General features: G+C 44.9%; 2 protein-coding genes across 3 annotated transcripts; both read left to right on the forward strand.

The window, feature by feature from the left end:
- The first annotated feature begins 1,383 nt into the window (after window positions 1-1,383).
- On the forward strand, window positions 1,384-102,125 carry thada (THADA armadillo repeat containing). Its single transcript, XM_038960399.1, has 38 exons — window positions 1,384-1,510; window positions 2,301-2,380; window positions 2,479-2,588; window positions 6,908-7,041; window positions 7,349-7,503; window positions 7,593-7,625; window positions 7,751-7,799; window positions 8,049-8,242; window positions 8,546-8,640; window positions 8,797-9,020; window positions 9,189-9,907; window positions 11,203-11,351; window positions 13,066-13,221; window positions 13,396-13,503; window positions 13,656-13,779; window positions 13,970-14,118; window positions 14,413-14,644; window positions 14,843-14,978; window positions 15,067-15,203; window positions 15,357-15,509; window positions 15,830-15,990; window positions 24,143-24,252; window positions 27,684-27,816; window positions 30,325-30,447; window positions 30,846-30,968; window positions 31,130-31,221; window positions 34,906-34,995; window positions 38,711-38,842; window positions 42,317-42,485; window positions 57,145-57,248; window positions 62,778-62,860; window positions 67,944-68,344; window positions 71,526-71,650; window positions 78,387-78,459; window positions 78,556-78,706; window positions 79,059-79,181; window positions 101,002-101,171; window positions 101,375-102,125. The coding sequence occupies exons 2-38, from the start codon at window positions 2,308-2,310 to the stop codon at window positions 101,714-101,716; spliced, it is 5,835 nt and encodes a 1,944-aa protein (XP_038816327.1). The 5' UTR covers window positions 1,384-1,510; window positions 2,301-2,307; the 3' UTR covers window positions 101,717-102,125.
- A 2,424-nt stretch (window positions 102,126-104,549) lies between these two features.
- On the forward strand, window positions 104,550-107,832 carry LOC120017559 (mRNA decay activator protein ZFP36L2-A-like). 2 transcript variants are annotated; one of them, XM_038960400.1, is made up of 2 exons: window positions 104,550-104,853; window positions 105,107-107,832. In XM_038960400.1, exons 1-2 carry the CDS (start codon window positions 104,757-104,759, stop codon window positions 106,285-106,287), a joined length of 1,278 nt encoding a protein of 425 aa, XP_038816328.1. In that variant the 5' UTR covers window positions 104,550-104,756; the 3' UTR covers window positions 106,288-107,832. The 2 variants fall into 2 exon arrangements, with proteins under 2 accessions (XP_038816328.1, XP_038816329.1); XM_038960401.1 differs by having other exon boundaries at window positions 104,551-104,853; window positions 105,103-107,832.
- The last annotated feature ends 36,347 nt before the right edge of the window (window positions 107,833-144,179 follow it).

Consider the following 144,179-nt stretch of genomic DNA (forward strand, 5'->3'; position numbering starts at 1 on the left):
TACATAATAAAAAATATTCCAAAACATGCATCCTGTTTGCAACAAGGCACTAAAGTAATTCTACAACAATTGTGGCAAAGAAATTCACTTTTTGTCCTGAATACAAAGCGTTATGTTTGGGGCAAATCCAACAACACATCACTGAGTACCACTCTTCATATTTTCAAGCATGGTGGTGGCAGCATCATGTTATGGTTATGCTTGTCATCGGCAAGGACTAGGGAGTTTTTGGGGATAAAAATAAATGGAATACAGCTATAAGCACAGGCAAAATCCTAGAGGAAAACCTAGTTCAGTCTGCTTTCCACCAGACACTGGGAGATTAATTCACCTTTCAGCAGGACAATAACCTAAAACACAAGGACAAATCTACACTGGAGTTGCTTACCAACATGACATTGAATGTTCCTCAGTGGCCTAATTACAGTTTTGGCTTAAATCTATGGCAAGACTTGAAAATGGCTTTTTAAAGAATAATGGGCAAATATTGTACAATCCAGGTGTTGCAAAGCTCTTACAGAGTTACCCAAAAGACTCACAGATGTAATCACCCCCAAAGGTGCTTCTACAAAGTATTGACTCAGGGGTGTGAATACTTATATAAATTACATATGTCTGTATTTAATTTTCAATACATTTGCAAACATTTCTAAAAACATGTTTTCACTTTGTCACTATGGGATATTGTTTGTGGATGGGTGAGATTTTATTTTATTTTAACCAATTAGAATCCAGGCTGTAAAACAATGAAATGTGTAATAAATCAAGAGTTATGGACACTTTCTGAAGGCACTGTATAATTATCTCATTATGCTTGCTACTCTATACACAAAACTGTGATCATTCAAATAAATATATATCAAAACTTCATTCCTACAGTACAGTTCTACAATGCCAGATATAGCTAGAGAGCAAATGACACTCAGATTGATAGCTCTCCCACTATCTCTCCAATAAAGAGAAAAAAGCATCAATATTCTTCTACATTCTTGTCTTACCCTGAAAATGGTTGACGAAAGACAGACGGTGAGAGAGATGTTACTCCATATCAGTTATTCCATCCATATTCCCCTTGTTGTTCATGTCGTATTATCCTAATTACGAAATAAATTCGAAGAGTTTCTTCCTTTCCAAGTTTTCATTCCATCACTAAATCGAAAGAGGGTTGGCTCTGGCTCCAAGGCGTGTTTTCCAACAACTTCGTCCAATCGAATGTTGTAAAAGCGTGGCCATGTAAATTTAAACAAGTAATGTATCCAATATGATCGACATATTTTTCAACCAATGAGCGCTGTCAAATTTGTTCCAACAAAATTATTGGCCAATAAGTCAATCCTCAGGGCGGGGTTATGGAAACTCCGGAATTGACGTTATACACGTGTAGCATGATGGTGGCTAGCAGCAGCTGAGAGAAGCCACATAATTTTTTTTGTTGATATCAGGTTGTTAATTGCAATTTTGCATGTTTATTAAAAAGTCCTTCCCTAAACGTGAAAAAACTCAAATTCTGGTGAGTGGGTATTTTATGCTACGTTAGCTTTAGTAGCTCCCTCTCTTTTTGCATGCTAACGTGTAACGTTAACGTTACCTCTCTAGCTCATGGGTAAAGTGAACTTACATGTATGTTTCATTGAGCATAATTTAGCTAGCTATGCATGATATCTAACGACAATTGTTTTTTTAAGTTATCAAATATAACATGTTACGGAAAAGTATAGCTATACTTGTCTTGCAATTAAGAAGACCTAGCTAGCTAGCTAGTTGTGCTGTGTTCTTAACCTTGTGGGAAGGTGGTAATTACAAGTTGTGAAGCGTTAATTACCAGTTGGATGCATTCACGTGCTTTGTTTGTTTTGGTTGAGAAACGCCGATTGTCTAATGGTCAACAAGCTGGTCAACCATAATAAAAGTACAGCTATCATGTTTGTAAACAAATGATAGTGTTCAGAAACCGTATTAATAGATATTTTTATTCAAAATGCTGTTATTGAGATCATTCCCTTAGAAGTTGACGTCAGCATGTGGGAGAAGTTGGGGCTCAGGGAATTATAGATACGTTTCCCACTAATAATTACCAGTTGGAGGGGCGTGAATGAGGATTTTTCCCATTTGTATGAGGTAAATACCAACTTCCCACTTGGTTATGAACACCACATTATTCACTAGGATAGTCGCTCTCTAGAAAGTGTCTGGGTGCATTTCCAATGTATGGCAGTGGTCACCAATCCTGTCCCTGGAGAGCTACATCCAGAGTGTGCACTGTGCTGTCTGTTTCACTCTTCACCTGGTTGTCCTGTCAGGGGAGTCATGGTGACAAAGAAGAAAACGGTGAAAGTGGAGGCTGTGGTATTGGACAAGGACAGGCTTGATAAGTTGATAGGTGAGAGGATGGAATTGGTGTTAGCTACTGATTATTGTAACTGTGGTGGTGTTTTTCTGTATGTAAAGTGATTCTCTGTATGTATGTGTGTTTTTCAGTGTCTCTCTCTGTGGATGGAGGAGATGAGTGGATCAGACAGCTTGCCCAGACCTTGCAGGACTGTCTGGCGTTGACTGACCCAATGCAGCAGATCCAACTGGTCAAGAAGGTTGGTGTCCATTCTCCCTCTCATTACCTCAACTAACTGATAGTGTTTGATATTTTAGATTTGGGTCACACCTAGGGCCGGGTCGATACCAATATGCCGATGCTCGTTAGGATCGTGGCAAGGAAACAAAACACAAAGCGTATTTAACTTCTTTAGGAAAACAGCCCAAATGTTGGAAACAGACATCATCATCCAGTCACATTTATTAAATCAAATTGTATTTGTCACATGCTTCGTAAACAACAGGTGTAAACTTATGGGCCCTTCCTAACAATGCAGAAGAAGAAAGATAAATAATTGAAAAATAATAACACAAGGAATAAATACACAATGAGTGACGATAACTTGGCTATATACACGGGGTATGTCGATGTGCAGGGGTACAAGGTAATGGAGGTTGATATATTCGGAAAGTAATCAGACCCCTTGACTTTTTCCACATTTTGTTACGTTACATCCTTATTATAAAATGTATTAAATAAATGTTTTTCCTCATCAATCTACACACAATACCCCATAATGACAAAGCGAAAAAAGGTATTTAGAAATTGTTCCAAATATGTAAAAAAGGTATTTCTGTTTTTCATTTTTTATACAAGTATTCAGACACTTTGCTATGAGACTCGAATATGAGCTCAGGTGCAGTCTGTTTGCATTGATCATCCTTGGGATGTTTCAACAACTTGACTGGAGTGTACCTGTGATAAATTAAATTGATTGGACATGATTTGGAAAGGCACACAGACAGAAGATACTCCTCAGTAAAAGGCACATGACAGCCCACACAGAGTGAGTCCATGCAACGTATTATGGCACACACCTGTCTATGTAAGGTCCAACAGTTGACAGTGCATGTCAGAGCAAACGCCAAGCCATGAGGTTGAAGGAATTGTCCTTAGAGATCTGAGACAGGATTGTGTCGAGGCACAGATTTGGGGAAGGGTACCAAACATTTCTGCAGCATTGAAAGAACACAGTGGCCTCCATTTTAAATGGATGAAGTTTGTAACCACCAAGACTCTTCCCAGAGCTGGCTGACCGGACAAACAGCTGAACAGCTAACCAAATGTCTACCTGGGCTATTTGCATTGACACCCCGCTTTTTTACGCTGCTGCTACGAGCTGTTTATTATCAATGCAGTCACTTTACCCCACTCTACCTACATGTACAAATTACCTGAAGTACCTTGACTAACCTGTACTCCCACACATTGACTCTGTACCGGTACCCCCTGTATATAGCCTCGTTATTTTATTGTTGCTCTTACATTTTTTTAATTTAGTAAATCTTTTCTTAACTGCATTTTTGGTGAAGGGCTTGTAAGTAAGCATTTCACTGTAAGGTCTACACCTGTTGTATTCTGCGCATGTGACAAATATCATTTGATTTGATGAAACCCAGATTGAACTCTTTGGCCTGAATGCCAAGCATCACGTCTGGAGGAAACCTGGCAACATCCCTACGGTGAAGCATGTTTTTCAGCTGCAGGGACTGGAAGACTAGTCAGGATTGAAGGAAAGATGAATGGAGCAAAGTACAGAGAGGTCCTTGATGAAAACCTGCTCCAGAGCGCTCAGGACCTGAGACTGGGGCGAAGGTTCACCTTCCAACAGGACAACGACCCTAAGCACACAGCCAAGACAATCCAGCAGTGGCTTCGGGACAAGTCTCTGAATGTCCTTGAGTGGCCCGGATTTGAATCCGATCAAACATTTCTAGAGAGACCTGAAAAAAGCTGTGCAGTATCACTCCCCATCCAACCTGACAGAGCTTTAGAGGATCTGCAGAGAAGAATACAGGTGTGCCAAGCTTGTAGTGTCATATCCAATAAGACTCAAGGCTGTAATCGCTGCCAAAGGTGCTTCAACAAAGTACTGATTGAAGTGTCTGAATACTTATGTAAATGTGATATTTTTTATAAATGAGCTAAAATAAAAAAAATGTTTTGCTTTGTCATTATGTGGTATTGTGTGTAGATTGAGGGAAATAAAAATGTAATCCATTTTAGGATAAGGTTGTAACGTAAACAAAATGTGGAAAAAGTCAAGTGGTCTGAATACTTTCCGAATGAACTGTACATCTAGGTAGGTATAAAGTGACTAGGCAAGAAAGTGGGATTAAAATGGATTTGTCATCTTTTGTCAACAATCTACACAAAATAATGTAATGTCAAAGTGGAAGAAAAATTCTAAAATTTGTAGAAGATTTATGAAAAATAAAAGGCTAAAGAATTCAACCCCCTGAGTCAATACTTGTAATCACCTTTTGCTTGAAAATATGGAGAGTGGTACTGTATCGGATTTTCCCCAAACATAAGACTTTTTTATTCAGGTCAAAAAGTGAATTGCTTTGCCACTTTTTTTTTATAGTATTACTTTAGTGCCTTGTTGCAAACAGGATGCAAGTTTTGGAATATTTTTATTCTGTACAGGCTTCCTTCTTTTCACTCTGTCAATTAGGTTACTATTGTGGAGTAACTATAATGTTGTTGATCGATCCGCAGATAATTGTATGTGTGGAGTACAGAGATTAGGTAGTCATTAAAAAATCATGTTAAACACTATTGCACACAGTGAGTCTATGCAACTTATGTGACTTGTAAAGTACATTGAATACTTATTGACTCAACATTTCAGCTTTTCCTTTTTTATTCATTTGTAAGAATTTCTAAGAAGATAATTCCCACATTATGGGCTATTATGTTTAGGCCAGTGACAAACAAGCCTCAATTTAATAGATTTTACATTCAGGCTGTAACAAAAAGTCAAGGGGTGTGAATACTTTCTTTAGGCACGAACTATACTGAACAAAAATATAAACGCAACATGTAAAGTGTGTGTGTGCGCGATGTTAACTGAGCTGAAATAAAATATCCTAGAAATGTTCCATTCGCACAAAAAGCTTATTTCTCTAAAATGTTGTCATTTCTCCATTGCCAAGATAATCCATTACCTGACAGATGTTGCATATCAAGAAGCTGATTAAACAGCATGATCATTACACAGGTGCACCTTGTGCTGAGGACAATTTTAAAGGCCACTAAAAATTGCAGTTTTGTTAAACAATACAATGCCGGAGATGTCTCAAGTTTTGAGGTAGCGTGCAATTGACATGCTGACTGCAGGAATGTCCACCAGAGCTGTTGCCAGAGAATTTAATGTTCATTTTTCTACCATAAGCTGTTTTAGAGAATTTGGCAGTATGTCCAACCGACCTCACAACCGCAGACCACGTGTATTGCGTCGTGTGGGCGAGCGCTTTGCTGATGTCAATGTTGTGAACTGAGTTCCCGATGGTGGGGTTATGGTATGGGTAGGCATAAGCTACAGACAACAAATACAATTGCATTTTATCGATGGCAATTTGAATGCACCGAGAGACAGTGACGAGATCCTGAGGCCCATTGTCATGCCATTCATCCGCCGCCATCACCTCATGTTTCAGCATGATAATGCACAGCCCCATGTCGCAATGATCTGTACAGAATTCCTTGAAGCTGAAAATATCCCAGTTCTTCCATGGCCTGCGTACTCACCAGACATGTCACCCATTGAGCACGTTTGGGATGTTCTGGATCGACATGTACGACAGCATGTTCCAGTTCCCGCCAATATCCAGCAACTTCGCACAGCCATTGAAGAGGAGTGGGACAATATTCCACAGGCCACAATCAACAGCATGATCAACTCTATGAGAAGGAGATGTGTCACGCTGCATGAGGCAAATGGTGGTCACACCAGATACTGACTGGTTTTCTGATCCACGCCCCTACCTTTTTTTAAAGGTATCTGTGACCAACAGATGCATATCTATATTACCAGTCATGTGAAATCCATCGATTAGGTCCTAATGACTGATCACCTTGTATGAACTGTAAGATTGTGTCATCTGTGGATCTGTTGGGGCGGTATTTCTTTATTTTCCAAGCTATAGCACACTATTTTACACGCAGCTGCATTTTAATGGGCCAAGAAGTTTGGTCTGCTTTGTTTTCATTTTTGCCATGAAAAAAATATTGTAATAGTAGTATCGTCACAGGCCTAGTCACACCTTTGGTAGTCTGTGGGTTGGGTTGACATAAACAGGCAGAGATGTGAGAACTGGCTCAGAAACAGGTCAACTCGACCTGCACTGCAACAGAGAAGACGCCAATATTGAGATGAGACTGTCAACCACAAGTCCTACATGACACAGACCATTAGGCCTACAATACTGTCATCCAATTAACTCCTGCACATGTGTTTCTATCTCTGCATGTTTGGCCACCCCTCCCAGGTTCTCCTGGCTGGTCTAATCATGTCAGTGTGTCTCTCTCCAGGCAGGATCTCAGTTGGAGCTGCTGAGTGAGGAAGAAACTTCCCGTGGGCCTCTCCTCCAGGCCTGTCTGCACACCATGGCCCTCATCTACACCTCCCTGCTGGCCAAGAACCCCCTCCGTAGGGCCAGCGCCAGGTACACCTCCTCTCCTCAGCACATCTTCCTCTCCCTCAGTCTCTGGAGAGCTACAGGGTGTGCAGGCTTTTGTCCCAGCCCAGCACGACCACAACCGATTCAACTGCTGATCAACACCTTAATGAGTTGAACAGGTGTGTTTGTGCCGGGTTGGAAGTGGAACAAAAGCCCACACATCCAGGACCAAGGATTGTGAACACGGCTCTACTCTTTTATTTTTAATGTATTTTTTAAAGTAGACTAGCAAACGAGGTATAGAATCGCTACAATAACGTCAACACTGAATCTACTTGTTCTCTCTCGGCAGTGCCCTGAGCTCTGTACCGGACTGGCTGCAGGAGCAGACTGTCAGCTGTCTGTCCGCGTGCCTGTCGGACAGCTTGTCCACTGTGGGCTCAGACCACAGCTCATACTCACACCTAATAGACTCTATCACAGCTTGTCTAGATGCCTTCCCTCTCGGTACGTATGGAATCCCCTCGTTTAGACTGTCTCTTGTGTTTGGTATCATTTGAATAAGATAGACGTTTTAATGCTCTATTGCCTTTCAGGTGAGAGGTGTATACACAGGCTGCTAGCAGAGGGTGAGTGGTTTGTTGATCTGTTTTAGGTTTTTATCAAGCCTGCTCAGGACGGTGAGCTCAAACACAGAAACGTAGTTCGTTGATGTCTTTGGATAATATGCCTCTCCTTCTGTTCTTCTCTCCAGTGTTAACGTTCCTCCATAAGGCCTTGAGTGAATACCTCCAACTAAACAGGTAAGACAGCCTATGCTGCTAAATCCTGGTCCTCGTGACCCACAGGACGGCAGGCTTTTCTTCCAGACCGGTACTAAAACACCTGGTTCAACTAATAAAGGACTTCATTCGTTGATTAGTTAAATTAGCTGTGTTAGTGCTGGGCTTAAACCAAAGCCTGCACCCCCCCAAGTATCAGGTTTGAAAAACATGTAGCACATGCCCTCTGACTGACTGATGTGTGCTTGTCGCCCCCTGCTGTCTCCACAGTGGTCTAGCAGGTCGCCATGTGGTCCAGGCCCAGCTCATGCACTCGTGTCTGGCTGCGGTCAAGGCCTCCATGCTGGTGGTGCAGAGGTCCCAGGAGCTCATCAGCGCCGCCCTACAGGCAGCTCATCCTCACTGCACCCTGCAGCTCACCCTCAGTGGCCTACTGGACTGCTACACACACATCCTCACAGATGGTGAGGACCGTGTTACACTAGGGGTTTATTCACAAGGAACCAAACAGAAGCCAACAGAACGAAACAAGGAGGGACCTACCTGAATTTTTCCAATAAACTCTTGTTTTCGTTGCAAAACGTTGTCAGTTTGGAGTAAACCGTTTCCGTTGAAAAACGTTTTGCAACTGTTTGCTGTGGCTTGGTCTGAATGAATACGGCCCTCGTTACTCAACATCAGCTCATAAAGTCTGGGCACTGAGCATCTGACTCTTTCCATATCTCTCATTATCTCCCCTCTCTCTCGTCTGTCCCCCCCCCCACCAGAGAACTTCCTGCAGGCGGTCCAGAGCACGGCTGGCATGGCAGTGGTCCTGCTGACCCGGTCTGTCATGGGGAGTGGAGATAGAGTGGCCGCGGTGGTGAGTGACCCCTACACCCGATACACTCACAAGTACCCTGAATGAATTATTTTGTGTTGTTCATTTATACTAGTAATGGCCATGATGTTGAATGATGGAACTTTTTGTCTGTCTATTTCTGTATGTTTTTCTGTCTCTGTCCATCTGCCTGTCCAGGTGGCAGGTCTCCTGCAAGGTTCAGAGCAGAGTGGTGAGTGCGCCCCCGTGTGGCTGAGACAGAGCTGTACGGTGCTGTATGACAGTGGCCGTCCCGCGGGGGTGTCCCTCTACCTGTGTCATGGGGCCCTGGCTATGCTAAACTGGAGAGGGGCAACCCAGGGGCCACAGAGGGAACAGCTGCTGCTGCTGGTTCCCCAAACACTGCTGGCGCTGGACACCAGGTTAGACACACACACACACACATGCACTCAGGAGCTAGCACGCAGACACGCCGCACAGACACACACGTATGCAAACATACACACACTTGTGCGATTGCTAACACCCAAATGGTTGTCATTTTGGTTGACTATTGTTCTGTCTGTCTCTCTCTGTGTGTGTGTTTGTAGTGTAAAGGAGTCTAGCACAGCCATGGTGGTAGCCCGCGTGCTTACCCTGTGGAGCGGAGCCGCCTTGGACAGCCTGCAGGGTGGGCTGTCGTCTCCCCCAGGCCTGCTTCACGACTCCCTCCGCGGGGGCTCAGAGCTCCAGGGGCACCTGCTGGAGCACGTCTACACCCACTGGGAGCACCCCTTGGATGGGGTCCGCCACCAGACCCGCGCCCTCTTCAAGAACCTCCTCCTCCTGCACCATTACAGCAGCCCTCTAGCCTTTTCTGACCCCTACAGGGACCCATACTTTACCCAGCTAACCCACAACCTGCTGGGCCTGGAGTGGCACCAGAGAGGGAAGTATGGCTCTCTGGCCTGCCTGGTTGAGCTCCTAGGGGCAGGGTACCTGTTGGCTCTGGACCCCCAGCTGCCCTCACGTCTCCTGGGCTTGATGGGGGACCAGACCCTGGCACCTTACGCTAGCGACCTGCTAGAGAGGCTGTTTGTCAGTCATAAGGCCCAGCTGGTTGAGGAAGGTGGCACAGGGGGCACAGAGGCGGGCATGGAGAGGTGGCACCAGACCTGGGTGACTCCATTGCTTCAGGTGCTGTGTAGAGCCAGGCTGGACCAGACCACCTATATCCTGGACTATTTCCTTCCCAAGCTGCTGCGCTGTTCCCCCTCCAGTCTGGCCCACATGGTACAGGCCCTACAGGACACCCCACCCTGCAGCGCAGGTAGATATACATGTACACACACACATCCCAGGGGTCGTGTTAACGCAGGATTCAGTGTTTTTCACTCAGAAATGGAAAGATATATGTTGCTGTGTTTTTATAAACGCAAATATAAAAAGTTTCTTATTGTAAATTCTGTTCGGCTTCTGTCAGAATTCACTCCAAATCATAAATGTAGAAGGACTCATTTCGTGCTTCAGTTGCACTTCTCCACAGAGATTAAATATATTTCTTATTTTATTTATTTATTTTGTTTCACCTTTATTTATCCAGGTAGACTAGTTGAGAACAAGTTCTCATTTACAACTGAGACCTGGCCAAGATAAAGCAAAGCAGTTCGACACAAACAACACAGAGTTACACATGGAATAAACAAACATACAGTCAATAATACAGTAGAGAGAAAAAAAATTAAGTCTATATACAGTGTGTGCAAATGGCGTGAGGAGGTAAGGAAATAAATAGGCCATAGTAGCAGGTAATTACAATTTAGCAAATTAACGCTGGAGTGATAGATGTGCAGATGATGATGTGCAAGTAGAAATACTGGGGTGCAAAAGAGCAGAAAAATAAATAAAAACAATATGGGGATGAGGTAGGTAGATTGGATGGGCTATTTACAGATGGGCTGTGTACAGCTGCAGCGATCGGTTAGCTGCTCAGATAGCTGATGCTTAAAGTTAGTGAGGGAGATATAAGTCTCCAACTTCAGCGATTTTTGCAATTCGTTCCAGTGATTGGCAGCAGAGAACTGGAAGGAAAGGCGGCCAAAGGAGGTCTCATCACGTGTAGGATAGTTTTCTATGCTACTATTCTCGGGTAGCAAGTTAAAATGCAGGTAACTTTAACGGAAACATTAGGAAATGTAGCTGGCTAAATTCTTTCTATGATAAACATTAGAACTATGAAGGCCATTAATCGTTTTTTCAACAACAAAAAAAACGTGCTTTTTCATCGTAAGTACATTTGTGTGGCTGCTAGCCAAATAGCTTTGCACTGCTGTGTCGTCTGATGAAAACAATTTTCTGCTGAATGTGTTGCGCTTCATTTATTTTGTGTGAAGGAAAACTGGAGACGCACACCCCTTATTACTCTATTTAAGCCAAAAAACACTGTTGACTGTCAATATGAAATGCAGGTGAAATAGTTAAAAACAAAGATTATTTCGTTTGTCTGTGTTTTGAAAATGCACATTTCTGAAAGCTAATGTGACCCATGCATACACGTCCCTATATATACAAAATGTCAATATTTTCTGAAACATTGATAGAATTTTTATCATGGTGTATGTTTAGGACCTCCGGGCAGTAGGGGTGCTTTGGGTGCTCTGATGACGTGTCTGCGTGCAGCACGGGCCCAGGGGGTCGTCCAGTCAGAGGGGCTATGGGGGGGACTTGTACCCCTCTTTCTGCTTCGTCAGGCTCTGGTTCACAAACATGACCAGGTGAGGAGAGAGCTGTATGCATGTATGTATGTATGTATGTATACACACACAGTTGAAGTCGGAAGTTTACATACACCATAGCCAAATACATTTAAACTCAGTTTTTCACAATTCCTGACATTTAATCCTAGTAAAAATGCCCTGTCTTAGGTCAGTTAGGATCACCACTTTATTTTAAGAATGTGAAATGTCAGAAAATATTGGAGAGAATTATTTATTTCAGCTTTTATTTCTTTCATCACATTCCCAGTGGGTCAGAAGTTTACATACACTCAATTAGTATTTGGTAGCATTGCCTTTAAATTGTTTCACTTGGGTCAAACGTTTTGAGTAGCCTTCCACAAGCTTCCCACAATAAGTTGGGTGAATTTTGGCCCATTCCTCCTGACAGATCTGGTGTAACTGAGTCAGGTTTGTAGGCCTCCTTGCTCGCACATGCTTTTTCAGTTCTGCCCACACATGTTCTATAGGATTGAGGTCAAGGCTTTGTGATGGCCACTCCAATACCTTGACTTTGTTGTCCTTAAGCCATTTTGCCACAACTTTGGAAGTATGCTTGGGGTCATTGTCCATTTGGAAGACCCATTTGCGACCAAGCTTTAACTTCCTGACTGATGTCTTGAGATGTTGCTTCAATATATCCACATCATTTTCCTCCCTCATGATGCCATCTATTTTGTGAAGTGCACCAGTCCCTCCTGCAGCAAAGCACCCCCACAACATGATGCTGCCACCCCCGTGCTTCACGGTTGGGATGGTGTTCTTCGGCTTGCAAGCATTCCCCTTTTTCCTCCAAACATAACGATGGTCAAACAGTTCTATTTTTGTTTCATCAGACCAGAGGACAAGTACGATCTTTGTCCCCATGAGCAGTTGCAAACCGTAGTCTGGCTTTTTTACGGCGGTTTTGGAGCAGTGGCTTCTTCCTTGCTGAGCGGCCTTTCAGGTTATGTTGATATAGGACTCGTTTTACTGTGGATATAGATACTTTTGTACCTGTTTCCTCCAGCATCTTCACAAGGTCCTTTGCTGTTGTTTTGGGACTGATTTGCACTTTTCGCAGCAAAATACGTTTATCTCTAGGAGACAGAATGCGTCTCCTTCCTGAGCGGTATGACGGCTGCGTGGTCCCATGGTGTTTATACTTGCGTACTGTTGTTTGTACAGATGAACGTGGTACCTTCAGGCGTTTGGAAATTGCTCCCAAGGGTGAACCAGACTTGTGGAGGTCTGCAAAAAATTTTTTTTTGAGGTCTTGGCTGATTTCTTTTGATTTTCCAATGATGTCAAGCAAAGAGGCACTGAGTTTGAAGGTAGGCCTTGAAATACATCCACAGGTACACCCCCATTAGGCTAATTGAAATCATTTGAGTCAATCAGAATCTTCTGAAGCCATGACATCATTTTCTGGAATTTTCCAAGCTGTTTAAAGGCACAGTCAACTTAGTGTATGTAAACTTCTGACCCACTGGAAATGTGATACAGTGAAATAATCTGTCTGTAAACAATTGTTGGAAAAATTACTTGTCATGCACAAAGTAGATCTCCTAACCAACTTGCCAAACTATAGTTTGTTAACAAGAAATTTGTGGAATGGTTAAAAAACTAGTTTTAATGACTCCAACCTAAGTGTATGTAAACTTCCGACTTCAACTTTGTATGTGTGTGTATATATGTGTGTGTGTGTTAATAACGTCATTCTTTGTCTTCTCAGGTGCGAATGGACGCTCTTGGGTTATTGTGCGAGAGTCATCGTCGCACAGAGGTTCTGACCTCGCAGGAAATGGAGCTGCTTCATCACTTCCTGCCCTCCAGTCTAAACAGCCAATCACCAGGAGTCAGGCAGCTGACTGTCAGCCTGCTCAAAAAGGTCAGACACTGCTTTTTAATCCAGTATTGTGTTATACATCAATGGGCATTGCAGAGACCCAGATTATGCATGCTCCTGGACTAAAACACTTTCAATGAATTGCCTATTGAAAGTCCTTTTTAGTCTAGGTGTAGACTGACAAGTAGATATCTATTGATTTGTGTGTGTGTGTAGCTGCTGTGCAGAGTGAAGGACAGTGGTCAGTCATTGCAGCGGAGGCTGGTCCAGGAGAGAGACCAGGGACAGAAGGACAGAGACCAACACATACTGGACACGTACAAGGTACACTATGATTATGTTGAGTTATATAGGGCTCAATGATCTGTACCATGTATTCTAAGTGGGGAAGACACCGATGGGAATGTTTGGGGAGATGGGAGGGAGAGTTTCAACCTACAATGCTCTGTATACAACGTGTGTGAATGTGTGCTCAGGAGTTCCTGTGCTGGCTGTGTGAGAGCCTGTTCGGTGTGCTTCTCCCCGGGGCCTCCTTTTCCACCTGTCTGACAGCCCTCCACCTGCTGTGCCAGCTGGCCCACCTCTTCACCTTCAACACTGGTACTGTACACACACACTTTACATCATCAATTACTTCTCCATCATTATCATTCTTATCACTGTAATCATACACCTCTCTCTCTCGCTCTCTCTCTCTCTCTCTCTCTCTCTCTCTGTCTCTCTCTCTCTGTCTCTCGCTCTCTCTCTCTCTCTCTGTCTCTCTGTCTCTGTCTCTCTCTGTCTCTCTCAGGGTCTGATGATGTGTTTGCTCTGGGAGAGGTGGTGACCCCTGCACACGCGCAGAATGTCCTTTACTGCGTCGCCAGCAACTTCCTGGAGGTCAAGCAGCTGGCCTCCGCGTTGCTACGGCAACTCCCTCCATCTGCCGTGGGGCTGCAGGTCAGTGAGACGAGCTTCGATGGTTCCGTAGACCTGCCCTTGGTCACTCGACGTGCAGAGTCGTGTACTCTATGCTATATCTCACTTTAGGTACACACAACACATACACCTTCACATTGCAGTGAACTGGGTAGTGGGACATTAACCTGTACCTCTAAACTCAAGTCTGGATTGAAACTTAGAGATCCTGGTTTAATCAAAGAGTTGGTCGACTGGAGATCTTGAATGTGTGTGTCAGATTGAAGTTGTGGTGTAGTGATGGCTGCTTTATCCATTACCCCCCCTCCCCCATAGGAGCCAGGCAGGATGCAGTCTCTGCTCCAGGCAGCTCTGGACCTCAGCACCAGCACCAAGCCTTTTGACAGTGTCACGGCTTCCCACCTCTTCAACCTGTTCCTCCACCAGCCTGCCCTGCCCCAGGCCCTGTTGCTCTGTGCCCAGGAGCAGGGCCTCTCCTTCCAGCCTCCCGCTCTAACCCAGCCCCAGGCTTTTGAGGCCCTCACCCTGGAGACTAACACTCTGGCAGGTAATGCTGATATTGATTTTGTTTCTTTTCTTAAACTCAAAGCACTTTACGTTGTATGGGGTTGCATTGAAGTTATTTTTGTGCCAAACGCTAATTGCACCAGCTGTCATATTCCTCATCTCACAGATATTGCTCAGTGCTTGCAGTAATTGACATTACCATGCTATGCTGTTGTGTGATTGTGTGTGTTTGTTTCAGTGGTGCAGTTCTTGTTGCTGTGTCTGAAGGCCGAGGTGGTGAAGGCAGAGTCGTCTCTCCTGCTGGCAGCAGCCTCCTACCCTCTCTACGGCCGAGCCCACTGTATCACTGCTGCCTTACAGCAACTCAACACCGGGTGAGGGGACACACACACACACACACACACATTTGTCTTAGCCAGTCTGTGTGTATTGTTTATCCTGTTTGTGTGTGTGTGTCCCCAGGTGTCTGACTCTGACAGGTCAGTGGAGGAGTGTGGTGTCAGAGCTCATCACAGTGTCCTATAGGATGTCTGAAGTAGTGTCACCTGTCGTCCAGAGCTCCTCCCCCGAAGGCCTCATCCCCATGGATACCGACTCAGGTCAGCACCTCTGGTCTAGATTAGCGAGTGATGATGCCTCATAACTAGTGCCCAGAGTTGGTTTTTGGTAAGGGAAAAACACCTGACCCTGCACAAGGCAGATGGTGTGTTTTTAAAGGAGTGTGTTAAAAGTGTGTGTGTACCTCTTCTCAGAAACGTCCGCTGGTCTGCAGAGGATCCTGCAGGAGATCCAGCCTCGCGACACCAACGACTTTTTCACCAGCGCCAGAGAGCTGGACACCGAGCCGTCTGGACAGGAGAACGGACCTGCGGCCCCCACAGACAGACCACAGCATGACAGCACAGGTCAGCAATACACATTTCCACTCACTCACTGAACTAGGATATATCATGTCAACATGTTGTGCTGCTGCTGTGTCTTTTGTGTTCTATCAGACACAGCAGATGAGGGGTGAAACACTGCCCCCATCAGGACAGAACCGGTACTACAGCCATCTGTGTTTCACCACCCCTCACCTGCTGGGACAGGTGTTATGCACTAATAGTGGATACAACACACAGTGAAAATACTATTTGTTTGGCATAACCCATTCCAGAAAGCTTTTGGTTGGGTCGTGTGTTGTGGTGTCCAGTGTATTTTCAGTGTGCATCTGCGTGTGTTGTAGGTGGTAGTGGTGTTGGCTACAGGGTGACCGCTCAGATGGTGTTGGTGTGCTGCTGGAGGAGTATGAAGGAGGTGTCCATGGTGCTGGGTCAAGTGTGTCAGAGCCTCCCCTTACAAACCTCCAGCAAAAACTCTGACCAGGGGCTCATCACCGAGGAGCAGGTGAGAGACGGACACGCACTTAAACGTGAACTCAATGCCATCTCTTTTACCCTAGCATGTAAAGACAGCCTGACACCCAGTGAATACATGCTTGAACAAAATACCAGTAAAACACACACTCCCAGTTTAACTGTGTGTTGTTGTTTACATCCAGACACATACACACGTTAACACACTCCGCTTTTCCCAGCATGGACGTGGGCCTGGAGGATGTGTTTGGGGATGGCAACGCATGTTTACTGCAGTGAAAATCTTCAATTAGCATCCGCCCTCATTAGCGGAACGCTTTCATTTTAGGACGACCTGCTGTTTAACGGCCACGATTGCCTCGGTTCCCAACTTTCCTCGCATTCTTTCCAAATCACTTCCACTACCGCCCGACCCTCTCCTGAATAGATAAAACGCTAAAACCACTCCCACCCCCCTGTTCTCTCTGGCCACATAGCAAAACACCAACAGACAGCCTGCTCAGTGCTCAGACACCCCCTACCTCACTCCCTTACCCCAGGCCAGCACTGTCAAATAGGCTGTAGCGTTTATGTCCCCGTTTATGTCCGCTTGATCTCATGTTGTCTCTTTTTGGTCTCGTCTCCTTCTGTGCTGTGTGCACCTTCCCATTTACACCAGAGATCTGAATATAATGAAGAGATGCTCATGTCTCAGCCCTAACAATGGGAGTCATCCCAAAGGCGGGAATGCAGGCGACAAGCTTAGTTCCAAAGCAAGCCCATAGAAACACATTGGGCTTATTTTAGACAGATTTTGGCGAGAGTGAAACCTCTCGCTTTGCTTTGTTCCTCTCAGTTTACACACACACACACACACACACACACACACACACACACACACACACCAAGTCCCTCCCCCTCCCCCTGCCACTCACGCCAACAAAGTTGAGAGATCACTTCTTCCTCTCTGACGAGCGGTTTCAACTCGCTACTTGCATTTGAGGCTTGGTCCAACAGAATCGGTCACATGGGCACTGAAACGCATTGAGGCATTATTTTACTGTTATAGATGAGAGGACAACCTTTCTAGTGATAAACTGTTTGTCTCAGCTACTCAAATAGTGAGCAGACACTACTAAAACAACAGTATTTATGAACTATTTGTCTAAACTACTCAAATAGTGCGCAGAGCAGACACTACTAAAACAAGTTTTAATGAACATTGATTCTGGAAAATGAATGCTCAGGTTGTGGCCCACAGCATTGCGGTTCCATCTACCGCTAGCAGCATTTTAGCCAAATACTGTTATACTAGCTGTCTAGTATGTGTTTTATAAATGTGCAGAAAATATAAATCACATTTATATAAGGACTTGGTACCTCCACATTCTGAGAAAAAATGTAGGCATATTGATTATGACATCTGAAGTGGACAGGTTAGCATGCTGTTCAGACAGTCTTGAAGGAGTTCCCACATATGCTGAGCCCTTGTTGGCTGCTTTTCCTTAACTCTGCGTTCCAACTTATCCCAGACCATCTCAATTGGGTTGAGGTCGGGGATTGTGGAGGCCAGGTCATCTGATGCTGCACTCCACATTGCGTCATGCATAAGAACAGCCCTTAGCCGTGGTATATTGGGCATATACCACACCCCCTCGTGCATTATTGCTTAAATATACAGTACCAGTCAAAAGATTGGACACAACTATTCATTCAAAGGTTTTTCTTTATTTTTACTATTTTCTACATTGTAGAATAATAGTGAAGACATCAAAACCATGAAATAACACATATAGCATCATGTAGTAACCAAAAAAGAGTTCAGTGGGATGCTAGCGTCTCATTTCGACAACTTCCGGTGAAATTGCAGAGCGCGATATTCAAATTACAGAAATGGTAATATTTAACATTCATGAAAATACAAGTGTCATACATCAGTTAAAAGCTTAACTTCTTGTTAATCCAGCCGCTGTGTCAGATTTCAAAAAGGCTTTACGGCGAAAGCACAACATGCGATTATCTGAGGACAGCGCCCAGCACACACAAGCATTAAAAACATTTTCCAACCAGGCAGATGCACCACGATAGTCAGAAATAGCGATAAAATAAATCACTTACCTTTGAAGATCTTCTTCTGTTGGCACTCCAAAAGGTCCCAGCTACATCACAAATGGTCGTTTTGTTCGATAAAGTCCTTCTTTATATCCCCAAAAACTCAGTTTAGCTGGCGCGCTTCATTCAATAATCCACTGGTTTCCCTCCTTCAAAATGCATACCAAATGAATCCCAAACGTTACCAATAAACTTCTCCAAACAAGTCAAACAACGTTTATAATCAAACCTCAGGTACCCTAATATGTAAATAAACGATAAAAATTAAGATGGAGAATTACTGGAGATAAACAACAAAGTATGCACATTCGCCAGTACGCGTAACAAACACTACAGCCAAAATGGGAGCCACTTAAAAAAACTACAAATTCTAGCTCATTTTTCCAAAAACAAGCCTGAAACTCTTTCTAAAGACTTTTGACATCTAGTGGAAGCCCTAGGAATTGCAATCTGGGAGGTTTTCCCTTCATATTAAAAATGACAGCCATAGGAGTCAATGGTGGGCTGAATTTGTTTTTCGTTTTCTGGATGGTTTGTCCTCGGGTTTTCGCCTGGCATATCAGTTCTGTTATACTCACAGACATTATTTTAATATATGCATATATGCATATCCTAGCCTCTGGGCCTGAGTAACAGGCAGTTTACTTTGGGCACGCTTGTCATCAAGACGTCAAAATACTGCCCCCTAGCCCGAAGAGGTTTTTAACAAATCTAAATATATTTTATATTTGAGATTCTTCAAAAGTAGCCACCCTTTGCCTTGATGACAACTTTGCACACTTGGCATTCTCTCAACCAGCTTCATGCGGTAGTCACCTGGAATTAATTTAAATTAACAGGTGTGCCTTAACAGTTCATTTGTGGACTTTCTTTCCTTAATGTGTTTGAGACAATCAGTTGTGTCAAGGTAGGGGTGGTATACAGAAGATAGCCCTATTTGGTCAAAGACCAAGTCCATATTATGGCAAGAACAGCTCAAATAAGCAAAGAGAAATGACAGTCCATTACTTTAAGACATGAAGGTCAGTCGTTATCATTAGTAGGCTTGGTATTAGTATCCTTCTATAACCACCCTCGAGCTGTAGGACTAAGAGCCCGTCCTGTTTAGTCTTAATACCGTAACTTCCTTAGGCCTATTTCAATATATCAATCAATCATTCATTCGTTCATGCCATCACACAGCATAGTAGACATTGATGCTTTGAAATGAAATCAAGCATTTTAGTTAAATTAAATAATAGATTTGAATAATTAGCCTAAACAATAAATGAACCGCAATTCATGCAAATGTTTTTCACGTTAAGAGCGCAAGGCTTGAGGGAGAAGGGAATGTTTTTTTTCCTTAACAAATGAGGGATTTTGGAAACGGGACTTTTCAGTCCAAAACAAGTAAGAAACTAAATGGCTGAAATGATGTAGCAGCTTCAGCATGGACAGAGCAATAAACACTAGCTGCGCCGTGGGGCCTTTTTGTTGCAGTAGGGAGGAGAGGGAGACAACATGCGCCAGTCACACAGGCACTCGCTGTCAAGAACAGGACGACTCTTGGTGGACCAAGATATATTTTTAGTCAAGGACAGCCGAGAGAGCGAATATTGCCAATAAGTTTGAAAAAATCTAGATGTTTAGGACATCGCCTAGTTCAATCCAGTTTTCTGTGTTTGTAGAATGGGTCTTGTCTGCGCAGACAGAAACCCTGTCTAACCTGCCACAGAGATTGGCACGCTCAGTCAATACTACTGTGTGTGTGTGTCTGATAAATCTTTCTAACACTCGTTTAGTTAACCTCCGCACTGTTTTGCGTTACGGTTGCCACGGCGACGTGGCAGATGTTTCTGTGCCTGGTCGGCACCATAGCAACTTAAACGTTAGTCATAGTGGCTGGCCGATGGTGTTTAATCCTTCATATTCATGGGACTGCCTGGGCTTCAGATGGTAGACAGAGACAGTCCACCGAGCCAGGAGGACCGTTTCCACCCTGGGGGGCATTCTGGGATACGTCTCCTCCATCTTGGGAGGCCCCCGTAGTCTGTAGAGATGTGTGTTCTGTGAGACGGGACCCTGGTGGTGATGTAACCGCTCGTCTTTCTGTGTGCTTGGTGCCAGTGTGAATCTGAGGTCCTCCGTGGTTTTACAGCTGTAGTGTTTGTTTGTCCTGGCCTGGAATAGATGTACAGTTTGGTCTTCAGTGGAGACACAGCCATCAGTGTGGCCTCTCTGGACTGTGACACTTCCCCTCGTTCTCTCTCTTAGCATTTTACTATTGCTGATAACATGTGTTATTGTGTGGCTCATGTTTCCCCAGACACCGTTTTTATAAGAAACAGGAACAAGGGTAAGGGTGGGAGGGAGTTATTTATCTTTGCTTTCCTGGAAATGTTGTGGACAGAGTTGGTGGGATATTTTCCACACTAAGACATTGGTGTAAAGCATTGTATCTACTCCATCATGCGCATTCACTGAAATGTACTTTTTTTTTTTACTCAACCCAAGAATGACAAACCCAATAAAAGAATGTGCCATCAACCCATCTGACCTCATTGCCCCAAACTGTGATCCTACACCCTGCTGTATAGCAGTGCATTACCAACGTAACCACTGCAGTACGAACCCAATGAGTGTCCCATCAGATCTACTCATTCACAACCCTGAGTCTAGAGTGCAACCTGAGGACAGAGCTGACCTCACTGCAGTAAAACTCTAGTGAAAGCCACTCAGGGAGGGCAGTGACCTAACCGCCGTGCGGTGCTAAGCTGGGCCCTCGCTGTGGCCGAGAGTGGGGCAGCTATTTAAGGTGCAAGGCGTTTGTGTAATCGTTAAATTTCCACTGGGGTTCCTGGTTGGTGGGGGAACTTAATTTAGATGGGACACTTCCTGTTTGCAACGCGCCCATTTCTTAGAAAAGCTTCCTTGTTTCCCAACGTCCTAATTACACAGGGCTGTGTCAGTGACCCAAATAGCTGCTTTTCCTCCTGACGACTGGGCAGGCTGCCGGGCCTTGGGGCCTGGACTGGCGGTGGGTATGAGAGCCTTAAGGAGGGAAAACTGTAGCTGATGCGCTACTGCTACTGTTGTTGATCTGATGCCATTGACTGGAGGGCCCGTGGGGATTATGCAACAGGCTAAGAGAGCAGAGCAATCAAGGAAGTAAGACCAAAGAAATACTCAACATTGACATTGGCTGTAACGCTACGCATATTCGTACTGAATCGTTCGGTACGGGGACCTCTGTTCTCACTGAACCCGAATGAATACATAACACTAGGCCTATAGGCTCTGCCTACACTGCGTTGTATGCTATTGCCTCATGAGTAAATCTGAGCTGGGAATTTTTTTTTGTAGGCTATTCCGTTGAAACAACTACAGCCTATGCACACAATGTAATCAAAATTCAAATTTTAACTGGTGGATTTCAAACTGTCCTTTTGTGAGGTGCAACCCGGGAACTTTGTAGGTGGCGGGATCGATTTAAACCATCGTTTAAAGTTTGGAAACATTTTGGCTTCACAACTTGATTACAACTGCGATGGACAGAGATTGTGGATAAGAAGTGAACCGTATGTTTTCCACTGCTCAACGAGAATAGCCTCTGCAGAGTGCCGTGTGGAGCTTGTTGTTGGCCTCCGTGTGTGGCAAAGCAAGTTAGAACATCTAATCGATGGAAGATAGAATTAAAAGTCTGGAATATAATGTTTTATGATAACTGTAGGCTACTACGAACAAGAACCAACAGTTAGGCTGCTATTTAAAAATCTGAATAAAGGTATTGTTATTTAACTGTAGGAGAGGAAGAAAGTGCATGCAGACTCAATTTGGCTAGCTAACGTAGCTAGCTATTTTAGCCAATTCGCTTCTCCTGGTTTGATGCAGTCAAGACGGGAGTACTACTTTATCATATTGGATGATAAATATTCGAGCTATGATGATGTGTGAAACTTAGTTTATTACAGTTGAGACGTGCCATTTAAAATACACTTGAAAAAACAAGTTGGCCTGGGATGAAAGGGCGTGTTGTTGGGGGTTATTTTGTAGTGTGTCTGGTTTTTATAAACGTGTGAAAAGGAGAGAGAACTAGGGTCCTTATTTGGGGCAGTGCTAAAAGATGCCTGTCCAAATCTCTGGCTTTAGAGGGGATAAGCCCAACCAGGTTGTGGATGAAACTCAAGAGGGTGTGTGGAATTCTAGAAGTACCCCGTTCTCACTCCCACAGAGCTGGCCCTAGGGCTGGTATGGTGACACTATTACCGCCACACCGGCGGTCATTATATAATGCCGTTGAGTCATTATAACTGGGCTTCTTCAAAACTGCGTTCTGATGCCGCTGATGGTCATTAGTAGCCTACCAAACTTGCAAAGGCCAGTTGCTAGTGGCCTGGTACTCAGCGTTCTTGTCCCCCTAATCGATCGGACATCAATGTACCAGGCCACTAGCAAAAATCAAATCAAACACTTCATGAGAGCCCTGGCATTAAGAGTTTGAACGGAATAGGATCACCTGTTTTGCAGCGAGAGCCAGCTCATCATGGATGGTTGCTGCATAGATTGAAATAAGTGTTCCTATAAGCCCAAGCCCATGTTGCGCAACATTTCTATAGGCTATGCAATTGCGTAAGAAAACAGTTTTGATGGCCTCTATTAAAAAGAGGAGGATCCCACCTACTTTCTACAGGCTTGCTATATTTATTTTTCAGCTTCCTTAATATTAACCACATTGCTTCGCTTTAAAACCTTAGTAGCTTACCAGGCTGGCATGAAAATTGACCGTGGGAAAAGCGTCCTCTGTTCGCTATTCAAGTGCATATAGATGCCAAGTCTTTAATACCACCGGCCCCTGTTCTGACCGGTGCATGATCAAAACTAATTTCACACACATCATTTAGTATATGTAAAGACGAGATTCCATTGAGAGTAGTCTGATGGGTGAGAATATTAGCACTTGTGAATGATGCCCAGTGTGTGCCTCGATCACACCTCTGCAGCGTCGTTGCGTTTTGGTACACCAGAAGTACATTCATTTCCAATGGACCGCTGTGTTTGCCTCGCAGTGTTGCGTTGCAGAGGCAGTTGCGTTCTGTGTGGTGCATACGTTGGATTTATCGAACGTATGCTTCAAACTGTATGTATAGACGGCTTGACAGAAATGGGAGCAGAAGGTGATTGTTGAACTTTTGTTGCACACATCCAGATGCTGCGTACCATTTTGCGCAATGACGCTGTAGGTGTGATCGAGGCGTAAGGTAAGAAACCGCACTGACTTTTTTTTTTTGTAGCCCACAGCCATATGGCATAGCAAGATCAGGGCCTAACATAAGGACGACTCAGAATATGCTATTCTGTTCTTCTGATATAGGCTACATTTTCTTGTTTCTTTAGATTTGCCGAAAATAAAGAATGGATCTTTTGTGATGGTGTAGACCATATTAAATGATTTCATTTGACTTCTTTTAAACGTAGGTTTCCAAATGACCGCATCAGTGGCTTGTAGGTTATGCGTGGACCCAGAAAGTGCTAAACGTATTTATGCTAATTAAAGGTCAATTGCTGTGAGAACTGGCAGTTATTTGCGTGACAGTTACCGGCTGACAAAATTGTCATGGCCACCACAGCCTTAGCTGCGCCCCCCCACCCCTCCGTCCCTCCCTGTGCCCTCTGTGCCACCCCAGGCTGGCATAGCGCCTGGGTCCAGATGCCACAGTGTAATGACAGGGCGAGGAGGCCTCAGCCTGCTCCACCCTGCTCTACCTCACCTGGTTTACCCCCACATGTTGACTAACTACAGCAACACGTGTGGGCTGTGTTGATATGCTGTAACGTCATGATGGTTTAGTTAATTACATGACCACATGTCATTTTATGTTGTAGCTAATTACTGACTTATCTGTTTTAATGCTAGTGAAATATGTCAATCAAGACTAACTTCTGTATGTTTGTTTACCTAACCACTTGTAAATCATCCAGAGGAATGAACAAATGTGTTATGTTCCCATACGCCACACCCTCTCTCTCTCTTCTCATACCTCTCTTCCCTTCTACGCTCGCTCTCTCTCTCTCTCTCTACCTCGCTGTCGCTCTATACCGCTCTCCTATCTCAGGTGGAGGGGGTGGGCCTGTACTTCCGTCAGCAGCTCCTCCAGTCTCGTCACCGAGGGGCCTTTGAGCTGGCCTACGTGGGCTTTGTACGCCTCACCGACATGCTGTGCAGGTGAGTTAGAGAGACACTCTATCTATATCAATACCAAAGCGCACACTTGGGAGGTGCAGCTGGGGAGGAATGTGCCCTCCTGTTGTGAAAAGGGCTGCTGTTTTTCCAGGGGCAGTGGACCAAGCTGGCCAGATCAAACAATCCACTGTGTAGGAGGGGCAGAGGACAAGGCACACACACCACACACAGACTGACACACACACACACCCTGCCATATCCCAGAGCCCAGTAGAACATACCAACCCAGAAACAAAACCGAGCTTCAAAAGGTGTGCAGTTAGGCACCCCATAACCAACAACCCCAAAACCCTACTCCGTGTATATAATCCAAACTACTGTTTCCACCCTAGCGCTCTGGCTCACAACACACACACACACACACACACACACACACACACACACACACACACACACACACACACACACACACACACACACACACACACACACACACACACACACACACACACCCTAGTTCTGACACCAACCTACAAGAACCTTCCCCTCATCAAATCACTCAGACATTTAGATGTATTTATTCAGCATATACGCTTTGCTTTTGAAAGGGCAAGATGTTCTCCAAAGCTTTTCAGGTTCATTGCTTCGCTCTATGGCACAAAATCGAACCGATAGGAGATCTGGTCTGGGAGCAGTTTTTAAACAAATAGAATAGAGCTGGGACGATAAACTTAAAATGACCGACACTGACATTGCCTTCCTCTTTCCGAAGCATCTTGCTTACGTCTGTAATTTCCGGTGATTTAGCTACACAACGGTCCTACAGATTGTTCTTAAACCATAGTTTGGTCAACAGTAATAGACTATACATTATGTTGATTCCTGCCATGAAAGTATCTGCCTGTCCCTGTTTTGCTTTCGGCTGCTGATTCATTCTCTTGCTGCGGGGGATTGCCTGATCCACCTCTACGCAGACGACACCATTCTGTATACATCTGGCCCTTCTTTGGACACTGTGTTAACAAACCTCCAGACGAGCTTCAATGCCATACAAGACTCCTTCCGTGGCCTCCAACTGCTCTTAAACGCTAGTCAAACTAAATCCATGCTTTTCAACCGATCGCTGCCCGCACCTGCCCACCCATCCAGCATCACTACTCTGGACGGTTCTGACTTAGAATATGTGGACAACTACATATACCTAGGTGTCTGGCTAGACTGTAAACTTTCCTTCCAGACTCACATTGAGCATCTCCAATCCAAAATTAAATCTAGAATCGGCTTCCTATTTCGCAACAAAGCCTCCTTCACTCACGCCGCCAAACTGACTATCCTACCGATCCTCGACTTTGGCGACGTCATTTACAAAATAGTCTCCAACACTCTACTCAGCAAACTGGATGCAGTCTATCACAGTGCCATCCGTTTTGTCACCATAGCCCCATACACCACCCACCACTGCGACCTGTATTCTCTCGTCGGTTGCCCCTCACATATTCGGCACTGGCTCCAGGTCATCTACATGTCTTTGCTAGGTAAAGCTCCGCCTTATCTCAGCTCACTGGTCACCATAACAACACCCACCCGTAGCACGTGCTCCAGCAGGTATATCTCACTGGTCATCCTCAAAGCCAACACCTCCTTTGGCCGCCTTTCCTTCCAGTTCTCTGCTGCCAATGACTGGAACGAATTGCAAAAATCGCTGAAGTTGGAGACATATCTCCCTCACTAATTTTAAACATCAGCTAACCCATCGCTGCAGCTGTACACAGCCCATCTGTAAATAGCCCATCCAATCTACCTACCTCATCCCCATATTGTTTTTATTTATTTTTTGCACACCAGTATTTCTCCTTGCACATCATCTGCACATCTATCACTCCAGTGTTAATTTGCTAAATTGTAATTACTTCGCTACTATGGCCTATTTATTGCCTTACCTCACGTCATTAACACACACTGTATATAGACTTTGTTTTCTATTGTGTTATTGACTGTAAGTTTGCCTAGGCCAAGAGCTGGAAAGTTTTTGTAGGACATTATCTACATTTACTGATCGATTTAATCAATTAGCCTACATGGCTAGCAACAATGTATTTAGCGTTTGAAATCTAGTGAATTGTTTTGAGTTGGCACTTCCTCAGGTGGTGAATAATATAGCCTATACCCAGGGGTCTCCCAACAGATCGATCACTAGCTACGAGTAGCTCGCAGCCCACCTGAGTAGCTCGGAAAACATGATTTATTTCACGTGTTCCACCGCAAACTGTCATGAACAAATATCACAAGTATCAGACACCTTAAGCTCCCGCCTACTATCCAATCAAATCCACGTTGACATTATCGCACCCCTAGTTAAGCACAATTACATTAATAAGTAACACATCTGGCAATTCATTTCTAGCAATGTTTCCCTTTTATGTCTGTGTGGTTCTAGTGTGTCTATCATTTACTTTGTGTAGGCTGTTATTGATAATGGTAACTGTCTTCAGGGTAGACAGACTTTCCCCAAAACCTTCTCAATTTAAATGTCAACTGTACCTGGCAGAATAATATCATGTTTGTTTGTATCATTCGGGTGGGCTTTTGTTTGCAAACTCTTGCAAAATGCACAATTTAAAGGGTTGTTTTTTATTTATTTATTTTTCCCTCAAATTGTCTTCTGATGTTATTTAAGCATTGACATGGGCTCAGAAATGGAATTGTTCCTCTATAAATAATTGTCATTTTTAGAGTGAAAAACGAAAACATCCAAAACCAGGAAAAATACAACCGAGAAAACGGAATCTCGGGAAAATACAAAGAGTGCCTATTTGAAAGCTAGTGGAAAATGAATGAGTAGCTCAGGGCATGTTTCCTAATTTAAAAGTAGCTCTCACGCTAGAAAAGGTTGGAGACCCCTGCTATAGGCCAGTATGCACAAAGATGTCGGCAAATTCTCTGACGAGTCGAGCCTAAATCGTGTCATTCTGGGTCCTGTTTTGACAGGTCGAGCATCAAAATATCAATCATGCATTACCTGGATGTGTTGGATGAAATAGCTGACTTTTTGAATCATTAGGCTACCATCTCAGTTGTCTAACTTGTCACTGGAAAAATGTCTCTAGAGCCCTGCCGTAAATATTAACTGTCTGTTAAACATGTTTTTTGTTGTGTTTGTTATCATACAAAATAGTGACATTTATCGTGATATGACTTAATGTTAGGTCTGCTAAACTTTTCTGGAACAGCAATACACTCTGTCAGAGAGAGTTACATGACTAAAGAACCGCAACGTAGTCGCTGTTAGGATTTTAGTGAAACAATAATATTTGCAAATATCCTGTATGTGGCATTAAGCTGTATAATGCACTCACACAGGATATTTGCAAATATTATGTGTTAGTGCGTGTGTTTTGTAAATGTTTTTGACATCGCCGTTCAGCCGTGGCTAATTAAGAGCCTCTAATGAGCGTTTTTTAATTTTCTTTTAGGAGTGGAAGCAGAACCCTGCAGCAGCTGCCTGGTCGCTGGCTCACGGAGGTCCTACAGGAGGTCAAGTCCAGCGACCCCTCCTCCAAACTGTGTGCCACGCGCCGCAGCGCAGGTATCCCATTCTACATCCAGGTGTGTGTTTATGTTTGGAAAGGAAATTCTTGGCATGCCTCTAAAGCACTCATGCCGCTAAAGCAGTTATCCTTCTGTCTCGGTCTCTCTCGGTCTCGGTCTCTCTCGGTCTCGGTCTCTCTCGGTCTCGGTCTCTCTCGGTCTCGGTCTCTCTCGGTCTCGGTCTCTCTCGGTCTCGGTCTCTCTCGGTCTCGGTCTCTCTCGGTCTCGGTCTCTCTCGGTCTCGGTCTCTCTCGGTCTCGGTCTCTCTCTGTCTCGGTCTCTCTCTGTCTCGGTCTCTCTCTGTCTCGGTCTCTCTCTGTCTCGGTCTCTCTCTGTCTCGGTCTCTCTCTGTCTCGGTCTCTCTCTGTCTCGGTCTCTCTCTGTCTCGGTCTCTCTCTGTCTCGGTCTCTCTCTGTCTCGGTCTCTCTCTGTCTCGGTCTGTCTCTGTCTCGGTCTCTCTCTGTCTCGGTCTCTCTCTGTCTCGGTCTCTCTCTGTCTCGGTCTCTCTCTGTCTCGGTCTCTCTCTGTCTCTGTGTCTCTGTCTCGGTCTCTCTCTGTCTCTCTGTCTCGGTGTCTCTCTGTCTCGGTGTCTCTCTGTCTCGGTGTCTCTCTCTGTCTCGGTCTCTCTCTGTCTCGGTCTCTCTCTGTCTCGGTCTCTCTGTCTCGGTCTCTCTCTGTCTCTGTGTCTCTGTCTCGGTCTCTCTCTGTCTCGGTCTCTCTCTGTCTCGGTCTCTCTCTGTCTCGGTCTCTCTCTGTCTCGGTCTCTCTCTGTCTCGGTCTCTCTCTGTCTCGGTCTCTCTCTGTCTCGGTCTCTCTCTGTCTCGGTCTCTCTCTGTCTCGGTCTCTCTCTGTCTCGGTCTCTCTCTGTCTCGGTCTCTCTCTGTCTCGGTCTCTCTCTGTCTCGGTCTCTCTCGGTCTCGGTCTCTCTCGGTCTCGGTCTCTCTCGGTCTCGGTCTCTCTCGGTCTCTCTCGGTCTCGGTCTCTCTCGGTCTCGGTCTCTCTCGGTCTCGGTCTCTCTCGGTCTCGGTCTCTCTCGGTCTCGGTCTCTCTCGGTCTCGGTCTCTCTCGGTCTCGGTCTCTCTCGGTCTCGGTCTCTCTCGGTCTCGGTCGGTCTCGGTCTCTCTCGGTCTCGGTCTCTCTCGGTCTCGGTCTCTCTCGGTCTCGGTCTCTCTCGGTCTCGGTCTCTCTCGGTCTCTCTCGGTCTCGGTCTCTCTCGGTCTCTCTCGGTCTCGGTCTCTCTCGGTCTCTCTCTGTCTCGGTCTCTGTCTCTCTCTGTCTCGGTCTCTCTCTGTCTCGGTCTCTCTCTGTCTCGGTCTCTCTCTGTCTCGGTCTCTCTCTGTCTCGGTCTCTCTCTGTCTCGGTCTCTCTCTGTCTCGGTCTCTTTCTGTCTCGGTCTCTTTCTGTCTCGGTCTCTTTCTGTCTCGGTCTCTCTCTGTCTCGGTCTCTCTCTGTCTCTGTGTCTCTGTCTCGGTCTCTTTCTGTCTCGGTCTCGGTCTCTTTCTGTCTCGGTCTCGGTCTCTTTCTGTCTCGGTCTCGGTCTCTTTCTGTCTCGGTCTCTCTGTCTCGGTCTCTCTCTGTCTCGGTCTCGGTCTCTTTCTGTCTCGGTCTCTCTGTCTCGGTCTCTCTCTGTCTCTCTGTCTCGGTCTCTCTCTGTCTCGGTCTCTCTCTGTCTCTGTGTCTCTGTCTCGGTCTCTCTCTGTCTCTGTGTCTCTGTCTCGGTCTCTCTCTGTCTCTCTGTCTCTCTGTCTCGGTCTCTCTTTGTCTGTCTGTCATGATCACATATTAGAGGGGGGAGAGGGAAACTTTAAGGAGAGCGGTGGTTGGGAGGGAGAGAATGAGGGAGGACGTGGACTGCGGGAGAGGAAGGGAGAGAGATTGAAGATGAAGTAGGTACCGTGAGGTAGCAAGAGAAGAGAGCGATATTAGGAGAGGGTAAAGAGAGGAGGCTGATCTCTGCACCTTGGCAGGCTTGTGCATTCCATTCCTGCGGTGAAATCCGGAAAGGGCTGGCCGGTGTGCTGCTGGTCCTGCTGGCCTGGGACAGACGTCACAGGAACCAGCCCAGACCCTCTGCCCCCAGGCCAGAGACACAGCTGTCTCATCAGCACCTACAGCCGGCCAGCACGCGGATGACGTCACCACGCCAGAGGTGTTTTGCACAAAGGCTTGTGTTACCTAATGACAGTGTAGTGGCAGTGGTCCCAATTCTGATCCTTTGCCTAATTAAGGGCAAAAGAGCTGATCTATTGGTCAAAAGACCAATTAGTCTTACAAAGTTCAGAATTGGGCTGCCTGTGTAAACGCAGCCCAAGTGACTCATTTTCCTTGTCTCTTTTCCCTCTTCTGCACCGATGGCAACATAGTGGAGATCTATCAGAGGGCTGCTATTCCATGAACCAGTTACTTCCTGATTAGTGCCGCTGCTGAAGGAAAGGATGCGTTTAGAGTCCAGACTATTGGCATGCAGGCTGACACATCATCTGTGGCCTGTCTGGCCTCATTGCATCGGTCTTGTCTCCTGTCCAGGCCCTGTTGTCATCCGAGCCCAAGTCGTCCAGCTGCAGCCTGCTGAAGATGACCATGAGAGAGCTGACCGCCCTGGCCATGCCCTCTCCTGACGGAGCCACTGACCAGACCACTGTCCCTCAGGTACTGAACACTACGACTGAACACAGTTTGTCACCTGAGGCAACGGTTACTGGAGGGATCACACGTTACAATGGGCGGGGGAAGTGGCTGTAATGGAATTCGGCTCTACCTGAGCTTGTGGGATTTGGAATCCTCCCTGGGTGACATTTGAACCGTTTTGAGCTTCTGAGCCTAGCACTGACTCAGTCCAGTAACTATAGGCTAAGTGCCTGTCCTGTAACCCAGGGTTGTGGGTTTCGGTTCCCCCTGGGGACACCCACACGAAGAACGTATGCACGTGTAACTAAGTCACGTTGGATAAAGGCCTCTGCTAAATGTCATATTGCATAATATATATTGTAGCGGTTACGTGTATGATTGCACGTGCAGTATAGTGACGTCCCTGTTTGTCTCTCTAGGTTCATGCTCTCAACATCCTGAGGGCTCTGTACAGAGACACTCGTCTGGGGGAGAACATCATTCCCTTTGTCTCTGAGGGAATGCAGGCTGCTGTCCTGGGCTTCACCTCCCCCGTCTGGGCTGTGAGTCCCCCCCCTTTCTCTCCACTCTGAATCTGTCCTGCAAGACGATACCACCCACTCCTCTTCGTCATCCCTCTGGCTCTTTGTTCGTCCCGACTGTCCTGCAAGACGATAATCTTCTGAATGTCATCTCTCCTCTTCCTCTTCTCTCTCCGTCTCAGGTGAGGAACTCCTCCACCCTACTCTTCAGCACTCTGATCACGAGGATCTTTGGAGTGAAGAAAGGGAAGGACGAGCACTCCAAAGAGAACAGGTCTGGATCCCTCCCGAGTCTCCTAGACAACAGTTCTGACTGCCATAGTAAAGCAGCAGTATCCCACACCTGCTTGCTCACCCTCAGTCCTTCTCTATTGGACCATAGCTAACATATTTTAGTGCAAATCTCCCGTTGGCATTTATAGCCAAAGGGTGTTGTGAGTTATGATTTGACCTTTGATCTCTACCGGTATGTTGTACTCTGCCCTGTGGGTTCTCTCCCGTACCAGCAGGGGGCAGTGTGTCCACACCAGCCAGGCCTCCCCTCGGCCCCAGTCAAAAGTCCTCAGTCCTACTCTACTCTCTCGTTCTCTTTGCTTGAAGAGTATGGCAGGAACATAGTCGAATGCTGCTATTCCCTGCAAGACTCTCACACGGTCTTCAGAGAGGATAGATGCTCTGCACTCTCCAACTCCCCTTCTGCTTTCCTTCTCTTCTTCTACCCCCGTTCTGCTCTTTCACTCTCTCATACTTTTTCTCACTGTGATATCCAGGAGTCTTGGCTCTGGAATGATTTTGACATTTTGTTTCAATCAAGTCTAGTGCATGTAGGCTACATTGTACACCCATCTACAAATGGACATGCACGATCAGTGGCACACAATCACACAAAACAGACATGCTCTCTCTCTCTCACTCCCCCCAGCCCCACACCTCCACCAGTTGACAGCAAAGCTCCTGTTGTCTAGCACCGACCTCCCGCACCCCTACGCGCTCTCCAATCATTGCTCCGCTGGCCTTCACCTCTGACCTGTGTGTGTGTGTGTGTGTGTTTGTTACTGTGTGGGGGGGTAGTCTTTGACAGGACCCCCTGCAGCGCTCACTCCGTTCACCCTCCGCCCTACTCGACTGTCATCAATCCCCACTCACTCCAGATGTGACCTTTCTGTCCATACCCACAATGCAGAGCTTGGACGGAGCGGGGGCGCTCGCTCGACTCTGTCCCGTGAAGGGCGAGATTAGCCGCCAAGGACAGCGCTGAGCGAGTGCCCCGACAGAACACTGCATTGTGGATATGGACAGAGAGGTCACATCTGGAGTGAGTGGGGATTGGAGGGGGAGAGGGAGAGCAAAAGGGTGGGTAGAGACTTGCTGAGGCTTAGAGGAAAGGGGTTGATTGCTTGTTTACAGTGATAGTCTTACAGTCCCGGGTTAAAAGCCTGTTCCTGTGTAGATGCTGTGTGTGTGATAGGGTTATTTGAGCTCTTATCCACAGTGACAGATACCCATGGGGGCAGAGGAGTTGATCTGAAGACATTTTTTCCTTCTCATGATGAAGTCCAATCAAGGTCGTTTTGGCCCGTCCAACCGCACAGTTTTCATTTAGTTTAATTAGCTTGTGTGGCAAGAAGCCTGCTGATCCCTCCGGGCCAGGCCAAGTCAATTGTTTTGGAGTTTTTATTTTATTTTATTTTTCGTTGTATGTTAGTCTGTCTCATGTTGTTGCTGTGTGCACGCGTGTGTGTGGGGGAGCGAGAAAGACGTGTGTGTGTGTGTGTGTGTGTGTGTGCTGTGTCTGTACTGCTCGTGTGTTCTTGGTCTGGCTCGTGTTATTACTGTGATTATTTGGCTGTGTGTTCTGGCAACAGTCGATGCGTTGTGACAGGCTGTCCAATCCAATGGCTGGCTGGTTGCTGGTCTGTTTGGTCAGACTGCTGTGTGCGTTTTGCCTGTGATGTCTGTGTATGTGTGTTGGGTTGGCTCCCATGGCTCCAGTGGAGGTGAAGTGTATCGGACCCGTCAGGCCAGCTGACCACTGGCCTGTGTGTGTTTGTGTGTGTGTTAGATTTATTTGTACGAGGTTTGAATCTGAAGGTGATTGTTGTGTTTATAATATGGTTATTTCTTCGTTTTTTTTCTTATATCCGTTCTGCGTCTGGATTTTATTTGGATAACACTCCTCAAAGTTCATAAAGAGACTTTTGCTCTGCAAACCTAAGCCAACAGCTACAGTATATCTGTGTCCTCAGTCTTCACCCTCCCCCTCTCCTGCTTTTGTTACGTAATCATTATTATTTTGTGAGGCCTGCTGGCCCCGGCAGGCAGACGAGACGGGGCTTGTCCTCAGACACCTTCACCCCCCTCACTGACCCTGACCTGGCTAATCTGCCCAGACATGACCTCTAACCTCTGACCCCATGGAAGGGTCGAATGGAGGAGTGAGACGTCCCACTGCGAGGGCCTCATTATGGAGGGAGGGAGGAGAGGACTGTCTACTTTTACAGTCCTCTGCCATCTCTAAGGCCCTCTTCTTCGAATTCTTAGAAGAAGTGCAAGTCAATCTTGTAGGTAGTCGGGTTTAATCTACCTGTGAGATAGCTGACATCTTAGAAAAGCCTCAAGGGCTTACAGAAGGAAGGCGAGTCGTACCGTGGCAAGGGGTTAGTGTGTGTGCATTCGCGCAGCTGCTTGTGCGTGTGTCTAGGGGTCAAAGGTGATTTAGGTGGCATAGTTCAGAGGCCTGTAATGGACAGGTCTGTAGGCATGCCCTCCTCGGCTCTGCTGTTTTTATCTGTGCTCAAGCCGTTTAGCCTGGCTGGAAGACTACGCTAACCCTAAGTGAAAGAATAGTGGTATTTGTGCAACATGTAACTGCTACATCGTTGGCCCACCTCAGTCGCAATCGGGGGAGCGTTTTCCGTGTCGTGCGTTGACGCTGCCGCCTCATGCGGGCCCCACCGACAGAACAGACACACCTCGTTACCTTGACGGTGCCCTGGCTCTCACTCGGACCAGGCCTGGGACGGGATGGTTAGTGGTGGGGAGGGAGGAAAGGAGAGTGTGGTGGATGGGATGTATCCCTTTCAGGGGAAAAAGTATTTGTTCGCAGTTTCGGTGGAAGTTTATGTGAGTTCCGTTCTTTACGTTGTTGGGTTACGCTGTTTGGCTTTGCAGGCTAACCTAGCTGTTCTGTCCCCTTACGTTTCAGGGCAATTGATTTAGACGTTAGGAGTAAAAAAAAAAAAAATATTGGCTTGACGTGAATGGTGGCATTTAGCTTTTGGAGATTACACTGCCAAAGTTCAATGTTGTCAGTTTATGCATGGTATGCTGTTCACACGCAGGCACACACACTTTTTCCCTCAAACACACACACACACACACACTACCCCCACCCCCTCACACACACACACACACACACACACACACTACCCCCCCTCCAAACACGTACATAAAGTGACCAAGTCAGACTAGTGTCCACAGTACATCATTTATTTCCAGACACGCTGCTTGCCTTGCCTGTCTTGGGGATAAACAAACGATGCAGGCTGAAGTGAAGTGTGCTTCCCTCTGGGTCTGGGGTGGTTGCTAGTTGGCATGAGCCTCCTGAGAAGCCGACCCTGCTGGCCGGCTCCTAATTAGCTTTTTATTGGCTTGTAACGCTTTGAAATGGAAGGAAGCGGTTTAGAAGCCAGACAGCGCTGGAGAGGTTGTTTTCTTTCTCTATACAAGTGTTTCTCTCTCTCTCTCCTTTTGCTTTTCTCTGCACAGGGAACTTATGTAATTATCAAATGGTTTACAGAGCTGGGTAGGGCGCATCCACTGCTGATGTTACACAACTGTTCAAATAAGACAGTAGATGTATCTAGTATGTGGCTGATGTTTTACTGTACACGGACACATCAGTTGAAATACTCCTGTACAACTTCTCTCCTCCTCATCCCTCTTTCCTTCTGCCTAGGATGACGGGCCGGGAGTTCTTCACTCGTTTCCCGGCGCTCTATCCCTTCCTCCTGAGCCAGCTGGAGGAGGCTGCAGCGTCAGTGGACAGGTGAGAGTTAGGGTTCGACCTGCACCGAGAGGGACGTTCATGTCTGATTCACCCTACAGGGCCATGCCGAGAGGATAATCCGAGCTGTACTGGCCTGGGTCCACATCCACCAGACAGTTACTTGAATCTGATGGAAAGGAAATCCAATATACAAGCCAGCATAGTATACTGTGAGCTCCACATTATTTACCATTTATTTCTGTTAGGCAGTAAATAATCTGAAACACAACCAAAACAAACAGAAAATGCATCCAACAGATGTGTAGAGTCACAAACCTGATGTAATCATTACATGCTATGAATATGGGACCAAATGCTTAACTTTGTACTACTTTAATACACATAAGTGAACTTTTGGTTCCCTAAAATTGGTGTACTGTGTAGTGTGCTGCAATTTCTAAACAGTTCACCTGATATGGATGAAAATACCCTCAAATTAAAGCTGACAGTCTGCACTTCAACCTCATAGTCATTGTATCAAATCCAAAGTGTTGGAGTACAGAGCCAAAACAACCAAACGTGTCATTGTCCCAATACTTTTGGAGCTCGCTGTAGTCCAGGTATAGTGTGAATCAGGCATCCGAGGTGAAGGTGGGACCCCCCCCCCCCCACCATTGGACAGCACAGCAGCCTTGTCTTCTCCTCTTCTCACCCTACTCTGGTTTCTGTGGGACCCTAAATGAAACCCTTGCTTCATTAGGCTCGTTAAGTCTATTGGCCGGGCTGATGGACAGTTTCCTGAGAGATACGGAGGAGGAATGGGCAGACTCCTCCACTCGTCTCTGGAAGAGTCTTGGCCTTATCTCTACCAGTTAGCTTCCCCCTAAAAGCTTTTGGACTGTGAACAAGCCCTCCAGTCAATGTTATCTTAATATGGATAAAATTAATTGGATGTGTTTTCAGACTCTCTCCATCTCTTCCTCCCTCCCTCTATATTGTTCTCTCTCTTGTTCTATCACTCTCACCTTTCACTCCCAGTCCCTCCATTGCCTCTCGTAGAAGTCATTAAGTTTCCCACGAAACTAAACCTCGGCCCCCTCAACCTCCAAATAGAAAGACTGGGGCTGTAAACTTCTCTCAGATGTGTAACGTCTGTTTAGATCATATAATACAGTCGGTGATGGAGCAGAGCTTGGTCGTCTGCTCTGTGGAGCCCGAATAGGGCGTGGTACAGTGCTTCACAGTAAGAGGCGTGACAAACCAGAGCTTCCCAGGCCCAACTCCATCCAGACACATCTCCCCTCTTCTCTTCTGTTAACCTGCCCGCTTGTCAGTCCTACTCAGGGTAATTGCGAGGCTCGTGAACTCTTTTACCCCCCTCCTCTACCCTCACTCTCTCTTTCCTCTCATCTCCTGTTATCCTTCCTTTTTTTATCATCCCCCTTACCTTTCATCTCCATCACTCCCTCTCTTTCTGTCCCTCTCAATCCCTCCATCTCTTGTAGTGTTGTCACGACACCCGAATTTTGACTTCGATACCAGGTTTAGTATCACAATACTCGATACCACGGCGATGCTGAAACGATAGCAAAAAGATACCACGGCAAAAAAAAGAAGCCATTTTAGCCAAAGTCACAGAATGGCACTTGATTCACAGAAACTTTGCTGCTGCTCTGTTCAATCGCTGGGCTTTTTAGTTCAATATCACTACATTTGAATTATGTCAACATTTTTCAGACAGCTGTATATGCATTAATGAATCAATTATACATTCATACAATCAATGTGTTTTTACCTATCTAACTACACAACAACAAAAATGGTAATCATGTATTGTAATGGTAAATCTGATATATTGAGGTTGGTTTTGGCTGATATTCATGAGGCTACAGATGACAAACAATCTGTTTCCCTTCCATTTGGGACTTAAAAAATTAAAATAAAGCTCTGTCTCTTAACAAGTAATGACGTCGTTCACGTCGGGGGCGCAGTCAGGTGGCTAAGATAATAGATCATCTTTGGGAGAGACGTGAGAGAGACCGAAATAAGTGGACTAATAACGTTTTTGGTGGCAATCGGCATGTTTTGCGTGATGGTTTGAAAGTACTAGGGTGGTGAATTGGTGTTAGCTTTAGCCGTCAGCTAGCAAGGGAAGTTAGCCTGCAAAGCTGGAAGCCACCAGTATCTTCTTGCGTTGTAAAGTTTTCTAGCCTGCATGGCCATGTATGTTTTGCGAACAGTAATTAACGGTTTCAACATTTCATGAGTGAGTGGGGAACTAACATGATGCAGCCCAGAATCCCAGTGCCGGCTAGCAAATGAGTAAGTGGAGCCGGTGCGGTGCGGGCGACATTAAGGGGTCGGCAGCGCTGGTAGACAGGCTTGCTCTGTGAGACACATTAGTACCGAAATGTAAAAACAATTCTGGTACTAAACCACTCTTTCTCTATATTCAATTCAAATGGCATTATTGGGAAGCATTTGTTTGCATTGCCAAAGCAAGGGAAATAGATAAACAAAAGTAAAATGAAGAGTAAACATTACTCACAAAAGTTCCAGAGTCATTTCAAATGTCATATGTCTCTATACAGTGTTGTAACCATGTGCAAGTAGTTAAAGTACGAAAAGGAACATAAATCAACATAAAATATGGGTTGTATTTACAATGGTGTTTGTTCTTCACTGGTTGCCCTTGTGGCAACAGGTCTCTCTCTTTCTCCCTCCGTCTCCAGCAGAGCCTCATATGTTAACAATTCCTCTCTGGTGCTACATGACATCACTCGTGGCCGTGCCTGACTGAAATCGGATGCTAAACACATTACGCAGGGGCCGTAATTAGCGGACTGTAACATTTCCTAATGCATGGCCAGGCCATGCCAGAGGAGCCAGCGGGGGGGGGTTGTATTGTTGAATGGAATAATGAAAAGCATAAGGCCCAGCTGGCAGAGGTGTGGAAGGGGTTCTGGTTTGGGACCTTCTATGGCCTTTGCTTTCTTTCATCCACTTTCTCCTCTCTCTCTCTCTAGGTGTTTCCGATTGACATTGCCAACCATGAAACAGTTACCACTGGCTCACAGGGACGGTTTTTATTCGGAGTTAGGGTGAGCGTGGGGGGTGAGGGAGATGTAGGATTAGAGTGGAAGAGATACAGGGGCTAGTGAGAGAGATGGATTGAAATGGGAAGAAACTACAATAGATGTGTATAAAGGTTGTCTGAACACAATAGCATGCTTGCACAATGAGCCCGTCACTCCAGATGGGTTATTGACAAGTAAAGCATTACAATGAAGCTCACTGACTCCCCCTTTCTGCCCCCCCCCCCTTATTCTAGGGGATCCTTTCCTTTGTTTTTCCTTGCTCTCTTTTTTTAAAATGACCCCCCCCCTCACCCTGTCCATCTTCTTGCATGAAGGTGAAGTCGAATGTTTAACCTCGGCAAGCCAAAACCAAACCTCGCGTCTGGATACTGGATTTGCTTCTGGGACAGGAGGACGTTACTTTGGGACTAATGCGAGTGAAGACAAAAAAATGCCCCCCCAAAAAAGCCCTTCCCCTTCCAAACATTCCATGGTTACCAACTGTGGGGGCACCTCTGTGACATCTCAAACCAGCTCAAAACCAGCACACCGGATTCATCTTTGTGATGATCACAGCCCGATAAGACGTAACATTTTTATGTTTCAGTCTGTCACGAGAGACTAAATGCTGTTAAATCCGTGTACCCCAAGTATTACAGATGGCGGATAATAAGTGAAACTCTCTATGTCTGTTCCAGTGACAGGGGTCAGGTGATTCTGCACCCCAGCCTGTTCCTGTTGCTGCTGGTGTTGGGGCGTCTCTTCCCCTCGCCCATGGACGGGTCTTCTTCCCCCATGGGCCTAGCCCCCTTCATGCCTTTCATCATCAGGTAAGGGGACACACACACACAACTATTGGATGCATGTTATAACTCACATGAGGTGCTGTCATTCACTGTCCTCATCCCACTGATTAGCTAAATTCATACTCTTTTGAATCACACATGGGCCACTGTTTTTCGTTGATACTGTACACAATAAGGTAGGTCACCCAGTATGTTTTGGCATATGTGAGTAGACGGTACCACATCGGAACAATGTCTTATCTACATCTAACCAAACATAGCTGTCCCCAACCCTAACGGTGCCAAGAATAGACCTCATTTCTGGTCTATAAAGGACAGTGTTTAGCCGGGTGTGGAGGCTGCGTGCGTGTCTGTGAGAGTGTGTCTGTGAGAGTGTGTGTGTGCGCATGCCAAAGGATGCATGTGTGAGGGTACTCGTGTACTCGCCACGTCTCACGGCGTTCCCAGATTCCCACTCCCTTATCGTTGCTGCTCTGACCGTGTTGGGGGGGGGGGGGGGTTCGGGCAGACTCATGGGAAACTGCGGATCGGCTCGCACATTCTTCTCATTTCTTGGAGCTGGAAGAAAAGGCGTAAAAATATTATTGGAACATGTTCCCCCGCAGCACCTGCAAACCGCCCAGGAGCCGAAGGCCACGCCCATCCACATCACAGTCGTATGAAGAATTTTTCTGCCAATAAAGTAGTACTCAGCAAAATCTGTGCTAGTATGAAAAGACAAGTGCATGTCGATGGTTTTATGGGGGGGATAAGACAGATGTCTTATTTAAGATGCTCTTTTGAAGAGGTACTCCCTTAGACCAGTGTACCCCCCAAAAGTACTCTTATTCAACTTCTCCTTCAGCCCTAAATGAGTTGAATGAGGTATGTTTGTCCCAGGCTCCAACAGAAATGTGTGCTTTTGGGGCTACTCCAGGACTAGAGCTGGGAAACACTGCCTTAGACCATAAGTAGGCAGGGAGGACGAGGAGAGGAGGGCTGTGCGTGTTTGGTGCCTGGGACAGAGGGAGGACAGGGTCAGGGAGGACAGGGCCTTGAGGTTGGAATGCTCTGTGACCGGCCAGATAACGTTCAGCGGAGGAGCTGATACACACACACACACACACACACACTCAGTGCACACAGTTCCACTGTAATAACCACTGAATGGGAAAAAGCTGGCTGAAGACATAATGATACCCTCTAAGATGTTATGCAACCGTACCCTGACCAAGCTGCTTTACTCTGCGAGTCGGGTCTCACTTTGTTGTGTTCTAGTATGTTTTATGGTGTTTGTCCTGAAAGATTTAAACCCCTATTTATTTTTTCCCCCGATGTAATGTCTGCTTTGTGCTCAGTCACCTCTCTGGCTCAACTCCCTATGTTGCCTGATGGATAGAGGATTGCTGGTCTGGTATAGTGGGGGTTAACCGCTCCAGGGCCAGAGTGCTGGCTGGCTGGTTCTTGTCAGTGGAGGTATGCAGTGCACATCCTATCAAATGAAACCCACATGTTGAGGATGTTAAATATAGCAGGGCCCTGGCTGCTCTGGCTCAGGCCTTGTCTCTCGCTCTCTCTCTCTCTCCCCCAGGCGCGTGTGGATGTGTCTGGGAGGGTGATAACGATCTGCCACCGCCTCCCCTACCTCCAGGACTTATCCCCACTCTTATCCCAGCAGTCTTAATCCACCTTTCCATCCCTATCTCCCGCCATCCATCTCATCCCAGCTCCCTTCCTCTGATTTGCCTCTCTCTGACCGATCTCACCATCTCTTGCGTTCCTCTATCGGCTCAGCCTTGCCCTCGTCAGTAAGGGTGATTGGGTCGCAATATTTCCCCCGTCCCTCCCTACCGTGACTCCCTCCATCTGTGGAAGATGAACAGACTGTTTTTGTTATCTCTCTCCCTCTCTTTGTGCCCCTGGCTGACTGGCACTGCTTCTGACTAACCTGATACCGTTTATCGTTTTTCCACTATCCAGACCAAGCGTCTCTGACTCTGTGCATGTCTTCCTCCCTCCCTCTGTTCCTCCCTCTCTTTCTCGCTGTGGTCTCGTCTCCTCTGCCTATCTCATTTCACTGTAACAGTCAGTATCCATTCCTCCCTAACGGGTTCCATTACGGCTCAGAGTGGAGCTAGTTTAGTGTTAACAGAGACAGTCGCTAGGGAGGAAACTGGACTGCCAGGACCCAAATGAGCCCCAGATGCCCCCACTAGCCCTCCCCTCCTCTGGGCTGGCGTTTAGAGCAGATCCCCCTTCCTCCCCGTCCCCAGTCTGTGTCCTGACCCCCTGGAGACGGCTTCGGACGGCCCTGTTTCTAAAATTACACCCCTCCAAACGGTAATTTCCTCTACAAAGAGTTTTAATGGGACAAATTAGCAATGATAGTTAACATATGGGGCTGGGCGGTTGATGAGGCAGGGGGCAGGCAGAGGGGTTGTTCATTAGGGTGTGTGTGTGTGTGTGTGTGTGAGAGAGACAGTTCAGAGCAGAGGAATGATAACTGTTGTATCTGCTTGACACAGGGCCTCTTGTGTGTCGGTCTGCGAGTTATGACACAGCAGGTGGAGGGCCATTTGTTGACAGTGTGTGTCAGGGAGAAGGGGTGTGTGTGTGATTCTCGTGTATGGGTAGAGAAGGGGGAGGGGCAGTTGTGGGATTTGGTAACGTATCTTCCAGGCCACACTAACTCTCAGAGCAGCAGAACATCTTAATTGAGACAATTTGTTCCATAAGCCGCCGCGGTGATGGATGGACGCTCCTCTGGAGTTTCCAGAGCGGCATGGCGAGAGGCTGTTTGTTTTGCTTGAGCCGCTCGTAAAGCACTCGGCTCCTCTGCGGCCCCGTAAACACACACACACACACACGCAGTGCGACACAGCAGGCCCCGGCTGCAAACAGCCAAAGTCGCAGCAGCTCCCTGTCACCTCACCCTTACATTCCCTAACTCTCCTACCCCTCACCTCTTAATTCCCCCTCCCTCCTCAACCCCCCCAGTGTTGGCTGGGGAAAGAGATGCTGAAAAAGCCCCAGTGAGACTTGCTTCTCACTATTCAGACAATGCATGGAGGGGCCATGTCTGTCTGTTAATGTAAGTCAGTCTGTCACCCGAAAGGCCCTCATTCCCACCTCCCTCACACGTCTCACCCATGTCCAGCCCACGCCGCCTCCATGCAAGCTTTGACATTGGAGCGGGACGGCCGGACAGTCACTAGTAAACCAGGCTAATTTTAGCAGGTGTTAAGGGTGACTGAACAGGGACCACATTCCCTGACACCTCCATGTACGGTACAGTAGAGGACCGTGTGTGTGTGAAAGAGGGTCGTCCTGCTTCCCTGAGAGCTAGATACCTATTTGAACAGGTCGGATGTTTATTCAGTCTCCGACATCAATCCACTCATTTGTTTGGAGTTATTCTCATACAGTATACTGTTCACCCAAACACACGGGGGTGTGTGGGCAGTTAGTAGGGCTTTTTATAGAATCCTTCTTCTCTAACCTGCCCTGTCTGTGTTCCAGGTGTGGTCGTTCTGCGGTCTACCGGACCCGTGAGATGGCCGCCCGGGCCCTGGTCCCGTTCGTCATGGTAACCCAGGTCCCCTTCACCATCCAGACTCTACTAGAGGACCTGCCTCTGGAACCCGGGCCTAGAACCCAGCAGAACCACATCCACGGAACCCTGCTCCAGGTCTAGAACCAATTCCGTTCTCTGATACTGGCGACACACTGAAAAAAGACACACACACACACACACACACACACACACACACACACACACACACACACACACACACACACACACAGCTCTCAACACATCCTGTCAACACACAGTGCACATCCCATCAGCCCCATTATCACACTGTGACAGTCCAGGGTAAATACATATTTAGTACTATCAACACATTCTGACAACACAACCAAACACTCACACAGTAATATCAACACACACTGATGAGTCATTGGTGCTGGACTCACTCCTAATGGGACATGGGGGACAGTGTGGCCCAAATCAGGGGTGGTGCAGAGTCAGGGGGAGGAATGAACAGCTTTGTTTAGTATTTTCTTTCCGTGATCTGACAGTTGCGATTTGATAGTGGTTTCTTGTCTTCAATACTGGCTGGGTTTCATGGAGGTCTGTGGGATAGAGGGAGAGGAATGGGGAGAGAGCGATGGAAACGGTTAGAGTGGGTGAGCGGGAGATAGAGGGAGGGAGCGAGGGAGCCAGAAAGAGAGCGATGGAAAGTGAGGGATGGCAGGGGAAGTGCACTCCCAGAGGCTTATGTGAGGCTTTGGAGGAGCAGGGTTTGTTTTCTTTCCTGTCATGGTGGTCATATGTGGAGCTTCCACAGATCTCTCTGTCTCTCTGTGTGTGTCTCTCTCTCTCTCTCTCTCCTCTCTCCTCTCTCCTCTCTCTCTCTCTCCTCTCTCCTCTCTCCTCTCTCCTCTCTCTCTCTCTCTCTCTCTCTGTGTGGAGGATGACAGGGGGGAGTCCTGTCTCTGTGGCCAGGGAGGAGGGAGAGAGGCGATGGGCTACATACCCACATTTATCTGTTTGCATGCGTGCCTGCTCTTGCCTCTTTGCAGCCGGGCACTTCACTTCAGACAATGCACCACAGATACAGACTGGGTAGGAATGCAGCGTGTCAGGTCCCTCTTGGTATATCTGAATGCGCAGGGGTGTCTTTCCCGTGATGCGCCCCAGATAAACTGGAGTGTTTGGATATGCTGGGTCGTGTTTGGCTGGGGGGGAGGAGAGGTGGGCCGGGGTTGTATGCAGGCGTAAACACTGTGGAGGAGAGAGGTAGAGATAGACGGAGCGTACGTGTGCACCGGAGCATCACCCAGGGCCCACTAGATAAAGGAGATAGTCTGTGTGCTCACAGCATACTGCGGGCCTGTTTTTGCTGAAATGACGAGGGCAGTGCGTTCAGCTGCAGGGTATGGCTAATGTATGTTAATGTGTTCTGGCCACTGTCAGGGAGTCAGTTGGTGTGTGTAGCAGATGTGGCAGTCTCTGCTTCCCTAGATTTAACGTAGCTTCTGTTGCTATCCAGAATGCCCCTTCTCACCTCCATTGACAGTGCACAAGCATACAGCATACCTGCCGAGACCCATCTATACCCACTACTAGTACATTGACCCACTCTTGCCGGCTTTCTCTCCCACACTCCTAGCCGTGTGACCTGCAGTGTCCCCAGGAGACCGTCCCCAGAGAATTGTGCATCAGCAGGCAGGTTAGAGTTATTCGAGAGATGGGTATTTGATTAAAGCACCACAAAACACCGTGTTCGCCAACACCGCTCCGGTCTACCCAGTAAGTTTCTGTTGACGCCACCTCCCGGGTTCAGGCGGAACAGGCGGACCAGCACTAACACAACACGACGTCCGCCCCTGCACGCTCCAGCGACGCCACGTAGGCCTGTCTACCCAGTACGCTTGCCGCGGTCAGTAGTGTTTTGAGGTTGTGCGGTGGGGAATTAATCCTTTGTGTATTTTCACAACACAAATCCGGAGTTGAACTGTGGACTCACCCATGGATTTTTATCTTTTATTTTTTTGTAGCCTCAGCGCTATTCTGTAGGAGACGGAAATCTGTTCCCAGACCTGTTTGTGCTGTCTTACCAAGTCCTATGGTTGACCATGGAGTTGGTTAGTTGGCAAGACAGCACAAACAGATCTGGGACAAGACTATAGCTAGAAAGGGTCTGTAGGGAGTAGTACTAGTTCAGCACTAACAGATCTGGGACCAGACTATAGCTAGAAAGGGTCTGTAGTAAGTAGTACTAGTTCAGCACTAACAGATCTGGGACCAGACTATAGCTAGAAAGGGTCTGTAGGGAGTGGGTAGTGAGTGTGGGTAGTGAGTAGTACATGTATGTAGGCTTGGGCGGTATACTGTATATACTGGGGTATTTGGAAATAGTCACGGGATGGTTTTTCAATACCTTTGAAACGGTTTATTTGCAGTTTGTTAATACATTTGAATATTTGTAGCTACTTTTTAAGTAAATACCTGCGGTTAACTTGCGCAATATGTTTCAGCTGTCGAAATGTTTCATTATGAAGCTTACCAGTAGTATCCAGTCACGTGGTGTTTGTTTACAAGCACACAACGCCGAGAGACCGGAGCCTTGTGAGTCACTCACTGTTGTGCAGCGAGCGCCAGGTGATCTAGTTACAGTATGGACTTCACAACTAAATGTTTACCAGCTGGATATCTTACAACTATTAAGTCTAAAATGTGCTCAATGCTCTGCAGTTGTACATTTGGTTTGCTCATTTAGTACAGTGGCAAGAAAAAGTGTGTGAACCCTTTGGAATTACCTGGATTTCGGCATAAATTGGTCATATCATTTGATTTGATCTTAATCTAGGTCACAACAATAGACAATCACGGTCTGCTTCAACTAATAACACAAACTATACGTTTTCATGTCTTTATTGAACACACTGTGTAAACATTCACAGTGCAGGGTGGGAAAAGTAGGTGAACCCTTGGATTTAATAATTGGTTGACCCTCCTTTGGCAGCAATAACCTCAACCAAACGTTTTCTGTAGTTGTGGATAAGACCTGCATAATTTAGGACTGTTCCTCTTTACAAAACTGTTTCAGTTAAGCAATATTCTCGGGATGTCTGGTGTGAACCGCTCTCTTGAGGTCATGCCACAGCATCTCAATCGGGTTGAGGTCAGGACTGACTGGGCCACTCCAGAATGTGTATTTTCTTCTGTTCAAGCCATTCTGTTGGTGATTTACTTCTCTGTTTACTTCTCTGGTTTTCACACTGCCCTTTCACACCTGGACAAAAGGAACACCTATGTGAGAATGCTATTCATTGACTACAGCTCAGCGTTCATACCATAGTGCCATCAAAGCTCATCAATAAGCTAAGGACCCTGGGACTGAACACCTCCCTCTGCAACTGGATCCTGGACTTCCTGACGGGCCGCCCCCAGGTGGTAAGGGTAGGTAACAACACATCCGCCACGCTGATCCTCAACACAGGGGCCCCTCGGGTGCGTGCTCAGCCCCCTCCTGTACTCCCTGTTCACTCATGACTGCACTGCCAGGCACGACTCCAACACCATCATTAAATTTGCCGATGACACAACAGTGGTAGGCCTGATCACCGACAACGATGAGACAGCCTATAGGGAGGAGGTCAGAGAACTGGCCGTGTGGTGCAAGGACAACAACCTCTCCCTCAACGTGATCAAGACAAAGGAGATGATTGTGGACTACAGGAAAAGGTGGACCGAGCATGCCCCCATTCATCGACGGGGCTGCAGTGGAGCAGGTTGAGAGCTTCAAGTTCCTTGGCGTCCATATACCAACAAACTAACATGGTCCAAGCACACCATGACAGTCGTAAAGAGGGCACGACAAAACCTATTCCCCCTCAGGAGACTGAAAAGATTTGGCATGGGTCCTGAGATCCTCAAAAGGTTCTACAGCTGCACCATCGAGAGCGTCCTGACTGGTTGCATCACTGCCTGGTATGGCAACTGCTCGGCCTCCGACCGCAAGGCACTACAGAGGGTGGTGCGAACGGCCCAGTACATCACTGGGGCCAAGCTTCCTGCCATCCAGGACCTCTATACCATGCGGTGTCAGAGGAAGACCCTAAAAGTTGTCAAAGACTCCAGCCACCCTAGTCATAGACTGTTCTCTCTGCTACCACACGGCAAGCGGTACCGGAGCGCCAAGTCTAGGTCCAAGAGGCTTCTAAACACCTTCACCTTGATGTTCCTTCCCCCCCCCCACATTATGTTATGTGTTCCTTTACAACTCAACTGTAGTTTTATCTGTCCACAGAATATTTTGCCACTTGAGCTGTGGAACAACCAGGTGCTTTTTTTGTGAACTTCAGATGTGCAGCAATGTTTTTTTGGACAGCAGTGGCTTCTTCCGTGGTGTCCTCCCATGAACACCATTCTTGTTTAGTGTTTTATGTATCGTAGACTCGTCAACAGAGATGTTAGCATGTTCCAGAGATTTCTGTAAGTCTTTAGCTGACACTAGGATTCTTCTTAATCTCATTGAGCATTCTGCGCTTAATTTTTTTTTTTTTTTTAAGTGACTAGGCAAGTCAGTTAAGAATAAATTCTTATTTTCAGTGACGGCCTAGGAACAGTGGGTTAACTGTTTTTGTACCTTGTCAGCTCGGGGATTCGATCTAGCAACCTTTCGGTTACTGGCCCAGCACTCTAACCACTAGGCTACCTGCCGCCCCTTGCAGTTATCTTTGCAGGACGGCCACTCCTAGAGAGAGTAGCAATAGTGCTGAACTTTATTCATTTATATACACTTTGTCTTACTGTGGACTGATGAGAATCAAGGCTTTTTGAGATACTTTTGTAACCCTTTCCAGCTTTATGCAAGTCAACAATTCTTAATCTTGGGTCTTCTGAGATCTCTTGTTCGATGCATGGTTCACATCAGGCATCGCTTCTTTTAAATTGCAAACTCACATTTTGTGAGTTTTTTATAGGGCAGGGCAGCTCTAACCAACATCTCCAATCTCATCTCATTGATTGGAATCCAGGTTAGCTGACTCTTGATTCCAATTAGCTTTTGGAGAAGTCATTAGCCTAGGGGTTCAAATACTTTCCCCAACCTACACTGTGAATGTTTAAATTATCTATTCAATATAGACAAAAATACAATCATTTGTGTGTTTATTAGTGTAAGCACTGTGTCTATTGTTGTGACTAAGATGATCAGAGCAAATTTTATGACCAATTTATGCATAAATCAGGTAATTCCAAAGGGTTCACATACGTTTACATATACTTGTTACTAACCTTGATATTACAAAGATTCAGTGGGGTTTGAAAAAAGCCCTTGTTCAGTGCCAGTATTACCGAATGTCCCGGTGTTGTGTAATGTACACTATATATACAGAAGTATGTGGACACCCCTTCAAATGAGTTGGTTCGGCTATTTCAGCCACACTCGTCGTTGACAGATGTATAAAATTGAGCGTAAAGCCATGCAATCTCCATAGACTAACATTGGCAGTAGAATGGCCTTACTGAAGCACACAGTGACTTTCAACGTGGCACCTTCATAGGATGCCACCTTTTTAACAAGTCAGTTAGTCAAATGTCTGACCTGCTAGAGCTGCCCCGGTCAACTGTAAGTGGTGTTATGGCTGTTTTTTATGGTTCGGGCCCCTTAGTTCCAGTGAATGGAAATCTTAACTCTACAGCATACAATTACATTCTAGACGATTCCGTGCTTCCAACCTTGTGGCAACAGTTTGGGGAAGGCCTTTTCCTGTTTCAGCATGACAATGCCTCCATGCACAAAGTGAGGTCAATAGGTCAAGAAATGGTTTAGTTGAGATCGGTGTGGAAGAACTTGCCTGGCCTGCACAGAACCCTGACCTCAACCCCATCGAGGACCTTTGGGATGATTTGGAATGCTGACTGCGAGCCAGGCCTCATCGCCCAACATCAATGTCTGACCTCGTTAATGCTCTTGTGGTTGAATGGAATCAAGTCCCCGCAGCAATGTTCCAACATCTAGTAGAAAGCCTTCCCAGAAGAGCGGAGGCTGTTCTAGCAGCAAAGGGGGGACCAACTCCATATTAATGCCCATGATTTTGGAATGAGATGTTCGACGAGCAGGTGTCCACATACCTTTATACCTACTCTACATGACTAAAAGTATGACAATCTAGATACCGCCCAAGCCTACTTGCGTGACTGATGAATGAGAACACAGGTCACCACTCCATGCTCTCTCTGGCTCACTGTTCTAATACAACGACCCCAGCTGCTCGTTCTGCTCGGACCCTTCAAAACACACCACACACATACTGCTCATGTGCCTCTCCACCGTCTGCACAAATGGAAATAACCAACACGTCCCCGGGGTGCAGTTGACCTCCGACTCGTCATGATTAAACATTGAAGATGTCGGTGTTCACACACCACAGGGCTTGTTTGTCTCAGAACGTGTGTGTGTGTGTGTCGGTGGTGCCATGTTTGTCATTGGTTTTGAGTTTTGTTTGTGTGTCTTTTGGATGCTTGTGTGTGAATGTGACAATTAATAGTGAGGGTATGCTCATTTTTTTGTTGTTGTTGTAAGCATCTTATTCAGTAAGTTTTTGTGTGTGGTTTGTTTTCTGGTGGGTCCTTGCGTAAGGCTGTACTTTTGTGTGTGTGTGTGTTTGTGTGTGTGTCTAGCCGTGCCCTGTGGTCAGTCCCTGGTTGTGGATGTGGGAGGGACTGCAGCCTGATAACAGGCTCTGAAGAGTCCTCCTACACCACCACTATTTTTACCGGGCTAAAAGTGACACACTCACCCAACACACACACTCAACACTGACTGTAAAACGCCTCACAAAAAACAACCCTTACAAAGAGGGTTTGATTTAGTTTTGTCATCTCAAACGTTGCCAAACCATTCCCATAAAGTTTCCCCAAAGAGGTGGTAAACGACAGGTCAAACGCTGGTCCCCCTCCGCCACGGTTCCATCTCCAGGCAGGGACACAGCAGTGACCTCTCACCCCCATCTCCCTTCTCCTCCCTGTGCTAAAACATCGGACCATGACCCTTCTGCTTTATGGATCTCATCTGACTGGGGCTTCTTTATTTTAGCTCCGTCTCATCCCATCTCCCTTCTCGTCCCGCCTCTGGTTTTTGCTCAGTCTCATACTTTTTTTGCAGGACGGTTTGGGTTCTATAAATATTCCTGTTTCCTCGGATCGAGTCCGGATTAATCCGGCTGAGACTCCCACTAGGGACTTCCCAGTCCAGAGTTTGGAGGGGGCAGGGAACGACGGCGACAGGGAGAAAAGAGGGGTGTGGCGGGGGCTGTTTGTGAAAGCCAGTGGGCGTTGGCTGGGAGCCAGGTCTGGTGCTACGTGGTCTGCCTGGTTTTCCCCCGTTGCCTTCCCTGCATGGTGTAATGAATGGCTTCCTCCACTGTGGCTGTGGCCCAGCTAAAGAGTATACTTACTAGTGCCCAGAATACACCGAGTACACAGAGGACCGAGGATGCCGAGTACACAGGCACTGCGTCAGAATACAGCCTCAGACTACACATCATCTGACCTAGCCTCAGAATATCTGTCTTGGTCTCTCCATTGTAACATTGGCAATATCTCAACTAGGGTTTGCAAGGGTCGGAAACTTTCCAGTAAATTTCCAGAATTTTTCTGGAAATATTCAATAGGAAGTTAAGCCTGGGAATTTTGCTTAAATTCATCAAAATGTTGCTTATAACAGTGAACCTTTTTTGTGGGATACACATGGCAATTCTAGGTCTTGTGGCATATTTTGGTTAAACTATCCCCAATTCAATGGAATTGCAACCCTCTGCATGCACAGTGCATTCTTCCATCACATGTACAGCTGATTCTTAAGATCTTGCACACGAATGAGATGCTATTGAGCCCACACTACTACACTGTCTGAGGCAAGGACTACATGCGTTCTGGTAAGTTTTGATTACAATACTGGGTGGGGTGAATATATTTTATGACATACATTGTCTTTTGTTAACTAGTAAATAGTAGCCTACAGCAAAGTGTGTTTAAATCATTTTTAACTTGTTAACAATTTCTGCTAGTTAGTTTTTGCTACCATGTTGGTTTTAGCTTGCTTGAGCCTGATAACTGAGGAGTGTTAATTCACCCGTTTCCATACATGTTTCATTTTAGAACATTTCTCTTACAAAGGAGTTGTTTAATCTAACTGTTTATCTGTACATGGAATTGTATTTATTATAATTTATCTCATTCTTTACAGGAAAATGCGACGGGCACTATCTGATGTGTAGAGACATTTCACTGCAGCTAATGTAGAAGGAAAAGCTGTGAACATTTGCAAATACTGTGCCAAATCATATGTGAAGAATGCAAAGACGCATAATCATCTGCCCAAGTGCATAAAGTTCCCTCAGTGCTCACAACAAGCAACCTCTGACAAAAGTCCCTCTACTTCTATTCGAGGTGAAAATTATGAATCAGACACCTTATTGATAGCAACAGCTCATGGTCCTCCTGTAATCAGGAGTTTTTTTGACTCACTGGAGGAACGTAGTCAGAGAAATTCTGATGAATGTCTTGCTTGAGCTCTGTATGCAACTGGTTCACCTCTGATGCACACAGGCAATGTCTATTGGAAGAGGTTTCTGAATGTTCTTCGCCCAGCATACACCCCTCCAACCAGACATGCTTTATCTACTCATTTGCTGGATGCAGAGTTCAAGTGAAGGTCAAGCAAATCATAGAGAATGCAGACTGTATTGCAAACATCTCTGATGGGTGGGCGAATGTTTTTGGGCAAGGAATAATTAACTACATCTCCACCCCTCAACCAGTATTCTACAAGAGCACAGACACAAGGGACAACAGACACACCGGTATCTACATTGCAGATGCGCTGAAGGCAGTCATCAATGATCTTGGACCACAGAAGGTATTTGCACTGGTGACAGACAATGCTGCGAACATGAAGGCTGCTTGGTCTAAAGTCCTACCATCACATTACACCCATTGGCTGTGCTGCTCATGCATTGAATCAGCTCCTCAAGGACATCATGGCACTGAAAACAATGGATACAGTCTACAAGAGAGCCAAGGAAATGGTTAGGTATGTGGGTCATCAAGTTATAGCAGCAATCTACCTCACCAAGCAAAGTGAGAAGAATAAGAGCACCACATTGAAGCTGCCCAGCAACACCCGCTGGGGTGGTGTTGTCATCAGTTTGACAGTCTCCTGGAGGGGAAGGAGTCTCTCCAAGAAAATACCATATCACAGTCTGCCGATATGCACAAGATGGCGCCGACAGAGATGGTCGCCTCGCTTCAGGTCCTTTTTTATGTATTATTTTATTTATTATTTCTTACATTGTTAGCCCAGGAATTCTCAAGTCTTATTACATACAGCCGGGAAGAACTATTGGATATAAAAGAGTTGACAACTTACCATCATTACGACCAGGAATACGTCTTTCCCGAAGTGGATCCTTTGTTCGGACCTCCACCCTGGACATGGGATCTTATCCCAGAGGCCGACCCAAAACAACGCGGTCGCCGCAGGAGAGGCAGGCGGAGCGGCCTACTGGTCAGACTCAGAAGGCAAGTACACCATCCACCGCTTCCGAGCATATTACTCGCCAATGTCCAATCTCTAGATAACAAGGTGTACGAAATTAGGGCACGAGTTGCCTTCCAGAGTGACATCAGAGATTGTAACATTCTCTGTTTCACGGAAACATGGCTGGGATATGTTGTCAGAGTCGGTACAGCCACCTGGTTTCTTCATGCATCGCACCGACAGAAACAAAGGTCTCTCTGGTAAGAAGAAGGGTGGGGGTGTATGCCTGATGATTAACGACTCATGGTGTAATCACACCAACATACAGGAACTCAAGTCCTTTTGTTCACCTGACCTAGAATTCCTTACAATCAAATGCCGACCGAATTATCTTCCAAGATAATTCTCTTCGATTATAGTCACAGCCCTGAGAGAACTTCACTGAACTCTATGTAAACTGGAAACCATACATCCTGATGCTGCATTTATTGTTGCCGGAGATTTTAACAAAACTAACCAGAGAACGAGTTTATTTGCAAGTGCATCGCCGATGTCGTACCCGCTGTGACTTTTAAAACATTTCCTAACCAGAAACCGTGGATTGATGGCAGCATTCGCGCAAAACTGAAAGCGCGAACCACTGCTTTTAATCATGGCAAGGTGACTGGAAACATGATCGACTACAAACAGTGCAGCTATTCCCTCCACAAGGCAATCAAACAAGCAAAGCATCAGTGGAGAGACAAAGTAGAGTCGCAATTCAACGGCTCAAACACGAGACGTATGTGGCAGGGTCTACAGTCAATCACGGATTACAAAAAGAAAACCAGCCCCGTCGCGAACATCAACGTCTTGCTCCCAGACAAATTAAACAACTTCTATGCTCGCTTTGAGGACAATACAGTGCCACTGACACAGCCCGCTACCAACGCCTGTGGGCTCCTTCTCCGTGGCCAATGTGATTAAAACGTTTAAACGTGTTAACCCTCGCATGGATGCCGGCCCAGACAGCATCCCTAGCCGCGTCCTCAGAGCATGCGCAGACCAGCTGGCTGGTGTGTTTACGGACATATTCAATCAATCCCTATCCCAGTCTGTTGTCCCCACAATCTTCAAGATGGCCACCATTGTTCCTGTTCCCAAGAATGCTAAGGTAACTGAACTAAATGACTATCAACTGGGTCCTGGACTTTGACGGGCCGCCCCCAGGTGGTAAAGGTAGGAACAACATCTCCACCCCACTGATCCTCAACACTGGGGCCCCACAATGGTGCGTTCTCATTTCTCTCCTGTGCTCCCTGTTCACCCATGACTGCGTGGCCACGCACTCTTCCAACTCAATCATCAAGTTTGCAGACGACACTACAGTGGTAGGCTTGATTACCAACAACGACGAGACGGCCTACAGGGAGCAGGTGAGGGCCCTAGTAGTGTGGTGTCAGGAAAATAACCTCACTCAATGTCAACAAAACAAAGGAGATGATCGTGAACTTCAGGAAACAGCAGAGGGAGCACCCCCCCATCCACATCGACGGGACAGTAGTGGAGAAGGTGGAAAGTTTTAAGTTCCTTGGCGTACACATCACGGACAAACTGAAATGGTCCACCCACACAGACAGAGTGGTGAAGAAGGGGCAACAGCGGCTCTTTAACCTCACGAGGCTGAAGAAATTTGGCTTGTCACCTAAAACACTCACAAACTTTTACAGATGCACAATCGAGAGCATCCTGTCGGGCTGTATCACCACCTGGTACGGCAATGGCACCACCCTCAACTCCAAGGCTCTCAAAAGGGTAGTGCGGTCTGCGCAACGCATCACCGGGGGCAAACTACCTGCCCTCCAGGACACCTACAGTACCCGATGTCACAGGAAGGCCAAAAAGATCATCAAGGACAACAACCACCCGAGCCACTGCCTGTTCACCCCGCTATCATCCGGAAGGTCAGTACAGGTGCATCAAAGCTGGGGCCGAGAGACTGAAAAACAGTTTCTATCTCAAGGCCATCAGACTGTTAAAAAGCCATCACTAACATAGAGAAGCTGCTCAACATATATACTCAAATCTCTGGCCAATAAATGGACTTAATAAAGGTACAGTTGAAGTCGGAAGTTTACATACACCTTAGCCAAATACATTTAAACTCAGTTTTTCACAATTCCTGACATTTAATCCTAGTGAAAATTCCCTGTCTTAGGTCAGTTAGGATCACCACTTTATTTTAAGAATGTGAAATGTCAGAATAATAGTAGAGAGAATTATTTATTTCAGCTTTTATTTCTTTCATCACATTCCCAGTGGGTCAGAAGTTTACATACACTCAATTAGTATTTGGTAGCATTGCCTTTAAATTGTTTAACTTGGGTCAAACGTTTCGGGTAGCCTTCCACAAGCTTCCCACAATAAGTTGGGTGAATTTTGGCCCATTCCTCCTGACAGAGCTGGTGTAACTGAGTCAGGTTTGTAGGCCTCCTTGCTCGCACACGCTTTTTCAGTTCTGGCCACAAATTTTCTATAAGATTGAGGTTAAGGCTTTGTGATGGCCACTCCAATACCTTGACTTTGTTGTCCTTAAGCCATTTGCCACAACTTTGGAAGTATGCTTGGGGTCATTGTTTGTTTGGAAGACGCAGTTGCGACCAAGCTTTAACTTCCTGACTGATGTTCCTTCAATATATCCGCATCATTTTCCTACCTCATGAAGCCATCTATTTTGTGAAGTGCACCAGTCCCTCCTGCAGCAAAGCACCCCCACAACATGATGCTGCCACCCCCGTGCTTCACGGTTGGGATGGTGTTCTTCGGCTTGCAAGCCTCCCCCTTTTTCCTCAGGTTATGTCGATTATAGGACTCGTTTTACTGTGGATATAGATACTTTTGTACCTGTTTCCTCCAGCATCTTCACAAGGTCCTTTGCTGTTTTTCTGGGATTTATTTGCACTTTTTGCACCAAGTACGTCATCTCTAGGAGACAGAACGCGTCTCCTTCCTGAGCGGTATGACGGCTGCGTGGTCTCATGGTGTTTAAACTTGCGTACTATTGTTTGTACAGATGAACGTGGTACCTTCAGGCGTTTGGAAATTGCTTAGCTGATTTATTTACATTTTCCAATGATGTCAAGCAAAGAGGCACTGAGTTTGAAGGTAGGCCTTGAAATACATCCACAGGTACACCTCCAAATGACTCAAATGATGTCAATTAGCCTATCAGAAGCTTCTAAATCCATGGCATCATTTCCTGGAATTTCCTAAGCTGTTTAAAGGCACAGTCAACTTAGTGTATGTAAACTTCAGACCCACTGGAATTGTGATACAGTGAATTATAAGTGAAATAATCTGTCTGTAAACAATTGTTGGAAAAATTACTTTTCATGCACAAAGTAGATGTCCTAACCGACTTGCCAAAACTATAGTTTGTTATCAAGAAATTGGTGGAGTTTGTTAGAATACTTTAGATAATCTAACTAGATATTACTGCATTGTTGAAACTAGAAGCACAAGCATTTCGCTACTCTCTCATTAACATCTGCTAACCATGTGTATGTGACCAATATAAGGGGGCGGCAGGTAGCCTAGTGGTTAGAGCGTAGGACTAGTGACTGAAAGGTTGCTGGATCGAATCCCCGAGCTGACAAGGGAAAAATCTGTCGTTCTGCCCCTGAACAAGGCAGTTAACCCACTGTTCCTAGGCCGTCATTGAAAATAAGAATTTGTTCTTAACTGACTTGCCTAGTTAAATAAAGGTAAAATAAATATTAAATACAATATGATTTGATTTGACAGCCCCATCAAGAGGATCCTCCTGGATGATGTATTTTGGGAGAGAGTGGTAAGCAGCCTGAAACTCCTGAAACCTATAGCTGTGGCCATTGCATGGATTGAGGGAGACAATGCCACCCTGTCTGATGTTCAGACTCTGCTTGCAGATGTCAGAGAAGAAATCCATACTGCCCTGCCCACTTCACTGTTGCTTCAAGCAGAGGAAACTGCAGTTCTGAAATACATCAAAAAGCGTGACGACTTCTGCCTGAAGCCCATACACACCCCAGCGTACATGTTGGACCTCAGGTATGCTGGCAAGAGCATCCTGTCTGGTGCAGAGATCAGCAAGGCCTGTGGTGTCATCACTACCGTGTCTCGATGACCTTGGCCTGAATGAGGGCAAGGTTCTTGGCAGTCTGGTGAAATACACTTCCAAGCAAGGGCTTTGGGATGGAGATGAGATATGTTGGCATGACTGCCATATTGCATCAGCCACCTGGTGGAAGGGACTTTGTCGATTTGAGACTCTTTCTCCTGTTGCCTCCAAATCCCACCAACATCAGCCGCCTCAGAGCGCAACTGGTCCTTGTTTGCGAACACACACACTAAGGCATGCAACAGGCTGACCAATACAAGGGTTGAAAAATTGGTGGCCATCCGGGGAATTTGAGGCTTTTTGAGCGTGACAATGAGCCATCCTCAACAAGGTTGGAAAGTGACAGTGAAGATGAGACCTCAGAGTCTGATGTTTAAGAGGTGAACATTTAGGAGCTCCAGTGAGAAGACTTGGAAGCCTGAGAGGAAGACAACCAAAGCTTTAGTTTCTGGACTATCATTTTACAGATCTATGTTGAAAACCGTTTTTGGAAGATGCGATGGATCATTCAATATTCCCTTTATTTTGTTCAGTGAAATCATCCAATGTGAAGAGTCAACTCGTTTAATTAAAGTTCAATTCATAACTACATTTAAATATTTTTATTTCTATTGGATGGATTTAATCATTTGCAATTATGTCTACTTATGACAAGGTAAAAGTGTTATGTTTCTGTCTCCATATGATATGTTAAATATATCCAATGCTGGAAACATCTACATTTAAATGGTATTAATATAAATTCCCATATATTTCTGTTAATTCCCATATATTCCCGTTAATTCCCATGGAAAGTTTCCACCTCTGAATATTCCTCAATGTGTAACCCTAATCTCAACTGAGTAATATTATCATTCGGCCATTTTGTAATGCACGTAACAAAACGTTGTGTTATGTCTTTCTTGGTTCCCAACAGCCACTTGGTAACTGCACACAACGTTTTTCAGGCCAATGTAAACTACTTTGACTTTGTTTGTGATCGTCTCCAAACCTCAGCGATTGTTTGCCTAGTCGAACGCACGGCACTTCACGCCTCGGTCGTTCAGCTACACACACTGTTATTACTTAACCAGTTGAAATGACGTGTGTGTGTGTGTGTGTGTGTGTGTGTGTGTGTGTGTGTGTGTGTGTGTGTGTGTGTGTGTGTGGTCTAGGTGCTGTTCCTGCTGCGCTCCTACCAGACGGATACACACAGACCCCAGGCGGCAGGAAGTGACATCAGCCAAGCCCTGCGCCCACGACTGTGGCTCGCCTCCAGGTCACCACTCATTTGCTCGCTCTCTCTCTCTCTCACGCACACACACACACACACACACACACACACACACCGCAACACAGATAACCATCCGTTCCTGATATTAAGAATAGCTTATTTTTCCACTGCCCATCCCCTCTTTGGCACAGTTCCCTTCACACCCCACACAGGCTTCCATTTCAAAGGAAGCAACCCCCCCACCACAACCACCAATATTTCTGCCCCAAACCAGGGCCTGACCAGGTAAGCAGGAGATAGCACAGAGGGGTGTGGAGGGGATTAGCTAGCTTGCTGCGCTTGGTCCCAGTGACTCCTTATTAAGATGCCGAGGTGGATACTTGTTCGCTCAGGCGCTGCACCATCTGTCCGTTTGATCGCTTGCCGCTTCACAGCCCCCTGCAGAGATCCAGGACGCACACGCTGGCGGTGGGGCAGAGAGACTCTACCCCCCCCCCCCCCCCCCCCCCCCCCCCACCCTAGTGGAAACAGTCCTAGGGGCAGTCTACAACTGAGCTCATTTAAAGCATCCTTTACCTAACATTAGCGATTGCGATGTGGGCATTGTCAAATAGGAATTCAAACACCGCAAACAAATCTTCTAAGGGCGTTTTGAGCTATAGTTCGAATCAGTTTCATTATTTGTAGCATTGCATTTCTTTCATTTCGTCTGGCTGGTTTCACATTGCCAAATGTCAAACAAACAAAAATTCCTAGACAAAACCACTTGTCCATGCAAGTCATTTGCTCACGCTCACGCTCACGTTAAATCCATTTATGATTATCATGAAGCATCACTTTGTGTCCCAATCTTCATTTTACTCTCACTTTGGTCTTCCAACAACATGCAGAAGGAAACAGTGCAATAGCTGCTCTAACTGCGACGTGAATAGGCCATCAGTAGCCTGTATCTCTGGTATAGCCCCCGTCTCCCCTAATGAACTCATAAATGCCCTGCTACTCACAGAATGTCTCAAGATGATGCTGCGTGCATTTCATAAAGTGCTTGCAGTCAAACAACCAATATTAATGCGCGACTCTGGTTCATTTCCTCTGTTTGGTCCATACTGATTTCTTACCTGCCGCGAACCGCACCACAGTGCCAATTGAATCGGACCGAGACAACTCTTTTTGAGCGAACCACGTTAAGTGCGCCAGTCCAAACTAACCGAACTTTCACACTTTTGGTGTGAAAGCCTACGGATTTTTTGGGGTTTATTTTGGCAATGTGAAACCAACTGGACCAAATGGGGGAAAAAATACAATGTAACAAATAACTTATAGAGCCAAATTATAGCTCAAAACTATGTGCGAAAACGCCTTAAGTGCACACAAAGTAAAACAATTCCATGGTATGTCAATGTATGACTGCATAACCATTGAATTCTAGCTTGAGTCAGTTGTTACCCTCCAATTTTTTAGGCTTGCGGTCACTAAAGTTTTCATATGCTAGAATGAGTCAGCATTAGGCTACTGACCGTCAAAATGGCTGCCTGCTCTCCCAGTGTATTCAACGTTGACTACAGAGGCCCATACTAACACACTTTTTAATGGTTTACCATACCAGTGTCTTCATACAGGTAACCAAAAGAATGGAAACACTTAAATGACGGATACAAAGTATATTGAAAGCAGGTGCTTCCACACATGTGTGGTTCCTGAAGTTAACATCCCATCATGCTTAGGGTCATGTATATTAATGCTGGGCGTGCCATTATTTTGGCTACCATGGCTATGGCCCCATAGGATGACAATTCCCCCATCCAAAGGGCATGAGTGGTAACTGAATGGTTTGATGAGCATGAAAAGAATGTTAACCATATGTCATGGCCGTCTGTCACCGGATCTCAACCCAACTGAACTTATGGGAGGTTCTGGAGTGGTGCCTGAGACGACGTTTTCCACCATCAACAAAACACAATGATGGAATTTCTCAGGCAAGAATGGTGTTGCATCCCTCCAATAGAGTTCCAGACATGTAGAATCTATGCCAAGGTGCATTGAAGCTGTTCTAACTAGTGGAGGCCCAACGCCCTATGAAGACACTTTATGTTGGTGCAGTTACCTGGATGTGGCCATTACTAATGCCTAAGGATCATATGGAGTGCATTGTTTGGCTTGACATCTGACGCTTTACTAGGCCCTGACCCTGAACAGGCGTGTTCAGTTGGGTATGGCCACAAGCGTATCTTCCTGAACTAGGTCCCTTGGCACACCTCTGCAACTCCTCAATGGGCTCGGGAGAGGCGAAGGTCGAGTCACGTGTCCTCTGAAACATGACCCACCTAGCCTCCTACTTTTTTATTTTACTGCTCGCTTAACCCCGGGTGTCAGCTCTACCAATGTGTCAGAGGAAACACCATTCGACTGACTACCTGTGTCAGCTTGCAGGCACCCGACCCTGGCACAAATAGTCGCTAGAGCATGATGAGCCAAGGAAAGCCATGGGCCAAACCCTCCCCTACCCCGGGTGGTGCTGTTTGTCGTCCTATGGGGTCTCCCGGTCCTGTCGGTTGTACCCCAGTACTGCAGTGCAGTGCTTTTGACCGCTGCCCCACCCAGGACCCTGACACTTCAGGATCTTAAATAAAGCTTCGCAGTGCTGGAACAGCCAGGTTGGGATGATGCTCATCCCTTTACAAATCTGTTCTCACTTAAATCTCACTCTTCTCTTCTTGTGTGTGTGTGTGTGTGTGTGTGTGTTTTAATATCCGAGTGATGAAAATGTGACGTCAACATCACACACTGGCCCCCTTGTTCTCAAACACGCGCTTGTGGGCTTTCGCAGCGCTGAGGTCGAACGCTGTGGTCACACGCTTGATGAACACACACACACACACACACACACACACACACACACACACACACACACAAGCTGCTCTGGTGTCTGTTGGACATACACACAGTTACGTTCATGTATATTTGCAGAAGTCTCTCTGGTGACTCACGGACATATTACACACACCATGGAGACGATGGGACTGTGTATGCCCTTTGGCATCTCATGTGACCGCCTCTATCCTGGGATTTCATCATCTTCCTGAATAGGGATGTGGCGGTCACGAAGTTTCATCAGCCGGTGATTGTCAAGCAAATAACTGCCGGTATCGCGGTAATTGACTGTTAATCAACATAAACACATTAAGCATCTCCTGGTTTCCATGTATAGCCTACAAGCCACTGATGTTCCATTTTTAAAAGTCTAATAAATCCATGTAATATAGCCTACACCATCTCAATAGACCGGTCTCAGACTACATTTTCTTCATGTTTCCTATTTCAGAAGAACAAAATAGCATACTCTGAGTTGTCCTTATGTTAGGCCCTGATCTGGCTATGCCGTATGGCTGTGGGCTACACTAGTTCATTTAGCAGACAAGATTTGCTTAGAATTCCATGGTATTGTTTTATAGTATGACGAATACAAATGAACAAAGCTGAATAAAATTGAAAGGATATTTTCTCCAAATGATTTGAGGGAGCGCGCACATGTGGCACATGTGTTGAGCGATTAAAACCTCTTAGGGATCGTAACCTTTTTTTCAGTTTTCGCCTAAAATGACATACCCGAATCTAACTGTCTGTAGCTCAGGACCTGAAGCAAGGATATGCATATTCTTGATACCATTTGAAATCAAACACTTTGAAGTTTGTGGAAATGTGAAATTAATGTAGGAGAATATAGCACATTAGATCTGGTAAAAGATAATACAAAGAAAAAAAACATTTAAAAAAAATCATCTTTGAAATGCAAGAGGCCATTATAAACTCAGCAAAAAAAGAAACGTCCTCTCACTGTCAACTGCATTTATTTTCAGCAAACTTAACATGTGTAGATATTTGTATGAACATAACAAGATTCAACAACTTAGACATAAACTGAACAAGTTCCACAGACATGTGACTAACAGAAATGGAATAATGTGTCCCTGAACAAAAAGGGGGTCAAAATCAAAAGTAACAGTCAGTATCTTGTGTGGCCACCAGCTGCATTAAGTACTGCAGTGCATCTCCTCATGGACTGTGCCAGATGTGCCAGTTCTTGCTGTGAGATGTTACCTCACTCTTCCACCAAGGCACCTGCAAGTTCCCGAACATTTCTGGGGGGAATGGCCCTAGCTCTCACCCTCCAATTCAACAGGTCCCAGACGTGCTCAATGGGATTGAGCACGTCAGTCCGATGATGCTGTGACACACCGTTCCAGACCGTGACTGACCCTCCACCTCCAAATCGATCCCGCTCCAGAGTACAGTCCTCGTTGTAACGCTCATTCCTTCGACGATAAACGAGAATTCGACCTTGACCCCTGGTGAGACAAAACCGCGACTCGTCAGTGAAGAGCACTTTTTGCCAGTCCTGTCTGGTCTAGCAACGGTGGGTTTGTGCCCATAGGCAACGTTGTTGCCGGTGATGTCTGGTGAGGACCTGCCTTGCAACAGGCCTACAAGCCCCTCAGTCCAGCCTCTCTGTCTATTGTGGACAGTCTGAGTACTGATGGAGGAATTGTATGTTCCTGGTGTAACTCGGGCAGTTGTTGTTGCCATCCTGTACCTGTCCCGCAGGTGTGATGTTCGGATGTACCGATCCTGTGCAGGTGTTGCTACATGTGGTCTGCCACTGTGAGGACGATGCGCTGTCTTAGGCGTCTCACAGTACGGACATTGCAATTCTTTGCCCTGGCCACATCTGCAGTCCTCATGCCTAAGGCACATTCACGCAGATGAGCAGGGACCCTGGGCATCTTTCTTTTGGTGTTTTTCAGAGTCAGTAGAAAGGCCTCTTTAGTGTCCTAAGTTTTCATAATTGTGACCTTTATTGCCTACCGTCTGTAAGCTGTTAGTGTCTTAACGACCGATCCGCAGGTGCATGTTCATTAATTGTTTATGGTTCATTGAACAAGCATGGGAAACGGTGTTTAAACCCTTTACAATAAAGATATGTGAAGTTTTTTAATTTTTACAAATTATCTTTGAAAGACAGGGTTCTGAAAAGGGACGTTTCTTTTTTTCTGAGTTTGTCACTTAGGAGTTCAGGCGCAATTTAGATTTTGGCCACTAGATGGCAGCAGTGTATATGCACATTTTAGACTGATCCAATGAACCATTGTATTACTGTTCAAAATGTTTTATCAAGTTTGCCCAAATGTGCCGAATTAGTCAATTGATACATTTTCAAGTACATAACTATGGAGAACATTCAAAAATTACATGGTAATAAAAAAAATCGTTTACACACTCCCAGCAATGTCATACATTAGTTTAAAGTAACCATTTTGAAGGTTTTATCCAAATAACAGTGACTCACATCTAGCGCAATGCTCAGTTCTAACGCTCACCTTGGTACAGACAACTGACTGTGAGAATTCGATTTTGTCAACAGATTACTTGTGTTGTTATGGGTATCTTTTGAATAAAGCAGAAAATACGCCTCAAGTCAAAGAACAGTGAAACCTGATTGTTCGGTCTCTTCTCTCCTTTCTCCCTCCATCCTCTCGCACATCCTCTTCCTCCTCAACATCTCCCTCCTGTTTCCAGGCAGAACCTGTGTTTAGTGACCCGAGCTGTGTTTGTGGACGTGCTGGGGGCCGTGTGTGGACCCCTGGCTGCTCCTGTTGGAGGTAAGTGAACCAGACAGACAACGGATGTGTGGCACTGCCTCCCACTTCCTTCGTTAGGCAAGACAATGGAGAAAATGGAAAAGTGCTTCAAGTTCAGGTTTTACTGTTGCCTCCTTTTCAAACGGTTTTCTCTCTTTTGATGCCAACTGAATGTGACCCTTCCAAGTGTGGCAGGGAACACATTTGAGTTGGTTTGATATGGAAACAAGTTTTGTTTGAGGTGGAGGGAGGGACATAAGAAACCCCTGGAGTAAAAATAGCGGTAAAATGTGGTTTTGTTAACACATTTTTGGCCAAGCCTTTCATGAAGGTGATTTCTATACCCTGGTGAATGTTGTGCCATAACAAACGTCTGGCTTATCTCTCTGGTCTGGAGAGTTCACTTCGATCACTTAGAATGACCTCTCCATTTTCTTAATAATAACTGACGTGTGTTGGCATGGCCTGTCCAACTGTCCTCCATTTTGACCGATTCACAGAACTGTTGGTTGGTTTGTGGCCTGGGTGATTTAGGGAAGTGTCTGAAGTGGGTGTGTGTGTGTGTGTGCGCGCGCGTGTGTGTGTGTTCGTCTGCGTGATCAGGGTCTCCACAAAGGAAGAATGTGAAACCGAAGGCGAGCCTCTGACAGATGGCGGGATTGTGCCTGTGACCCAGTTAAAGGAGGAGGGGTGTTGTGTGTGTTTTTGGTCCATGTGCTCAACACATGTCCCGGCCAGTGGAAACGTTTACGGGTGTTTAAAACAAGTCTGCATTCAGCCCTTACATAACAAATATACCGCAGCCTCCGAACCCCTCTCAGCCCAACTGCCCCATCCCTCTGTCCTCCTCTACCTAATTAGCATAATGATACAAAAAATCCATAAAATACTTTTGATTTTTTGTAGGGGACTATCTCTTGGTTCATGTAGTGATGAATCTGTTATTCAGTGCTTTTTTAGGGGCTAATAGCAGTAATGCCAAAAATATTTTTTCATCAAAAATGTTGATGTATTTTTGGGGTTACTTCAAGGGGTCTTAAAATTCAAAATCAAATAGCAAAATGGTCCTTGGTATGACCTTAACAATTCCATTTAGCTTCGTAGAACCCTCCCTCCCTTGTCGTAGACAGGGGGGGGGGGGGGGATTATCATCCTTTTTCACTTTTACTGGCATCATCCACTAAGTAGGAACTGGAAATGTATTGGGCAATTCCTGCAGACAGTCACATCACTGTGTAACCAACACATCTCTGAGGGGTGAAGGAGAAGGGTGGGGGGGCTCTTGGCGGCGGCACAGTTGATCCCTCCCCCCTCTGCTCCAACCAAGCCAGTAAAAACAGCAGCAGCACATTTTGGAGTTAGGAGCTCTCTCTCTCTCTCTCTGGCTCTGTCTCCGTCTGTAGGAGCTCTCTCTCTCTCTGGCTCTGTCTGTAGGATCTCTCTCTCTCTCTGTCTCCGTCTGTAGGAGCTCTCTCTCTCTGGCTCTGTCTCTGTCTGTAGGAGCTCTCGCTCTCTCTCTGGCTCTCTCTCTCTGGCTCTGTCTCCGTCTGTAGGAGCTCTCTCTCTCTCTCTGGCTCTGTCTCTGTCTGTAGGAGCTCTCGCTCTCTCTCTGGCTGTGTCTGTAGGAGCTCTCTCTGGCTCTGTCTCTGTCTGTAGGAGCTCTCTCTCTCTCTGGCTCTGTCTCCGTCTGTAGGAGCTTTCTCTCTCTCTCTCTGGCTCTGTCTCCGTCTGTAGGAGCTTTCTCTCTCTCTCTGGCTCTGTCTCCGTCTGTAGGAGCTCTCGCTCTCTCTCTGGCTCTGTCTGTAGGAGCTCTCTCTCCCTCTGGCTCTGTCTGTAGGAGCTCTCTCTCCCTCTGGCTCTGTCTCTGTCTGTAGGAGCTCTCTCTCCCTCTGGCTCTGTCTCCGTCTGTAGGAGCTCTCTCTCCCTCTGGCTCTGTCTGTAGGAGCTCTCTCTCCCTCTGGCTCTGTCTCTGTCTGTAGGAGCTATCTCTCCCTCTGGCTCTGTCTCCGTCTGTAGGAGCTCGCTCTCCCTCTGGCTCTGTCTCCATCTGTAGGAGCTCTCTCTCTCTCTGGCTCTGTCTCCGTCTGTAGGAGCTCGCTCTCCCTCTGGCTCTGTCTCCATCTGTAGGAGCTCTCTCTCCCTCTGGCTCTGTCTGTAGGAGCTCTCTCTCCCTCTGGCTCTGTCTCTGTCTGTAGGAGCTATCTCTCCCTCTGGCTCTGTCTCCGTCTGTAGGAGCTCGCTCTCCCTCTGGCTCTGTCTCCATCTGTAGGAGCTCTCTCTCCCTCTGGCTCTGTCTCCGTCTGTAGGAGCGCTCTGTCACTTGCTCTGTCTCTCGCTCTGTCTGTTTCTGAAATCCAACCCCACTGACTCCATGGCCAGCACTATCCTTACCTCTCAGATGGGTTATTCACGCGACTCAATCCACCTTAAATGATCTCAGTTAAACACACACACACTCAAAGTGGTTAGCAGCCACATATCTGGATCTGATCCTAGTGTTGAATCACATGTGTTTGTATTATCAGAGGTTGTGCCCATCACACACACCAATCATCAACACACACATTCCCATAGACACAAACCGTCTCAAAAACATGCTCCGACACACACCCACCCACCCACCCAGGGCCTGTAAGGTAATTAGAGGGAGCGATGCCAGCAGGTTGTACAGGCTCCTCCATCATGGGAAAGAGCACATCTGCAGCACAGACAGACAGAGACACACACACACACACACACACCGTCTGGGGTTTGTTTTTCACAGTTTGGGTAATGACGGGGGAGAATGATGTAAAATCCAGCTGTGAATGTGTACTGGTAAACTCAAGAAACTGAAGTACGGCCATACATAGATACTCACACACACACACACACACACACACACGTTTTGAGTGTATTGAGTGGGTCAGCACAGTACTCTATCCTTAACTTTGTTTTAACCAGGCTCCTAATGTATATACACACCCCGGACAGGGTCAGCACGGGCCATGACTCCAGCAGTATGTACACACACCCCCACATCTTTCTTACATAGTGGGCTTGCATATATCAGGATATATTTCACTCACACACAAACACAGACACTCACACACCAGCACAATCATTTATTCTGACACACATACCTTCCCAGTGCATAACATAACAAACACGTATAACCTCACAGCCTCACACAAGTTTGCTTTCACACAGACACTTTCTAAGAGGGAGCGAAAGGAAATGGTTTGTGAGTTGGACTGGGCGTTTACGATACATCTTGGATTGGATTATGAAAGTCTACACAGCGAGAAGTTTGTTTACTTTTAGTCTAAATACACCATGCCGGATGGATATTTACACGTTTTAAAGCAGTGCAGTGTTACCCTGGCAAAGTTTATTTAAACCAAATGTGGTTTCATTTTTGTTTAAATATTTGACGTGTTTTGAGTAGATCCACACACATAGTGCCGATGTAATTCTCTCACGTACTCGCTCTCACAAACGCTCCCATTTCCACGTTCAGTGTGTTTCAGGTTTGTCAATGCTGGTTTTTGAATGAAAATCATGATGGTGAAGAATGGTGTTGTATCATGGATATTTCTGTTATATTGTGTTATGTTTTAGTATTTGTAAGGCCCACTGCCAAACTGGACAGGCTATTGAGTCATTTTAGAACCAGTGGTCAGTCGATGTGCCCCGGGCCTGTTTTTGAGTATGGTCCACTGTCGTACTGTGGTTCTTCTGTAGGACCGACTGTGTGGTTCCTCTGACTGCTGTCTGGTCATGTGTTACGAAGGTGAGAAGTCGTTAGAAAGACACGCACACACACACAGAGATACTGGCCTTTGGCATCCAGTGTCCACACACACACACAGCCAGTTTGTGGTGGAACGCCTTTAATTTCCTCACTGAATCCCGGCTGTGCCCCCCCCCTCCCCCTCCTATTTTGATGAATGTCATTCTAAAAACAGCGCTGCTCTCAGCCTAATTATGTTTTCCCTCTCTCACTATTTGTCTCCCCCTCTCTCTCTCCCTCCCTAACATCAGTTTCCTGACCTAGTTGAAAGGGAAGTCAGGAGTTTGGGCTGCTCCCTGTTTGACTTGCTTCACTTCCCTCCAGCTCTGTTTGGGTAGTTGCCGTCTCCCTGCTGCGCCGTCCTGCCTCTGGGGTTGTGGAACACTGGTACGGTAGAGTTGTGTAAGATCTGGATTGAGTGTTTGTGCACGTGTGGCTACTTCTACATGGGGTTTAACTGAGAGGAAAGGCCTGACAACCCAGATAGGGTTGCAGTGTCCTTACCCCAAATGCAGACATGCGGCTCTTCTCTCTCTCTCTCTCTCTCTCTCTCTCTCTCTCTCTCTCTCTCTCTCTCTCTCTGTCTCTCTGTCTCTCTGTCTCTGTCTCTGTCTCCAGTCATCCTCATCCCACCGGTCCCTCCTCTCTCTCTCTCTCTGTGACAAGCTCCCATTTGTCTCCAGTCATCCTCATCCCACCGGTCCCTCCTCTCTCGTCTCGTTGTCATTACTGTCCTCCCATTATGGCCATTACGTGCCGCTCATGTGGCCGCCGGACCCTTTGAGGATCTGGTTCCACGGTAACCCGGCCCATCTCCGCGGTAACCCTAGACCGTCCCCGGGGGAATGCAGCATTTCCCTTTTTGTCTGGCCCATGTTGAGTGGCGCTCGGGGGCCAGGTTGAGTTGCACAGTTTTTTTTTTCTTCTTGGGGGTGGTGTGTGTTAATATTAAGCTGGCTGTGAAAGGAGGCCCTGTGAGATGTCTTGGATTTTGAAGCATTGTAGTAGGGGAGGGGGTTGGGGATGGAGCTACAGAAAGATATTGAGTTACCAAAAAACGTCCTGGTAGCGCGGTAAAGCTGTGCTTCAGGGAGAACTGGTGTGGGTACGTGTGAGGTCATTGTACGTCTATCAACCACTGGAGCCTAGACAGGGCAGACGGACTGAGTGTGGAGGTGTGAAGTGACTGGCACAATGAGGAGCCAGGCCAACAGAGTACAACAAGGCGGTACATCCGTCACCTGTACACCCTAGAGGTTGGCAGCACCTCCCTCAAGTGTGTGTGTTTGTGTGCATGCGAATGTCCTCTACCTGTTTTCCGTCTCTCCTTAGACTCCGAGCTAAAGGAGCTGCGTGAGGAAACGCTGGCACTCCTGATGGCCTCTGAGCTGGTGACCCCTGGAGGCCCCTCTGCTGTGTGTGGTCCCTCAGGCCCCCCCGGCACCACCCAGTATCTCCTCAGCCTGGCACGCCTGGCACTCAGCGCCAGCGTGGAAAGCCCACTGCTGTGGGGCATGGGGGATGATGGCACCACATCGCGAGGACCCCTGCTCCTGGGGTGTCTGCTGCAGTGCCCGCACTACGAAGTCCGTGAGCTGGCCCTGGAAGAGGTCCTGAGGAGGCTGGAGAGGGATGGAGAGGGGGAGAGAAGCTCTCACTGGCCCCAGGAGACCATCATCTCAAACCTCACTACCCTGGCCCTGCATGAGGCCCACCCTCAGTCTCTGGCCAAGGTAAGACACCATGGGGAGGGCCACTAGGACCAGAGTTTTTCCCTCTGGTCTGGTCATGTTTTAAGCATGAACTCCAGGGCTTTTAAACATGTTGATATGGTTATTCGGTAGTTGGTCATGTAGCTGGTGTTTTATGAAGCCTATAGGGGGGAATCAAACCTACAAGTCCACCCTTCTCAATTGTGTTCATCCTCCCTCCCCCCAGTGACAAACTCAAGACAATTATAACAAATTGATTACGTGTAGAAATCTGTTTTCTTTAGTATTGCGTGAGAGTCTTCTAGCGCCATATGGCTACGCCAAGAGAACCTCTCTCCCCCTCCCTTCCTCCCTCTGAGGTCCCTCTGAGGTTTGGTAACTTTCCACTCCTCCACCAGGCAGCACCTCCTGCACACGGTGGAGGTTTAAGTGAAAAGGCAACCTGTTTATTTCAGCTAGAATCATATTTCAATTCCTCATAAACACTGGACAGCCATCCATTACCCAAATCTTTGCCTTGCCATTCTTATCATGAAGCTGTGTAAGAGTTGACAAGACTCGTCACTGCTGGGAATGGTGTGTGCGTGCGCGCATGTGTGTGTTTCATTGAAAGCTGTTTTATTGCCCAGCCGTTAATGTTTAACCAGCCGGTCCGTTAAGCCGCATCTCTCCACGCCAAGGACACCGTTTCCATGGCTAGCCCTCTGTTCCAGTAAAGCATTCTGGAAGAAAACACTGCGTTCGGGCCCGGCTTCCTCTGTGGGTTGGATCTGTTGGCCTTTAAAAGAGCAGGAGCAGGGCATTCAGCTTCCTGTGAGACTGACCTGCAATCCTCCTCAGCCCAGTTTCTCACTTTACAGCTTTAGAGTGCTTTAAAAGTCTCAGACGGAATTGCTATTTGCTGAGTAAGGTGTGTGGGGGGGGGTGTATGAGGGTTTGAAATAATTCCACTATTCGGAAGAGTATCATGAATGTTTTTGTCGGATATCTGGATCTTCAAAATACACGTTCAGTTACTTTTACTTCCGGTTTTAACCTGAGCACTGCTGCGATGAGGGTGAGGCTGGAGCTCTATTGCTGCAGCTACGGAGGTGGCGCTGAGATGGGAGCAAGCAGACAGGCAGAGAAGAGCAACGCTGCTCAGCTACAGCCAAGAATAGCTAACTTGTAATGTTGTTTGTCATCCCGTATAACAGTGCCGGTCTTGACTGGAGTTGCCTTGAGAAGCTAGCTAGGCTAACGAAGGCCACATGCTGTGCTTTCTCCCCAAGCCCATTCAGATAAAACAGCCTACCTGTTAGTTGCTCGTTGTAGCCTGCTACTTCTCATTTCTGTAACTTTTAATTCCGTAATGTTATTCCATCTTGCGTTGCGTTAGTGAACTCTCACTCCACTTGCGACCCACTTGAGCCTCTTTGCTACTTTGATTGGCCAAGCTACACATGTCGGCTACCGGCCTTTTGTATGGGGCTCATGTCATAAAAACGATATTGAGAAGTTTGTTTTATAAAATGAATAATGTCATGGTATATCCTTGTATGTATCAGTGTCACATGGATATTTTAATTTCATTTAGAAAAAGTTTCAGTGTTAAAATAGGCCTATAAAGGGCCTCCCGAGTGGCACTGCATCGCAGTGCTTGAGGCGTCACTACAGACCCGGGTTCAATCCCAGGCTGTGTCGTGACCGGGAGTCGCATAGAGCGGTGCACAATTGGCCCAGTGTCGTCCGGGTTAGGGGAGGGTTTGGCCCCGGGGGCTTTACTTGGCTCATCACGCTCTAGTGACTCCTTGTGGCGGGCCGGGCGCCTGCAGGCTGACTTCGGTCGTCAGTTGAACGGTATTTCCTCCGACACGTTGGTGCAGCTGGCTTCCGGGTTAAGCGGGTGGATGTTAAGAAGCGTGTTTAGGCGGGTCATGTTTCGGGGGATGCATGACTCGACCTTCGCCTCTCCCGAGCCCGTTGCAGCGATGAGATGAGATCGGAACTGCATTAGGGAGAAAAGGGGGTCAAATAAAAAATAATAAACATTAAAAATGAACATTAAAAATAAATACACACAAGTACTCACACTAACGTCTGTTCAGATATTCAAATAACCGTGCACTTCCCTAGTGTGTGTTTGTGTGTGTCAGGGAGGTTGCTGTTATGGCTATGTGTGTGTTTTAGGAGTGTGTGATTTCAGTACATGGTTCAGACAGTAGCCCATTAAAGGGGGTAGTAAAAATGAAAAGCCATGAAGCAGCAGAGAGACCAGAGGCAAAAAATCGTACTACTTTAATATTTGTCTGAGACGGCAGCACTCTCACAAGCTGAGGGCCACAGAAGCCGTAGAACCTGCTCACGTCCAGTCCAGACTGACACCCACTCACACTGCTATCCCTCTAACCCCATATACAGGGATCATTTTATAGCTTCAATAACAGCTCCATGCTTTACAAATAAATGATCATCAAAGAAATATGCAGAAGGAATGTCAACAGGTGTTGGGGTTTCTGAGGGAAAACAACTCCTTCCTCCATCGACTCGCTCGGCCGATCCCTCGGTTGAGGTGGGACTGGAGGAAGGGAGATGTAGTCAGGTCCTGGAAAGTGGATAAGGGGAAAGGGAGAGAAGGACAGACGGGTTGACAGATCTAGCGATGAGGCAGAGAGTGAGCGAAAGGGATGAAAGCCAGAAACACACACAGAGGTACAGGATGTGTGTGTGTCAGCTGTGTGCCCGTGGTTTGGGTTAGCTGGGAGGATCTGAACGTCCAGAGGGGTAAAAATATCTCCAGGGCAGAGTGCCAACTCACACAGGACAGACACCAGAGCTGTGGGCCTGAAGCTAGGACCCAGTTGTTCATGTTCAAGACTAGACATTAGTCAGGAAAAGATCCTGCTCTCACTTCACCTCTATTTTATTTAACTAGGCAAGTCAGTTAAGAACAAATTCTTATTTACAGTGACGACCTACCCCGGCCAAACCCGGACGACGCTGGGCCAATTGTGCGCCGCTCTATGGGACTCCCGGTCACGACACAGCCTGGAATTGAACCAGTAATTTCGATTACTTGTATTCAATTATTAGTAATCGAATACAAACCTTGAATCGCGTATTTGAGTACTCAGATGTGGTGCTGCTCAGTCCTCTTACTCTATTTCTCTCCTTTTCTTCTTTCTTTCTCGCTCTCTCTCCCTCTCCATCCCTCTCTCCTCAGGTGCTGCAGGTGCTGTCTATCCTCAGCGTGAACTCTGACCTGCTGTGGAGGGACGGTCTGCGGACTCTGACCCAGGCAGAGGTCCTGGAGCGGGTTCTCACTCTGGCTGAAGACTTTGCCCACAGGTGAGCCCACCCACCAAGGGCCTGAAACATCAATACACTGTTACCCTTTTCACACTACTGAGCTGAGTCAAGCCAATCACGCCAAGGCTGGCCTGGTTGCGCATCCACCTCCACAGTTGTTGAAGCCATGCTTGAAAGGCAATGTGGAAAACCAGCACAGTAATGGTTCAGGTCAGCAGACTCGGCACGCTAGTGTGATTCGGGTCTAGCTGCACACAAAAGTTGAGTTTAGGATGGGTTAGGATCGCCGTCAGAAAGCCACAGCACGTCCACCTCACTGACTCATTGAGTGCTTTCTCTTCTTATCCCATCAGCCTAAGATTCCATTCTTAAGATTCCATTACTTTCAATATTGGGCATAGTGCTCTTGAACTTCCCCCAAAGTGAGACTTTGTGACATAAGCAGGTCACACTCTCTTCCAGCTGTGCAGTGCCTTGCAAAAGTATTCATACCCCTTGTATTTCGTCACATTTCATTGTTAGAAAGTGGGATTACAATGGATTTAATTGTACATTTTTGTCAACAATCTACACAAAATACTCTGTCAAAGTGGAAGATTAGATTTTTGATAGAAATTTGTCATGGCATAAGTATTCAGCTTCCTGAGTCAATAGAAAAGAGGATGAATTTGAATTTGATGTGTCTGGGTGGTTTAATACATAATCCATAGCATAAATAACTTGACCATGCTTAAAGATGTACAAACATTAGGAATTCTTTCCATGACATAGACTGACCAGGTGACTCCAGGTGCAAGCTATTATTCCTTATTTGATGTCACTTGTGTAGATGAAGGGGAGGAGACAGGTTAAAGAAGGATTTCTTAAGGCTTGAAACAGTTGAGACATGGATTGTGTATGTGTGCCATTCAGAGGGTGAATGGACAAGACAAAAGATTCAAAGTGCCTTTGAACAGGGTATGGTAGTAGGTGCCAGGTGCAACAGTTTGAGTGTGTCAAGAACTGCAACGCTGCTGGGTTTTCCACGGTCAACTGTTCCCCGTGTGTATCAAGAATGGTGCACCACACAAAACACATCCAGACAACTTGAGACAACTGTTGGAAGAATTGGAGTCAAAATGGACCATCATCCCTGTAGAACGCTTTCGACAACCTTGTAGTCCATGCCCCGTCGATTTGAGGCTGTTCTCAGGGCAAAAGAGGTACAACTCAATATTAGGGAGGTGTTCCTAATGTTTTGTACACTCATTGTATTCAATGTCTGATTTGTTATTGTTAACCATCTACCAATCACTGCCCTTCTTTATGAAGCTTTCGAAAAGCTCCCTGGTGTTTGTAGTTGAGTCTGTTTTTCAAATAAATACTTGACAAGGGACCTTAGAGATGAATGTATGAGGGACAGAGGAAGGGTTAGTCATTCAAAAATCATGTCAACCCTTATTATTTCACACAGTGAGTCAATATAACCTATGTGATTTCTTAAGCCAAATTTTACTCCTGAACTAATTTAGGCTTGCCTGAATAAAGGGGTTGACTATTATAGTTACGTATTCATCTTTTTTTAAATATATATTTTTTAGTAGATTGTTGACAAAAAATGACAAATCAATTTTAATCCCACTTTGTAACACAATAACATTGAAGAAATCCAAGGGGTCTGAATACTTTTGTAAGGCACTTTATGTTATGAGGACGTTGGGAAATAGGGGAGGTAACTTTAGGAATGACCTCAAAATGGCCGCTGGTAATGGTGCCCTGTCCTCAAATTGAATGTTATTTGTCACATGCTTTGTAAACAACAGATGTGGACTAGCAGTGAAAGCCTGCTGCCAAAACAGGCCTAAGCCATCCATGATTGATGTACAGGCTAGAATGGAGAGGTGGGAGCACAGTAGGTGAGGTGCTGCCTCCCTCCTTTCCCTCTTCTCTCTCTCTGTCCGTCTATGAAAGGACCCACATACCTGTGGTTGTGAGGATGCCACTCCTGTATTCAGAGCCAAAGCCGGGGATTAAGGAGATAGACTTACCCAGCTCTCCCTTCACTCCGGGTCTTATGTTAGCTGCCCGACTGGCCCGTGCACTTGGCGACAGGTGTGGAGATCTGGCCGACTGTGTGTGTTCATCCATGTGTGTGTGTGTGCGCGTTGACGTGTTTACTGGTCCCCACAAGAATAGTAAATGAACAACATTTTTACCAACTGACAACATTTTGTTAGTCCCCATAAGGTCAAATGGTATTTCTAGGCGGTTAAGGTTAGAGTGATGGTTAGAATTAGGGTTAGTTTTAAGGTTAAGGTTAGGTTTTGGGGTTAGTGGTTAGGGAAAATAGGATTTTGAATGGGACTGAATTGTGTCCCCCTCCCAGTACCTGTGGGACACCCCACACCTCTGTACACACACACACACACACACACACCACTGTTTTAACAGTGAGAGAAGAGAATAAGGATTAAATTACAAAGACTTGCCTCTCTGTAAAAAATAAATAAATAATTATAATAAAATGACCATGCCACAATCTGTATGAAGCATGTTGTGGCTGACGGACAGCAACTGTTGTGGAGTGGGTCAAGAGCTTCAAGTTCCCTGGCGTCCACATCACTAAGGATTTAACATTGTCCACACACACCCACACAGTCGTGAAGAGGGCACGGCAGCACCACTTTCCCCTCAGGAGTCTGAAAAGATTTGGCACGGGCTCTCGGATCCTCAAAAAGTTATACAGCTGCACCAACAAGAGCATCTTGACTGGCTGAAAAACCCCTTGGTGTGGCTAATTGCACCGCCTTTGACCGCAAAGCACTACAGAGACAGCTTCTACCCCCAGAGCCATACTACTGCTAAATAGCCAGATTGCTAAATAGTCAATTTTTTTTATTTTTTTTTTATTTATTTTTATTTATTTTTTATCCGTTATTTTAGGTAAGTTGACTGAGAACACGTTCTCATTTGCAGCAACGACCTGGGGAATAGTTACAGGGGAGAGGAGGGGGATGAATGAGCCAATTGTAAACTGGGGATTATTAGGTGACCATGATGATTGAGGGCCAGATTGGGAATTTAGCCAGGACACCGGGGTTAACACCCCTACTCTTACGACAAGTGCCATGGGATCTTTAATGACCTCAGAGAGTCAGGACACCCGTTTAACGTCCCATCCGAAAGACGGCACCCTACACAGAGCAGTGTCCCCAATCACTGCCCTGGGGCATTGGGATCTTTGTTTAGACCAGAGGAAAGAGTGCCTCCTACTGGCCCTCCAACACCACTTCCAGCAGCATCTGGTCTCCCATCCAGGGACTGACCAGGACCAACCCTGCTTAGCTTCAGAAGCAAGCCAGCAGTGGTATGCAGGGTGGTATGCTGCTGGTAAAAAAAAATTAATGATACCCAAACTATCTTGCAGTGGCCCGACGCACACTCAATAGACTAGTGCATTCTGAAAGAATTCAGACCCCTTTTTCCACATTTTGTTACGTTACAGCCTTATTCTAAAATGTATTTAATCATTTTTTGCCTCATCAATCTACACACACTACCCCATAATGACAAAGAAAAAAACTTTTTGAAATAAATTTTACAAATTTATAAAGAAAAATAAGACAAATTCCTTATTTACATAAGTATTCAGACACTTTGCTATGAGACTCGAAATTGAGCTCAGGTGTATCCTGTTTCCATTGATCATCCTAGCTGTTTCTATAGCTTGACTGGAGTCCACCTGTGGTAAATTCAATTTATGGGACATGATTTAGAAAGGCACACCACCTGTCAGTAAAAGGCACATGACAGCCCAAAAGGCACATGACCGCCCACTTGGAGTTCGCCAAAAGGCACCTTAAGGACTCTGACCATGAGAAACAAGATTCTCTGGTCTGATGAAACCTAGATTGAACTCTTTGGCCTGAATGCCAAGTGTCACATCTGGAGGACATCTAGCACCATCTCTACGGTGAAGCATGGTGGTGGCAGCATCATGCTGTGGGGATGTTTTTCAGGGAAGAATGGGAGAAACTCCCCAAATACAGGTGTGCCAAGCTTGTAGCGTCATACCCAAGAAGATGTGAGGCTGTAATCGCTGCCAAAGGTGCTAAAACAAAGTACTGAGAAGGGTCTGAATACTTATGTAAATGTGATATTTCCGGGGGTTTTTTGTTTTTATTTATACTTTTTCAAAACTCCAGTATAGATTTGGCCTTGTGTTTTTGCTTATTGTCCTGCTTATAATAGTGGCGCCGGAGGGATTGGCTGCCGTTTTATGGGCTCTTAACCAACTGTGCTATTTTGTTATTTTTTTCGCATTGTTTGTAACTCATTTTGTACATAATGTTGCTGCTACAATCTCTTATGACCGAAAAGAGCTTCTGGACGTGATTGAAAGGTGAATTAATCTCCCAGTGTCTGGTGGAAAGCAGACTGAACCAGGTTATGCTCTAGGATTTTGCCTGTGCTTTGCTCCATTCCATTTTCTTTATCCTGAAACTCCAAAGTCCTTAACGATTACAAGCACACCCGTAACATGGTGCAACCTCCACTATGTTTGAAAATATGGAGATTGGTAGTGTACTGTTGGATTTGCCCTCAAACATAAATGTTTGTATTTAGGACAAAAAGTGAATTGCTTTGCCACATTTTTTTGTAGTATTACTTTAGTGCTTTGTTGCAAACAGAATGCAAGTTTTGGAATATTTGTATTCTGTACAGGCTTCCTTTTCATTCTGTCATTTGGGTTAGTATTGTGGAGTAGCTATGATATTGTTGATCCATCCACAGTTTTCTCATATCACAGCCATTCAACTCTGTTTTAAAGTCACCATGGTGAAATCCCTTGTTTCCTTCCTCTCTGGCAACTGAGTTAGAAAGGACACCTGTATCTTTTAGTGACTGGGTGTGTTGATACACCATCCAAAGTGTAATAAATAACTTCACCATGCTGAAAGGGATATTCATTGTCTGCTTGTTTTTTTTACCAATAGGTGCCCTTCTTTGCGAGGCATTGGAAAACAACCCTGGTCTTTGTGGTTGAATCTGTTTGAAATTCACTGCTCGACTGAGGGACCTTACAGATAATTGTGTGGGGGGGTACAGAGATGAGTTATTCATTCAAAAATAATGTTAAATACTATTATTGCTACACAAAGTGTGTCCATGCATCTTATTATGTGACTTAAGCTAATTTCCTGAACTTATTTAGGCTTGCCATAACAAAGGGGTATACTTGGAATACTTGACTCAAGACATTACAGCTTTTCATTATTTATTAATTTGTAAAAAATAAACAAAAAATAATAATAAAACGTTTTTTTATTAAAAAAAAATTGTATTCCACTTTGACGTTATGGGGTATTGTGTGCGTGTGCCATATTTTAAATTCAGGCTGTAACACAAAAAAAGATGGAGAAAGTCAAGGTGTGTGAATGCTTTTTGAAGGCACTGTATCTAACTCAAATACTTCATACCTCTGCACATTGATTGGTAATGCAACATGCAACAATTCCAAAGATTTTACTGAGTTACAGTTCATATCAGGAAATCGGTCAATTTAAATAAATGTATTCGGCCCCTATCTATGGCGTTCACATGACTGGGAATACAGATATGCATCTGTTGGTCACAGATAACTTTAAAAAAAGGTAGGGGTGTGGATCACAGTATCTGGTGTGACAACCATTTGCCTCATCCAGCGTGACACAGCGTAGCATAGAGTTGATCAGGCCGTTGATTGTGGCCTGTGAGATGTTGTCCAACTCCTCTTCAGTGGCTGTGTGAATTTGCTGCATACTGGCGGGAACTGGAACGCATTGTCGTACACGTCGATCTAGACCATCCCCAATGTCTGAGTATGCAGGCCATGGAAGAACTGGGACATGTTCAGCCTCCAGGAATTGTGTACAGATCCTTGTGACATGGGGCTGTGCATTATCATGCTGAAACGTGAGGATCTCGTCACGGCATCTCGGTGCATTCAAATTGCCGTAGATAAAATGCAATTGTGTTCATTGTCCGTAGCTTATGCCTGCCCATATCATAACCCCATCACCAACATTAACATCCGCAAACAGCTCGCCCACACAACGCCATACACTTGGTCTGCGGTTGTGAGGCTAGTTGGGCTTACTGCCAAATTCTATAAAATGACATTGGAGGTGGCTTATGGTAGAGAAATTAACATTCAGTTCTCTGGCAACAGCTCTGGTGGACATTCCTGTAGTCAGCATGTCAATTGCCTGCTCCCTCAAAACTTGAGACATCTGTGGCATTGTGTTGTGTGACACAACTGCACATTTTTAGTGGCCTTTTATTGTCCCCAGCACAAGGTGCACCTGTGTAATCATCATGCTGTTTAATCCGCTTCTTGATATGCCACACCTGAGAGAAATAAGCTATTTGTGCATATTAAATATTTCTCTGATCTTTTATTTCACCTCATGAAACATGGACCAACACTTTACATGCTGTGTTTATATTTTTGTTCTGTCTTTTATTTTATTCCTCTTGTTACTATTTTATGATTTATTTTTAAACCTGCGTCGTTGGGAAGGGCTCTTAAGCAACCATTTCCCGGTGAAGTCTGCATCAGTTGTATTCGGCGCATGTGACAAATATTTGATACGTTAGCTCTGTGTGAGTGTTTTTACACACAGCTTACTGAATGGTGATGTGTAGGGGCTCGTTTTCTTTGTGCAGTGTGTTACTGCAGTGTTGCGTTGGTAAAGATCTCACACTGTCCTTGTGTTTTACTGTTGTCATAATGTGTTTGTGTGTTGTATTCCAGTGTGGAGTTGCACTGTGCTTCCCTGACCCTGGCCTCTAGATTGGTGGTGCACCTAGTACACAGTGACCCTCAGGTAAGAACCACCAATGATCCAGCTGGGAAATTGTGTGCGTCTACCATGCCCTGCAGTGACATAAGTTTGTCTGTGTTCATGTCCTTCTCCGATCAGGGTGTGGCTGCAGTAGCGTGTCTGGGGCGCTGGGGGGCGCTGGTGTCTCAGTCCTGCGGTGTGGAGCAAAATGCTGAGGTCAAGATGATGGCTGCAGAGGTACTGGTCAACGCCACACCCACCCTGTTGACCAGCCCCAACCTACCAGTGGGTGAGTAGGCCTATATGGAAGTTGAATGTATTTGTGGAAGCTACAGTTGTTTGTTTTTGGTTTGTGTTGGTAGTTTCTGGTTGTGTTTGTAAGGACACAGCCACACAGATTGTGTGTATGAAGATTACAGGTCGACGATGCTTTTTTAAATTGGAGTCATCTGCGGAAGGAAGCTGGACAACGGCGATTATTGTCCGCCAAAAAACCTTTGTGCATATGCAACCCGTCCGAAAAAGAAAAATAGATGAGTTGAACTTTAAACAGGTAAAAACGGACTGTGGCGAATGCGAATGCAGTTTTAATATGTTTTCATACATCTGTCTGTGTCCTAATGAAGTTTTGATTGTGCCAGGTGTGTCCCACACAGTGTCTCTGTGGAGAGGTCTGTTCACTCTACTGCAGGACGAGGACCAGGATGTCAGAGACAGAGCCGCTGACTTCATCTCCAACCTCCCTACACACCTACTGAACCCAGGTACGCACAGCACCTCAGCACAGACACGCACTGAAACACACACACGGGCTGCTTAACCAAATTCCATCTGATTCGAAATCGACATTTTCAAAGAAATGTGCTTTAGTAGCACTACATGCAGCTGTTACATCATGTTTAGTTAGCGCTTGTGGATGTGTTGTAAATGCTTTAGATATAGAGGTCATATACAGTTACCCCATAATCTTTCTATTACCGTCTCTGTCACAGTGTCAAACACACACACGTGTTGGGGAGGGGCACTGACGCTGTTTCTCGCTAAGATTGGGGAGGGTTCCCGGAATGAGGGGTGCTAAATCTAGTTTGGCGGGGGGGGTACACCGGTGCTGGATATCATTTGTGTGTGGTGATTCGTCATAGCTCTGAAGCGTTTGTTCTTTGTTTTGCAAAGTATTTTGTGACTCCAGGTCTTGGGACATGGATGCGCTCTCAAACTTGAAAAGGAGAGCCGCACGCACACTCTAGGAGTTCAGATGCAGTAATTTAATAACCTAATATCCAACGTTTCGACAGACAAGCTGTCTTCATCGGGTGAAACGTTGGATATTAGGTTATTAAATGATTGCATCTCAGCTCCTAGAGCGCGCGGCTCTCCTTTTGTTTTTCAAGTGTTTGACTCCGCTAACCAGCACCTCGCCTAAACAGGTGTGCGTTTCCTTCGCCTCCAGATTGCGTACTCAGACTAACACACACGCTGCCCCACTCACTGAAATATGAGACCACTCTAAAGCACCCCTTTTGTAGCGCAGGCAGGCACTCACAGCACTGGAGTTTTGACTAGGGTTTGGAACTGAACTTATTTTCCAATTGGTTCGTTGTGAACAGAACCACTTTTTCTTTGTTCAGTTCCACTGTTCCGTCCAGCAGAATAAAGTTCTGAACCGGTTCAAAAACAAAAACTAGCAGTTTATATCGTTCCTTTCTGTTCTTTTTTTAAACGTCTGAATATACACTGCTCAAAAAAATAAAGGAAACACTAAAATAACACATCCTAGATCTGAATGAATGAAATATTCTTATTAAATACTTTTTTCTTTACATAGTTGAATGTGCTGACAACAAAATCACACAAAAATGATCAATGGAAATCAAATGTATCAACCCATGGAGGTCTGGATTTGGAGTCACACTCAAAATTAAAGTGGAAAACCACACTACAGGCTGATCCAACTTTGATGTAATGTCCTTAAAACAAGTCAAAATGAGGCTCAGTAGTGTGTGTGGCCTCCACGTGCCTGTATGACCTCCCTACAACGCCTGGGCATGCTCCTGATGAGGTGGCGGATGGTCTCCTGAGGGATCTCCTCCCAGACCTGGACTAAAGCATCCGCCAACTCCTGGACAGTCTGTGGTGCAACGTGGCGTTGGTGGATGGAGCGAGACATGATGTCCCAGATGTGCTCAATTGGATTCAGGTCTGGGGAACGGGCGGGCCAGTCCATAGCATCAATGCCTTCCTCTTGCAGGAACTGCTGACACACTCCAGCCACATGAGGTCTAGCATTGTCTTGCATTAGGAGGAACCCAGGGCCAACCACACTAGCATATGGTCTCACAAGGGGTCTGAGGATCTCATCTCGGTACCTAATGGCAGTCAGGCTACCTCTGGCGAGCACATGGAGGGCTGTGCGGCCCCCAAAGAAATGCCACCCCACACCATGACTGACCCACCGCCAAACCGGTCATGCTGGAGGATGTTGCAGGCAGCAGAACGTTCTCCACGGCGTCTCCAGACTCTGTCACGTCTGTCACATGTGCTCAGTGTGAACCTGCTTTCATCTGTGAAGAGCACAGGGTGCCAGTGGCGAATTTGCCAATCTTGGTGTTCTCTGGCAAATGCCAAACGTCCTGCACGGTGTTGGACTGTAAGCACAACCCCCACCTGTGGATGTCGGGCCCTCATACCACCCTCATGGAGTCTGTTTCTGACCGTTTGAGCAGACACATGCACATTTGTGGGCTGCTGGAGGTCATTTTGCAGGGCTCTGGCAGTGCTCCTCCTTGCACAAAGGCGGAGGTAGCGGTCCTGCTGCTGGGTTGTTGCCCTCCTACGGCCTCCTCCACGTCTCCTGATGTACTGGCCTGTCTCCTGGTAGCGCCTCCATGCTCTGGACACTACGCTGACAGACACAGCAAACCTTCTTGCCACAGCTCGCATTGATGTGCCATCCTGGATGAGCTGCACTACCTGAGCCACTTGTGTGGGTTGTAGACTCCGTCTCATGCTACCACTAGAGTGAAAGCACCGCCAGCATTCAAAAGTGACCAAAACATCAGCCAGGAAGCATAGGAACTGAGAAGTGGTCTGTGGTCACCACCTGCAGAACCACTCCTTTATTGGGGGTGTCTTGCTAATTGCCTATAATTTCCACCTGTTGTCTTCCATTTGCACAACAGCATGTGAAATTTATTGTCAATCAGTGTTGCTTCCTAAGTGGACAGTTTGATTTCACAGAAGTGTGATTGACTTGGAGTTACATTGTGTTGTTTAAGTGTTCCGTTTATTTTTTTGAGCAGTGTATTTTATTTCACATTTATCTCAACATGAAATTACTTCACCAGTCGATAGAGCAGCTTTATGGAGCAGGCAAGCTATGTCCATGTATTGGAGAGACAAGTGTGGTGTAGGGTGCGACATGCTGCTGAAATGTTTGCGGTTGAGGAGAGAGCTGGCATCTTGTTGTTATGACATGCGTTATCTGAATTAGGCCTACGGAGGAGCGGCTTCTATGAAGAAACTTTGAATGTCTTTTAATTTCAGAGAGTTGTCTTAACTAACATTGGACCAGAGCTAGCCCTTGATCATGACACTCAGTTCCATTACATTACACATAATGCCGCCTAGAGTTTGAGAGCTAGACCAGAGCTAGGTAACAAGCTTAGCTAGCTATCAAGCTTGTGTGTGCAGAGTGGCACCCAAATTAAAATAAAAACACATCTTACCATTTTGTAGTTAATAAATCCAATGTGAAACGTGATAACTATTTGAGTGAAAATGCAAGAGAAGCCTGTGTTTGGAGGATATATTTGCACGGTTGTTAGGCCCAATATATCCACCCAACATCGGCTTCGAGGGTATTATCAATTTTATACAACAGGTTACCAACCTATTCAAATAATGGTTGACATTTTTCATTAATGTTAATTTGGTTAATTTATTCATACTATTTCATCCTTCCACAAGACAGCTGGTTGTTCGTTCTATCAGTTCGATTGTCAGAGACACGACCCAGTCGTTCAGTATTTTTGTTCTGTATCTATGGACGCGACCCAGTCGTTCGTTCTAAATGTTCCATTGCCGTACTGGCTGGCAACGTTCTTAACCCTTGCTTGCTAGCCAGCCAACTACGGCTAAGTTAAAGTCACGTCAAACAGTGGAGCCAGAATAACAGCAAAGTAGCTGCATGCTGCATTTGCATCAGCTTTCTTCTAGTGACATCTATTTGGATCCATCCATAACAATGATCTAATGAGGTGTGATTTTGCCTGGCATAGAAGATGTGCTCTCTCGTCAGCACACTGTTGTTCAGAGGTGCTAGCCAACAACACAATCACTTCAAACTGAAGCTGGAACGACTGCAAACTAGCTGCATTTCATTTCATTGTACCTGTTTTCTATTGACATTTCATTGTTTATATCCATAAAAATGATCCCAGCTGATTCATGATTTCGACTGGCTGAAAAAAGCTGCCTGTCTGTCTCGTCCCGTCTCCAGACGCATTCATTACTGTGGACCAGCTGGACATCGAATTTCAATACAAAACGATGTTGCAAATGTTGGACAGACTGCAAGGTTTATACAAATCTCCGCTGTTGAAAATCAAATACTAGTCTAAAAGAAATGGGAGATGATGTCGAGATGCTTTTTATAGTGGAGATCAAGTTTATAAATTGCCTGGCTGGGCAGTGAGATGGAACAGAGTAAATAGGCCTTTCAACGTCATAGCTTTAGCCGGTGGTAACCTGTGGAATAGACACCGGCTGGAATGCGATTTTAACCAATCACCATCCAGGATTAGACCCACCCGTTGTATTAAGTATCCTTAACACTTTAGACCCCAATAGAATTCTAGAATGCTGCTGTAGATTACTGAGAATTTAAAAGCTAATTTTCTCACACATTTCAAACAAACAGACATCTCAAAAACAAAGAACAAGTTAACTTAGTTTAAGAGCACAGCCTCTTTAATATGACACCACATTCATGTCAATAGGAATAACATTCATTTTGTCTTCCATTGTGTAAAGACACTCACTATCAACAAACGATTAACACTCAACACAACAAAACACCCTAGAGTATTTCAATTGTAGTACATTTGACTAAATTACTCACTCAAAATGTACCAAGTATAATATATTACACTTATAAATATTATTTACATATAAATACAATTATCCAAAATGTGACCAAAGGACAATATTCAGAAAGTATTTCAAAACCCTCACAAAGTAGGCTGTTGGATTGACACCGATTCTTACTTCTGTAACAATGTAAAAAGTCTCTGAATAGTTGTTTGAATATTTCATAACCTCTCTCATTGAAGATTTAGTACAGACCAGGCCTGAAACAAAATGTGGAAATAGCAGCCTACTTTAACAATTCAGTGAATGCAACAAGTATTAGATAGACAGAAAAAGATAACAAACGAAACCACAACTGTTCAGAGACAAAAGATTTGTAGGACAAATTCATACTGTATTTCACACTGTCACTTTAGTGTTAGCATTAAATCAAAATCAAATCTAATTGTATTGGTCACATATACTCATATTTAACAGATGTTATTGCGGGTGTAGCGAAATGCTTGTTCCTAGCGCCAACAGTGCAGTAGTATCTAACAATTCACAGCAATACACAAATCTACAAGTAAAAGAATGGAATTAAGAAATATATAAATATTAGGACGAGCAATGTCGGTGTGGTATTGACTAAAATACAGTGGAATAGAATACAGTATATACATTTGAGATGAGTAAAGCAGTATGTAAACATTATTAAGTTTTATTTAACAAGGGGGGGCAATTACTTTTTCACATAGGGCCATGAAGGTTAGGATAGCTTTTTTCCCTTAATAAATAAAATCATCACTTAAAAACTGCATTTTGTGTTTACTTGGGTTATCTTTGTGTAATATTAAAATTTGTTTGATGACCTGAAACATGTAAGTGTAACAAATGTGCAACAAAATAAGAAATCAGGAAGGGGGCAAATACTTTTTCACAGCCCTGTATATCTGCTGTTTACTTATTTCACTCACCTCGACATCATCGCTTCTCAAAGTGCAAGGACGGGCCCGAATCCGTATCATCAACCAACATAGATACAGTCGCTTTCACAGTGAAAAGTCGTGTCTGCTTTGGCGCCGTCATTTTGAGTAATGAAGTAAAAAAATAAATAAAAAATGTGAAAAGTGAAATGACAGAATACCCTGTTTCTGGTTTCTGGTTGATAACAACAGCCACGCAAATACCACAACAGATTGTTAGCAAGTACATTTTGCGATATTGACAAAAAACAGAAAAACAAGGCCTTTCGAAGCCGCTATAGTAATTTAAAGAAAGGCCCGTCGACAGCCGCAATGGGTTCTAAAGGGTTATTAACTAGCATTGACAAACTAGTATCCGTTGTTCTCTTTATAAAAAATGTTCTTTCCCTAATTTCTGAATCATGCCTGTAACATCAGTAGCTACAGTAGACCATTCATTTCTCGGTCGGAGGGGAGGAACAGGTAGTCTACACACACACTGGTAAAGATTTTCAGCTGGCAGGCAGGCAGACACTGGAATATGTTTCTGAGTGACAGTGAGGGTTTACATATGCGCTTAGTTTTTTAAACGTTTTTTTGTGGGACTGGGTAAAAAAAAATAGACCCATAGGGCGGCACACAATTGGCCCAGCGTCGTTCAGGTTTGGCCTAGTTAGGTCGTCATTGTAAATAAGAATTTGTTCTTAACTGACTTGCCTAGTTAAATAAAGGTTGAATTAAAAAAATGAAACCGGATTCCACGCTTTTTAAATAACTGTTCTGTTCCGGAACAGTATAGATCTCTTTCGTTGTCAGTTTCTGATTCTATTCCTCAAAAAAACAAAACATGTTTTTGTTCTGTTCCCTGAACCGACTCCAACCTCTGGTATTGACATCTGTCTGCTCAGTGTGACTTTCTCTCCTCAAGACACACACTTCCTCTATTTTCTCCGCTTCTTCTCCTGGTGAAAACACAGGAGCCACCCTTATTGTCCCTGCATCTGCCTCCACTGATAACATCACCTCATTGTTCTCTAATAAAAAGAACATCCACGTCTATACAACAATGTGTACGTTGGGGTCAGGGTCAGATACGAACCAGATGACTAAGACTGATATGCTTTTGCTACAACAGGAAGGGAATAAAATTAACATAATTGCTATGTGTGTGTGTGTCCTGGGGATCCCCTGTCATTTCTCCCTCCTCACCACACTAGTCATTTCCTGAGAGTTCAACCCTGATGTGTGGGCGTCAGAGTTCTTCATGGACTCTACAGAGCGTACATTATTCTGCTGTCCAAAGGGACACTGTGTGTTGATGTCGTGTCTACATTCAGCCCAGCCACCGTGTCTGCCTACAGAGTACTGTAATGGGGATGGGGGCATGTTTACGACCTAACGTGGCAGGGTAAAGTAGTGGTGGTGTCAAACCAAGGCCATGTAATGACCAGCTCTCTGCCTTTTGATATGGAAGTGAATCAGACTCCATCCCTTCACCCCAGTAGACCCAAGTAGGTATTCTACCTCTACTTCATATCCACAGACGTATTTCAACGTAGGGGTGGTATATAAAGGAAGAGGGCTTGAGTTGGTACCCAAAAACATAGGGTGTACTTACAATGTAGTACAATAGATGGTATGGTCGATTGTCAACACAAGCACAGTAGATGGTCAATTGACTTGGAGAGTTAGTCATGTCCTCGTTTTTTTAATGATCTATTAACCCTTTTACCAAAGAGCACATTCTCTATCTACAAAGATCTACTATTTTGTATCCTAGCAGCACCTCTTTTTCCCCCCTACAAGTTAGTTATGCATTTAGAAGTATGAGAGAGAACAACCTTTCAACATTTTGTTCTATAGTATTATACAGTCCTTGCAGCCTGATAAGGCCCTTCCTGGTTCTCACTGAACTACAGTGGAGCCCTGTGTTTCCCCTATATGCATAAATTATAGCCGCCACTGAAAACAGATAGCTTTGAAACTAGAATGTTTCTCTCTGCCCAATGGCAGAATGTGTAGAATAGCAGGAAACTAACTTTAAAACTGTAAAATGCTGTCACTGCGGCCAAGAGGAGGGCATCTAAAACCGTGCCATAGGCCACGCCCACTACAACGGATTTCTATTAGATTATATGATTCAAAAGTCCCAATGCAAAGTTACACCTCTTTCTATTGAGTTATTTCATAAAACTGATCAGAATTCCAAAGAATGCTGACGTCATGCCGGGGAAGAAAACATTTAGGGGATGTGACGTAAAATGGAGGACCTGGTTATCCAGCCTATTCCCTATAATGTCAAATAAAAATGTGTAACTTCAAATTTAACCAAATCATTTGTACTCATGACTACTGGTTTCTATTACATTTTCAGACAACTTACAAGCAAATACTTTATGAATTGATGAAATCAGCTTGCAAGGTTAGTAGCCAACTAGCCTGCTAATGTTAGCCCTACTAGCCTGCATAATGTTTGCCCTACCAGCCTGCTAACGTTACGTTAGCACTGTATGAGTCAGTTAGTTGCTATTAACACCTTACATTAAAGTAAACCAAAGTTTTGGAAATACTTAACACCATCTAACCAGTTATCAAATAATGTTACTGGTATATACAGTTAAACTAAGTGGCCAAAAGTATGTGAACATCTCATTCCAAAATCATGGGCATTAATATGGGGTTTGTCCCCCCTTTGCTGCTATAACAGACTACTCTTCTGGGAAGGCTTTCCACTAGATGTTGGAACATTGCAGGGGGACTTGCTTCCATTCAGCCACAAGAGCATTAGTGAGGTCAGAAACAGATGTTGGGCGATGAGGCCTGGCTCGCAGTCTCCGTTCCAATTCATCCCAAAGGTGATCGATGGGGTTGAGGTCAGGGCACTGTGCAGGCCAGTCAAGTTCTTCCACACCCGTCTCGACAAACCATTTTTGTATGGACCTTGCTTTGTGCACGGGGTCAGTGCCATAGCTTCAGCCGGTGCAGCCGGTGGGCCCGGCTCTGTGGAGCCGCGGGCCCCCTATGTAATTTGAATACCACCCCACCATGCCCAAGTATTAATTGTTGACGTGGGTCCATCACCTCTAAGATATGTTGAGGAGATCTTTCTTTAACATAGGCTATATGATAAATGATCCCACTGATGGTTTCACCAACAAAAAGTCAGCATGATGTTTTAGTGTATAGTTGACAAATTAATTTGCTAAATAAATCATATTATTCAATAGTTTCAATACCATGTTAAGATAATGAAATGCATTCTGGGATTCATTTTGCAAATACTCTCCATGCCTTGTTGTTTCTGTCATTGTTTAAAGCAACAGTTGAGCTAGCTATCAAGAGACAACGGCGGGGGGGGAAAATTAAGAAAGTCGAGAATAGAAAATTAAGGATTTAAAGCTATGTATCAACACAAAAGTGGAGCCCAAAAGAGGAAGGCCAAAAATGAGAACAAAGGAGGTATCAAAATGAGTTAAATTAGATTCCTTTTTCAAATGCAGTTCAAGTGCAGCCATTGCCAACACAAGCAATGTAGCAGGACCAGAAGAGGATGTAGGTTTATCATCACCAGCAGCAGCTTTTAGCGGGTCAAGGCCATCGTGCCAGAAGAAGCAACTTTGACAGAGGAGGATACAGGTTGTCAGGTATCGGCGGATATGACCCTGAGCACAAGCCAGGCCGGACAAACTATCCCTGGGCCGGGCAGTGAGGAAGAGGAGCAGGGCGGGGCTAGAATCGTGGCGGCTGAGGAAACAGGTGGAAGTGGGACTGGTGGCCTTTTAACCTATCCAACTGACAGGGGGCATTATGCAACAAATATGGATGCAAAGGTTAAACGGCACGTTATTGCATTAGGCTCGTGTAAGCCTTCTAGCCCATTCCCAAGAGATGACGAAAGGCTGTGTTTTTCCGAGTCGTATTACCCCACTACAACCAAGGCTGGAATCAAATTACCACGTACATGGCTATGTTATTCGGCCAAGCTAGATTGGGCGTATTGTGAGCCTTGTTGGCTGTTCGGAGATTGGAGTGCCCCTTCTCTGATGCGTGGGTGAATGGGGTGAGAGATTGGCGCCATCTAACATACAAAATAGCATGTCATGAGACATCCCAGATTCACATGGGTGCCTGTTTTGTATATGAGCAATGGAAGCTCAATGGCGCTATTGACGCAGAAATGCAGCACATTTCTGGCGACAGGAGTTGGAGCGCATAGTTAGGGGCACCGTGAAAAGTTGGGGCAGGCCAACAGTGGGAATCATCTCAGTATAATTGAACTGTGATTTTACGACCCAGTCTGAAAGACTTTTAGAACGCCCCGCAGGATCTGTTAATTGACTATCTCAGTCCTCAAATCCAAATTGAGCTGATTTATATCTTAACCGAGTGAATGAAGTGTGACATTCAGGGAGAGATGTAGGAAGCCCCATTTAAAAACATATATATATATTATTATGGACACCACACCGGATGTATCCAAAGTAGACCAGTTAAACCAAGTTCATCGCTTTGTGAGAGTGATAAGGGATGCAGATAATGTCGCCACAGATCTGACCATCAGAGTCGATTTGGGGATTTCTGGAGACTGGTGACACATCAGCGGCTGAGCTTCAACATAAAGTCCTGGGCAGCATAGAGGATAATGGGTGGGATATTTCAAAATGTCCTGGGCAGGGGTATGATGAGCTGCTAACATAAGCGGGGTCTATTCGGGTGTGCAGGCCAGAATATCCGAAAAAGAGCCCCTTGCTGTTCTGCATTGCGCAGCGCACAATCTTAACCTGGCTCAACGTCTCTGTCAAAAATGTGCCAGAGTTTAAACACTTTTATGAGACTGTTGAACTGTTATACACCTTCTCCGGGCATAGCATAAAGAGATCCATGTTGAGTGGTGTATTTGTTTTTGCATCAGAAAAAGAAAATGTAACACTAAAACGACTGTGTCCCCACCCGCTGGTCATCTAGATCTGAGTCCCTTGCCGCCCTGAGATACAGATATGCGGACGTAATGAAGGCCCTCACCAAGATTGTGCTGTTAAGTGACAAGAAGAACGAGAGGGATGATGCAGCAGCACTGACATTTTTTCCGTCGTTCTGCAGACTAAGGTTTTAGAAAATGTGAACGTCGTCTCCAAAATGTTACAGGCCAAAGACGCAGACCTGCACAGGGCAGTTAGCCTACTCAAGGACATTATAGAGGTCCTGTCTGGATTCCGACAGGATTTTGAGAGGGACAAAGTCACTGCAAAGACCCTTGCCGACAAATGGGAAGCTCAGAACGCATTTGAAGACACTCGGAGAAGGAAGGCGAGGCGTCATTTTGATGAGCTATGCGAGGACGAGCGACTGCCTGATGGGGAGAGTAGTTTTAGAGTCAACGTCTTTAATGCAAACCTTGACATCGTTATCCACCAGCTGTCAAACAGATTTAAAAGTCAGCGGGCAACGTCGAGTCTGTTTGACTCCATCCATCCCACTACCCTGGCCAACGCAGATGATGCGCTCTACGAGACCGCCAGCCGGCTGGCTGAACATTACAGCAAAGATATATTGTCAAGCTTCCCTGGCCAATTACTCTCTTTCAGGGCCTGTTTTAAGAAGGAAATAGCAAAGCACACTACAGTGAGAGACCTGGCCAAGATGCTCATTGTGGATTACAATTCAGTCACTGCTACATTTGGGGAAGTAGTTACAGCGATGCTCCTTTTTATGACTGCCTGTAACGGTAGCCAGTGCCGAGCACTCCTTTTCCAAACTGAAAATAATTCAATCATACCTGAGGAGCAGCATGGGACAGGAGAGACTGAGTGGCTTGTACATTCTGTCCATTGAAAACACCAGGGCCAGGACCATGGATTTGAATGCCGTAGTCAACGACTTCACAGAGCGCAAGGCACGTCAAATGCCAATGAAATGAGTGAGTAAGCTTATATTTTTTACAGGGTAGGCTACCCAGACAGCTTATATAAATCAAGCTTTATTGAGATTCATTTACATTGCTTGTCAATCTATGACTATGCTAGATCTGTCTTTGGAAACCATGTTCTGGTGCACGGCCGCTGAGCCACAACTTTGTCATCATAGTCTATACGTTTAACTAGGCTATAAGAATAATAGTAAGCACATACGCATCGTATACTGTTAAAAGGCATGCTGCCATTTAAGCAATCTGTTTGAATAGTCCACTTGATTGATTTGCTGGTGTTTCTGCTATAGGCCTCTGCGGGAGACAGATCATTTGAGATACCGGTATGTCAGTTTTGACGCTGTGCATAACTTCAGCGAGCACGTACTGGGTCATTGGCTATGTTTCGGTGTTTCTGTCAAGAGATTGATCTATATATTTATGTTTTATAATATAGGCTATTGCCTATTTTTTTTTTTTCAGATAAAATAGGGTGATTTTTGACCGCTTTGTGCTTTCTGTGGTGCTGATCGACTTATATGGGTTAATTTCTGACAGCTTCCATGGTGCTGAATGTATTGGCTATATTGCGGCTTCTCTGGTAACTGCTTCAAATGTGCCCTTAGATTAGGTTCTACTCTGCTGTTACAATGTTTAGTAATATTACCACACAGCCTTACCAGCTAAATTACTTTAATTTTAAGGGAAATATGGGTGGGGATAGGGGCCTGTAATTTGTTTGGGCACCTGGGCCCATCATGATTAAGCTATGCTACTGCACGAGGTCATTGTAATGCTGAAACCAGAAAGGTCCTTCCCCAAACTTTTGCCACAAAGTTGGAAGCACAGAATCGTCTAGAATATCTTTGTATGCTGTAGAGTTAGGATTTTCCTTCATTGGAACTAAGGGGCATAGCCCAAACCATGATAAAAAGCACCAGACCATTATTCCTCCTCCACCAAACTTTACAGTTGGCACTATGCATTGGGGCAGGTAGCGTTCTCCTGGCATCTGCCAAACCCATATACGTCCGTCCGATTGCCAGATGGTGAAGTGTGATTCATCACTCCAGAGAACGCATTTCCACTGCTTCAGAGTCCAATGGCGACAAGCTTTACACCACTCCAGCCGACGTTTGGCATTGCGCATGATGATCTTAGGCTTGTGTGCGGCTGCTCTGCAATGGAAACCCATTTCATGAAGCTCCCGACGAACAGTTCTGTTAAAAAATATATATATGCCGTCAAGGAGGTGTGTAAACAAAACTCCTTAAAAAGTTGGCAAGATAACTGTTGCTTCTAGAGGCAGTTGGGAACTCAGTAGTGAGTGTTGCAACCGAGGACAGATTATTTTTACACACTTCAGCACTCTACGGTCCCGTTCTGTGAGCTTGTGTGGCTTACTACTTCGCAGCTGAGCTGTTGTTCCACTTAAGAATAACAGGACTTAAAGTTGACCGGTGCAGCTCTAGCAGGGCAGAAATTTGACAAACTAACTTGTTGGAAAGGTGGCATCCTATGACAGTGTTACGCTGAAAGTCACTGAGCTCTTTAGTAAGGCCATTCTACTGCCAATGTTTGTCTATGGAGATTGCATGGCTATGTGCTCAATTTATACACCTGTCAGCAACAGGTCTGGCTGAAATAGCCAAATCCACAAATTTGAAGGGGTGTCCACATACTTTTGTATACAGTGCCTACGGAAAATATTCAGACTCCTTGACTTTTTCCAAATTTTGATACATTACAACCTTATTCCAAAATGGATTAAATAAATAAAAAATTCTCAGCAATCTACATTCTATACCCCAAAATGACAAAATACAGATACCTTATTTACATAAGTATTCAGACCCTTTGCTATGAGACTCGAAATTGAGCTCAGGTGCATCCTGTTTCCATTGATAATCCTTGATGTTTCTACAACTTGGAGTCCACCTGTGGTAAATTCAATTGATTAGACATGATTTGGAAAGGCACACACCTGTCTGTATAAGGTCCCACAGTTGACAGTGCATGTCAGAGCAAAAACCAAGCCATGTGGTCGAAGGAATTGTCTAGAGCTCCGAGACAGGATCCTGTCGAGGCACAGACCTGGGGAAGGGTACCAAAACATTTCTCCAGCATTGAAGGTCCCCAAGAACACATTGGCCTCCATCATTCTTAAATGGAAGAAGTTTGTAACCACCAAGACTCTGAGCTGGCCAGCCGGCCAAATTGAGCAATCTGTGGAGAAAGGCCTTGGTCAGGGAGGTGACCAATAACCCAATGGTCACTCTGACAGAGCTCTAGAGATCATCTGTGGAGATGGGAGAACCTTCCACAAGGACAACCATCTCTTCAGCATTCCAACAATGAGTCATTTTTTGGTAGAGTTGCCAGACGGAAGCCACTCCACAGTAAAAGGCACATGACAGCCCGCTGGCCTGAATATCAAGTGTCAAGTCTGGAGGAAACCTAGCACCATCCCTACGGTGAAGCATAGTGCTGGCACAATCATGCTGTGGGGATGTTTTTCAGGGACTGGGTGACTAGTCAGGATCGAGGCAAAGATGAATGGCACAAAGTACAGAGAGATCCTTGATGAAAACCTGCTCCAGAGCACTTTGGACCTCAGACTAGGGTGAACAGGACAACGCGACCGTAAGCACACAGCCAGTACAACGCAGGAGTGGCTTCGGGACAAGTCTCTGAATGACCTTGAGTGGCCCAGCCAGAGCCCGGACTTGAACCCGATCGAACATATCTGGAGAGACCTAAAAAATAACTGTGCAGCAACGCTCCCCATCCAACCTGACAGAGGTTGAGAGGATCTGCAGAGAAGAATGGGAGGAACTCCCCAAATACAGGTGTCCCAAGATTGTAGCGTCATACCCCAAAAAACTCAATGCTGTAATCGCTGCCAAAAGTGCTTCAACAAAGTACTGAGTAAAGGGTTTGAATAGTTACAGTTGAAGTCAGAAGTTCACATACACCTTAGCCAAATACATTTAAACTCAGTTTTTCACAATTCCTGACATTTACTCCCAGTAAAGAAAATCCCTGTTTTAGGTCAGTTCGGATCACCACTTTATTTTAAGAATGTGAATGTCAGAATAATAGTAGAGAGAATTATTTATTTCAGCTTTTATTTATTTCATCACATTCTCAGTGGGTCAGAAGTTTACAAACACTCAATTAGTATTTGGTAGCATTGCCTTTAAATTGCTTAACTTGGGTCAAACGTTTCGGGTAGCCTTCCTCAAGCTTCCCACAATAAGTTGGGTGAATTTTGGCCCATTCCACCTGACAGAGCTGGTGTAACTGAGTCAGGTTTGTAGGCCTCCTTGCTCGTACATGCTTTTTCAGTTATGCCCCCCAAAAATTCTATACGATTGAGGTCAGGGCTTTGTGATGACCACTCCAATACCTTGACTTTGTTGTCCTTAAGCCATTTTGCCACAACTTTGGAAGTATGCTTGGGGTCATTGGCCATTTGGAAGACCCATTTGCGACCAAGCTTTAACTTCCTGACTGATGTCTTGAGATGTTGCTTCAATATATCCACATCATTTTTCTGCCTCATGATGCCATCTATTTTGTAATGTCAAGCAGAGGCACTGAGTTTGAAGGTACGCCTTGAAATACATCCACAGGTACACCTCCAATTGACTCAAATGATGTCAATTAGCCTAACAGAAGCTTCCAGAGCCATGACATAATTTTCTGGAATTTTCCAAGCTGTTTAATGGCACAGTCAACTTAGTGTATGTAAACTTCTGACCCACTGGAATTGTGATACAATGAATTATAAGTGAGATCATCTGTCTGTAAACAATTGTTGGAAAAATGACTTGTGTCATGCACAAAGTAGATGTGCTAACCGACTTGCCAAAACTATAGTTTGTTAACAAGAAGTTTGTGGAGTGGTTAAAAAACTAGTTTTAATGACTCCAACCTAAGTGTATGTAAACTCTGACTTCAACTGTATGTAAAGCCAGCTGAAGTTTATTTTAACCTGCTATGCAGACAGGCTGACCTGTCTGTTTTTATCTAGGCCATTCTCAATGAACCATCATTGAATCCACACTCTCGGCCTATGTCAATATTAACTTCAATATTATGTAGTGTGTGTGTGTGCCGCTCTGTCCAATAATTTACAGCAGCATGATGGTAGGAGGATATGCAGATGTAGCAGAGGATTTTATACCTCTAAACCACGTTTTCTGTTTTAACTGGGAATGGTTCAGTCATTAAACCTGGGTTGGTAGTTTATGAATGGAGCATGCATTAGGGCTGGGAATCATTCAGTCATTAAACCTGGGTTGGTAGTTTATGAATGGAGCATGCATTAGGGCTGGGAATCATTCAGTCATTAAACCTGGGTTGGTAGTTTATGAATGGAGCATGCATTAGGGCTGGGAATCATTCAGTCATTAAACCTGGGTTGGTAGTTTATGAATGGAGCATGCATTAGGGCTGGGAATCATTCAGTCATTAAACCTGGGTTGGTAGTTTATGAATGGAGCATGCATTAGGGCTGAGAATTGCCAGGGACCTCACGATACGATATTATCACGATACTTAGGTGCCGATACGATATGTATTGCAATTCCTTGAGCAAGGCCGTTAACCCCCATCAACTTCTCCATGGGCGCCGATGATGTGCATATCTATTAAGTCAGCCCCCCGACTGCATTGTTGTTCAACTGACTATGTATCCCCTTCCCCTTTCTATATGTATTGCGATTCGATACTGTGATTTTATTATTCTCATCTATTTATTAAAGATGAGAACCTAGTTTTGATCAGTCATGGAAATAAAAGTGCTGAAAACAAATTGACTGCCTATTTTAAAAGAAAAACGAGAACAAGCTATGAAGGAAAAATACTGGCGTTTTGGTTCAGGTAAAGCCAACTAGCAAAATAAGTATATTGTCAAAACGATACAATATATCATAAAAAAATAACATCCCAATATGTAACTATCAAGTTTATTTTTAGCCTGGAAGCACCCTTCTGTCAAATCTGAGGCCCAGATTAGTTTACTGACAACGACTGAAGAAAAAGCTTTGAGGTGAAGTAATATTCTGTAGTTGTCACCGCAAAGCGGAGAAAAATCACCTACAATTAGAACTGAAATCACTCCTGAGTGTCAGTGTTACTTTAGACTGGTCTGGAGATGGCCAGATAGTCCCACCAGCACTGGCGTAACACAACTGACTTTATATGTTCATGATTGTTGTTATTGATTACTAGAGTAGAGGCTCTTGTGAGGCTATGGCCTTTATCTCTCACACTGGTTCTCGTTGAGCTATAGGAGGAAGTTGGTGTTCTAAAGTGTTTTTATTTCACACACAACACCCCTCTCTCTGACACACACACACACACACACACACACACACACACACACACACACACACACACACACACACACACACACACACACACACACACACACACACACGTCAACACGTCCTGGTCTCCGCACCTCTGCACAATCTCCAGTGTGTGTGTCAGGGTTTCCCTTGATGGCTTTTAGCAAAATATTATATGAAAAGCCAATACATTTTAATTGTTGCGGGCCAAATTGAACGGGAGAAAAAAACACTGCCATTTGTAAAAGAATGCTTTTTATTCATTAACCAAGTTTCCATCTAACGTTTTTATGCAGGTGAAGTACATGTCGGATAAAGTCCTGATGAAATTTTTCGGTAAACATTCCAAATGTCGACAAAACAAAATACAAGTTGGGATCTTTTTGTGTCTAAAATTAATTATGGGAGACATGTCGGTGGGCAAATATTGATATAATAACCGTCATATCGAGTAGGCTAAATGTGCGCTCTAGCCAACAGTGCACAGATAAAGTGCGCTCTTGGCTAGAGTGCATGTCCCAATACCAGAGTGTGTACTCGCTACATAACGCACTTTTTTGTGTGAGAAAACCATCAGTAGAGTTGAAAATGTGATGGAAACCCGTTTAACTTGTATTTTTTTGTTGGTACATGATGAGGGGGAAAAGGTACATGGAAATTTAACCACACAAGGTATTTTTATGTGCACTACGTCATCACGCACGGCCTTTTATCTGCCACAAGTCAATTTGATGGAAATACATCTCTATGCGGATTTTTGAATATTCGCATGAAAATCTGTCGCCCAATTGGATAGAAACCTGGCTACTGATGGAAATACCAGTAGATATAAATACGTTTGACGTCATGCATATCGGTCATTTGCATAATTCAGTGGAACTAAATTGGCGCGTTTATTTCCGTTAGTCTACATGTATACTATATACACAAGTATGTGATCAAATTGGTGGATTTGGCTATTTCAGCCACACCCCTTGCTGACAGGTGTATAAATCGAGCACACAGCCATGCAATCTCCACAGACAAACATTGGCAGTAGAATGACCTTGCTGAAGAGCTCAGTGACTTTCAACGTGGTACTGTCATAGGATGACAACAAGTTAGGTCGTCAAATTTCTGCCCTGCTAGAGCTGCCCTGGTGAACTGTAAGTGCTGTTATTGTGAAATGGAAACGTCTAGGAGCAACAACGGCTCAGCTGCAAAGTGGTAGGCCACACAAGCGCACAGAAAAAGACGCTGAGGCGCGTAGAGCGTAAAAAATCGTCTGTCCTCGTTTGCAACACTCACTACCAAGTTCCAAACTGCCTCTGGAAGAAGCAATGTCAGCATAAGAACTCTTTGTCGGGAGCTTCATAAAATGGGTTTGCATGGCAGAGCAGCCAAAGATCACCATGCACAATGCCAAGTGTTGGCTGGAGTGGTGTAAAGCTCACCGCCATTGGACTCTGGAGCAGTGGAAACGCGTTCTCTGGAGTGATGAATCACGCTTCACCATCTGGCAGTCTGACGGACAAATCTGGAGGATGCCAGGAGAATGCTACCTGCCACAATGCATAGTGCCAACTAAAGTTTGGTGGAGGAATGATGGTCTGGGGCTATTTTTCATAGTTCGGGCTAGGCTCCTTAGTTCCAGTGAAGGGAAATCTTAACTCTACACCATACAATAACATTCTAGACGATTTTGTGCTTCCAAATTTGTGGCAAAAGTTTGGGGAAGGCCCTTTCCTGTTTCAGCATGACAACGCCCCCGTGCACAAAGCGAGGTCCTTACAGAAATGGTTTAGTTGAGATCGGTGTGGAAGAACTTTACTGGCCTGCACAGATCCCTGACCTCAACCACATCGAATACCTTTGGTATGAATTGGAAAGCAGACTGCGAGCCAGGCCTAATCGCCCAACATCAGTGCCCGACCTCACTAATGCTCTTGTGGCTGAATGGAAGCAAATCCCGCAGCAATGTTCCAACATCTAGTGGAAAGCCTTCCCAGAAGAGTGGAGGCTCCTGTGGCAGCAAAGGGGGGACCAACTCCATATTAATGCCCATGATTTTGGAATGAGATGTTCGACAAGCAGGTGTCCACATACTTTTGGTCATGTAGTGTATCTTATTTGTCATACGCGCACAATATAAAGAGCCTATTCTGAGAGGAATATCACCTCAGTGAGTGCTGCTGCTGCAGCTCCTCACCTCATTGCTGCTGGAGTGAAACGTGCTTTTACATTATCCCAGTCATTGCACAGCAATTCTAAATTGAATTTACGTGTTAACTTGTTTTGATGGCCACCATTTTTATTTCTAAACTGGTAATTGAAGCGGCCTCTATTCACCATTCCTGTACATAGGAAACGGTAGGCTATCAGCGCATCACCCACCCTTTTGCAATGTGAGCTGGAGGCATGCATTTTGAAAACTGATACTTAATTGTTTGAAACCTGAACGTTTTACTTCATATTATGAAGCATATCTTACCTTGCTTCAAAGTAGCCGAGGCAAAATCCCACCATTTGAAATCTGGAGGCAACTATTTCATAAAGACCTCCTCATATGCCATAACCAGCATCTCGCTCCTGTTCTATTGGTTTTCATATCAACTTTCTTTCGTTGTCCAGAAGCCAAAAGCACAACCCTAGTCATATTAGCAAACTGTCCTAGTTGATGCGGCTTTAGATTCACAACAGATTTTCATCTCTGTCACATATGGAACCGCTTGCATCAGGTGCGTTGTTTAAAATTGTGTTTCCCTGCGAATTGCATTTTGGAAAATGTTTGAAAATGACACTTTAGTGGCAGCTTCATTACAGGTGTTGCATGTTCTGTTAAGATTACCATAATCTAAGTGTAATTTCTGCTGTTCTGAGCACCTTGGGTGGATGCCCTAATGGATTACACACCCAATGCATATATGGGTCTGGTAAATTTCTCAAATGGACGGTAAATTAAAATTTTCTCGGTCACGAAACCCTGGTGTGTGTGTGTGTTACTGCCAGTGAATGTGTGTGAGCATATAGGTACAGGTATACAAAAGCCTACACCGTAGTAAACCAAGATATTAACCATTTGTGTATCAGCACTCAAAACGTGTTTCTCTGATCTGTGAGAAGCGAAAGATTAAGCGGGGCCTTGTTAGAAATGCAGGTGGAGGGGGCTGGGGCAGGGGCCTGTGTGTTCCCAAGGTTAGGGGTCCAGGTGGATTAAAACTGGGCATAGAAGTGGCGTACTGTGCCCCCCTATCTCTCTGATGTGGGTGGCTGAGCAGCGGAATGGAGTGTGGGCGTGTAGCTCCCCCTCACACTCCAACACACAGTATGATGACGCCAGGAAGGCAGGAGGGTCCACCAATATCTCTTATTTTACCACTATCATTACAGCCCTCTGTCATTGGTACACCCGACACCCCCCAGCTGCAGAAGCTATGTCCCGGATTTGCGGAACACCAAAGCTCCTCTCTCTCTTTCCTTATTTCCATTTTTTTTTTTTTTAATTAGTTCCAGCCCAAGACTCCCACCACATATTGATTTCAGGAGTTAAACATCCTCCTTTCCCGCCGGAATTTGGCTCTGTTTCATAGCGAAACATGGCACAGAGCTTGCTGGCTGCGTAACGGTGCAGAAACGAGGCGGATGGGAAAAATTCACCCCCCGAAATACCGTTGACGGGACTGAAGGGCAGTACTTGGAACAGGCATTGATCTCTCTGAAATGAGTCTAAATCTATTTCCAGTGCAGCTGTAGCTCATACAATGCCCTACAGTACGTTTCATCATGTCATGTTATGGTTTTACTGAGCAGGTTATGATGAGATTTTTAATTGTAGGACTCCATGTACTTTGTATAGTGTATACTCCTGGATTGTTCTTCACACTCTTTTTCTATTCTATCCACTGAATGCCAACAGGCTTAGTGTGCCAACTGTAGTGGTGGGTCAGTCACTCCCTGCCAGCCCCATTAAGCAACAGGAAGATGGTGGCACTGCCCTGTCTTCTCTCCGATAAGATTGTTAGATAAACAGTATTACTCACATAAACAACACACTCTAACACAGACACTCTTGCCCCACCACACACACACACATGACTAATAGCAGGGGAAAGCCAATCTCCTGAGAAGACTGTAGTGGATGTTGAGTACTGTAAGCCGATGACAGACCAGGGGAAATCGTGTTAGTGAAGTGTGAAACCTGCCAAAAGTTAATCAATTGAAAAGTGGCTAGTTTCCCATTATGCCTTAATGTTTGGGGCTGGTTGTGTTTTGAAGCACGCTGGCCCAGGTCCAGCGGTAAAGCCTGTCACCTTCTCTCCCCCTCTGGGATGAATGGCTGGGGTGACACCAGAGCCGGGACAACCCAGAGAGGGGGCGGCACAACACTTTGGTTTGAGAAAGGAACATGCCACTCCGGCTCAACACACAAAATCCCTGACAATACCGTACAATTACCAACTTCCTAGGTTCGGAGTGGGTTTCCTTGAATCTCAAGTCCTTGGTTTGACACCCCCTTTTAGAAGGGAAAACCAATCCTCCTGAACAGCCACTATCCCCAGCACAGTTGGGGTGGTGGTGGTTAAGGAGTGGTTTGGGATGGTGTGTGGGGATGTTGATGGGGGTTAAGGTGACGCCCCCCTTTTTAAAGTCCCTTTTGTTATCTCCAGGTATCAGCTGTGCAGGGCATGGTCAAGGGATAATAAGGCACGAACACGCACACAGTTGCGGAGAGCTTTCACATTGATGCGTGGAGTCATTACATCTAGGGATAGAGGCTGTTGCTGGATGAGCGTTAATACTGTCATGTCCTCCCGCCTAAAGTGCCGTCTCTTCTCTCTTCACTTACGCTCTTCCTGTGCTCTCTCCCATACTCTTTCCCAGCTCAATCCTTGGTGTGTTTTTATTTAAAATGTCTTTCCCATAATAGGTTCCAGGTTCAGAAGAGAACGCACACTTGGTCTGGAACATAAAGACAGAAGCGCATCAATCTTGTGTAAAAGCTTGGCATTGATCCTGTGTCAGACAACAGATTGGGAGCAGACTTGTTTTTTTCTTCTCCTGTTCCTTATTTAGTGTTCTTTGGGCCTAATGGTGACGGATGCTATGAACTTAAAGAACATCCACATTGTAGCGTCGTCAGTGCTGCTGTACTAGTACAGTGCCTCTCGTTCTGGTGCCTGTTACCCCTAAAGACTCCCCTGCTCTCCAAACCATACTTTACCCCTCTCTCTTCTCTCCAGATTCTCAGAATGTGAAAGTATGTATGTAACCCCCAACCTCATGTTGTTGACTCTGTCCCCTGTGTCCCTAGATGTGGCCTGTGTCTCGGTGTGCCCACCTGTTGCCCTGGACATGGGTGTGGGGTTGCTATGCCAGCTGTTCCAGCTGTGGGGGCAGGTGCCAATGGGCATCCTCACCCTGACAGAGTGGCTGCTGGGAGACCAGGAGCAAGAGACATCCACAGCAGAGGCAACTGGCCTGGTAAGGAGACACACACACACCTCTCGAAGAGTTGGGATTCGACTGGATAAGATGAGTTGGAGTCTATGCCCTTTGGCAGAGTATCTTCTTCATCCCAATCTCTGAAATGCATTAAAGAATAAAATGTACTTCATTCAATCATTACCCTCTTCCATTTGAACACAATAGTTCCCCTCTTCCATTCACTCATCTCCTCTGCTCAGGATGAAGAGGACTTCCTGTTTGAGAAGGGCGATCTGAACCTTTGGGCCGAGCCTGTCCAGTGGGCACGGCTACTACACAGACACCTGGGTGTCCTCTTCAAGGCCCCAGGGTTGACGGCTCTGAGCCAGAACCAGGCAGAGTTGCTCAGACTTTCAGCCCAGACAGAGGCCCTATCCCTGGCCACCCAGCAGGCTCTAGAGGGCCTCCCAGCCCTGCCCCAGTTTTCCTGCACCATAGAGCATGCCCGGCTGGCCCTACAGCAGGAGAGGGCCACACTGGCTCTGGCTATACTGGGGAGGCTGAGGACCAGGGAAGATCAATGTTGGTCTAAGACACCATAGCCACTAGTAAGTTAACATTCTTGGTGGGTTTCTGGGGTCAAGACCAGAGTAAAGGTGGATTTGGTATTGTAGATTGAACCATCTCGATAGATATGCAGGTTGGAGTTCTGTCAAGTCTTCACTTGTCAAGATAACTGATGGTGAAAAGGGGGTGGAGTATGATCTATTAACCACAGTTATGGAATTACATTTTTCAGCTATGAGACATCACTTAGTGCCTGGAAATGCATCAACGGTCTCGCTACTCCAATACATATTTTGATTTGAACAATTATGCAAGCAGTACACGTTTTAACGACTAGCATTTTAATCAGCGGCGGATGTATTTGTTTTAGAAGGGAATGTACTGCGGAAAAGTGTTTATGATCGAGTTTTGTTTCTGTGTTTCAAATTAAAGATGCCTAATTCATGTGCCTCGTCATTTTTGAAAACAACCACATGGCGTTATGTGTATGTATGTGTCCTCACAGCAACTTGTACAACAGGACTGAGCACTGAGGCTTCAACCTATGTGCTGGGACATAGTATTCCTTTAGCTCTACATGTGAAAAAGAACACTTCATGTACTGTTCTCATATACACTACACTGTAACATGGAAAGGGAAAGGGCTAGTCAGTTGCACAACAATGTATTCAACCTAAATGTGTTTTCTGCATTTAACCTAAACCCTCTGAATCTGAGAGGTGTGGGCTGCCTTAATCGATGTCATCGGCGCCAGCGGAGCAGTCGTTGTTGGGGGGTTAACTGTCTTGCTCAAGGGCAGAACGGCAAATGTATACACCTTGCCGGCCTTGGGGATTCGAACCAGTGACATGTATACAGTGCACTCTACCCTACATAAACATTGCCTCCAAGGATGTTGTGCACTTCGGGTGTTGTGGTGATTTAATCCAAATGTCCGGAGTCATAAGGGCCTCAAAAACAGAAGCACCAACAGTGTGGTTTTAATGGGAAGGAGGGAGTAAATCTGTTGACAATGCATGGGGTTGCTAACGTAGATGTTTACCCTAAATTACCCTCGTAATTCAATTTGTTCTGTTTACAGCTGTCCTCGGATATGTTGTAAGATAGGTCATTTTCATATATTTAACACGTTTTCCAGTGGACTCTTCTCCACCATTTGATTAGGTTTTTATGCCCCCTTGGTGTCCTAGGTTACGTAATTAGGAGGGCAATACAATGGTCCACTGTCCCGTGCCTGCGACCCGTGCAGACAGCTGGGCAGTCTCGCTCTGTAGTACTGGCAGCGTTCCCTGTTACTGTAAAAATTCTGTCATGTTTTTGGAACGCTTGAACATCCCCCAATAAAAACAGCACTGTGTGATGGGAGAGTGTTTTTTGCGGATTAGGACATGTTCAAGGGATTTCTCAGTATGAGGCTTGCCTTGGCATTGGACTATTTATCATAAACGCTCAAGCTCAAATGTAAAGGTTCGTAGTAGTAGATTCCAACCCGTTGTCATTTGTTTTCGGCTGTTGCTAGTTCACAGTATGACTATTGAATGATGCACTTTCAGATTTGGGCAATTGGGAAAGACTTGATGGTAACTGGTGTCACAGAAACCTGCACTTTTTGGTGATATGTTTTCTACAGAATTGTAACATACTCCAAACAAAAATATATCCCTTGTGGGACCCTAGTATAGCCCTGCTGCTCTGCACTTCGTTGCTAATTATGCAGTCTTTCTATGGTGTGGCTGTGAACTTGGTTTGGCTCCAAATTAGAGTATTTTCATTCTCACACTTTCATAGCTTTCAGATGGTGTTAAGTGTTTGTTACATCACACTGACAAAATAGGCTATTTTAAATTTAAATCATGCCTTGCACCTCAGCAGGTGGCGCTCAAGTCTGTAAATTCATTTTGAGCGTTGCAGTGTTTCACTGCTTTTTTACAGAGATTCACATTCCTTCAGTCAAGTCTCAGTGCAGTATTCTGAGGTTGTGTGCGGTTGAGCCACAGTATAGAATAGATGGCTGAACGCTCTGTGTATAACGAGTGGCTTCCATGAGTGCTACTTTGAACTCGTGTGTCCTTGTTATATTTCAATTAGCCATATTATGTGTAAATGAACTGTGCTGCACAACAATTGAAAATTTATGTAATGTCTTTTTTTTTTTTTTACAAGTCCACGTTGGAGTGGAAAATGATATTTTGTAATTCGTAAGAGACTAGGCACAGGGCGTCCCCAACCCTGCTCCTGGAGAGCTGTAGGTTTCAGCTCCAATCCCAGTTGTTAGTAACTTGATTCCGTTTATCAACAAGCTATTTGAATCAGGTGCGCTAGAAATTAGCGATGGAGTGAATCTATAGGACAATAGTTTTCCAGGAAAATGGTTTTAGAGCCCTGAACTGGGGCATAAATTCGGGGGTGTGGATTATCATTATGCAACCACTCGGGAACAAACCTAAACAAAAAATACATTGCATTCTGGCTGCATTCATTCATACGATTTCCCCAAACACTTGCTGTCCCTCTCAAGCGTGCGAAACAGAGAGAGAGCAGTGGTCCTTCGTTTGTATTTGCCTAAACCTGTACAAAGAAATTACTTTTCTAGCAACTACTACTGTACGCTATTGCTAGATTCAAGCATAGAGCTCCTATTAAATTACCAGTATTAGTATTCTAATTAGTAAATCTATGGAACTTTACACAATTTCGTGGTGTGATAGAATTTTGGAGGGGTACAATTTCAAGGCGGCTGTATGATAATGGCGGCCAACCAGTGACTGGGAGACTATTGAATACCGGGGGCGTGCCCTGCAAAAAAAACTTTGCTACAACTTCAGAAAACTCCACCCACGCGAGCCACCGCGAAGCATTTATATCCATGTGCAGAGGAAAAGCAGTTAGTGAAGCAGTCTGGCTCAGCGCTTCTCTAAGGAAGAACCTGCAACACACAAGGAACGTTCACCTACTTGTTGATTCATCTCCACCACTGGAATTGCACATTCGTTTTTTTCTTTAACGCTCTAAAACCAGTCGTGGCACCATTTACAACAGTTGCCTCGTGCATTGAAGGATCCTGCTTGGTCCTCTATGAGAGCTACTGTAACGTTACTGCGACAGAACTTCCGAAAAAGAGATGTCTGCAACCATCTTGTCCGCTTTCTACGATATCGACATGCTTTACAAGGTAAGTTTCCCCATTGTTTGGAGTTGGAAAATATTTTTTACCAGGTTTGATGGATAGCTAACTTGGAGCATACATTTATTTTCAGTAGGTTACAACTACATATAGTAAGCAATAACGTGTTGGTGGCACGCGCATACAGTTTTTACTTGTAATAAAGTGTACGTTTGCAGTCTTGTTTTATCAGAATGCATGTATTCGTCAAAGCGCGTTATTGGAAATGCATTGCTAATTTGTCTTTTCTCTCAACAGCAAGATATGAACATGAACGCTATGAATCACATCAATAGCATACTGGACAAGAAAGCGGTGGGTCCTCCAGTGAACACACATAGCTCCAATAGTTCTTTCGCGCCGGGATTTTTCCGTAGAAACTCGACCACCAACATGGAAGCAATGACCAACAACAGCAACAAGTACTCTGCCAACTCCTACAGTAATTTGATGGAGAACGCGACGAGCAGCAGCACTGCCATTATGAACAAGGAGAACAAGTTCCGCGACCGGACATACAGCGAGAATGGGGACCGCAGCCAGCAGCTGCAGATCGTGCAGCAGAAGCCAGGCTCTCAGATCAACTCCACCCGCTACAAGACCGAACTCTGCAGGCCCTTCGAGGAGAACGGAGCGTGCAAATACGGAGAGAAATGCCAGTTCGCGCACGGCTACCATGAGCTGAGAAATTTGTCTCGTCACCCTAAGTATAAAACCGAGCCCTGTCGCACTTTCCACACTATTGGCTTCTGCCCCTACGGTCCCCGCTGTCATTTTATCCACAACGCTGATGAGCGCAGACCCGCTCCAAGCAACGCCAACGTGCAGGGGGAGCCCAAATCAGCTCACGAGCTCTGCGGCTATGGTCAAAGCGGCGATGTGCAGCAGCAAGTTGGGTACAACAGGGACAGACCAAAGCTTCACCACAGCCTGAGTTTTTCAGGCTTTTCCAGCCACCACGGACTTGAGTCGCCACTACTCGAGAGCCCCACGTCGCGCACACCACCACCCCCCTCAAACTCCTCTTGCTCTCTCAACTATTATGAGGACATACGGTCTCCCAACTCCATGTCTTGTGTGAACAGTGCATTCAGTTTTCCTGGACATGACCTGAAAGCCTTACTTGCTCCCCTGGCCTTGCATACGCAAAACGGCTATGGCAACAACCATTTCAATGGTGCCTACTACGGGAACATTCATGCCAACATGTGCCCCCCTTCTCCCCCCTCATACAACATGAGCCACTTGCAGTCCCTGCGCCGCCTCAACGAATCACCGGTGTTCGACTCCCCTCCTAGCCCGCCCGACTCCCTCTCAGACCGGGAGAGTTATGCGAGCGGATCCCTCAGCTCTTCTGGGAGTCTTAGCGGCTCTGAGTCTCCGAGTTTGGATGCTGGGAAACGTTTGCCAATCTTCAGCAGGCTGTCGATTTCTGATGACTAAATATCCCATGTTATTTTCAATGGATCAAATTTGTCCTTGACATGGCATTAGTTGTTTTTCCTTTTTGTAATGATGGTTGTATAGAAGTAGATATCAACAGAAGGCATTCCATCGGTGGCTTACACGTTTGAGCTGCAAGTAAGGGCAGTATTTGTCTCAGGCAAGCCACACTTCCCTGGGATAGATGTGTACAAAACTTGACACGAGACTGTAAAGCAGTTTCAGATTTCCTCCATCCTGCCAAGAAATGCCTTGACACAATGTAAAAAAAAAAAAAAAATGTTTTTCTTCTTCTAAGTATGTGTTCCTTTCTGAAAGCTTAAACTTCCATTCCAGAACTTTAATCTTTTTTTCACAGCGCCACGCAGTGGTTTGTTTGAGTAGTATAGTTTGTTGCTTAGTTGAGGCACTCTTTGAGTTAGGTTTGTTTGGGGAAATCACTGCAGATGGTTGAAAATATATTTCTATATTTTTAGCTGTTTTGAGTGATTACATAGCAGTGCGTAACTGGCTATGAAATATTTAACTTATTTATTATCTTGTGAAAAGTATAGGCTATATGTTGGTAATTTGTCCATACTGTATTTATCAAGTATGATGAAGCAATAGATCTATATTCTTTTATGTTTAAATTATGATCGCCATTATTAATCTGCAGAAAGTGGAGTGTATGTCCTTTTCACAGTAATATATATATTGTTTTTGGTCTCCTTTTGTAACTTCACTTGGTTATTTTTATTGTAAATTAGTAAAAAAGAAAAAAATCTTAATTTAAGAGAACGTATGTGATATTTATTTCCTAAATTTTGTTTACGTTTATTAAAACAAAAGTTTGCGTGATTTGCTGTTCTGAGGTTGCTTGTAAGAGCTGTGGAAGGTGTTTTGAGAATCCTTATCTAGATGTTTCTGTAGAATGTATAAACAATGTGGTTGTGCAGACCGTCCAAACCTGAGCTAGCCTTGCTTTTTTTCATTTTTTTTCATAGATCAGACTCGGTGACAAAGAACCCAAGTAAATAAATTAACCAAAAAAGTATTTTTGTTTTCTTCTGTTTGTACGAGGTCACACTGTGATTCCAGCCACTCGCTAAAGAATGTAGCAATCCCTTGTTTCCCAGTATTATTGTGTAGTGCCTACAGGGTTCACCGTCTTACATGCCTTAATATTAACCAAATAAAGTATTTTTCCTACATGTATCTTTTCCACAAGTTTAATTGAATGTAGTGTTGGAGCTGAATTACTTTTGAAGGTTGGTACCACTTATCATAAGACCCTGGGACAACCATACTTTTTTTTTTTATTCCCCATTCCTCTACTTTTGATTTTGTTTGATATTGACTAGTTCAGGGGATGCGCACTATGTATTTTTTTTGACTACTTTTATCAGAAGTAAAGCTTTTTGAATGTAACTAAAACGGACAAAAAGACAACCTGAGTTGTAATATAATTATTTTTGGAGAGTCAGTTCACTACAAATTGAGTGTGAGACTTTGTACTGTACAGTTTCTTTTGTAGTTCTCCCAATAAAATGATTTTGAAAAGAGTCTTGTGCTGCTTGGTCTTATCCTTCACAGAAAGAATGAAGCAAGGGTCTTGGAATTTCTGGGAAGATCTTTCTCTAGTGTCATCTGTTTTCGAAACTACACCCTCTCAATCATTCATACTACAGGAAGGATACTGCCTCCTAAAGACACTAGCATGTTCAGCTTTGCCATGCTCCTGACAAAAACACTTATAAATCACTTTTTCTCCCCCCCATTGCCTCACCCAGCATTATTGAGGGGGAAAGGTCTGAGTCATTAGTGAATGCACCCATCTCTGGCATAGCTGTACCAAATGACTGGCCTCGGAGGCCTACTCTGACTTTGTCTTGGCTAGGGGCCAATGGGGCTTTGTGTTGACTAGAGTAGACCCTCCACAGTACAGCACAACCACCAACCCCGACACTAGTGGGAGGTGAGGCTGAGGATCCTACCTTTTATGTGACTTAGTTTTATTATACTTGTCAGATCTTGGACCAAATCTGAATTGTAAGTAGGTAGGGTGTAGTGTTAAGTGATAAAGCAGTCTCCATGCATACTTCACTAATAGGATGCCAAATTAGGATGATCATACCAAATGTGGATGTCATCCCCACATGGTATGTTTCATCTGTATGGATGAGAGTAGCCATAACCTTATGATTTAGTCTTGAAATAAATCTGCAGAGGTCTCTCACACCTGTTTGCCAGGTCTGGAGCAGGTAGATAAAAGTCAAACGGGCAGGGTAAGTGAGAGTTGTTAACCCATTTACAAGGTATTGCAGCACTATTTGTTTTTCAGGAGCCCCTCAAGGAACGCTCCACCCATTTTCAATTGTCTATTCTTTGAAGTTATCAGAACCCACAAAGTCATTAAGGAAATAAAGCCCTGGAAGCCATGTAGTGCGGAAAGTTCACGCCAAGATAAGGGAGGGTGATAAGGCTGAGCAAATATTTACAGAGTCCTCAGGTTTTCATAATGAAGTGTTTATGAAGAAGAGAGCTTAAGGGCCCACAATGCATGATTAGGGTTCACGTACCTGTGTGTGGTGGTGTGTGTGTGTGTGGGGGGGGGGTGCATGCTCCTACAATGACAGGAAACACTCTGACTTCTGATTACGGCAGGAAGAGCCCAGTTCCTCACCTCCCCTGCTGTTCGTATCCTTTTATTTTCCTTCTGACCGGTCCGTTGGATGGCTGCTTCTAAAGGTTCCTATTTTTGCAGCAGTGCGTTGCTTGAGAGCAGCTTGGCTTGTCCTGGCATTGTTTTTGTCATGCTCAGTAAGGCGTGAGCAACATCATGACTATTAATTACCATGGAACTTATTTCCAGAACATCTGAGAGAGGGTAGTGTTTACTGAGGATGGAGCAGATCGAGCGCTGACAACATCTATTATCAATCAATAAAATCTATTTATAAAGCCCTTCTTACATCAGCTGATGTCACAAAAGTGCTGTACAGAAACCCAGCCTAAAACCCCAAACAGCAAGCAATGCAGGTGTAGAAGCACGGTGGCTATGAAAAACTCCCTAGAAAGGCCAGAACCTAAGAAGAAACCTAGAGAGGAACCAGGCTCTGAGGGGTGGCCAGTCCTCTTCTTGGCTGTGTCGGGTGGAGATTATAACAGAACATGGCCAAGATGTTCAAATGTTCATAGATGACCAGCAGGGTCAAATAATAATAATCACAGTGGTTGAAGAGGGTGCAACAGGTCAGCACCTCAGGAGTAAATGTCAGTTGGCTTTTCATAGCCGATTAAAAGGGCTCTATACCACCCCTCTGCTACCAGTACTCCAGATTACCCAACAGTCCAAATGATATAGCCCGTATGAGTTACACAGCATGGTTCGCTGTATGGAGAGACCCAATAAGAGAGTAAATGTAAAATAATCCCCTATCTGTGTTCTATTCATGTCGTCTTAACACATGTACAAATAACAGCCAAACATGATGGGTATGTGTGAATCTCACAGAGAAGGGAGGGTCACGGCCTTGGGTATTTGGTGAAGCTGTAAAATGTGACATGGCCTATCCACCTCAGTGAAGCTTCACTTCGATTGGTTGTGGCTCACACGTGATTGACATCTGCGAGCATGGCGATATGCAGGTGTCAGTGAGCTGACAGGGTGTGTGGTCTATAAAGGAATGCCACTGTGAGTGTGAATGTAGGATCCACTTATGTTCATTATGAGGTCTTGTGCACATCCTTAGGCCCGTATTGAACTAGAGAGCAATGAACAGGAGGCAGGTAATACGTGCTGTTTCAGTACATTAACCCTGACTATGGTTGCTGTGGACTGAGCACACTGAGACAAACACACACTAGAATTATGGAATAGCACCTTAAGTGGGAGTGTTAGTTGAAAATATTTAATGAGTGGTGTTCATATGGGGGAGTTCTTGGCAGCGTTTAAGTCCATGACTCCTTTCACTTAACGATATTACTGAGGAAAGGGTTTGTAGCATGGAACAGAAATCCGTGTGTGTGTGTGTGTGTGTGTGTGTGTGTGTGTGTGTGCATCCGTGGATGTGTGTTTATGCATCACTAGTAATTACATATAATCATCCAAAATGTTTATACTGTACAAATAGTGTAGCTATGATGGGTGGCGGTGGTGTGGTATAGGAGAGCCTCATCGTGAAGAAGTGTTCCCGCTCAGTGATTACCCAGGCAGGCTGTGTGGAATTGTCATGCAGCTGGAAAGGTATATTTTACGAGGGCCACAGAGAGACGGTTCTATAAAAAGGGGCGAGACAGCCTTTGAGGTTTTACCTGGATCTGGGAGGAAGTTAAAGGGGTCAAAGGTCGTTTACAGACGGATGTTGGTTGGGGAGACTGACTGACTGCTTGGTAGAGAGAGGGCGGTGCTTTTACTCACGTCCATATTTCATATCACTGGGTTTTAAACAAAGGCTGTGTTGATACAATCTCCTTACAGAGGGCAGGAAATGACTGTTTGTACATGCTAATGATGTTATATTTCTTCCTAATTCTCTCTGTTTTTCCTTTGGTATGTCCCATTTTTCTACCTAACCACACGTATAGGCTAGTATTATGTTAGGCTTTTGCATACCCATGCACACACTGGTTGAGCATTCATATAAACACTTTCTTTTTTTTGTGGTCAGGTCTGTGGATTTGGAAAATCCATATCCGCCTAACTAATATTTATCTTTGGACCCACAATGTGGTGAGTGTTTTGGTGAACTATGGCTGCCTTGCATCACCAAAATGCAGTGGAGTAGTGGTGCCTGGAGAAGTGTCTACCCTCTACAACACCACTGCCCAAATGGGTGTTACACATTGGCCGTGGTGGGGTGAGTTACCCCCGTACAATATAAAGCGTGTTGAATTTTGAGAAAGGCACGAGTCATCATCGGTATAGTGGGGGTGTCACCATTCGGCCTTCACCGTACCACTAACCAGATTGTTGTAATCTGAGTCACGTTTTGGACTGTGTCTATCACACACGTTGTGTTATTAAACAGATATTACCGGTATTACACGACCACCCCCTCTGGCTGGGACGTCTAGTTCTAGTTTGTGTGGTTCAGACAGTGTCTCTTCCCTTACATGGAGCCCTCTGCCCTTGGCCGTTCAGCTCATCTAAGCCTTACTGCTGCACCTCCATCAATACGGCCTTTAAGGGTCAGAGGACCAGGGGCAGAGTCCAGGCACAGACCACCTTTATCCTACACGTTCAGGCTGCTCATTCATGGGAGCAGTGCAGGAGAGCACACACACACTCCATGGCGCACACATTCTGAGCGGCCTCTGTGTGCTCACACACGCCCGGCCGTGGACCGAGCAAATAAACCCCCCCTCCCCCCCATCTGTGGACTCGAACTCAGCCCACCTTTAGCTGCCTGCACACTCTCAATGAGTACACGCATGTACACACACGCACGGACACAACCACACACACACTAACATCACAGTACTATACTGTCAATAAAGATACATTTCACATAGAAAACAGAACTCACATTAAAGTGAAATTCAATCGCTAAAACAAACTATACTCCCCTCAACATTTACATGTACTCTCTCATACCACTGCTATGTCATACAGTTTATAACATGTTTATGTAGCATGTACAATATGGGTCCTTGGCCAATGGGTGTGTGCCACTGTGCCTTCTAATACATGGGAGGTCAGAGTAAAGATGACCCTCACCCTCTCCTCACGAGGACAGTGTGTGATCTCTGATGTCTCAAAGTGGGTCAAATACACAGTGCTGCGTGGCCCGCAAACATACACTCCCATGTATTCTCACATTACATCACTTCTGGAGAAGAATTGCTCTTTTGTTTAGCTTTGGGGGCAGACTGAGAACTAGACTTGTTCAATTAATAATTTAGGGGTTACTGGGAAATGTTCACAGCCGTCGTATTGCGCCAGGTCGACTGAGTAAGAGGGGGTTTGGAACATTTGTTTAACGTTGTGGTAATGTTAGACTGTGATTCACAGATGCATTGACCTGAATCAGAGGATCTCTCACGTTTTGTGTCAGTGTACAGTACAGTGCATGATCTATTTACCTACAGCCAGACCGTATGTAAGGTCTAATTGCTTGGCAGACTGTTTTTAGAGTCTATAACCCATTTACTCACTGAAGTTAATGGCCTTAGTCAGCTAGGAGTCACGTGTCTCGACTGTTCAAAGCAGACACTGTAAGACATTGTAACAATGACTAAACTGTAGGCTATTACCATTTCTAACCACAGAGTTAGTTCAGTTTCAACCGAAGGCCAAAAAGCATATTTACCTTGCCCCCCTTCCCTCGTTTTCAAAGTGGTTCAGTCCAAAATCACCCCTGATTGATCCCCCCCAGTGGTTCGGTCCAAAAGGACTCCTGAGGCGCCTAAGGAAATGAGAGGTTAAGATTTCTCCCTCGATAAGTTCCAACCTGTCAGTATGTTTTTTTAACGGCACGTTACACGGCTGTCGAGCCCCAGCGATGTGTTTCAGATTACTTACATTTTAAGGCTGGAAGTAATTCAGTTTGCCATTCAGTTTGGTGTTTATGAGAGAAGAGTTAGATAAACTGTTTATGAAAATGCTCCTGCTTTTTTATTTCTGGAAAAGTATATGAACTGATTCTTTACAGGTGGAGTGTTTTGGCTGGTTTCGGTCAACATTAATTCCTGTCAAATATCTCAGATATAGAGTCATGTTCATGGGAGTCGTTTCCATGGCAGTGGCTTTACAGGGTTTTATTCTCCTGGAGAAGGGCGAAACACATAGTCCTAGTTTGAGAAGAGGCCTGGTTGTCAGCACGTTGGTCTCTAAGGGAAAACAGTATGATCTGTGAACAAGTTCACTGTGTGAGTCATGAGGAAGAGTAGTCAACTCACTATCTCGCTTATCTTCACCTCCTTGGCCTGACTGTTAAACTCATCAGCCTCTCTTTCTCTCTGGCTCCATTTCATTTATGGTTCTCATTCTCTCTCTGTCTTTTTCTTGCACCGCGATCTCTCTCCCTCTTTTTCTCTCTCCTCTCCTCTCTGTGAGTCTCACTCCCTCTTTCCCTCATTCTCTATTTCTCTTCTTTCTATTTCTCAATCTCTTCTCTTGCCTTGTCCTCTCGCTCTCGTGCTCGCTCTCTTGCTCTCTCTCTCCCTCTCTCTCTCTCTCTCTGTCTTTCTCTGTTGCTCTCTTTCTCCGTCTCTCTCTCTTTCTCCGTCTGTCTCTCTCTCTCTTTCTCCGTCTGTCTCTCTCTCTTTCTCCGTCTGTCTCTCTCTCTTTCTCCGTCTGTCTCTCTCTCTCTCTCTGTCGCTCTCTTTCTCCGTCTCTCTCTCTTTCTCTGTCTCTCTCTCTCTCTCTCTCTCTCTCTCTCTCTCTCCATCCCATGTGGTATTTAGAGGGATTATCTCGCCTCATGATGTACAATAGCCTTCAGCGTTGCCTTGACAACCCGGAGCGGTGTGGTAACCAGGTTACCTGTTGAGTGAGTTCCCTTCTTCATCCCTGTGTCAATATTTCACCTGCAGCAGCTAGACCTTGGGGGTTGCGACACTGACCTACTTTTCCCCGCGGCGGAGGAGGAGATAGCAGCTAGGGTCTGTTCTGACCTACCAAACAGGTCTTCTACTAGGACTGGTCAAGTTGTTTTCTTGCTCCCTCTATCAGGCTTAATGAGAGGATAGGTATTTTTATTTTTATTTATTTAACCTTTATTTAAACAGGAAAGGCTCATTGAGATTTTAAATCTATTTTTCAAGAGCATCCTGGCCAAGATAGGCAGCACCAAGTCATTAAAAAAATTACAGACAAACAACATGAAAAACTTCAAGTAATCTAGTAAAAACCATAGAATTCACAAGAGTATAACAAAATCATAAACATTGACGGGTCAGGGAATCTGTCTCAAAATCCTTCATCAGTGATTTAAACACACCAATCGGAACAAGTTCTTCCAGTTTAAAAGTATTTTGTAAGGCGTTCCAAAACGATGGCGCAGAGTACATAAAAGCCCTTTTACCAAATTCAGTTTGGACATTTGGAACAGTTAGCAGGATAAAGTCCTGCGAACGAAGAGAGTACCCACCACATTTCTGAACAATAAAAATGCCAAAATAAAATGGTAGTAAACCCAAAATGACTTTATAAATAAAAGTATACCAGTGACTGAGCCTAAAAGTGACTAGAGAAGGCCAGCCAACCCTGGTATATAAAGTGCAGTGATGTGTAAGGGTTTTGCAGTTTAAAATAAATCTCAAAGTGCCATGGTGAAGGGTGTCAATTGATCTCAAACACTGAGCGGAAGCATTCATAAATAAAATATTCCCAAAGTCTAGTAAAGGCATAAATGTAGCTGATACTAGCCTCCTTCTGGCTTCAAAAGAAAAACAGGCCTTATTCCTAAAATAAAATCCCAACTACAGCTTAATTTTTTTGTAAGTTGTTGAATACGCAATTTAAAAGAGAGGCCATCATCAATTGAAATTCCAAGATATTTAAATGAGGTTACAGTCAAAATCTCATTGCCCTGACAGGTAGTAATAGTAAACATTACACAAGCAACACACAACACCATTCTGGCCAGGCACTCCGGGAAATAACAAGGCTACACAATAACTTGTACTGCATCAATTCAGATGATTGAATTGGAAGATATGAAGTTACTATGTACTGGATACAAATACACTCATTTTCACTCCCTTTCTCATCAGTTCAGGTTTGTGTTTAGTCAGGTTGCAAATAGGTTGTACTTTATCTGCCATTAATGAAAAACAGGATAATACCTCAGGAGATAAAGCTGTTATCACCTTTCCCATGGATGGATTAGTGAAAATCTAATCTCAATATCGACAAACGGGTTACTATCTTGCCTCGAGTCATAGACCTAGTTATCGAAAGATAACACGGCAACATCCAAATAGCAATAGTCTTGCCCAATACTACTGAATGTGAAGGACTTGGATTGGGGGTTAGGGTACTAAGTCAATTCCGGCACTACCGCCTGTGTGTACTCACTGGAATCTCTGTTCCATCCCATAAAACGGAGTGTGTTTGTACGCACCTCAACCACTAAGGTTCCTTTTCACATGACCAAATATTGTACATTCCTTCTGATGGTAAACGCACGCACGCACGCACGCACACACACACACACACACGGTTGAGTTGGTTTAAGGGCATCATGTATTTTCTTATTTATTTATCCCTTTTTCTCCCCAATTTCGTGGGATCCAATTGATAGTTACAGTCCTGTCTCATCGCTGCAACTCCCGTACGGACTCGGGAGAGGCGAAGGTCGAGAGCCGTGCGTCCCCTCGAAACATAACCCTGCTTCTTGACACAATGCCCACTCAACCCGGGAGCCAGTCGCACCAATGTGTCGGCGGAAACACCGTGCACCTGGCGAACGTGTCAGCGTGCACTGCGCCCGGTCCGCCACAGGAGTCGCTAGTAAGCGATGGGACAAGGACGTCCCTGCCGGCCAAACCCTCCCCTAACCCGGAAGACGCTGGGCCAATTGTGCGCCGCTCCATGGGTCTCCCGGTCGCGGGCGGCTGCGACATAGCCTGGACTCGAACCCAAGGGCATCATGTTTGAGTGGGATGTGTGATTCAGCACAGGCTCAGTCTTGTTCAGCCAGTGACCTGAGGAGCTTTATCTGAACCTATCTAAACCCTGCAGTCTCTCTTTGTGTGCATGTCTTTGTTATATTTGAGCGTATAAATAATGTGTGTGCAGGAGTAAAGAACATAAGCCAGTGCGTCGGTGATAAATGACCGCCTATGATGTCAGGGCCCAGTGTGTGTGTATCATTAGGCTGACTCCTCCCCCAATCACCTGGGCGCCAGGTAGGGAACAAGAACAGATGGAAACATCTGCAGACACGCCCCCGTCCCTCACACCTACACTATCCTGCCTCTCTAACGTCACAGCAACTACCTCGACCCTGACCTCTCACCCATAGCCTTGCTGCACCCTTCCATGCCATTGCTAGCCAGATACAGTTGCCTGTACGTTACCCATTAGAAATAGAATTGGCTACATTGCAGTATTCGTGCTGTATTTGTGTACTGTCGTTGTTTTACACTAGGTTTACAATTTGCTATGGAAATCAGGAGGGTGATATGCATACCCCAAACATATGTTTACCGGCGCTTTTTCATTTTCTTTATCAGGGAACTAATCTAATTCCCTCACTTGGTGATGTCATCTTCGTCTTTAATGTTACAAATCTACTCATCAATGTCCTCGGGACCACTGGGTTTCACCATCACTTGCAGGGGACATCTCTCTCTCCACCTATCTGTGGAGATTTCACAGTTGACAGCGGCCCTGTGCTCATGGACAATGAAACTTTTCCCTGAGGCGCCCAGTGTTGTCAGAGCCAGCGATTGTTCTCAGCGTTTTATTTTGGTTAGTGCAGCTTCGGGGAAGGAAGTTTGCAGCACGGAGCCAGCAGAGAAAGAGAGAGATTGGGAGACAGTTTGTGTCTGAGAGCTGTCTGAGCACAGAAGGACCCATCCTGTTTACTCACCGGGTGACACTGCATTCTCCGTCCACCTCTGCCCATGGGACCATCAAGATTAAGTGTTCCTGCAGTAGAACAAATGGCTGTTACAGAGAATTGCATGAATCTTGCAATGTGGTGTTAATGTGTTATTTTAGTTTGAATGGGCATCCAGTCCCTAAATGGTTTGCGTGGCTTACACACACACACACACACACGCACAAACCCAAACACACACTTTCCATTCACGTCAGAGAGGCAGGCAGCATGTGGTATTTCAGAGGGTTCAGAGAAGTGGATTAACAGGAGACCCCATGCAGCTGTCGCCACTATAAAAACACAAGGCCTGGTGCATCCTGGGTAAACACCATCGTCTCTGGAATCTAGCCAGCCTGTCAGCCACCACCTCTAGAACCCCTCCAGACCCCAGACCTCCACCAGGGGCCCTGCCACCTGATAGGGGCCCACTCCACGTCACCTCAGTCCCCCTCATTGCCACGTTGTCCCCTCCTGTCACCCCAAGTTGTGACGTGCCGCAGTGGCGTGAGAGAGGTCATCCGACTGAGAGAAAGAGAAAGAGGGGCAGCCAGGCAGAGCTGTGCAACCTCAGAGGAATTCCTCCTAGCCACAGGGCCACAGCTGATCACTGCACACAGCAATTTAGTCACCTCAAGATACACACACACACACATTTTCTTTTCCCCCCTTTCTTTTCTCAGCAGGCAGGAAACATGGACAAACATTGAGCAACAGCTTAAGGCAGCCAAGCTGTTGGCCTAACTGGGAGTAAACATCATGAGGGCAGACACAGAGACAGCGAGGGAGAGATGAGAAAGAAACCTGTTTTGTTTTGCTAATGGGATCTATGAGAGATGGATGCATGGGTTAAACTGCTGAATGCACTCTGAAAAGCTCTAATTCACCGTATAACGATAACTGGAATGATGTAACACTGGGTGGCTGTGTCATAATGGAGCTTGTTGTGTCATAAGTCAGTCAGAGGTGAGGTGCTCTGTTGAATAAAGAGGTGTTGAACATCATTTGACCGCATCGCTTCTCCATAAACACCAAGCACATGATCTACACCACACCGACTGACGCAGAGCAAACATGGACCTGGGATACTTTGAAGAGCTCTCTCTCTCTCTCTCTCTCTCAATTCAATTCAATTCAATTCAATTCAAGGGGCTTTATTGGCATGGGAAACATGTGTTAACATTGCCAAAGCAAGTGAGGTAGATATTATACAAAAGTGAAATAAACAATACAAATTAACAGTAAACATTACACATACAGAAGTTTCAAAACAATAAAGACATTACAAATGTTATATTATATATATACAGTGTTGTAACAATGTACAAATGGTTAAAGCACACAAGTTAAAATAAATAAGCATAAATATGGGTTGTATTTACAATGGTGTTTGTTCTTCACTGGTTGCCCTTTTCTTGTGGCAACAGGTCACAAATCTTGCTGCTGTGATGGCACACTGTGGAATTTCTCCCAGTAGATATGGGAGTTTATCAAAATTTATCAAAAAATCTCTCTCTCTCTCTCTCTCTCTCTCTCTCTCTCTCTCTCTCTCTCTCTCTCTCTCTCTCTCTCTCTCTCTCTCTCTCTCTCTCTCTCTCTCTCTCTCTCTCTCTCTCTCTCTCTCTCTCTCTCTCTCTCTCTCTCTCTCTCTCTCTCTCTCTCTCTCTCTCTCTCTCTCTCTCTCTCTCTCTCTCTCTCTCTCTCTCGCTCTCTCTCTCTCTCTCTCTCTCTCTCTCTCTCAGCAGCCAGCACGGCTCCGGTGAAGTCCACAAAGCATATTGCGTGTAACAAACAGTTACATGACCTACAGCGTGGTCAAGCGAGTTTTTACGGACTACTAAACAACTATTGATTTAGAACCACAGAGACTTACCCCAAGTCGCAACGAAAACAAGCTGCCTCCTCTATTCCAGCATTTCAACTTCAACAATTTAACATCATCAAATCATCTATGCTTAGTCTAATACAGTAACAATTAAAAGACACCAAAAACAATTTAGTCCAATCAACATAAGCTAAATATGATGTGGCTTTCCATTGTTCTGATTTGTGTGTGTTCGTGCAAGTAGAAAAAGCGTGTAGACTCACACTACTTGTAGAGAAACGACAATGCCATTATCCTCTCTTTCATGTTGACGAAACGGTCTATGACTCTGTCCGAGGCTGCCAGGATAAAATGCTTGCTCGCTAGCCTAACCTGCTTTCATGGGCAATGTGTACACTTTCTACATCTAGGTGCGTATTGAACTTCCATCCTCTCAGTCCATGGGCACAATGTATGAATTTATGGTTGGATCAGAATCGCTGTTATAATCATTGGGGCAGTACAGAGAATTAAGTAAAACCACATGTCCAAATCCCTATCTCCATCCATGGCTAATTTAGGAAAGGCACAATTTTAGCTAGCTAGCCACCGGAGGACAACAACAAAACGAGATGTAACAATTCAAGTTGTTTTTGTCAATGACGTATTTCTCTTGATGCAATGTGATTGAAGTGAAGCCAAATCCAAACTGGCTTCCTTATGACAATTTTTTTGGGTGCTCCAGGATCATTCACAGTTGAGCTCACTCAGTTTAGCTCAACGCTGATTGGCTATTTTATGCTTTTTTTTATTAAGGGAGGCCAAATGCACGCTGGCTTCCTTTGCATTCAACGCTATGGGCTGCAACAATGTCATACTATTTATGACCAGACAGCATCAGATAGATGGCCTACACATACAGAGACAGAGGGGCACTGTTTTGCTCGCTTGAATGCTTTGTCCGGTGAGATACACTGTATATACAAGACAATTCTGCTATTTTAGCCACACCCGTTGCTGACAGGTGTATAAAATCGAGCACACAGCCATGCAATCTCCATAGACAAACATTGTCAGTAGAATGGCTTTATTGAAGAGCTCAGTGACTTTCAACGTGGCACTGTCATAGGATGCCACCATTCCAACAAGTCAGTTCGTAAAATGTCTGCCCTGCTAGAGCTGCCCCGGTAAACTCTAAGTGCTGTTATTGTGAAGTGGAACCGTCTAGGAGCAACAACGACTCAGCCGTGAAATAGTAGGCCACACAATCTCACAGAACAGGACCGACAGGTACTGAAGCACGTACAGTGGGGCTTGTGAAAGTATTCACCCCGCTTGGTATTTTTTCTATTTTGTTGCCTTACAACCTGTAATTAAAATCGAAAATTTTGGGAGGGTTTGTATCATTTGATTTACACAACATGCCTACCACTTTGAAGATGCAAAATACTTTTTTTGGTGAAACAAACAAGAAATAATACAAAAAACTGAAAACTTGCATACCTATTCAATCCCCCAAAGTCAATTCTTTGTAGAGACACCTTTTGCAGCAATTACAGCTGCAAGTCACTTGGGGTATGTCTCCATAAGCTTGGCACATCTAGCCACCGGGATTTTTGCCCATTCTTCAAAGCAAAACTGCTCCAGCTCCTTCAAGTTGGATAGGTTCGCTGGTGTAGAGCAATCTTGAAGTCATACCACAGATTCTCAATTGGATTGAGGTCTAGGCTTTGACTAGACCATTCCAATACATTTAAATGTTTTCCCTTAAACCACTCGAGTGTTGCTTTAGCAGTATGCTTAGGGTCATTGTCCTGCTGGAAGGTGAACCACCATCCCAGTCTCAAATCTCTGGAAGACTGAAACAGGTTTCCCTCAAGAATTTCCCTGTATTTAGCGCCATCCATCATTCATTCAATTCTGACCAGTTTCCCAGTCCCTGCCGATGAAAAACATCCCCACAGCATGATGCTGCCACCACCATGCTTCACTGTGGGGATGGTATTCTCGGGGTGATGAGAGGTGTTGGGTTTGCGTAAGACATAGCATTTTCCTTGATGGCCAAAAAGCTCAATTTTAGTCTTATCTGACCAGAGTACCTTCTTCCATATGTTTGGGGAGTCTCCCACATGCATTTTGGCGAACACCAAACATGTTTGCTTATTTTTTTCTTTAAGCAATGGCTTTTTCTGGCCACTCTTCTGTAAGCCCAGCTCTGTGGAGTGTACTGCTTAAAGTGGTCCTATGGACAGATTCTCCAATCTATGCTGTGGAGCTTTGCAGCTCCTTCAGGGTTATCTTTGGTCTCTTTGTTGCCTCTCTGATTAATGCCCTCCTTGCCTGGTCCATGAGTTTTGGTGGGCTGCCCTCTTTTGGCAGGTTTGTTGTGGTGCCATATTCTTTCCATTTTTTAAGAATGGATTTAATGGTGCTCTGTGGGATGTTCAAAGTTTCTGATATTTTTTTTATAACCCAACCCTGATCTGTACTTCTCCACAACTTTGTCCCTGACCTGTTTGGAGAGCTCCTTAGTCTTCATGGTGCCGCTTGCTTGGTGGTGCCCCTTACTTAGTGGTGTTGCAGACTCTGGGGCCTTTCAGAACAGGTGTACATATACTGAGATCATGTGACAGGTCATGTGACACTTAGATTGCACACAGGTGGACTTTATTTAACTAATTATGTGACTTTGGAAGGTAATTGGTTGCACCAGATCTTATTTAGGGGCTTCATAGCAAAGGGTGTGAATACATATGCACACACCACTTTTGCATTTTTTATTTTTTTGAATTTCTTGAAACAAGTATTTTTTTATTTATTTCACTTCACCAATTTGGAGTATTTTGTGTATGTCCATTACATGAAATCCAAATAAAAATCCATTTAAATTACAGGTTGTAATGCAACAAAATAGGAAAAACGCCATGGGGGATGAATACTTTTGCAAAGCACTGTAGCGCGTAACAATGGTCTGCCCTCGGTTACAACTCTCACTACCGAGTTCCAAACTGCCTCTGAAAGCAACATCTCATTGGAAGCTTCATGAAATTGGTTTCCATGGCCGAGCATGGAATCACCAATGCCAAATGTCGGCTGGAGAGGGGTAAAGCTCGCCGCCATTGGACTCTGGTGCAGTGGAAACGTGTTCTCTGAAGTGATGAATCAGCTTCACCATCTGGCAGTCCAAAAGACAAATCTGGGTTTTGTAGGAAAATATGTAATGATTTGGAAATGTCTCTGGGAATGAGGTTAGGGAGGTAGTTAGGGACACCGATTATAAAAGAGATTTAGTTTGTGTTATAAACTCATTAGACTTTTAGTCTCCTGGTCTCTTACACACAGACTCCCTGCACTGCTTCCAAAGAGAATAGACAATAACATGCAACAGAGTCATATTATATATATAATCAGCAGACATACTGTAAATCTCCTGTGTAGAGTGCCTTGTTGCCAACCTGAATGTAGCTTTTAAAGAGGCCATCTAAAAGTAACAACTAGCCCACTGTCAATATACAGTCAGATTAAGATGAACAAAAAATACTTTATAAAATAATGCAAATACTGAGCTATACTGTTGTCACGACTTCCGCCGAAGTCAGGTCCCCTCCTCGTTCGGGTGGTGCTCAGCGTCGCCGGTCTTCTAGCCATCGTCAATCCACCTTTCATTTTCCATTTGTTTTGTCTTGTTTTTCCACACACCTGGTTTCAATTCCCTCATTTACTTGTTGTGTGTTTAACCCTCTGTTCCCCCCCCCATGTCTTTGTGTGGGATTGTTTATTGTTGTGCACGTTCCCCGTGAGCGCACAACGGGTTATTTTTGTTAGCTACCTCAATTACCTTGTCACGATCGTCTTTAGGTGAAAGAGAGGACCAAGGCGCAGCGTGATATAGATACATCTTCTTTTATTAGAGAAGATGAAAAAACGAACACTATACAAACTAAACAAAAAACATGAAGCTACAAACGAAAGTGCATACACAAGCTACTAACGTCAAACATAGACAATTACCCACAACCTGCCTAATGCCTATGGCTGCCTAAATATGACTCCCAATCAGAGACAACAATAGACAGCTGTCTCTAATTGAGAACCAATCTAGGCAACCATAGACTTACCTAAACACCTACACTGAACACAACCCCATAAACTCTACAAAACCCCCTATACAATACAAACACCCTAGACTAGACAAAACACACAAACATCCCCCATGTCACACCCTGACCTAACTAAAATAATAAAGAAAACAAAGATAACTAAGGCCAGGGCGTGACACTTGTACACCTGCACATTGACCCGGTACTGGTCCTCCCTGTATACAGCCATGTTATTTTTACTCGTTATTGTTATTAGTTGTTCACAATTTATTCCTTGTTTCATTATTTTCTATTTTTATCTTTAACTCTGCAATTGATGGAAAATAATCTGTAAGTAAGCATTTCACTGTTAGCCTACACCTGTAGTCTATGAAGCGTGTGATGAATTTCATCTTATTTTACTTGACAAGACACAGAACTATGTGGTATATTGCAAAACAGCAAATGCGTTTTCAAAATGTAATTGCCTTCTCAAAACATAAATAGCTTCATAAAAAAGATATTATACCATCAAAAATACAAATACATTCATCAAAAGAGTCCAAGCAGACAAAACAGAACGTTAGTCTGTGTTTTAAAAATCCCAGTAGATAAATACATTTTCTTAAAAATGATGATGATCAAAATTGGAAGTACAACTATCCAAAGGTGCAGATTTACTCTCAATTACTCTCCTTTTATGCATATTTCACCAAACAATTTCATACACATCAAATTTATATTATTCCTGCAGGATCACAATCGAATTCCCTGTATTCAATACAAAGGTTTGCTCATAGTTTTGTAGACGTTCCATTGGCGCACAGAAACACAATCCACAATAGAAATAATGAAAGGTGAATATAATGTAGGAAAACTGTATTGGCCTAAATCCACACCAACGCAAAGCTCTATAATGGAAGTTCACAATGTTGAAGATAATGACTTATTCTACAGTATACTACAAAATTCTATAGTAAGCACTACATGATCAATGTATACTACAGTCAGTGTATAGTATAGTGTTCTACAGTATACTACATAACTCTATAGTAAGTATTACACACGATTGAGGGATACAACAGTGTGAAGTATAGTATTCCAAGTACTATAGTGCTAGAGTATTCTATTAGTAAACTATAGTATTTTTATTTGTAAATCAAGTACATTTAATTGCTAAAATATACTTAAGTATCAAAAAGTAAAATTATAAATCATTTCAAATTCCTTATATTAATAACCTTTTACTGTAGTGTGCTAAATCAGGGTCACACAAAGTATTCTTTGGTAGTCTTAAACAAATCTACTTTCAAACAAAAGTATACACCTCACACACATGGCTATAGGCTTAACAAAAATAAGACACCTGTACCATGTCATATATACAGTTCAAATGTTTTACATTTTGAGTTGCATCCCAATATTACACTTTATATACATCACAGAAGACTGAAATATAACAAAACCGTAAACAAAGAACACTGGATTTTCAGCGTGTTTTATTTTATTTTAATTAATTTTGAAATTATGTAAAATATTAATACCATTCCACCCATGAGGCCACTAGGTTATTTGACTGCCGCAAAGGGCTATGCAAACCAGAAGGTACCATTTTCTTGTTAAAAATCCCCACTCTGATATAATTTAAAAACGAAGCATGTGTGTTTATTGAGTCTGCCAGATCAGAGGCAGTAGGGATGATCAGGGATGTTCTCTTGATAAGGTTGTGAATTGGACCACTTTCCTGTCCTGCTAAGCATTCAAAATATAACAAGTACTTTTGGGAAAATGTATGGAGTAAAAAGTACATTATTTTCTTCAGGAATGTAGTGAAGTAAAAGTAATAGTTGTCAAAAATATAAATAGTAAAGTACAGCTACCCAAAAAACTACTTAAGTAGTACTTTAAAGTATTTTTACCTAAGTACTTTACACCACTGGTGGACACTGTGCTTAATCGTTTTAACTGGGTGGTACAGTACAGTACAAAGACAGGCTAGTGATCATAGACCACCCCATATCTAGACTACGACCCGAAATGACCCCTGTCACTGACCCATGGGCCATGCAACATATGAGTGGCAGTGTTTCCAGTGTGTGTGTGTGGGTGCGTGTGCATATTCTACTATAAGAAAAATGCAGATAAGGAATCATCTTTGTGGTGGTGATATGTGTATGGGTCACAGGAGGTTGGTGGCACCTTAATTGGGGAGGACAGGCTCGTGGTAATGGCTGGAGCGGAATCAGTGGAATGGTATCAAATACATCAAATACATGGTTTCCAGGTGTTTGATGCCATTCCATTCACTCCGTTCCAGCCATTATTATGAGCCGTCCTCCCCTCAGCAGCCTCCACTGGTGTGTGTGTGTGCATAAAGGTGTGTGAGAGAGATAGAGAGAAGAGAAATTGTGTTATGCAAACCCGTTTCCCACCCTTTCCACATCATGATGTGTTAACCAGCCGTGGCTGTGCAGTGTCTGACATGGCATGACGTCAGACAGGTCTATTCATATATACTGTATGTGTGTTTGGGTTGTGTTAGCGTGCAACACACACTGAAACTGTCTAGGGGGGAGTTGACGTGGTTAGCCCTTTCAGCTCTGACTCATCTCATCCTGTACGGTTGGGGCATCTGCACAGCTGCAGACAGAAAGTCACCTCTTCACCTACGTGGCCTAGGTTTCCTCAGAAGGGTCTGTCTGGAGTTCAGTGATCGAGACAAGCTTCCACGGTATTCGTCGCAGTGTTCCAACAGCATTGGTCTGGGTCTATCTGACCCTGTCTGACCCTGTCCTCCAACACTCGTAATCTGTTAAGTTATTCATGTCTTGCTACAATGCATGATTATTATTTGTGTTGCACCACATTATCCATACTCATGTGTCTGGGTAATGGAACACATCTCACGTGGATGTGGGAGTTATTACTATAGAGAAAGCAGAGACAAATCAAGTTGATGTCAGTTCAGCTTTATGTTTCTGATTTGATTTCTCTGATTCTAGCTTTAGAGAATTGTGTGTGTTTGTGTGTGTGTGTGTGTGTGTGTGTGGCACCTTAATTGTGGAGGACAGGCTCATAGTAATGGCTGGAACGGAATAAATGGAATGGTATCGAACACATCAAACACATGGTTTCCATGGTTTCCATGTGTTTGATGGCATTCCATTTTCTCCGTTCCAGACGTTATTGTGAGTCGTCCTCCACAATTAAGGTGCCACACACACACACAGGCAGCCTCTGTGTGTGAGCGCATGCGTACATGTGTGTTCAAGTGTCTGTATTTGTTACACTGTCATGACCTCATGGAGGGTGTTCCCGTGGACTCGAGGCCTATGACTTGTGCTACAGAGGCCAATTTGGGACATAAAACCCATTCCCTGGGGACTTTGAGTTGGACAACTGTTTGTATTGTGGTCAGTCCAGTCCCAGACCAGACTTGGGAACATCTTTGCCCTCAGGGCTGAGACTATGTGACTACCCCGGCTATGTGCTTTAACAGGGAGGGAGAATGTCTGACTGTCCCCCATCACATCCAGTGCATATTTGTACAGTGCCGATATTAGGACAGCGTTAGTCTCAGCAGGAGTTCATCAGACTGAGGCTATCCTAATGTGGACACTGTATTCCTGATCCGCCTCATGTTCGTTAAGAGAATAGTAGAAACGTTATCCTCCCTTGTGATTATTTCCTGATTACATGTCATAGTCATTGTTATGGGGCGGCAGGTAGCCTAGTGGTTAGAGCGTTGGACTAGTAACCGAAAGGTTGCAAGATCGAATCCCCGAGCTGACAAGGTAAAAAATCTGTCGTCCAGTTAACCCACTGTTCCTAGGCCGTCATTGAAAATAAGAATTTGTTCTTAACTGACTTGCCTAGTTAAATAAAGTTAAAAAAAATAGTTGAATTAGGTTATGGGCTGTTGTAGTCAGTGGTGTGTATTCATGGTGCTGAGGGAAGTCAGGCTTCCCCCAAAAAATGACCAATACAATTTGTATAAAATAATTTATTTTTCGTCTCTCTGTGTTTAATAATTTTCCTACAATTAGCAAGAGGCTGAATGTATCTCACAGGAGAAACTATCCGAGCAATCGAAAAAGCGCCCCTCTGTCTCTCTGCATGGGGCTGGGCTTCGCCAGTGATTTCACCCACGTACCGCTGCTGGTTGTAGTAGATAAACAGCCTGTCATGCTTCGTTTCAGACACTTTATGTTTTGGGAAACATTACCCTCCCACACACACTGGGTCTCCTGATTCCTCATACAGTATGTAGGGCAGCTGATATGGGACCAGGTCACTGATAAGGATCTGTCGCTGGGATCAAATCCCAACGCAATGTTGGACAGGACTCAACTTCCATCAAAATACTCACTGGTAAAATGACAGCAACATAAACATTCCTATTTGTGTAGATAGTGAGATGCAGAGCTAACATTCATCCAGTATCCCGTATTCAGTATTCATGAACATCTGTGACCTCAGGAAGTGTTGTTGGCCGTCTGTGACAGAAAAATGGCCAGATAGGAGAGCCATATTTAATATGGATGTGCTTTTGACAGGAAGGATGGCAGAAGAAAATGCTGAGAGTGGAGAGAATGAGAGTTGGAGCACTTGGGCCAAGAGGTGCCTTATGGCAGAAGAGACAGGAAGTGACATCACCGTGGGGATACATTCTGCACCTGTTTATTGGCCAGACTGGCTGTGCTTCTCTGGCCTCCAATCATGCTGCGTGGGAACCATGGGCAGGCTGACTGACAAGCACAAACGGGCAAACATAACAGACTGTTGGCTTAGGGGTTGTGTGTGTGTGTGTGTGTGTGTGTGTGTGTGTGTGTGTGTGTGTGTGTGTGTGTGTGTGTGTGTGTGTGTGTGTGTGTGCGTGCGTGCGTGTGTGTATGCGTGTGTGTGTCAGAGAGACAGAGAGTCTGGTTTTGCACATGTGTGTCTGTATGTGCTTTTGTGAATGTTTGTGTGCGTGACTTTACTGTGTGTGTGTGTGTGTGTGTGTGTGTGTGTGTGTGTGTGTGTGTCAGAGAGACAGAGAGTCTGGTTTTGCACATGTGTGTCTGTGTGTGCTTTTGTGAATGTTTGTGTGCGTGACTTTACTGTGTGTGTGTGTGTGTGTGTGTGTGTGTGTGTGTGTGTGTGTGTGTGTGTGTGTGTGTGTGTGTGTGTGTGTGTGTGTGTGTGTGTGTGTGTGTGTGTCTGTGTGTGTGTGTGTGCGCGAGTCTGTACTATGTGCATGTGTGTGTGACACAGTCTGGAAGGCAGGTTTGCTGATAGTAGCTCCCAGCTCTGAGTTGGATGGCTGCAAGATGCTGACAAGTGACTGTTATTTCATGGCCCCGCTGGGGGCCAACGTGAAGGAACATGACTATGAAAAACTCCCTCCCTGTTCCTCCTTGCTGTCGGCCGGGGGCTCATTGGAAAAAGAGTGCAGTTCGGAAAACCACTTCATTCACGGATGTGCCATCCCATTAACCAAAAATTCCATTGAAAACCCAGGGGACACGAGAAGAGACGGGTGTAGACAGGAGGGGACAGGTGGTTCCTGGGTAGAAAGGCTGACATTTGATCAGATTGGTAGCCCTCTCTGGGAGAGGGAAGAGAGGAAACAGGGGAAGAGGAAACAGGGGTGTGTGAGACAGAGTTGACAGCTCTCTGTCACAGGCTGGGCCCACTGAGACACTCAGGAGTCTTTCCATCAGCTATCATATCCTGTCGATGAGAGCGAGAGAGCTGCCTCTCCCTTTCTTTCTCTCTCCATCTCCCTATCTCGCGCTCTCCCACCCTTTCTCTCGCTCTCTCTGTCTATCTCTCTTTCCCTCTTTCTCTCTTTCTCTCTTGCTCTCTTCCTCTCTCTTCTACCCTCTCAGAGAGCAGCCAGAGAGCCCTCTACCTGTCTATCTGACTCTCACTCTGTCTTGGTTGGCATCAGTGGCGACGCGTCATTCAGGGCAGGTGGGGCAGAGCAGAATCTACGGGTAGAGCTCGAAAGTTCAAGCCCTTGGGTGCCACCATAGACTTACATTAGAAGTGCCCATCCAAGAAAGCTCAAGGTCATTGGCCACAGATAAAATGACGTCAAACCCGTTACATCTACCGTAGCTTTGATTGGACTGACCATGTCAACATCGTACTTTCAAAATCTTAGCTAGAAAGCTAGATAAGCAGTCATCATCATGCATCAAGTCAACAATCTACTGGCAAATCCTTTTCAAACCTTGTCATATGAAGAGAAGTTAGAGATAAAACCTATTGGTGCTCAATCGGCCATTGGACATAAACATTATCCAACAACTTGGAAATCGCAAATTCAACAATGAGTGCTAAGGCGCCACTGCAGCTCCGGGTTCGATCCCAGGCTGTGTCACAGCCAGCTGTGACCGGGAGACCCATGAGGCGGCGCACAATTGGCCCAGCGTAGCCCGGGTTAGGGGAGGGTTTGTCCGGCTGGGATGTCCTTGTCTCGTAGTGCTCTAGCGACTCCTTGTGGTGGGATGGGCGCTTGCAAGCTGACTTTGGTCGTTAGTTCGACAGTGTTTCCTCCGACACATTGGTGCGGCTGGCTTCCGGGTTAAGCGAGCAGTCAATCCAGCATGACTTCTGCCTCGTTCAAAACAACTGGAAACTCAGAACTGGGAAATCTCAGACTTCAGTGAGTTCAAGACAACTGGGAACTCGGATAAAACTAGCTCCGACTGTATAAATGATGCAATATTCCAGGTAGATATGTATACTGTAGCCAAGAAAGTGTATGCTGTGTAGTAAGCTGTTAGTAGCCCATGTGCCTCACCCTAATAATTTGGTCCCATTCCTCCCTCATAACTTATTCTATTTTTCTGACTTGATGGTGCACATGTAGCCTACAGCCTGTTTTAGAGAAATGCCATCATCGAATATTGTAAGAGCGTTCATTGTCTGCTTATATGCTCCTTTATTTCTCCTACAGTTTTGACTGGGTGTACAGGGAGAATACTGTAAGAATGGCCCATGTTCTGAATTCTGTCGCTGTACATTTCAAAAGTGCTGAACAAATAGTTTTATTGACTACGTCCTTCCTAGCTCGCTCATTAATTAATGTCTTAATTTACGGATTGCCTCTTATCTGCTCGTTGTTCCCTTATGCCATAGTTTGTACATCTCAATTGTCAGTAGAAACCACATTTGTTTAAGGAAGTCAGCCATATCAGGTATGTTTTTTTAAAAGGCAGTAAATGAGGCTGAATGAATTGTTTTGCTGCCAGACAAGGCTCCACTGATAGCCAGGTGTAGCGGTGGTAAGGATTCACTACATGGTGCTGAAAAGAAAGCTCTGCTGTTGGGACAGCTTTATGTAGGCCCTAACAGTTTGTGGGCACCGTTTGTCACTGTTATAGTGCAATGAATGTATTGTTTAGTGTTGTGTTGTGTAGTGGCTTTGCTGGCATGCATCCCCCCCAATCTTTTTTTTGTTTGCCACACCAAGATTTCCATGCTAAAATCACCACTGGTTGGCATTGAGTCACAGACCAGCCCAACTGGAGAGACGCTCTCTTTCAGACATCTTGGCTCCAGACGCCTGTCAGTCCACCGAAGATCCTACGGCGAGTGTCAGCACCTTTTTTAAATTGCACACTTCCTGGTGTCAGAGGTAGTGGAGAAGTGTGGGAAGAAAATAGAAAGAACAACGATAGTCAGGAGGAGGAATCATAAGGATTACATTTACATACAGTATGTTGGGTTTCAACAACAAAACATTCTCCAATTAGTAATAAAATTATTATCCGTTCAACTTTCCTTTGGTATTCCTTATTTCTCGATCAACCTTCTTTCCCAGTGCATTTTTGCTAGATTCTCTGTTGGCATGGAGCCTGTTTTCTCTGAGGAACCAAGGCCTATCTCATAGTGAAGGTTGCTCCTCTTTTCTCTGCCCTTGTAGATGTGGACCCAAACGATAAGATACAAAAATTATTGTCCCCATAGGCCATTGTGGCCGAAGTGTTTTATCCATTCACACTGTGGAGAGGCAGTGGAGGCTCTGAGGTTCTGGAAAGGCCCTATCAGCGGAGAGATACACGCCAGCACTTTTTAAAACAGCAGATACCAGCGCTGACAAAGGTTAAACCAAGGCTGTGTGAACAAAAGGCGAGCTGGCAGTGGAGGAGTGTTTACCCAGCTAGCACATGACGTTCTGAGAACTATAACCAACCTTTGAGCTTGGTGAGAGTGTGGTTGTCCTATGGTTATTTTGAATACAACCTTTCCACAACGTTCTGGGAATGGCGCAGGATAGTTGATCGGCTTTGGAGCATTCTCAGCACATTTATTAAGGAACTTGACAAAATAATGTTATTTTTTTGGTATTTCATTACTTTAACAGAACTTTACCTAGTTCAAACATGATTGCATTTCATTTACTTTTTGGTAATGTTCCTGGAATGTTCTCCAACTTGTTTGACATTGGGAATGTTCTCGAATAGTTCAGAGAACTTTAACAAACAACATTCTTCTGTGGGAATTTCAGTACTTCAGCATAACGTTTCGTACAGGTTTCCTCATGGTTCTATTTCAAGTCATGTTCTCAAATTGTTTCGAGAACGTTAAGAAACAACATTCTTCTGTGGGAATTTTAGTACTTCAGCGTAACGTTTACTACAGGTTTCCTCATGGTTCTATCTTAAGTCATGTCCTCAGAACATTAAGAAAACAGTCCTTTAAACACACAAGAAAACATTAGTAACGTTCAAAGAATGTTCTAAGAATGTTATTTAAAAAAAAAATACATTCCGTTCTCAGCGTCAACAAAACTCTCTCTGTCCTCGATCTAGTACTGCCCCCTAGCCTTAAGAAGTGTGATTAGGTGTGTTAACCGCGCCCACTAATTGGCCACAGCTGATCTTAATGAGCGCTTGTTTCATTTGAAATTGGGTCTGTTTGAATAGACCTAAATGAACAGCTTTGGATGCCGTGCTTCAACCTAGTGGCGCAGAGGCCTAATTCCATGGATAGAGAACAGAAGATCATAGGTTTGAAACTCACTGATGCCATGCCACAATTAAAAATAAATGTGTCCTATCTGTGCTTGGAGTTCAAAACAGTTAAACTAAGCTAGCAGTGTTATTAAAAGTCTTATTGAAACATTACATTTATGTTCCCAGAACAGGCAAAGTCTCAGTTCCATTCTCAGAACGTTTAAAAAATGTTCACTTTTACTGGTCAGGAAACGTATCACTTTATTCCCAGAACCAATGGGAAACCAAAAAGGTACGTTCCCACAACTTCCAAAGGAACCAAATGTGCTAGCTGGATAGTGTATGTGTGTGCACGCACCTAATGCTTGTGTGTGTGTGTGCACGCGACTAGTGCGTGTGTGTGTTAGTGTGTGTTTTAGTGTGTGTCTATGTGCATATCTTTCTGTGTGTGTATTGAAGTCATTAAACTCCTCCTGTGTTTATTTCTTTATAGAGCCTTGCTGCTGGATGTGAACTGTGTCAGTGCGCTGGGGCATAGTACATGTTGCAGGCCTGGATGACTGGAGGAGTGGAGGGGCAGGGCCCCTGGGTTAAAGATTGACCTGTCATCCCAGGCAATGATCTACAGCCTGCTGCTGAATTCCAACTCTCCCAGATCAGGCCCATCAGCCGTGAGTGCCACAGGACTACACACAGTCGAGCCCAACGATAAACCCTCCCACCCATAACCTTCATCTCTCTCTTCATCTCTCATCTCTCTTCATGCCTGCACATACACACCTTCTAGCAATATGTGAGAGATCGCCTCTGAATTCAATTCTGGTGGCACTAATATCGCTCCTTATTCAAACACTCTGGGACAATGCAAAGGTCGGTTGCCTGTGAAAATACAACACGGCATTGAGTTCAACACCACTTTCAATGTTGCTAACAGCTTCAGCTGAGTGAGTACCGTATGTCTTGACAGACACTAGACTGGACGCTGGAACATAAACAGAGCTGTGTCAGGAAGTGTGGGGGTGTCGGAGTGAGAGAGCAGCCACGCCAGGAATGCCAACATGACTCTGGGGCGAGCAGGGACCTACCCAGCAGCCTCCACACAGATGTCACCGCGGGTCAACAGCAGGTCACAGGTCAACACGGAACGAAGAGTGAGGGGGAGAGAGAGGGGGAGAGATAGCAAACTAGATGTGATAGAAGAGCTAAGCACACAAGGAGGGAGGGAGGGAGAAAGAGAGAGTACTCTGGATTAAAAGAGCAAAGCGGAACTCATGATCAGTGTTGGAATTAGTTATTATATATTACTCGTTACATTTAACAAAAGTATTGCATTATATTACTTTCTCTCACTGAAAGGTTGTGGTTAGACTGCGTGTACACAGACCAATAGAGATGTATAGAGTGCACACTTGCCACTAGACGGTGAAGCCCTCTATGGGCTTTGCTATCATAGAAGCGATAAATGACAAAGATCAAAGGTGTGCCCTCTATACATTTTTAGGGACTGCAGCTGTCATGACATTTCTCCGAACACCCTTTTCCCGCTCACTCGAGAACTAAACGAGGAAACAAGTCGAGATATGATTCTGAAAGTAACTCATCCATTACTTGACAAAGTAACTATAATTATATTACCCAGTTTAAAAAGGTTACATTACTAGTTACTCATTAAAAGTAATCCGATTACGTAACGGGTAACCCCAACACTGGTTGAGAGAGAGAGACAGAGACAGAAAGAGAGAGACAGAGACAGACAGAGAAAGAGAGAGAGCGAGGGGGGTAGAGAGATAGACAGAGAGAGAGACAGAGATGGAGAGAGAGAGAGCGGGTGAGGGGGGTGGAAAGAGAGCGAGAGAGAAGACAAGGCAAGAGAAGAGATTGAGAAATAGAAAGAAGAGAAATAGAGAATGAGGGAAAGAGGGAGTGAGACTCACAGAGAGGAGAGGAGAGAGAAAAAGAGGGAGAGAGATCGCGGTGCAAGAAAAAGACAGAGAGAGAATGAGAACCATAAATGAAATGGAGACAGAGAGAAAGAGAGGCTGATGAGTTTAACAGTCAGGTCAAGGAGGTGAAGATAAGTGAGATAGTGAGTTGACTACGCTTCCTCATGGTCACTGAAAAGTAAAAATATGACTGAGTGAAAGTACTGGAGTACACAGCAGTGTTTCTGTAAATAGACAAAAGCCACGCCAAACTCCTGCACAAGAACAGATGGATGTGTCTGAGTCCTGGCGTCCATTTGGATTCCCATTGAAGTGTTTATATGACAGCCATTTCAGGGCCTAATCCTTGAACCATCCATCTCTGTGTAGAGCTACAGGGACTACAGTAGAGGTGTTGCAGTGTTCAGGAACTGGCTCCACCACTGGGAGAGAGGGAGAGAGAGAGGGGGGGATATAGGGTCAGCATCATGCAGGAGAGTAGAGAAGAGGAAATGTCAGAAAATGTTTCTTAGAGTTGGCAGAGCATGGTTGTACTATGGTTATTTTGCATACAACCGTCCCACAATGTTCTGGGAAGGGTGCAGGATACCCAGCTAGCACATAATGTTCTGAGAACCATATGTATCTTATGTGGGAGTTTCAGTACTTCAGCATAACGTTTCCTCATGGTTCTATATAAAGTCATGTTTTTAGAGCGCTCAGAGAACGTTAAGAAACAATGTTCTTCTGTGGGAATTTCTGAAAACTTTAGTAACATTCAGAGACCATTCTAAGAATGTTATTTAAAAACATATACAATCCATTCTCAGCGTCAATAAAAGTCTCTCTATCCTTCATCTTGTTAAGTGTGTTCTGGTGCGTTGGCCAAGCCCACTAATTGGCCACATCTGATCTTAATGAGCACGTGTTTCCTTTGAAACGGTGCCTGTTTAAATAAGCAACTAAATGTACATGTGTCCTATGTGTGCTTGAGTTCAAAACAGGTAACCTAAGCTAGCAGTGTTATTAAAAGTCTTATTGAAACATTCATTCAAAAACCACCAAATAACCTACAATTTCCATTCTCAGGACATTAAAACCTTCCAGGAAAACTTTCAGGGAACCATAGTAAAATGTTCTCAGAACCTCCCTGCAACTTAAAAATTTGCATTACCGGAACAGGCAAAATGTTCACTTCCATTCTCAGAATATTTAAAAAATCTGTTCTTGTCTATTGATGTTCTGTATTATGTCATGTTTCATGTTTTGTGCGAACCCCAGGAAGAGTAGCTGCTGCTTTTGCAACAGCTAATGGGGTTCCTAATAAAATACCAAATACCAAAATACCAAATAGGAAACCAAAAATGTACATTCCCACAACTTCCAAGGAACTAATTGTGTTAGCTGGGGTGGGATACTTTCTGAAAATGTACTTTCTGGAACACCTTACAGAATCATCCCATTGTCTTAACCCCCAGCATGATGCATGATAATAGCTTAGGAACTCTAGTAAACAAAAATAAAAAATTCTGAAATATTAAACATAGGATGGGATGACTTCTTCAAACACAAATTGTTCTGAGGCCACATTTCTTTCAGTTGATACTGGCAAATTGGGACACCTTGATTGGCAAAGCGGGACACTTAATTCTTTATTGTAAAGAAGTAGAAATGAGAGTATATGAGTAATTTCAATATTTTAATGATAAACTTCATTTATTCATACAAATTAAATGCATTAAAACATTATTTAAGTATTTTTGTGGAACATTAATAATGATCACTTAATATTATTATTATTATTATTAATATCATCAATCTTGATTATAATTATATCCCACTGGGCACAGACGTCAGCTCAACGTCTTTTCAACATTGGTTCAACGTAATTTAATATAAATGACATGGAAACAACGTTGATTCAACCAGTGTGTGCCCAGTGGGATGATGTATATCCTCTTAAACTCTAGCACCCTCTGGTGGCATTTTCTAAAAGACGTACAATATTGTATACTACACTCGAAACATGTGCAAATTCCAATAGTAACACACTTTCGGTGACTTGACTGACATTACATACTCTATGAATATGACCACAGCACATGATTTATGGCCTTTATGGAGGGTGGAGGGGATTTTTATGACATTGTCAGGAGTAAGATTTGAGTTCAATTTCCAAAAAGGCAAGGGCTGTAGCAGTTTTTTTTCTTCCTGAACAGGCCCTTTACAGAGCCAAAAAGAACCACTCAGAGTTAAACAGGAAATGTAATTGTGTAGCCTGTAAACAAAATAAAGTCAGGCCCCTCACCTCTCAATTTCAATGACTGTTTTATTATTGTCACCAGAGTCAAATACAGCAAAATAAACTATTTTTGTCATGTACCTGAATGGTTATGAATATAGCTAGCTAGGGGTTTTAATGTTGGTGAGGTAATATCTTTCTAAGTAAAATGCAGCTATGCTAGCTTTCGCTAGCAAGCTAGCTGAAGGTAGATTTGAGGAAAATTAAATAGAACATTTTATCCTATTTAGAAAATGGATTTCTGTTAAGAAAACATATATTTCATAACGCACCCTCCCTGGGAAGGCATGGGAGAGCACGAGGAAGCCAGGGACTCAGCCCCCGTAATAGGGTCAGAGGCAAAGAATCCGAGTGGAGAGAGGGGAGCCGGCCAGAAAGAGAGAGACAGCACGGGTGGTTTGCCACTCCAGTGGCTTGCCGTTCACCTTCGCACCCCTAGACCAGACTACACTCAATCATATTAATTCTAGGATCAGTAAAGAGGCCTGCGTCTTGTGACTGTAGCACACATGTAGGTATATACAGCAGGACCAAATCAGAGAGATAGGTCCATGTCATTTTTTTACCTTTATTTAACTGGGCAAGTCAGTTAATAACAAGTTCTTATTTACAATGACAGCCTACCCCAGTCAAACTCAGACAATGCTGGGCCAATTGTGCTCCACTCATGGGACTCCCAATCACAGCCAGATGTGATACAGCCTGGATTTGAACTGAGATGCAGTGCCTTAGACCACTGCGCCACTCGGGTGCCTTTTTAGGTTAACAGTACAACCTTGAAAGCAGCCCTAGCCTTAACAGAAAGCCAGTGAGGGAAGCTAGCACTGGAGTAATATGATTACCTTTTTTGGTTCTAGTCAAGATTCTTGCAACCTTATTTAGCACTAGCTGAAGTTTATTTAGTGCCTTATCTGGGTAGCTGTTTTGACCAATAGCCTGCCATTGGCTGGATGTCCTTTGGGTGGTAGGACTTTCTTGATACACACAGGAAACTGTTGAGCGTGAAAAACCCAGTAGCATTGCAGTTCTTGACACACTCAAACCAGCGCGCCTGACAGCTACTACCATGGCATGGACAAAAGCTACTCTTTAAATATTTGTTATATGTTAGTCAAAAGAGAGATCAGGGTCCAGAGTAACGCAGAGGTCCTACACTGTTTTATTTGAGACGACTGTACAACCATAAAGATTCATTGTCAGATCCAACAGTAGATATTTTTGTTTCTTGGGACCTAGAACTAGCATCTCTGTTTTTGCAAACATCCACTTATATCTGAAACACATGCTTCAGTGGTAGACAATTTGGGGTCTTCACCATGTTTCATCTAAATGTACCGTGTGTCGTCGGCATATCAGTGAAAGTTGACATTGTGTTTCCGAATGACATCACCAAGAGGTACCATACATAGTGAGAACAATATTGGACCTAGAATGCAACCTTGAGGAACACAAACACGTACCATTTATTTGACAGAGGACAAACCATCCACAGATAGGAACTGATATCTTTCCAACAGATAAGATCTAAACCAGGCAAGAATTTGTCGACCAATTAGGGTTTCCAATCTCTCCAAAAGAACGTGGTGATCGATTGTGTCAAAATCAACACTAAGGTCTAGGAGCACGAGCACAGACGCAGAGCCTTGGTCTGACGCCATTACAAGGTCATTTAGAAACTCAGCCTTCTTTATATCACAGTCCATGGTACAACGTCCTAACCTAAATCCACTCTGGTACGGGGATAAGAGAAGAGAGACTCTCAAACATATGTACGAATCTGTCTGTAACCATTCTTTCCATTCCTTTACACAGTACAGAGGCCAACACTATAGGTCCGTATGAGCCCGGGTGGGATGCTTGTTTTCGCTGTTTCACAATTGGCACCACTATGGCCTGCTTCCACACTGCTGGTAACGTCCCCTTCTCCCATACTGTATTAATTAACGCCAGTACCTCCTCCAGTACCACATCATCCAGGTGTTTAAATTGTTCGTAGCACAGCCCATCCTTACCTGTGGCCGTGTTTCCTCATCGTTGTATCGCCCGGCGCAGATCATTTGTTGTTAAAACATGTTGCTCTGGTCAATATTGTCATAGTTGGGCTCAAGTTCATCCACTCTGTCTGACATCAATACTGTCCATGTTATAGCCTGAAATGCTTTAGCACATAATTCAGCTTTACCTTTAGCATTTACGCCAATCTCTTCTCCATCCTCCAACACTGGCACAGCCAACCGTCTGTAACTTCCAGACATTCGCCGAATCACCGCCCACTCTTCTCCCACTCGTGTACCGCCCCCAATTTCCCCCAATATTTCCTCCAACATTCCCGCTTAGCTCCCTTAATGACCTTCCTCACTACTTCCCTTTGGTCTTCATACTCCACCACTGAACTCTCCATTGGATATCGTCTCAGGGCCCTGTGTGCCAAATTTATAGCACAAACCGCAGCATCACAATCGTTGTTTCACCAGGGCACATAGATCCGTGCCCAAGGGGGGCCTTTTCTGTGGGATAGTAAGTACAGAAGCTTGAATTATCATTGAACACAGGGATTCATTCCATTCTTCAATGAATCAGTCACTATTAACCTTACTCACTCCTTCTGCACATTTCTCTGCAAATTCCTCACATCGAGCTTTTTCAGAGTCCAGGGTCTAGGTCTTTCATTCACTTCCACCAACAGTTTTCAGCCAAACCAGCTCGGAATGGGAAAACCCAATCACCTCCATTGTTTTTGCAGACTAATCTGTGGTTTAACCTGTTTAATTAACCATATTTCCTGCACACCATCTCTGAGGCGTATCCATAAATGCATCCACAAACCTCTTAAATTCTTGATCATTACAGAATAATCTTCTCGCATTCCACTGCAGTATCATAAACGTTATTCTATATCATCCGATTCCGGCTCATCCCCAACCCTGCTGTCCTCCTGAGACCCACCTCTCCTCACTGCCTGTATGTAGGATGCAAACTCACCGCTGATCGATCTGTGATCCCCAAGAATGTCTCTACTTGCTTAATCACTGCCTCTTTCAGGCCGGATGACGCCTTCACCTGTCGTGCTACCCACAACACTTCCACCATTAAGACCAAGAACTCCTTCTTCTTGATCAAGTACGAGTCAGCTGGAATCACTGGTGCTGGCGGAGGGGCCATCCTACCAGCGGCGCTCTCACCCCAATTTCTGCAGCAGCGCCGCCCACTACTCGTCTCGCCGCCTCTGCGTACGATACTCCCTCCTCCACTCTAATCCTCTGTACCTTCTTAGTCAGAACATGTTGCTCACAACCTCGAAATGCTGCCACATCGTTTCCCCCCACAGCTACAACACTTTGGCTCTCCCCCATGCACACTCTGAGTACTCATGATGACTTCCACATGTCCCATCTTCTTGTCCTCCTACACATCGCCACCACATGCCCATACCTCTGGAACTTATAGCACCACAGAGGGCGCTGCACATATGGCTTGATCGTGAAGCACAGGAATCCCAGGTTCCCTCTCTGTGGCGAGGTTTCCCCGCTGAATATAACTAGCACCTCCGTGCTCTCGCTTCACTGTCCATGTCAAGACCCTTTGAACCGGAACGCATCTACGATTCGAGCCCCCCTCCAGATTGTTCCTCAACTCATCCTTCGTTACAGCGATGCCAAAAATGACTCGCTTTACTTCTGTTTCTGTCCTGGGGGCATAGCACTCCACTGCCTTTTCCCACAGCATTTTCAGTCTCGAGGCTTTGGTCCGTTGGGCTGCAGATTTGCAAAAGATTAGCAGGTTTCCATTTGACAGGATTTTCGCATGGAGGATGTCTCCAATCTCCTTGCGTCTGATATTTTAACAGGGTTAAGGCTACTGCTTGCCTCTCTCTCCCTAAACGTCACAATAACCCTGACCCCCTCCCCCCCTCCCCCACTTTCCTCAATCCTCATAACCATTCCACTTGAGCCACCTGTGTAACTGTTACTGCCATTCTCCTTCTCCCTCTCTTTCCGCTTTAGTAGTCTTTCGATTAGCTACCTCCCAACCATCTCCCTTCCCCTCTTTCCCCCCTCCTGGCATAATGTTGGTTGAAACGACCAACCATTTCCCGCAGGGATACAGCACTTTACGCTGACAGCTTCACAGTCTACAAGACTACGCTCACTAGCAAACACTGCTACCATGTGCAACCACCCTGTAGCACACCGCCCGAAAGTGTCAGTAACAATTTTGACAATTTTTATTTAATAGACAGGTTGGCTGACAATGTCACAAAAATGATGCGCACACATCGACGAGGCCAGTAGCTGTGCTTTGTTATGATTCTGAACGGTCAGATATCCAGCAACAATGACAAGAAGCTTCCATGTGGGGAATTGTAGGTTGCTCGTTTCAGCTAGTTTTATCTTGTTCTCGAAACCATGTCTTGTCTTGAGGTCTTTTGACTGATTTCATGTCAATGCTATTATGGCAAACATTCGCTAGCTAGCTAACCAGCAACTCTAAAGATGTGTTTTGGAGACAACAAGTGCTCGTGCAAATGCATTTATGTTTTCAATAAACATTTGGAGACATAATATAAATGACACGTTGTCAAAAATCTAAGCCAACCCCGTCTGTTTTTCCAATAGTTGTGCACGCGTCGGTTTTGTTATGAAACAACCAACCGTCTATGTTAGAATATAAAAAATGGTGTGGTCAGAGCAGATGACTGACTGTGCCTTGGGTCAAGCTGACCTCAAAGCTGCAGATAACCTGGCCATCAATAGATGCTCTCTAGCCCCTATAGGGCCTACATCAGTGGTAGGCAACCCTGTTCCTGGAGTGTCGCAGGTACTGCAGGATTTTGTTCCAACTAGTCACCACACCCGACCAACTGAGCTAATTGATCAGTTCAGGGATTGCCTAAAGTCAACACACCTGGTCTTCCAGGTCGGTTAAATCAATTCTAGTGACTGCTCTAGTAATGGAAATAAAGATGGAAGGCCGGCTGGATGAGGCGAGATCAGGTGGGACCATTCTAACCAATGAGAGGGCAGATATGCGTATGAACAACAAGCCATACCGATAGAGGACTAATCTTCGTATCTGTGCCATTATAGTGTTTGTGACAGACTCACGTAGCAAATTAGCAATTACATTTTTTGTTAAACAAATTTGAGACTCTCTCATTGACCTCCGTACAAAAATTCCTTACTTCGTGGCCTTATTTACGCGGACAGATTTTGGGCAGAGTAAAACCTCTCGCTTTGCCTCTTCCTCTCTGTCCCTAGTCTTGTTGAGGGGAGTAGTGCACTGTGGGAAAATGTTGCCTTATAGTAGTGAAGGATTCTCAGTAGGGTATTGCAGGCCCCAGCAGGAGGTACTGAGGGGCAGAGCCTGACTGTGGTTTTCAGCTCACTTGTCATTTTTACAGACATACTGGCATTGCAAACTGCCACTTTTCCTCCCTATGGTGTTCACATGGAACATAACCCTGGCAAAGCTGTGATTTCTGTGGCCTTGCACTTGCTTTTTTTAAACACTCGTTGTTTAGTGTATTTTCAAACGTGCATAGTGTGTTTATCCCTGTCCAATTTCAAGGGCGTTCTAAACAGTGTTTTTTCCTTGTTGCTGCCAGAGCGTTTTGGTGTGTGTGTGTGTGTGTGTGTGTTCTTCTCAGTGCCTTAGCCCACATGACACCCTCTAGTGTGTGTGTGTCCTTTGGCCTTTCAGCAAAGTTTCGTCTCACTGTCATGAAAGTATGTTAATCATCCAAGCAGTGCTTTTCTTTGTTGCTGGTGAGCTGCGTACGTGTCTTTTTCCATTCTACTGTGAAGAAAGCTCATTATTGTCATTGTCTCAGGCTGAGTCACTGGCCCTGCACTGCAGAAGGATAACTTTACACTTGGCTGTCAGAGACAGGGAGACACGAGAGCCAGAATGCCTTCTAGCAGCTTCAGACCATCTAACATTACAGAGAGGATCTGGAGTTTTTTTCTCAGCATGTGACCTGGCAAGGAGCTTTTCCTGTTCAGTTCACAGGGTCAGGAAAGAGGAAAAACTCCTGGCCCAAAGTATAGTATGGAATCTTCCCATCCTGCTATTGTGATGAGTAGAGGAGTTTGTGTGTGAGGTTACTGAAGACGAGTTACGTGAAGGTGCTGTGATGTGGTCAGTGGAGCGTGAGATAATGGCAGGTTAATGGGCTTGACAGGAGGCCGGAGAGTGACCCCACACTCCCTACACACAACTCAGCGGTCAGTTCATCTCATGCTCCTTAGTGGTGACTTCATAACTGCTTCTACCCATCTCTTTCTTGCAGTAAGCTCCAATGTTTATGCCTAACTATACCGTAGACTATCTTTTGTTCTCAAACTTTAGTCACACGCTCTTTTCTCTCTCTCCACAACACATCACTGTATCATCTCTCTCCCTCCATCCTCTCTCTCCCCCTTCTAAACTCAGCTGAAAAAGCACAGCTTCAGAGAAAGGGACTGCTGCAGTCTTAAGTATGGCTGGAATGAGAAAAATGACTGACGGGTTCTGTTTCCCTGGGGCAAGTAAGTCTTCCCCTTTTAATGAACTCTTGGTTTCCATGCGTCAAGTCAAAGGCCAAGTTTAACTCCAACAAAAAGTTGTTTTGACCAGGGACTCATCTTACACTGGAAATAAAAGTGTACATCTGGTCATGAGTTTAATGTAATTTGCATTTACAATTTATTAAAGGTTGAACTGATTAAATATTGAGCAGAATATTTCATTTTGTTAAATGTATGGCTTATTTGAATAGTGGCCAATACAACAAACACATTGAAACATTGAATGAACAATCATCCGACGTGTTGCACAATAGTGATCATAGCTCACTGTAACGATCGTCTAAGGGAGGAGACCAACACGCAGCGTGGGAAGTGTTCATTTTAATATAATAAATAAACTGAACACTGAAACAACAAAAAACAACAAAGAGAGTGAACGAAAGCGAAACAGTCCTGTCTGGTGTAGACACAAAACAGAAAACAACTACCCACAACAAACAGGTGGGGAAAAGGCTACCTAAGTATGGTTATCAATCAGAGACAACGATAGACAGCTGCCTCTGATTGAGAACCACACCCAGCCACACACATAGAAAAGACAACATAGAACAAAACATAGAATGCCCACCCCAACTCACGCCCTGACCAACCAAAATAGGATCTCTAAGGTCAGGGCGTGACACTCACACATCACACACATTTTCAACACCGTTCAGGCTGCAAATGTTCCCTAAAACAACACTTGAAGAGTGACTGCCCCTAAAAAACAACTAATCCTTTTGAAAAGTGGCTATGTGGCATCTATATGAGTCAGAAACAGTTATTCTAGTATGAAAATTGACTACAAAGTGGAAATAGGATCATTTTGGTCATAAAGTCAGTCTAGTCTAAAACGGAGTTTGTAGGCTCAGTGTGTCACAACGAGTAAATTAAGGTTTACAATTATGTCAACAAGTCATGCCCCCTTTGCCAAGCTCCACATGCAACCCCCCCCCCCCCCCCTACAAACCCCCCAAACTCCTATGAAAAGGACACGCCATCATGAGGCCTCTGATAGCGACCTTAGTTACTGCCCTGATGACACAGACGGCTTCATCAACAACGACAGGTAATGTGTGTTATGTGAAAAGTTGCATAAATAAATAACCAGCTTGATAAAATAGCAGGCTAATTCCCCTAGCTAAGCAGATACAACAATAGAGTCCTTTTAGTTGTGAAGTGCATTAGCAAAAAGCTTTGTTTAGAACAAAATGCAGTTTACCACGCTGTCTATTATATCACCCTGTCACAGGCCCTCCCAGTCTACACCACCTCATAAGATTACCTGCTGCAGTTGTTTGAGAGATGTCCAGTTTGCAGCCAAACATACAGCATAGAGAAGACCAGCAAGGGGCCCTCATCAGCAACATGCATACATGTCCTCGCTGTGAGCAGGTAGCATAGTGGCTAGAGTGTTGGGCCAGTAAACGAAAGGTTGCTAAATCAAATCCCTGAGCTGACAAGGTAAAAACCTGTTGTTCTGCCCCTGAACAAGGCAGTTAACCCACTGTTCCAAGGCTGTCATTGTAAATAAGAATTTGTTCTTAACTGACTTGCCTAGTCAGTTAAAAAAAATCCTATAAATGGAACAGCCGCATGTTGGCAAGTATCCGGCCAGAAACCTTCACCTGTCAACGGCAACAGCTTTCACAGGCTCATCATTTGTACAAATACAGAAGGTAACCCACTTCATTACTTTGATTCATTTGATAACCCAATTGTGAAACATAATTGATGTAAACCGACATTATTTGTTG

This window comes from Salvelinus namaycush, chromosome 22 (assembly GCF_016432855.1).
Source record: "Salvelinus namaycush isolate Seneca chromosome 22, SaNama_1.0, whole genome shotgun sequence".
Taxonomy (NCBI): Eukaryota; Metazoa; Chordata; class Actinopteri; order Salmoniformes; family Salmonidae; genus Salvelinus; species Salvelinus namaycush.

What these genes read in the sequence shown, in the direction of transcription:
- thada (XM_038960399.1), top strand. Translation starts at nt 2,308, where the DNA reads ATGGTGACAAAGAAGAAAACGGTGAAAGTGGAGGCTGTGGTATTGGAC. An exon ending in CAGGCTTGATAAGTTGATAG is followed by an intron (nt 2,381 to 2,478) that starts GTGAGAGGATGG and finishes TGTGTTTTTCAG; the next exon opens with TGTCTCTCTCTGTGGATGGA. An exon ending in TTCATGCCTTTCATCATCAG is followed by an intron (nt 38,843 to 42,316) that starts GTAAGGGGACAC and finishes TCTGTGTTCCAG; the next exon opens with GTGTGGTCGTTCTGCGGTCT.
- LOC120017559 (XM_038960400.1), top strand. Translation starts at nt 104,757, where the DNA reads ATGAGAGCTACTGTAACGTTACTGCGACAGAACTTCCGAAAAAGAGAT. An exon ending in ATATCGACATGCTTTACAAG is followed by an intron (nt 104,854 to 105,106) that starts GTAAGTTTCCCC and finishes CTCAACAGCAAG; the next exon opens with ATATGAACATGAACGCTATG.